Genomic DNA, 121,896 nt, shown 5'->3' on the forward strand with positions numbered 1-121,896 from the left:
CATTTTAAAAATCAGAAAGCAAAGTAAGATCAAGTGGTTTACCCCAGAAATCAAGTGGTTTACCCCAGAAGTTCACCATGAAGTGTTTTCCAAGCTCTGTATCATACAGTGTATTTCTGTGAGAAGCAGCCCTGTTACATTACTGCTTTGACCTTGGCATCAGTGCTGCAAGGTTCTTGTGCTTTTGCACAGGGAACAGCACAGGCAACAAGCACAATAAATGTGCGTGTTTCTCTGCTTTGTGAGTTGCCTGGCTATTGGTTAAGTTCTGCTGCACCAGAACCACTCTGGACTTAAAAACCTCTATGTGCCTTTCCACATATGCCTATGCGTGTATTTATAGATACATATAGAGGTACTTGCTCCTTTCTTCATGCCATACTTCCCTCCAAAATGTTTGGGCAGGGTCACGAGGATCTCTTCCCATACAGAACCATAAACTTGGAATGATTCAGGTTGTAAGCTAGTTTTTTTTCAGTGATGTCCAGTGACAGGACAAGGGGCAATGGGTGTAAACTGGAGCATAGGAGGTTCCATGTGAACATCAGGAAGAACTTCTTTACTGTGAGAGTGACAGAGCACTGGAACAGGTTGCCCAGGGGGGTTGTGGAGTCTCCTACATTGGAGATATTCAAGGCCCACCTGGACAAGTTCCTGTGTGATGTACTCTAGGTTACCCTGCTCTTGCAGGGGGGTTGGACTAGATGATCTTTTGAGGTCCCTTCCAACCCTTGGGATTCTACGTGATTCTGTGTGATTCTGTGTAAGGGAGATGTCATTTAGCAGCAGTTTGCCGTTTTAAGGTGGATTTTATAAAGCGAGTCAATAGAATTTATGACAATTGCTATAACAATCTATGCACACATATGCACACATGCATACATGAAGACATACATGTCTATATGAAGAGGAATACCTGTTAAAAATTCCACTCGAGTCGGGAAAGTATTCAAGTCCAATGTCTCTGCATTTCTTCACAGGTGGTAGTCAAATCTCTAGAAGTGGGGGACTTCAGCCCAGGTTCTGTCTTTTGGCAATAGTGCTCCAGTTACAGCAAACTCGGGAGTTTGCAAACTCTGAGGGGCATCCCACTCAGAGGGACATGATGGTCACAGCCTGCTGTGGTCTAGGAGAGCTCAGAGGGTCTCACTTAGGAGCACTGCTTGTAGGATTGCAAGATAATTGGCTTTAGTCATCAGTAATTTCCATCCTGGCCACAGCCTGAGTTGGAATTACTAGCAATTTCTCAAAACTGCAGTAACAATGGTACCATTCCACTTGAGCTACGATCAAGAGAAGGAGTGTTCTAACACTATCAGGGGATAAGTGATTATCCCCTCTCTTGCTCCCCGCTTAGTCATGGAACAGGAGTCTGAGGTATGATCACTGCCTCCCTCCTTAGCCATGCAAGAGTTCCTGGTGTGGTCAAGGGATGCTTCACCACCCAACTCATTACACAAAGGCCAAGATCTGATGGGAATTCCTGAGATCATGGAGCAGCCCAGAGGATGGGGGGAGGGAGGATGCACTACCACAGCCTAATGGGTGATATCAGCAGTGCACTTGTCACATTGGAGAGGAGGGCCACTATTCGGAGGGATAAATAGCTTAAGAGAATCTTCATTAATTTCAACTATGGTGAACGCAAGGCCTTGCACCTGGAATGGAATAGCCCCCTGCACCAGTTCTGCATGTGAAACAGACTAAGCCCACAGTGTTAGGAGCTGGGAGCAGCTTGGATGTAAAGAATCAGGGAGTCGTGTGGTCAGTGGACTGAGCACAAGTTCACCGCACACACTGGCAGCAATGAAGGCTAACAGTCAAGTGGACTGTATCTGCAGGAGCATAGCCCCTAGATTGAGGGAAGTGAATCTTCATCTTTACTCACTACATCACACTGGTAGTACAACCAGTACACTGCACTTCACTCATTACACCACATCTGGAACCCTGGTCCAGTTCCGGGCCTGACAATATAAGAACAATATAGATAAATTTGACTAAGACCAGCAGAAGGCCATCAAGATGCTTGGTGTCTGGAGCACCAGAGCAGTGAGACAAGGCTGAGGGAACTGGGCTTGTTCAGCCTGGAGAAGAGACGGTTTCAGCCGGATCTCATAGTCCATGGATACTTCATACACTGGAGAATGCAACCAGTGCTGGAAGTGACATCTCACAATGAATGATAATCAGGTATAAAAGGGAGAAACAATACAAGGACACTGTTCCCATATTAAGAGATTATAAACAAAGTTTTCTTCAATGTCTTTGGAAAAATGTTTGTATTTTCTAACTGGAGTAAAACAGAGGCAGGTGTTATGATTAGGAAAATTTAAACCAGGAGAGTGGGTGAGGGGCAGAAAATCAAAATAAGACAAAGACACACCTTAGGCTTTGCTTTTTAAACTTTACTATTCTTGTTTATTTGGGCTTTCATAAAATATGGTTAATAAAGAAAAACAGTTGCTTTACTGCATGCTTTGCAACTGATAAATTTTTAAGATTTTTGCATACATAAGGAAAATAATGTTTAATTTTTTGAGAAGAAACCTTTGAATTTCACAACATTTAGATGTCTTTCAGAAAGATGTCTATATATTTATATGCAGTTGTTAGTATTCAAAAAAGAATAATACATTAAGAATACAATAATGACAAAAAGAGTGATAATCTTATGCTCTTTTACATGTACATTCATCATTTAGAGGTGCAAACATACCATTTATCATCAAGACTTTAATATGGCTTTGTTGTGGTTTAGATCCAGTTGGTAACTCCACCATGCAGCCACTCACCCCTACTCCACTCCTCTGCAGGTGGCATGGGGAGAAGAGTTAGAAGAATGTAGACCCCCCAGGTTGAGATAAGAACAGTTTAATAACTAAAGTACAATATACTACTACTAATAATAATAGATAAGGGAAATAACATGGCAGAGAGAATATAAAACTAAAAGGGGAAAGGAAAAACAAACAATAAGCACAAGTGATGCATAATACCATTGCTCACCACCCACCCACTGATACCCAGTCCAACCCAAGCAGCTATCTGGGCATTCTGGGTAACTCCTCAGAGTTTCTATACTGGGCATGACATGCTGTGGTATGGAATACCCCTTTGGCTAGTTTGGGTCAAGTGTCCTGTCTCTGCTTCCTCCCAGCTTCCCATGCCCCTCCTCACTGTCAGAGCATGAGACAGAAGAGTCCTTGACCATGGTAAGCACTACTTACAACTAAAGCATTGGTTATCAGCATTATTGTCAGATTAAAGCCAAAATGCAGTGCTGCACCAGCTACTAGGAAGAAAATTAACTCTACCCCAACCACAACCAGAATAGGTTTAAAAAATGCCATGTGTGTTGAACATCCACATTTACCAAATTAAAATGTGTGTGTATTAACCTACCTATTTCCAGTTAAAATGAAGATACAAAATATTGACAGCAACAAGTCAAACAATTGACTGAAGTTAATACAGCTAACACAATGGCAGAGGAACATAGTTGTGGGGTTTTCTGTGTTGATGCAGAAGAGTACACCCAGCATCACCAGATGTTCTACTTGGTTTGCAATGACTCATTCTTGGGTACTATGAAGGGGCCAGATATCTTCAAAGTTATACAATTCCTGAATGAGAAGACTGTTACAGCCAGCTTCCATTTTCTGTACTTTCAACTACAGGGTGTTTTTTCTTAACTATTCCTCTTGCCTTGCTTGTTTCTTCTAAAACTACTACTAAATTTGACACAGTTGTGTGAGGATCAAGCAGTTTCAGAAGAGGTATGTTCACCTTTCTCTCTTGAAAGACACGGTTCTGAATTGCCATAGCTAACATAGAGTCTATGCCCAATGATGAAAGTGCTGTATTCATGGTTAGGTCATCTGGGCTCAAGTTGGCGAGTTCAGTCACCAGTGAGATGATATAGTCTTCAGATTTGATTGAGGCGGCATCCTGGACTTGAGTTTTCTCAGAGGTTTCAGGCTTGTTCTTGTGGTCTTCTGACAGAAATGATAGGAAGCGATTTTTGAAGGAAGTAATCTGAGAAAGAGCATGACGTAATAAAACCTGATAGTTTAATTTGGCTACAACTTGCTGTGGATTATTCATAAGTAAGCTCTTCCTGAGATACTCATGAATTTCATGCACTTGCAGAATGTCTATACCCTTGGATTCCAGAATGGACTGAAGATGGTTTTGATTGAGCAATATGCCAAGGTTCAAAGCACCCCAGTTAATGGATTGGCCAGAAAGCCCACAGTTCCTCCTGTAGAGGCAGAAGATATCCAAGAAAGAGTTTGCAGCTGCATAGTTTGTCTGAGTGGAATTTCCCAGGAAGGAAGTTACAGAGGAATAGCACACAAAGTAATCAAGCTCCTGGCCTCTGGTAGCCCAGTGAAGATTTAGCGTCCCTGCTACTTTTGGACTCAGCACTTTCTGAAAGTCAGCCAACTTCAGAACTTCAAGATGGCCATCATGTAAAACAACAGCACTTTGAAATACACCTTTGATTGGTCTCCCCACAAAGATGTTTGCAATGGACTGGAAAGCTTTCTCAACATCATTGGTCGAAGTAATATCACACTGCACAAACAGTACTTTGCTCTCTTTATACTGCTCCTGCAAAGCTTTAATCTCTTCTTGCTTCTCATTGCTTGGCATTTTCCTGGAGAATATTGCAATACACCCTCCTCCATTCTTGGCTATGAATTTCACTGTTTCAAAACCAAGTCCAGTGAGCCCCCCGACTACTACATAAACAGCATTCTGCTTAAACAGCTTCCGGGATTCATACAGTGGTATATCTGAAAGCATAGTGATGTCCTTCTGTTTTCTCAGTACAGCAAGTGGGACAGATTTGCAGGTAAAATATGACATCACAGAGTTTATCCTTTCAAAGTGCTCGGTCTGCTGAAAAACAGAACCTGTCAGATGTGTAAACTTTTTCATATCCATGGAACTGATCCATGCACGCAGAGCCTTTTGCAATTCCTTTAGAGATGCTTTCTGGAAAATACTGGCAAGTGTAAGGATATGAAAGCTGATATTTTCATGATCCATTTCACTGGCATTCTGGGTACACTCAGACTGTCGATTGCCACACACTACCACCACATCTTTAAGAAAGCACATGTGGGCCAGATCCTCCTGAGACAGTCTGTTTACTGGAGGAAGAACAATAAGGGCATTGCATAAGTTTATATACTGGAACTTATCAGGAGTGGGCTTCACAAGTACTGTTCTCCAACCCATCTCTTCTGCTGCAGCAGAAAGAACATGGCAAAAACCTGATGATGGCTCTGTAGATATAATGCCCAATGTTCTGCCATATTTCCCCTTGGGTAATCTCTTATTGAAGATTTCCCATGCAATGATGAAGTATGACATACAAGGAACATTCTGGAAGCATGGGAATTTATTTACTTTGAAACAAACTGTTCCTGGAATCTGAACTCTGGATGATGCAGCAGATGGATAACATGAAACCACATGATCTCCCACTTTAACTTTCTTTACATCAACACCCACTGCTGTGACTGTGCCACTGAAATCCAGAGCTAAAAGTCTGTGTTTGTCTACTACTTGTGAATTCCAGTACAGTGTATTACCAAAATTATGACTAGAAACACTAATGGGAAAATAATCTTCTGAGTGGAGACATATTTTATCCAGTTGAATTTCAACGCTGTGTTTGTCAAGTTGAGTAGCAGTGCCGGTGGATAATTCAGCAGACAAGTCTTTTGCTGTGTACGGATCAGAAGTGTACAAAGTAAATGTTTCTGAATTCTGGACAGATCTTACAGGTTGACAATAATCTGCATCTACAAAAGGTGTGCGTCTGATTTCAGCCGTGTAAGTTCTTCCTTGGCTGATGCAGAGTTCTGAATACTCTACAGTTTTGTGTTTGACAAGAACGTCTGCTAGCACTGAGATGTCCAGGGAACTGGCAGAGCTGAGGTCAATCATCTGAAATATGATTTCTGGAACTTCAATGATACAAGCTCTGGTCATGCCATACAATGCAAACCCACAGTTAACATGGTCTACATATCTTTCAGTTGTCCTGTAGGTGATCACTCTGACTAAACAGTGTGACATTTTCTCTCTTAATGCCACAACAACTTGGCGATAAGCTTCACAACACTTTGATAATTGGTCTACCACTTTGCTTGGGAAACATTCATTTAACTTTTGAATTCCCCACAGGAACAGAATTTCATCATAATTCTCAAGCTCTGCTCTCATTTTATTTTGCGTAGGGCCTTCCAGGAGGGCTTCCCAATCTTCATACATAACGTATCTTGAATCAGGATGCAAATATTTTTTGAGCTTCTCAGCTATCCCAAATTTGTCAGCAAACACCAGGACTCTGGGCATAGCCCCCTGATTTCCAACCATCTGTGAAAAAGATATTTCTGTCCACTTGTTTTCAAGCATGAACTCATTATCTCTGGAAGATGCTTGCTTCATGAATGTGATGGCAACACGCTTTAGTTCAGCCAAAATGGAGCCTTGTTTGTCCATAAAGCACCCACAGACCTCCAGGCAGTTCTCAGTGGATTTGCTTGTTCTCATATATATCATCATTTCTTCCTCCAGCGGTCGGAGCACCACTAGGCTGCCTATTTCTGAAGGAAAGCCTACTCTAGATGGTGGGAAAGTCCTTGAAGTCATAACAGTGGTCATCTGCAGAAAACAGTCAAGCAGTACTGGATGGATACAGTAGCTGTACATCTCTATGGCCGTCTCCTTGTTTACCTTTATGCTTGTTATAGCTTCCTTTAGTTCCTGGCAATAGTGCACATCACTGAGCTGCTTGAATATGGAGCCATACTGAAAGCCAGTTTGAGACAGTGCTTCATAAACCTCCTCTCTGCTTATCACCAACCTGCATCTTTGAAAGATGTCTTGGAAGGAGATGGTCCTTTCTTCCACCGCAGCTTCAGGCCCCTTTGTTACTTGGCCTGCAGCATAAATTACGTTAGAGGAAGACAGTATCTCAAAGGCTGTTACTGCTTTTTGTGGACTCAGCTTGATGCTCAAGACTTGGGAGCTCTGCGTGAGAACACATGGTGCAGAGAAATGGATATTCATCTGACAAGAACTCAGAGGCACTTTAGGCCTTGAGCTGCTCATCACAGAGGCCAGACCAAGCTCCACATAAAAAGCACCAGGGACTAAAGCCACACCATTGTTCTTGTGCTCATATATGTACGATGCTGTGCCCTGAGACAGCAGGCAGCTAAACTCCATTTTGTCACTGTTTATGCCTTTAATCAAAGGATGACTGTCACTGACGTATCTTCCTGCATCTTGATATAATTTCAGATACCTAATGAGTTTTTTGCGATCAAATTGATACCGTGGAATATCCACTGGAGCACTTTGATACCCATTATAAAAGTGCTGCCAGTTGGGATTATATCCCAGTTCAAACAGATTTCCTACCAGGGTGAGGAGTGTCTGATACTCTACATCATTTTGCAAAGAAGAGAACACCTTTGTGCTGTTTCCTAAAGTTTCCTTTATGTTCCGCTGCAATGCTCGGTGAGGACTTATTTCCACAAACACCACATTTTCCCTATCTCTGGCTGCAGTTTTGATGGCTTGAGTGAAAGCAACAGGCTCACGAATATGCCGGGCCCAGAATTTGCCCTGAGCAAAGTCATTTTCAGAAGCAGCCACCCCAGTCAGTGTTGAAATCACTTCAATTTCCCCCTTCTGTTTTTCTAAAGGCTGTATGTTCTCTTCCAAGTCCCCAAGTATCATATCCATGCTAGGGCTGTGGTACGCAGCTGAGACACTTAAAACATGAAGAAAGATGTTTCTCTGTCTGAAGGCTTGAGCTAAATCTCTCTGTACAGCATCCATAAAGTAGGAATTCCCAGACAAGGTGCAGGAAATCGGGCTGTTGAAAGCTGCAATGCACACCTTTCCTGAGTAGGGGTGCAGATATTCAACAATCTCTTCAACAGGTATGTTTCCAACCACCAGCATTCTGCCACTCTCAGTCTTTGACTGCAGCCTGCTCCGGTGATAAATCACTTTGACTGCATCTGCCAGGGAAAGGCACCCAGCAAAATGTGCAGCAGCAACTTCCCCTACTGAGTGGCCAACAACAGCGACTGGCTTAATACCCCAGTATTTCAGAAGGGCACCCAAAGCAACCTGCAGGGTAAAAAGCATGAGCTGGAAAAGCTCTGGATTCAACAAATCCTTCGGGCTTTCACCTTTTGCTGGCAGGAAGCTGATGGGAGCATGTTTCTGAAAAAGCGCTTCAGTTTCCTTACACTTGTCTCTGAACACGGGCTCGGAGCTCAGCATTACCTCACTGAACTCCTTCAGTGTTACACCATTGCCACAGAACACAAACACCAGCTGTGGTTCTGCTTTTGACATGGCAACTTCAGTGCTTGCTGCTGGCATAACCTGCTGCTGCAAGTGTTGGAGGGAATTTGTGACAAATGCTTTTCGGTACCTGTGGTTAGCATGGCTTCTCCTGCAGGCAGACGTATAGGCCAGGCTTGGGAGGGTTATGGAATTCCTTGTGCTCAGCTGGTCAGCTGTATCAGCCATTGTCATCTGAAGGGACTTACTTGATGCTGCTGACAGCAGAACTAATTCAAGAGGCCTCTTAAAGGCAGGAAGAGGCTCTAGCTTCTTTGCCTGCCTGACTACAACATGAGCATTCGTTCCTCCAAATCCAAAGCAGTTGATGGCAGCTACTCTTCCGTACTCACCGGATTCTTCCCAGGGCTCTACAGTTGTGGGAATTTCTAGGTTTAATTTCTCTGTGTCAATGCTGCTCATCTCCTTTGAGTAATGCAAGGATGGAACAAACTTTCCATGATGCATCATCAGAAGCACTTTAATTAATGCTGCTGCTCCAGCAGCTGATTCAGTGTGCCCAATATTTCCTTTCACTGAACCAATTTTCAGAATGGAAACTTGTGAAGACCTCTTTTTACTAATGACATTACCTAGGCTTTCAGCTTCAGTAGGATCTCCAGCAGCAGTTCCTGTACCGTGTGCTTCAATATACTGCACAACTGAGGGATCAACATGAGTTTCGTAAATTCTGCGCAGTAAATTCTCTTGCTGTATTTGAGATGGTCTTGTGATTGGTGTCACGAACCTACCATTCTGATTAATTGCACTGATGTTTATAACACCCCAGATTTTGCTGTAGTCTTCCTTTGCCTATTTCATTAAAAAGGGAAAATAACCTTTAATAATCTTGTGCTTTCTCTGTATAGGAGAAAACAGACAAACAAAACCAAGAACAGACAAAGCATGATACAAACTTTTAAATGTGTGATCCATTTCCCATAGTAGGAGAAGCACATAAATGCTTTAATGCTTAATAAATGTTTCATTAATCTTTAGCTTGAATTGGAAAATCTTTTCTGGAAAAGTAATTTTAAGAGCAGGTGAGCAACCACTCTTACATTACACTGCTTCACGAGCGGTCTTACCTTTTTCAGTGGTTTGAGGAAAAGAACACCACAGCCTTCTCCCCTTCCATAGCCATCTGCCTGTTTGGAGAAAGGTTTGCTTAGTCCCTCCGGAGAGATCATTTTTGCTTTACTCAGAGATACAAAGGTGCGGGGATCTATTATGCAGTTCACTGCACCACAGATTGCTGCCTCACAATCTCCTGAAGTAAAATAGAAACATACTCACATTGAGATGTCCAGAATAAAAGACAGATATAGTAGCAACCCTAATTTCACTGCCTAGCATCTCTTCAGTTCTGTTACCTGATTTAATTGTTTGCAAGGCGTAGTGCAGAGCAAAAAGAAAAGATGAACATGCAGTGTCAATAGTCAGGGATGGTCCAGTCAGATTAAATGTGAATGACACCCTGTTAGCAATAATACTCATTGCTGATCCAGTACCATCATAATGATTCATTTCAGTCACTATTCTGCTTGTTATGACTTCATAGTCCCGATTCATAATTCCTGTAAAAATATCAAATACATGGCATATTAACCCAAGCGAGGAAAAGGGATGTACACTTCTAAAACTAATAGTGTGGTTTGAGTTTTTTTGTTTTAATAGTAAACTACATGGCATCAGTAGTACTTCTATGGTGAAACTTTGCTTCAACACAAGTCACAGGCAAAACTCTCAGCAATTTTCCCTGGACCCAACTTACATAAACATACCCAACACTTAAAATTGCTACCTGCACAGTAAATGACAAGCCTTTCCTGATGGCTTAGCTCATTGTATGATGCTGCTAAGCTCTTTGTAGCTTGTATCTCAGTTTGACAGTGGTTGTTTTGATTTAGTTATGGGAATTAAGAAGCTACAATGAGGATAGCTGGGATAGAAATACACAAGACATTAGTTTCAGTTCCTCACATGTACCAAGTTAAAAGTCATAGCATAAGCTACATCTAACACTTTTATCTTTGGTTTGCTCGATGCGATCCAGTAAATAAGACAGAAATAAAAAAGAACAGGGCCTGTGAGAGAAGTTGTGTCCTCTTTCTGTGAATACATATGCTTGAAATATTGTGGATCCTCAAGACCATGGGCATGTGTAGAAAATGCAACATCTTTATTCAGAGAGCAAGGAATAGTCTCATCTGTGAAAGAAGAGCATATCTCAGACTAAAAGGTAAAGAGTTTACCATTACAGTTACATCAGCCTAACTTTCCCAGAAAACTCCTCTTAAAAGAGACACAGGTTACACTAGGAAAAATGTGTTGTTATTCTAGCTCCTTGACCAAATAGCATAGCATAGTACAGCACAGCATAGCGTAGTTCAGTTGAAAGTTACCTGCAATGATCGTGTAGTCCAACTGCCTGACCAATTTGCATCTCGCCAAAAGTTAAAGCATATTATTAAGGGCATTGTTCAAATGTCTTTTAAACACTAACAGGCTTGGGTCATCAATCTCTCTAGGGAGCTTTTTTCACTGTTTGACCACTCTGTAAATAAATGCTTCCTAATGTCAAATCCAAACCTCTCCTGAACAGCTTTGTATCATTCCCATGCTTCCTCTCACAGGGAGAAGGGAGCAGCATCTCCCTTTCCACTTCTTCCTCTCAGGAAGCTGTGGAGAGCAGAGTTCACCCCTCAACCTCCTGTTCTCCCAACTAGACAGACCCAAGGGCCTTAGCCACTCCTAACAGCACACGCCTTTCAGCCATTTCACCAGCTTTGTTGCTCTCCTGTCTGCACCTCCTTTTTAAATCGTGGTGCCCAGAACCGCACACAGTACTCAAGGTGAAGCTGCACCAGTGCTAAATACAGTGGGATAATCACCTCTTTTGACCAGCTGGTTATACTGTATTTAATTAATGCACCAGATCTCTTTCTGAAAAGCACTCCTTTCTCCAGCCTTTTTTCAGCCACTTCTCTCCCAATTTATACTTGTGTCCAGTGCTACCCTGTCCCAGGTGCAGAATCTGGCATTTTTTTCTTGTTAAATTTCATGCCTTTGAGGATTCCACAATGCTCTGATATATCTAGATACCTCTGCAAGGCCTCTTGTCCCTCAAGAGAGTCAACACTATCCCCCAATTTAGTATCACTGCAAACTTACTAATGGTGCATTCAACTCCTGCATCCAGACCACTGACAAACATAGCGAAAAGAGCTGGCCCTAGAACTCAGCAATGAGGAACACTGCTGGTGACTGGTTACCAGCCAGATGCAGCCACATTCACCATAACCCTTTCAGCCCTGCCCTTCACCCCATTCTTCACTGAGTACACAGTGTACCTGGTCATCTACCAGTTGGAATTGTCCAGAAGAGTGCTGTGAGGGACAGTATCAAAAGCCTTACTAAGATCCAGGAAAACTACATCTTCCACTTTCCCTTCAACCACCATGTAGGTGTCCTTACTTTAGAAGGATATCAGGTTAAACAAAACTTTTCCCGTTGACTGTCTGATGACTGCATTGTCCTTTACAAATCTTCCAGCAACATCCATTATATTCTCCATAACTTTTACAGGTACTGAGGTAAGCAGCTGGACATATGCACCTTAGTAGCACACTAATATATACATGAGGATTTCTGATGATTTAAAAGGCTCTTAACCCCCACAACACTTTAACAATGTTATACTGGAAAACAGTATACTGGAAAAACGTTTAGGCTTGTCTTGAGAGTATCATTCCTGGAAAGGGTTGGGAAGGCAGTTTAGCGGTTTGCTGCTTCAACCTCAGGGTATGAAGATGCTAAGAGAGGCATCTAAAATAGATACATGAATTATAATGAACTTCTCGAGTAGCCTAATAATTCCTGTGAAAAATAATCAGCAGTGCTAGATATGTATGTAAATTTTATGAAGGAGTGCTCTGATCTCTGTGAGGTTCAAACATAATTTATTCACTGTTAAATTTGCATCTTACCAACAAAAACACCTGTGTTGGTGCCACTGATAGCTTCTACAGGGACTCCTGCATCCTCCAGGGCTTTGAATGTGCATTCAATCAATAACTTCTGTTGCGGATCCATGCGTTCAGCTTCCATATTATTAATCCCAAACAGTTGGTTGTCAAATGAATTAAATCTAAAATACACAGCCCAGAAAATGATACACTATCTATGCAGTATGCAGCTACTTCTAGACACAAAGTATACATTTCTTGCAATTTCATCTAAAGCAAAGCAGTAACTGGTGTAATAGTACTACAGACAGTATGAATTATTTGAAAGGCTGGAGCCCAACTCAGATGGAGTATAAATACCCACTCATGCATAATACCTGTGTACTTTTGTAGACCAAAAAATGCAGACAGGCATCCACATGGCAGGTAACATCGCAACACATGGCGAGTATCTACATGCACGCTGGATTATGTGATTTTTTTTTATTATGTAATCAAAGGTCATATGTGTTCACTACCATGTACATATATGCTTAACTGAATTTGCTCATTGAAGTTCCACACCAAAAATTCACGCAGTTTGACAACTGAATGTTCATCATGTTAGATAAAAGAAAGACAGCTCCTAAGACCCATTTATAAGCTCTTCTTGTGCCTTGCACCCTCCGAAAGGCTGGGCATATCAGTCTAAGAACAAAAAAACTCAGTGGCACAGCAGAATAACAGACTCACTCATCGAGAAGAGCAGCTCGTGTTGTACATATTTTTCCTGGCTTGTTTTCATCCGGATCATACCATTCTTCGACATTGAATCTCTCAGGGGGAATTTCTTCTGTGCAGTTTCTGCCTTCCTCTAGGACTTTCCAGAAATTGTCAATTCCATCACCTGTTGCAGAAAGGCTTTTAAGCAGGTTTAAGTCTGCGCTCCCCCTCCCCATGCAGACTCAGAAACACACACTCAGTTACAAGGAACTCCCACATATAAATCTAGGTTGCTCAAGTATTATCACCAGAGAAACAAATGATCATTCTTCAATGAAAGGAAAATGGAAAGGCATGACTGATCCCTTCACTATTTGCCTAAAAGCAAAGGAACTTCACAAAATCCTTAACCTTCTGCTGTCACCATTTCCATACCATGCCACTGCATCTACTACATGCATGCATCATGTCCTTAATGACCACTTGGATATGAGATCTTTCTGTACCTGTACAGCACCACTCCTCAAGCAGCTCCACTGACAGCAAAAGGTCACCTCTGCCTCTTTGAAAATAGACTGAGCTTACAAATACCAGGAAAATGCAAGAGGCATTACCTTTTGTAACCTAACACTAGAAGGGCATCTAAATCAAACATAAAAGTATGTGTATCTTCAGTGCTGCCGGAGCCAAAATACCTGGCTACTGGATTGTGAGGGACCTTGTCCTTACTGTTTGAGATACAGAGCTCCAGGTCTAGGCACTCAGCCCTGAAACCAGCTAACAGGGCATCCACACAGTGAACCACATTTCTCCTCCTCCCAGATTCCACTTCCCCCAGCACACATAGTGGCCTCACACACACTCACTCTGCAAACAGCCCCTGCTTTTAGGCAAGCAGTGAAGAGATCAGTCCCCATGCTTGTGGCATGCCCAAGCACTGACTAAGACAGCACTAACTGATGTGGGCCAGCACTAGGCTAGGGACTCTGCTAGCAGTCAGTAACAGTGATTACAGGACAGAATTCCCACCTAAGCCCTCCCACAGTTAGTCCTTCATCATAGGCACAGCCTCAGACACAGGGTAGTTTAGCAGCTCCCATCACTCAATGGTTCTTTTGAGGCAAGCTCAGAAAAGCAGTTCTGAGAATGCACAGCACAGGATGAGGGCACATGTTCACTTACTGCATGGAGAGATAATTAAGAACAACGGTTGTGAAAAGAGTCCTTTTACTGGTATGGCTGGACCAAAAAGTGGCTTGCACTAAGTTGGTAGTTAATGTTCAGGCAAGACACTGCTTCTACATATTTACTAGCACTTTAGTAGACTCAGAGCATTCACATTTGCTCACAGCTAGCTGTAGGACACATAGTTATCATTGTACCACATATACCTACTGAATCTTGGACAAAGTGAAGTCAGGAACTGAAATGTGGTGAGGACAAGAAAGAAAACAAGGAAAGGTAGAGATTAGCATGGTCACCTTTAAGGCTGAATGCTGGTTTGAAAAGACAAAAGTGTATTCCACTCCCTGGATTATTTCTGGATTTTTTAAATCCATATTTATCTAATGTAAAGAGTACAGACAGTTTGACAGCAACAGACGGAACCTAGCAGCCTCTCACAGCTATCTAAATATTTCCACCCAACTAATCTCATAATTAGTTGACTAATCCCATTAGTCAAATAATCTCACTAAATCAACTGCCACTTTTACAGGGCCTAATATAAACTAAGATTGTAAACACGAAACTACTGTAACACAATCTTTTATTATGGTAGGCAATACCAGTTTTCTTTATTGAAGTCAGCTTTCTATCTCGTACAAAAGGCAGCATTTAGGTATGTATTTATAAGAGGCAGAATTTGAGCAGACACAGAGTTGATTTATCTAGCTCTTCTGGGACCTTTCAAAGTTTATACTGTAATAAAGGAGGAAGCTTTCATTTAGGAAGACACAAGCTATTTATATTACAGGCAGACCTGGTGATACTGACAGGTCCGCAATCTGACCTGTCCCTGTGGATGCATATTCCTGCAACAATGCACAATCATCTGGCCAGTGCACATGAAAAAGTTCAAATCATCCCAGGCCCATCCAGTTTGTTTGTATGAGTTACACATGTGCAGCTCAATGCCCTGCCCATCTACAGCACTACAGGTCTGTCTGTCAGTGGACAAATTTGAACCAATTATTTTCCACCACAGCAGGACTTTATAAAAAGATCAAGCAAGTAGCAAAGCAACAAATTCTACACAAGTAAATGAGGAGTGTGTTGCTTTTCTCCATTTCAACGTTAATAAATGACTGTGCTTTTCAGTATTCACTCAGCAGCCTGCTTTGCTTACACCAAAACTCACCCCCAGGAAAGTTGCATCCTATTCCCACAATTGCAATTTCATCTGCAGTCTCGATCTCCATCTTCTGGGCTGCACAACAGAGGTATAAATGTCAGACTTATAAGTGTCAGCTCAAACAGTTACGCATTTGTTGTTAGATAAATACTAGGTTAGAAGGTGAGCTTCCCACACATGCACATACTTGCTTAAATATTGATTAATGTGAAATGATATATTATTTGTTGTGATGAGAAATGACACTCCCCACAGATAACCAGAGCTATGCTTTATTTTTCTTGTCTCTACTTTCAGAGGGAAATCCCTTGCTAATTCCCAGGACTCCAGTTCACAGCCATTTCCTTTTACTGTTTAATCTCTATTATTCCTGCCACCTGCTGAGCTGCTCTTGAGTCTCTCCCTACATCAGTCCCACTTCTTCTTTATAGGATTGAATTGTGCACTGACCAAGACACATTTCCAGCTCTATCATCTCTATTTTATTCACAAAGCAGATATCCCAAACAGACTCTGCAAATTACCAGTTAAAGTCAGAACACCTAAACAGGCAACAGACAACCATATAGCTGAAGGAACAAAAGGTGGGTCTTCCACAGCCTGGAAAAGTGCCTGTAAAGAAAAACCTTATTCAGTGCTCTGCTTTACTGAATCCTAAGGCTGCCTAGCTTTTGCCTAAGTCAGCTTCCTCTGTAGTCAGAGGTTAATCCCTATAAACCAGACTTAAAGCCACCAACACCTACAGGATCTCTCTTCCTAACAATGTGCAGTCTCCATGTAGCCCCACTGTAGCCACATACAGCCTTTCAGTTCACTTGAAGCTTCACAGGGGAAGTTGCTTTTTTTTGTGTGTGAAGTAGCTCAAAATAAAATGTGATTTTTTTTTCAAAAAAATAGATTGTAAATTAAAACAAAAAAGATTTTTGGCATCAAATTAAATACTTCAGTATAGAACTTAAAGCTGATGGGGTTGTTTTTTTTTTTTTTTAAATTCTGGGAAGGGAGTTTGTCAGCTAAAAATCAGTTCAATTCAATTAAATAGAACATACTAGGATGCCCACCCCAGATCCCCTCAGTCTTCCTGGACTTGCTTCAAACTACAAAGAGGATTAGATTCATGTTGAAAGGGATTTTTGGATCATCTTGGCAGTGGTGATAGATTCTCAGCTCATTGATACCACAGTAGGTATTACAGTAGGCGCTTCTCAGTTATTGATTGACAGCAGTGAAGCAGAGATGAGGCTGTTATACAGCCCCATACATCATTCATAGTCACTGTTTTGTGGAGGTTTGCTTTGAAACATGAAATTAAAAATGACTGCTCAGATTCATACTTTGAAAAATTTACTTCTTGTTTCCATTAGAAAGAGAATGTTAAAAGGCCACCCAGCAAAAATTAGGAGACTGGAATCTGACTTTCTATGAGTCAATTCTTTGTTACCAGAATGTGAATTCTAAAATGCTAAAAAAATTGTTTTATTTTTAGTTCTTTCAAAATTGTCTATGATTTCTATATTTTTGTCTATTTCATATTTTAATTTCATTGCAAAGCTAAAGCTATGAAGCCCACCATACATATTCTTATCACAAAGGTACTTCTAAGCATTGTTCGTAAGTTAGCATTTAAACAGCATATAAAAGAAAAATAAGGACCTTCCAATTATAACATAAAATATATCTTTGGCATCTATTGAGTTGAGTTATCCAGTGAGCTATGTAACTCTTACCTTATATCATCCCAGTATGGGGTACTAATAAGCTGAGTCTGTGGAAGCTACTTATATAGGATTCTGTGAGGATTCTTTTTCAAATACGCATGCTAAAACATGGTAAAAATGTTAACGCCTTTCAAAGTAAAAGAGCTAACGAGTCATGTGGTTAGTCAGTGGCCCCGACTAAAGTTCGAAACCGCTTCCCTGGAGTAGTAAATTCTTGATGAAATCAGGATAAGAGTTCTGTCTTATCTAGCTTACAATTAGCAAAACAATAAATTGCCACTATCATGCCATGAAATAGCCCATACAAATCTTACGCTCTTAAGAATAGAATATGACTTAAAATAAAGTCTTTAAAATAATAACTCAGTTTGGTTTGCTTTTAATATTAACAAATCTGAACTAGTGTTTAAAGCCTATTTTTTTGCAGCACCATTTGTGAAAACTAAGCACAAACTCTCTACAAACTCAAAACCTGAATTTCATGTTTGATTCCACAGCTGCATGCTTTTACTTTTTAGCAGGAACACAGAAATATGCAAGCACATGAAAAGCCTTGTCAAAAGACAAATAGTCCCAAAATATTTCTGAGTCCACCAGGACACTGAAAACAATACTGAGCTTTCTTTCTAAAAACTGCTATCTTCTGAGAAGCAAAACAAACAGGAGAATATCCAGAAGTAACCTCTGAACATTACTCTGCTAGATGCCTTTTTAACTCTTTCAACCAGCCAAACTCATCTTTCCCTTAATTTTGTAATGGAAATGCAGTGTTGGATGAGCCAGGAGAGTTCATATATAGTCAATGTTTTCCCTGGTCATGGGACCCAACTCTTTCCAAGAGACAGCAAAAAAAACACTGTGCTGAGAAGGAGCAATTTAGACTATCACTGCTTTATAACCTGCTCTGAAAAGTTCACATTCTGCTCTCCATTTCAAAACTGTAAATCTCAGCCACTCACTTTTCTGAATTCTGAGGTTATTAGGAGTTACTTGATGATTTCTCTAAATTAACCAGCTTTTCCGATGTAGTTACTAGGCTGATGAACAAGATGGCTGGTCTGATGCTGACGTGAAAATCTCCATATTTTACAGATGTCTAAAAAGTACTCTTGTCAGCGCTGCATTAACACCCCCTAGCAGAGCAGAATGGGGATTCATTCATTAGGTGAGCTTAGAATATGCTGTGGAACTTCCATTGCATTTTCACAAGTGCCATCTAAAAATAATAAATACTAAGCCATATTTTGAGGTATTGGTTAGGTACTGGAAAGAATATTGAAATTAATCCTGCACAGCTGTGGATATTAATTTTAATGCAAGTTAAACTAATCTGAACATCAGTGACCCAAACACAATCTGAACAATATGAACACCAGTGCAGTACTAAGAAAGTGCCATTAATATCATTGGTTCAAAACAGAAGATTAGTTTATAGTTATAAGTTTATTGGCTGAGTGTTGATTACTTGCACTAGCCTCATCACAGCTGGAGTATATTCACTAACCCAAAGTAAAGCAATGATTGCTCAATCCTTCTGAGAAATGCCAGCAACAGAAATATGAACTAAGCATGGAAGCCATGTAACAGTAACGAGTTGAGTCTATGATTATTGACAGGAGCGGCCAATTTATAACTGAATTATAAGAAGTCGGTTTGTCATCAAGTTTCTTACACATTTCATCTCAATCTAGAAGTTAAAGGTTAAAAATGGAAACAAAACCTTGTGGCCAGGAGGGCCAATAGTAGCCTGAGGTGCATTGAGAGGAGTGTGGCCAGCAGGTTGAGGGAGGTGATCCTCCCCTGTACTGGACCCTGGTGAGTCCACACCTGGAGTGCTGCATCCAGTGCTGGGCTCCTCAGTACAAGAAAGTCAAGCAGCTACTGGAGAGGGTCCAGCAGAAGGCCACTGGGATGATCGAGGGTCTGGAGTATCTCTCTCGTGAAGAGAGATTGCCAGACCTGGGGCTGTTTAGTCTGGAGAAGAGACAACTGAGAGAGGATCTCGTTACTGCATATCAGTATCTCAAAGGCAGGTGCCAGGAGGATGGTGCCAGACTTTGCAGTGGTGCCCAGCAACAGGATGAGGAGCAATGGCCATAAAATAGAACACAAGAAGTTTCACCTCAACATGAGGAAGAACTTCTTGATGTTGAGAGTGGCAGAGCTGCCAAGGATGGGTTGCGGTGTCTCCTTCCCTGGAGACATTCAAAACCTACCTGGAAGCTCTGCTGTGTAACCTGCTTTAGGTGTCCCTGCCTTGGCATGGGGGTTGGACTGGATGATTTGCAGAGGTCCGTTCCAAACCTAATGATTCTGTGATTCTGTGATATGGCAGGCACTACATTTGCTTAGTCGTCCACGTCATTACAGTACCTGCCTCTGAAGCAAACTTTTGGGTTGTTCTATCTAAATCTATGTTTGATAATTCCAAATAAAGTATCTGTGTATTTCAGCAGGTTTTTAAACAATTACATCTTGCCAAGATGTATAGGGAAATAGCTACTCATTTGCCTAGTCTTCATTATTTCAATCAAGTTTTTCCTGTCTTCTGGTGGGGAAACATGCATAGAATCATAGAATCATAGAATAGTTAGGGTTGGAAAGGACCTTAAGATCCTCTAGTTCCAAACCCCCTCACATGCCTCACCTAAACCATATCGCCAAAGGCTCTGTCCAACCTGGCCTTGAACACTGCCAGGGATGGAGCATTCACAAGTTCCTTGGGCAGATTACTTATGAAGATATTAAACAGCATTGGGCTCATCATTGATCCCTGGAGGACCCCACCTGTGAAAGGTTGCCAGGAACTATTTGCCACATCCTCTGCTTGCGGCCAGTCAGCAAGTTCCCACCCACAACACAGACCACTTGTCTATACCATAATGCATCAGTTTCTCTAGGAGGAGGCTGTATCTTAGCCTTCTCCCAACCTTCTGGAATGTCCATCAATCTCCACAACTTCTCAAAGATTGTGGAGAGCAGCCTCACAGAGACATCAACCAGATCTTTTAACAACCTCAGGTGGAGAGTGTCAGGGCCCATCGATCTGTAGGGCTTAAGCACCTATAATAGTTCACAGACCAACTCTTCCTTCCCTGGTGCTGGGTCTGTGTTTGCATCAATCTGGATTTTTGTTCCCAAGGCCAACAGTGCTGGTAAAGACAGAGGTGAAGAAAATGTTGAGAATTTCTGTCTTTTCAGCATTGTTGGTTTTGAGGGCAGTAGCAGATGAATATTATAAGATCTTCCTTGGAGACAACTCCTCTGATCTTGACCCGGAGGCATTTGATAGGGTTTTCTTAATCATCATAGTTGACTTCTATACATTCAAAGTTCTCCTTAATATAGAGCGCAACTCCTACTCCTCTTCTTCTTTGCCTATCTTTAAGAAAAAGCCTACAGTCATCCATTGCAATCCTCCAGTCATGGGAGTTGTCCCACTGTATTTCAGTTATTCCTACAATATCATAACTTTCTCATTCGGCATAGAGCTCCAATTCCTCCTGGTTGCCCCACATGCTGCGTGCAATATATACATTTGAAGTGCCTGGTCTCCTGGTTCTCATTTTGGGACACAGATAAGGAACATTTGTAGCTGCTATGGTGGGCCTGGCTTATTCCCCAGTTGGTTGCAATGATCTGAGCATTGTCATTTTGGACCCTACCCCTCAGACTCCTCCAATTTAAATCCTGCCTCACCAAGTGGACCAGCCTGATGCCAAGGATTCCCTTGCCTATTCTAGACAGGTGGATCCTACCACTCCCTAACAGGCTATAGTCATTGAAGAGTATCCCATTGTCATAAAAGCCAAAACCCTCAAGACCCCAAAGACAGAAGTTGATTTGCATTATACATCTATTTCTGACTGTGCCTTTTCCTCTAACTGGTGAAATGGAACAAAAGATAACTTGGGCACCAATACTTTCCACTTGCACCTCCAGGGCCTTGTAGTCTTCCTTGATTCTGCCCAGGTTCCAGCTTGCAGTGTCCTTTGTACCTACACAATAGAGTAGCACCGGATAGTTGTATATGCTCTTGGCACCCTTTCAGCAACATCTTGGACCTTAGCTCCCAGAAGATAGCACACCTCTCATGATTCCCTTCTCAGCTGGCAGATGGGTACCTCAGTGCCCCTTAACAGAGTAACACACTACGAGCAGTCATCATTTCCTACTGTCATATCCAATGCCAGCCAATGATTGAATAATTACAGGATCCATACATAGAAGAGAAACAGTACAGATTTCAGTATCACAAGGTACAGCATATAGCAACAGCACCTAGCCATGCTTGGAAATACTTGACCCCATCCAGATTCTGGCTCAAGGGCATCTCCTACTTTCTAGTGGAAGACAGAGTCATATCCACTGCTGGTACAGTTTCTCCTTGCAGACGTTTCTCATGGGTGTCTACAGCTGTTAAAGATTCATATCTGGTTGTAACGCTGGAGGGTGGGGACTGAAACAAAGTACTGCTGTTGTGGATCACCTGTGACCAAGGTGCCTCATTCTCTGTGGTGTTCACCACAGAGACATGGTTCTGAAACCACTTACCAATCTCTGTCTCAAACCCTGTAATACCACACACCCTTTTAACTGTTTTCTGCAACTTGGCCACCTGATGTAACAGATTCTCAACCTGTAAACCCCTTGTGCAAGTACTTACCTTTTCTATGGGAAAAGGGTCTGGACACTCACTGCAACCTATCATCTGTACGCAAGCCTCCTTCCTTACCAGTTCTACCTAAGTGGAAACACTAGGCATCTCAGGGGCTTTCTCTGTAGAAACACTGCTCTTAACTTTGATGTGAGTGCCCACCGTTATGGAGCACTTCCTGGGGCTGTGGGCCTACAGGCAGGGTACACAGCACTTACCACATGCCCTTCTGCATGAATGGATGCATAAACTGTGGCACTCTCTCGATGCCTGTTTTCACACTCTGGTCACCACGCCCCCGGGAACTCACACTCTCTAGGACCATTTCAATTTCCCCCGATTTTTCCTGGCGACACCCAAGCCACATCAGCTTCTCTCTCAAGAGCTCCTAGTGCTCTTCCTCAGGTTCCCCTGGCTCCAGGAACCCCCCTATATGCCTGGATCCAGTGTCCATCCACAGGACTTACCACTGCTGCCTCTGTGTGCTTCACCAACTTCACTTAATATTCAAAAGCAGATAATGTATGCTTTTCCCCAGCATTAAGTTATAGAAAAATTACAGTTTTTAATGCAAAAATAAATCATGTAAATGTAAATCTAGCCTGTAACCAGAAGAGTAATGAACAAAACAGAAGCTCTCTATTTGACTGTTAACAGATGGTAGCCTGAGTCTTCAACTGACGGCTCAACCAACTCAAAACTGTTCTTTAAGAGAAGCTTTTTTTCTTCCTCGTTCCTATAGACATGGTAACAGACCTCAGCTCAAAAGCATCTATCAGTCTTTGCAGATTGGCACACTGTCACAAGATTACAGACAGCAAACAAGCTTTCACAGGAATTGCATCTTCTGGCAATTAGTAAGGGTGTTATGCAAATGGTGAGACAGCCAGGTAATTCTGTTTAAATATACATATGTGCTACTGAATGGAGTTTCCAACTGGCCAAATATACAGGATGCTTTGCCAGTCTTGTAGGCAGCAATGTTGTATTTCACTTTTCTAAGAAACTTCACATACATGGCTATGTAGATAAACACTGCCCTGTAGAGATATCTCTGTGATGCGACTAAGAAGTGGGCAGACTAAGAGACAGTTTCTTACTAATGGAAGAGTTCCGAAAATGTATTATGTCTTATTGCCTCGCAGCAAAGTAAACCAAGATCCATTCCAGACTTACGCAGTTCAGGTTACACTTCCAGGATTTATTTATAGTTCTTAACAGCTCTTTCTCCAAGACAAGAAACAAACAGGTGAACAACAGCCCAGAAGAAAGACTTGATGACTCTTCGGCTCACCTGTGGGCTTGCCTCCCTGATTTCATGCTTTCCTGCAAACAGGACTGAATGGCATATCAACAAAAGATGTGGGAAATACAAGTTTTCATAGAATAACAGAATGGTTCAGGTTAGAAGGGACTTCTGGAGACCATCTGGTTTAATGGCCCTGCTCAAGTGAAAAGTTGAAAGGAAAAGTTTTAGTGAGGCTCAAAAACATGTTAGTAAATGAGAGCAGAACAAAATTGACTTACCTAAAAAAGCCATTCAACGGTATAGATACCTACATGCAATGACCCTTATATTTTCTATAGTCCATGCTGGAACACCAACAAAGATTATTTTTGTTTTCTAAAGCATGTGTTCATCTATTATTGTCAATAGGAAAACAACACAGCCTGTATCCAAATAAAGATTTCAAGAGCTACCTCAAGATTTCAGGGAATGCTAAGCACTTAATAAACACATTTCATTTCAAATAAATAAATTTGCTCACATACCTGTCACTAATCCAGGAATTGACAGGATTCCTCTGTCTTCAGCTTATATGTTCCCTGAGACCTGAAAATGTAAGCAGCACTTTCTAGACAAGCCTATGGAGTTCTAGACAGACACAATAGCCAGTCCAATGAATTTAATCTGCTTTAGCTCGCCCAGAGCACACCTATCTCAACCAACATGGGTGGAGCATTTCAAAATATAGCACTGCTAACATTAATTTAGTGCTCTTCTGGTTAGCACTGGAGGTGGTGAAACATGCCAGCAAATACAATGTCCACCATAATGGGGTTCCAAGTAACCTGTCCTACAATGCTTCTTTAGGCACCAGGGAATAACTAGGAATGTTTTGTACTTTTTACCCTGAGTTATCTTGCTAGTTGGGTCAGCAACTATTTCATATAAAACCATTACTCTTGATTTGGACCTAGGATCCATCATTTCCATCTCCCACATAAACCTCCAGGTTGCAAAGCCAAGCTCCTTTTTGCTTCCCTGCTTGGTGTCCTCTTTGTTCTCCTTATGTAACCACCCAGCTAAAACGACTCACAGCCATGTTCTGCCCTTCTTGGGTAGGGGCTGTAGTCAATAAGAAGAAGAAGTGGTACATCTTTACGAGTTGATGTTCACCTCTTCTTAATTCCATGTACACTGAATTCTCCATCTACAGCCTGAAGTAAGGTATGCAAAACATGAATGGTTGGTGCCACACAGAGCCGTAATTTTCTCTTGTTCAGTGGTAAATAGGACTTATTCCTTATTCTTAATCTCTTCAGCTGTTGTTCAGCCTTCTGAAGCTCTTGTCTCCTCATCCAAATAGGGGACTTTAGCCACCTACCTTTAGCTTCTGGATTCACTGCTAAAGGCAGTGAACCTATCAGGTAGCTGAGTGTCCACCACCAAGGTCTTAAAGTGGACCTACCCACCAAATGACAGTTCTGCTGGGTTTGGCTAGGGTAGAGTTAATTTTCTTCATAGCAGCCAGTAAAGGGCTTTGTTTTATATTTATGCTGGAAACACTGTAAATAACATGGGGATGTTTTAATTATTGCTGAGCAGCTCTTACACAGGATCAAGGTCTTTTCTGCTCCTCACACAAACCACCATCAGGCAGGCTGGGGGTGCACATGTTGTTGGGAGAGGACACAGCTGAAACAGCTGACTCCAGCAGATTCAAGAGATACTCTATACTGTATGACATTGTGTTCAGCATATAAAGATGAGGAAGAATCGCAGAATCAGAGAATCATTACTGTTGGAAGGGACCTCTGCAGATCATCCAGTCCAACCCCCATGCCAAGGCAAGGACCACCAGAAGCAGGTTAACCAGGAATGCGTCTAGGCAGGTTTTGAATGTCTCCAGAGAGGGAGACTCCTCAAATTCCTCAGGCAGCCTGTTCCAGGGCTCTGCCACCGTGAATATCAAGAAGCTCTTCCTCATGTTGAGGAGAAACTTCTTGTGTTTCAGACAGGGAGGGGGAGTAGCCATTTATGTCAGTGATAGCCTGGAAAGTATGGAACTCTGTCTGAGGACAGTCAACAGAGAGTTTTTGGGTCAGTTTAAAGGGAGAACAGCTTTGGTGGACATTACTGTGGGGATCTGTTATAGACCGCCTGATGAAGAGGACTCTGTGGATGAAGCACTCTATAGACATATAGGAACAGCCTCACGCTCACAGGCCCTTGTCCTCATGGGGAACTTCAACCACCCTGATATCTGTTGGCCGGCCCAGCACAAGAAATACAGGAGGTTCCTCGATAGTGTGGAAGACAACTTCCTTTTGCAAATAATAGAGGAACTGACAAGGAGAGGTGTCATGCTTGACTTTGTGCTGGTTGATATTCAAGAATCACCAGCTACAAGCTCAGGAGTGTTGCATCCCGACTAGAAGGAAGTGCAGCAGGAGGGCCAGAAGACCTCCTTGGATGGGTAAGGAGCTGCTGGGGAAAATTAGAAGGAAAAAAGAGCTTATATAAAGTAGAAGAGAGGACAGGTGGCCTGGGAAGAATACAGGAATATTGTTCAGGAAGCTAGGGACCAGGTTAGGAAAGCTAAGGCCCAGTTAGAATTAAATTTGGCAAGGGATGTAAAAGATAAGAGGAAGGGCTTCTACAGGTACGTAGCGAATAAATGACAGACTAGGGACAATGTAGGCCCCCTCTGGAAGCTATCAGGAGAACTGGCTACCCTGGATTTGGAGAAGGCTGAGGTTCTCAATGACTTCTTTACCTCGGTCTTCACTGGCAAAGGCTCTGATAACACCACCCAAGTCTTGGAAGGCAGACGCAGGGACTGAGAATGAAGACCTTAGGCCCACTGTAGGAGAGGATCTGGTTTGAGACCATCTTAAGAACCTGAACACACACAAGTCCATGGGACCTGATGAAATCCATCCATGAGTCCCAAAGAAGCTGGCGAATGAAGTTGCTAAGACACCATCCATCATATTTGAAAAATCATGGCAGTCAGGTGAAGTTCCCAACAACTGTAACAAGGGAAATATAACCCCCATTCTCAAGAAGGGGAAAATGGATGACCCAAGGAACTACAGACCAGTCAGTCTCACCTCTGTGCTTAGCAAAATCTTGGAGCAGATTCTCCTGGAAGACATGCTAAGGCACATGAAAAAAAACCAAGGTGCTTGGTGACAGCCAGCATGGCTTCACTAAGGGGAAATCCTGCCTGACCAATTTGGTGGCCTTCTATGATAGTGATATGGAACGGATGGACAGGGGAAGAGCAGCTGATGTCATCTACCTGGACTTGTGCAAAGCATTTGGCACTGTCCCACATGACATCTTTCTCTCTAAATTAGACAGACATCAATTTCATAGGTGGACCACTCAGTGGATAGAGAACTGGATGGATGGCCGCAAGCAGAGTTGTGGTCAATGGCTTAATGTCCGGCTGGAGACCAGTAACAAGTGTTGCCCTTTAGGAATTGGTGTTGGGACCAGTCTTGTTCAACATTTTTGTCACTGACGTGGACAGCTGATGACACCAAGCTGTGTGGTTCGGTTGATACGCTGGAGGGAAGGAATGCCATCCAGAGGGACCTTGACACGCTTGTGAAGTGGGCTGATGCCAACCTCACAAAGTTTAACCATGCCAAGTGCAAGGTCCTACACCTGGGTCGGAGCAATCCCAGGCACAGCTACAGGCTGGGCAGAGAAGAGATTCAGAGCAGCCCTGCGGAGAAGGACTTGGGGGTGTTGGTTGATGAGAAAATGAACATGAGCTGGCTTCAGTGTGCACTCGCAGCCCAGAAAGCCAACCATATCCTGGGCTGCATCAAAAGGAGCGTGACCAGCAGGTCGAAGGAGCTGATCCTGCCCCTCTACTCTGCTCTCATGAGACCTCACTTGGAATATTGCATACAGTTCTGATGTCCTCAGCATAAAAAGGTCATGGAACTGTTGGAACAAGTCCAGAGAAGAGCCACGATGATAATCAGGGGACTGGGGCACCTCCCGTATGAAGACAGGCTGAGAAAGCTGGAGCTGTTCACCCTGGAGAAGGCTGCATGGAGACCTCATAGCAGGCTTCCAGTATCTGAAGGGGGCCTATAAGGATGCTGGGGAGGGACTCTGCGTCAGGGACTATTGTGGTAGGACAAGGGGTAACAGGGTAAAACTTCAACAGGGGAAGTTTAGATTGGATATAAGGAGGAAACTCTTTACTCTGAGGGTGATGAGGCATTGGAATGGGTTGTCCAAGGAAGCTGTTAATGCTCCATCCCTGGCGGTGTTCAAGGCCAGGCTGGACAGAGCCTTGGGTGACATGGTTTACTGTGACGTATCCCTGCCCATGACAGGGGGGATTGAAACTAGGTGATCTTAAGGTCCTTTCCAAACCTAACTGTTCTATGACTCTATGATTCGATGATGAGACACCTCTCCCGCTCTCCAGAATATTTCAAAGATGATGGAGAGAGGGAGAGCAACCTCTGCCGGCTCCCTCAGCACCCATGGGTGCACCCAACCCGTCAATTCCTATGGATTTATGGGCGTTAAGTCTGTCTGATCTATCCCTAACCCAACTTTCTACCTATTTTGCTTCCCCCAGGGAGGATCCTGAGTACCACCATCTCATGATCACTACAGTCAAGGCTGCCCCCAACCTTTACATCTTCAACCAGTCTTTCCTGCTTAGAAGTACAAGGTCCAGCAACACCCCCATCCTCGTTGGCTTCTCCACCACTTGTATCACAAAGTTGTCTTCAGCCATCTGCAGGAACTTCCTGGGCTCTCTGTGCTGGGCCGTGCTATCCCTCCAACAGACATCTGTGTGGTTCAAGTCCCCCAGGGTAACCAGGGCCTGTGACTGTGAGGCCATTTCCAGCTGCCCATGGAAGGCCTCATCAACCTGCTCCTCCTGGACAGCTGGCCCATAATGAACACCCACAGCAGTGTCCCCCCTATTAGCATGTCCCTTAATTCTCACCCATAGACTATCAAGTCGTTCATCTGTTCCTGGGTAGAGCTCAATGCATTCCAGTTGCTCTCCACCACAAGAGAGCAACTCCACCACTCATCTCCCTAAGCTGTCCTTTCTAAGCATACATGGCCAGCCAAGACAGCATTCCAGTCATGTGAGCTATCCCACCATGACTCAATAACTGAAGTGAGAACATGGCCCTGTGACCGCACATAGATTTCCAGTTCATCCTGTTTATTTCCCATTCTATGCACCTTTGTATACAAGCACTTAAGAGAGGTAATTTCACAGTCAGGTTCCCTAGAAAGTGTGTAAGAGGATTAACCAGAACCATAAACACTCTCAATGTGGTTAGCCCTTCATTCCTTGTATTGAGAGGTAGTCAAGGAACATCTCTCACTGCACTGGTTGGCAAGATCTACTCCCCAGTAGGAAGCACTGGCATGAGTATTGCCCCTCTGGACCCCAACACCTGAGTCCTTCATTTTAAAGCCTGTTCACCAAATTGGCCAGCCTGTGCCCAAAGATTCTCTTGCCCCTTCTAGACAGATGGATCCCATCCCTCCATGTCAGTCTACAATCATTGAAGCACAAACCACTGTCATAAAAGCCAAAACCTTCTTGACAGCTCCAGCCATGAAGCAAGTCACTGATCTGCCCTATGGGTCTGCTTCTGGCTGTCCCCACTTCACTAACAGGTAGGATAGACAAGAAGATGATTTGGGCACCAGTGTTTTTCACCTGCCTTGCTATAGGGCTCTATCGTCTTCATTGATCCTACCTATTTTTTGGCTTTCTGAGTCATTTGTACCCACATAAAAAAGTAACATCGGGTTGTAGTCCATGCTCTTTACAAGTCGGGGAACCCTCTGAGCAACATCACAGATCCTGAGCCTGGTCAGCAGCAGACCTCTTGCAACTCCCTATCAGGCCAGCGGATGGGCACATCAGTGCCCTTCAACAGTGATTTGTCCATTATGATCCCTCAGTGTTTCTTCTTACGGTAACCACCATGCACTGCTGGTGCAGGCTCTTCTTGAGGGCCTTGCTTGTGCATATCTAAAGCCTTCAAAGCATCATACCTGTTATAGGTCTGGATGTTGGAGGGCGGGCATTGAGTCAGAGCCCTGTTTTGGGGGGTCACTAGGGTCCAAGGTGCCTGAGACTCAGCAGTGTCCTCTGTAGGTACATGGTTGAGAAGCCATGTATCTCTCTCTATTTCAGCCCCCCTATACTGTGCAGCCTATCCACTGTCTCTTGTTGTTCTGCCAACTGCCACAACAGGTCCTCAACTTGTGCATATTTTGTGCAGGTACTATCTTTACCTCCAGAAGAGTTATCTGGGCATCCATCACAGGGTACCCCTGTACTGATATCTCTTTCCTTACCACTTGTGTCTGAGTGGAAACATCAGACTTCTCCAGACACGGTTTTGGCTCTGAGTCAAGTGCTCACCACTATGACAGAACTTAGAGCACTTAGTACTTCCCTGAGATACTGTGTAGCCTGCATAGACCTCCTGACACGAACCGCTGCACTATGCTCCTGGTCACCATGCTCCTTACAGCCTTTCAATCTCCTGTGAAAGCTCATGGCTGACTGGGTGCCAAGCACTGCCAGGACTGGCCAGGGCTGCAGGCTGCTCTTTGGTGTTCCTGGGCTCAGAAGCCCGCAAGCAGGGATGAGCTGAGCTCAAACCCCGGGTTCACTGCAGTCACTGCCACTGCTACCTCACTGAGAGCATCCAAACAGTAATTTGCCAGAATCTCACTTTTAAACTTCCAGAGAATGCAATGAGGAGGGATGTTGGACCTTCATCCAAACATACAGGAAAGCTTGACTTGATGGAAGTCCTGTAGTCCAGTTCCTGGCCCTGCTCCAAGGAGTATTTCAGATTTAATTCTATTAGAAGTCAATATAAAATGCAAGAATAGGCCAGGGAACAAGGACAAGAAACCAGATTCTTGGACAGAAGACTGGAACATACCTCATGCTTGAAGGTCACTCTGAATTGAGACTTGGTGGAGCCACCCCCACCTCTCAGAGTTAACGGCACTCACCAGTGCCAACAATACTGGGTACCCTGATCAGACAGCTCCTTCCACCGGGCTATTTTGAAAGCCTAAGAGAGCTGGGGTTGTTCAGCCTGGAGAACAGAAGACTCTGGGAAGATCTTATTGCGGCCTCTCAGTTCTTAGAAGAGCTTAGATGCTGGCTTCTTAGAAGTTGGCCAACTTAGAAGTTGGCTCTTCCAACCCAAACTATTCTATGATTCTATGATTCTGTGATTCTATTTCCTACCTCCCCATCAGCTTATCCTAGAAGTTGTCTTGCTGCCTGTCTAGGGGAATAGGTGTGTGTCTGTAGTTTATTCCCAGACACAGGTCTACTTTTCTCTGGAGTTATCTCCAGTAAGAGAGGTGACCTTTTCCAGCTGGGTAACTCTTTGACAAGAACTCAAGTGTCTACATAACACCAAAAAGCCTACCCCCTTTTTTACTGAGGACAGATCCCACCTATGTGAAGAGCTGTTACTTGTGCTGGTTTGTTAATTTTTCCATAGTTAGTATGGGGTGATGTTTTGAATTTGTACTGAAAACAGTGTTGATAACACAGGGATGTTTTCATTACTGGTGAGTCACACTTATACAGGGTCAAAGCCTTTTCCACTCCTCACACCACCAGCAAGGAGGCTGGGGGTGCACAAGAAGCTGGGAGGGGACACAGCAGGGACAGCTGACCCCAACTGACCAAAGGGATATCCCATACCATACAACACCATGCTCAACATATAAAGCTGTGAGAAGAAGGAATGTGGGGGATGTTTGGAGTGCTGGTGTTTGTCTTCCCAAGTAACAATTGCGAGCGACAGAGCCTTGCTTTCCTGGAGATGTCCTGCCCATGGAAGTGGTGAATGAATTCTTTGTTTCACCTGCATGTGCAGCTTTTACTTTGCTATTAAACTGTCTTTATCTTAACCCATGAGTTTTCCCACTTCAACTTTTCTCATTCTCTCCCCATCCCACTGAGGGTGGAGTGAGCGATCAGCTGTGCAGTACTTAGTTGTTGTCTGGGGTTAAACCACAACTTTGCCCTAACATGATATAAATCTATTCGAGGAAAATGAGAACAGTGTGTGGGAGACACTAACAGTCTGGGGTCAGATCCATTAAAAACTTAGATTTCAACAAGGTAGGAGGAGCACTGGGAAACAGCTTCTCAGTATCTCTCTCCAACAGAGAAATTCAGAACCGATGTACCTGTCTCAGAACACCTGCACATGGAAAAGAGAATCACCAGGATCCAGCCTGTGCTAAACGCTGGGACAATGGGAGATGTGTAACACTGCTCAGAGCCTGCCTCCGTAGAATAAGGGAGAAGTAACACCTACAACTTTTCTTTGGGAGTACTAGGAGGAGTTGCAAAGAGAGAAGGAGAGCAGGACAGAGTTGCTTCTTTCAAAGGAGAGCTAGAAGTGCCTGCCTGTGAGGCATGAGCTAATTGGCTGGGCACCTCTCCACAAGCATCACATCCGAGCTCAATGTTCTCCTTGGCCAGAGGGCACTCAGATCACTGTCACTTACCAGTGTTGAGATCACAGAGGCGCAGGGTATTTTCTGGCTTGTGGAAGATGCTATCCTTGTTACTGCACAAAGCTCTGGCGTACTGCAGAGATTTTTGTGGCTTGTCCATTGCAACCACTAAACCTCATTTCAAAGTCTTTCGTATCTTCAGCTCTCACTTTCCCGCTCCGTAAACTTGTTTACCAAGAGAGAAAACACAGCAAGACATACATCACTACTTTCTATGTTTTGATCCCAGGCAGAATAATCTTTAGTGACAACTCCCTTAAAATGTATTTATTGCCTTTCTCAGAAATTAAATGGTCCTTGGTAGCTACAGATGACATGCAAAACTGAACTCTCTGTTACCTCACAAGACAATTCTAATTAAAACTCACAGAAGGTGTCCAAGGTGTTGCCATTGAGAGTGTTCAAGGGCAGGCTGCATGGGGTTTGGGGCAGCCTGATGTAAAGTTATGTGGAAAGGGGCTGCTCCCCCATTGGAAGGGTTTGATTAGACAACATTTAAAGGTCACTTTCAACCCCCCAAATTATATGATTCTATGAAGTAGTGGCTGCAGCAGATTCGGGGAAAACAGTAAAGAAAGGGGCTTTGAGCAATCTGGTCTAACAGAAGGTGTCCCTGCCTGTAACAAGGGGTGGAACTACCTGATTTTTAAGGTTCCTTTCAACCCAAACCATCCCATGGTTCTCTGACTCAACTATATTAAGTTTGGAGGATGAAGTCACGGTGCAGGGCCGTGCACAGCAGCTCGGTACCTGCAGCCTGCCCCACAGGAGAGAGCCTGCGTGGCAGCGGAACCGGGCTCCGGCCAGCGCTCCGAACGATGGGCGCTGTACCGGTACCGAGCCCACCGCGGGGCATGCCCTTTGGAGACCCGAGCCCTGGCCTCGGCGCGGATGGGGGAGCATCGTATCCCCGCCTGCCCGCCCCGGGGAGGCGACGGCGTACCCTGTGAGTCAGAGAGGGGACGGCCCCGGCCGCGCCGCTGTAAAACGTTCATTGCCCCCGCGGCCCCGTCGGGCAGAAGGCGGCTCTGCAACGGCGCTGCAGGACACCTCGCCGCAGGAGACAGCAGCGGGGGGCCCCGGCCGGAGGCGAGCCGGCAACCCGAGCTCCCGCCTGGTCCATGGCGGGGCCGCAGCATCCCGGGGAGGGCTGCTCCTACCGCAACACCAACTGCTTGGAGCGGCCGCTGAGGCGGCTCTTCGATAGGCTGGGGAGCGGCGTGGCTGCCTGCCCCTGGCCCTTCGTGCTGGTGCCGCTGCTGCTGTCGGGCGGGCTGGGCTCCGGCTTCCTCTTCTTACAGCAGCGGCAGGCAAACGACATCGAGGGGCAGTTCACACCAACCGGGGGGCCCGCCAAGGCTGAGCGCGATTTCGTGCGGCAGCACTTCCCCACGAACGACTTGGAGCGCTTCTCCATCCAGCAGCTGCCCACCGAGGGTGCCTACGCCTCTCTCATCGCTGTGGCGGTGGACGACAGCTCGGTGCTGGCCGCGACGGAGCGGCACGATGTGCAGAAGCTGGACAAGGCGATGCGCGACCGCGGCTACGAGCAAGTCTGCGCCCGCAGCGACGGCGTCTGCCTCAGCCCCAGCCCGCTGCTGCCGATGCTGGGCGACGCGGAGGCGGCCGCCCTGGGGGAGCTCACCTTCCCCGGGAGCGACCCGTTCTTCCTGGGCACCGCGCTGGGCGGCGTGCGGACGGACCCCAGAGGGCGGGTGCTGTCGGCGCGGGCGCTGAAGCTGGTGTATTACCTGCGGGAGGACGGCCCCGAGGCGGCGAAGAGCAGGAGGTGGCTGGAAGACTTCTTGCAGGACGCCCCGTCGGACCTGGCGGCCATGAACTTCACCTCCATTCAGGTAGCAAAGGGGAGGGTGCAGGCGTGAGGGGACCGCCGAGATCAGAAGTGCCCCAGCAGCCCCACCGTCGGAAAGGAAAGGAGAGGGTGGAGGGAAGAGCGAGGATGGCGTGAAGGTTGCAAGAGCCTGAGCACCAGCACGATGTTTAGTGTTGCCTGTGCATGTGTGTATACACCAAGAAAAAGAGTAGAAGTGCTTCATCATTTCTTTCCTTCTTGTTTTAACAGGTGACTTACTTCACCTCGCTGTCCAGACAACTGGAGTTTGAGGGAAACACCAAGAGTGTGATCCCACTCATCTCCATAACTTATTTGTTGACAATAACTTTTTCAGTTGTCTCCTGCCTAAGGTAAAATACCTTTTAAGCTAAGGATATTCCAATGTCTCACCACGCCTCATAGTGAAGAATTTTTTTCCCAATGTCTAATGTAAATCTCTCTTCTTTCAGGTTAAACCCATTCCCCCCTTGTACTGTCACTACATGCCCTTGTAAAAAGCCCTTCTCCCATTTGTCTGTTCTCTGAAGCTATCAGTCATTTCTGTAGTCCCCACCTCATAAGAATCCTTTTCGTAGTAATGGTTTTGGAACTATTTAAACTGAACCCCCTATACTTTACCTTTTGAAGAGACCTGAGGTGCTGCAGCTTTGGCACTGAAAAACACTGTGCCAAAGTAAACAGTTAGAATTATGACCAGGTTCTACTTTACCCTGTGCGGGGGGGGGGGTACAACAGCATGATCTGGACATCTTGGCAGCTGCAGAATCTGCACAAGTACTTCTGTTGGATAAAACTTAACAACTCAACTTAGTATGTGGAGACATTCACCAAATAGATGCAGAAAAGTTGCAATCTGGGGGGAGGGAAGAAATAAGTCGTGCTGTTCCTAAGGTTGTTCTGCTACTTTCATAGCTTCTATCCTCATCCTGCTCACAAGGGTCAGTTAAAAAGGGGAAGGACACAGGGGAGGGGGAGGAGGAAGTATGCCATGTTAAGATCTGTTTGCACACTTTTTCTGCCACCTGCTCAGTTAGAGTACAGCTGAATGAGCACAAGCTTCATAGATCACTGCAAGTCTGGGTACAGCTTTAGGTATTCTGCTTGCTAGGAGAGTCTGAGCCTTTACCTGCTCCCCACAGAGAACTCAGCTTGCCCCTTCTTTGTGCTGGTGGAGGGTGAACCATTGCACATTTGACAACGCTACAGCTGTGCCTGAGAAAGAAAGTACTCAGAAGGTGGGCTTATTGGTTTAGTGCTTGCATCAAGCATCATGCCCTTAGGTTGTATGATTTCTGGATATCAACTGCCTCACACACGGCCATTTATGAGCATAGACAGAGTAAGGGTGGTTTCACCAACACACACTTCTTGCCTTGAATGTGAGTCTCTTACAGCTCAGAAATGGTACATTTCTGGAGAACATTACTGACCAGGCAAGAAGTAACCCTTTACCCCCTCAGTGTGGTGCGAAGTTTCCCACGGGGAGCATTTATTGAGGAATCCTTGAGCCAGTTCTTGGGAGCGTCTTAGCAAATGGCTGTCTGAAAAGAAAGATTCTCTACGCAGCACTTACTGCCTGGGAGATGTTTCTTTACTACAGTGATGCCACACCAAGAACCCATGCAAAAGGACACAGCTTCTAAAACTTCTCATTTTTTCGGGTCACCCTAAATCTGACCTCTTAACAGCAAGAGCTCACATATCTTCCTTTGCCAGCTCTCTTGTTATTGATGCAAAGACTGGTACACATCTTTACACTTACATACGTAACTGGCCAGCATTAATAATGTATTTAGCATCTCCTGCATGAGTTAATCTTATCCAATGCTCACACCTCCCAGAAGCTTTTATCAAGAGTTCTCTGCACATAAAGGTTATCACTGATACCTGTGCACTTGTAATGCAAACAACTTGGTGAAATATTTGACATGTAACTAATATATTCTTTAAACTATTTTCAGACTGAGCTGTATAAGAAATAATGTCTGGCTTGCATGCTTTGGAGTGATTTCTGCCGGTTTAGCTGTATTAAGCAGCTTTGGATTGCTGCTCTTCTGTGGAGTGCCGTTTGTGATCACAGTAGCAAACGCACCATTTCTTATTCTAGGTAAGCAGAAAAAGTGAGTCGCATTCAGATATCAAGACTAAAGCAGAGTTAAAACAACCTGGCGGTATGGTTCTTACTTCATGTGAGCATCAGGTCGTATGCAGCTCCATCCTGCAGTGAGGGGAGGAGACGCTCAGCTCCTGCAGGCAAGGGCGCTGCTTAGTTCAGCATACCCACTCTGGGACTGCAGCTGGGCTACGGCAGAAGGGCAGCTCTTCCCCAGAACCGATGCCTGCCCTAGTCCTACTGCTACGGCATGAAAGCTATAAACGAGGGGTTGGTAAGGTTAGCACTTCTGGAATTGCTCTAGTATCCCTGGTAATTTAGCCATGATGAGTAGTTACTTATTTAGTTAGTGCTAATACGTGAGGTGAGCTCAACCAGGTTCTGTCACTGCCGTTTTCTGTAGGTGTACTATAACCATTTCACAGAATCATAGAACAGTTAGGGTTGGAAAGGACCTTAAGATCACCAAGTTCCAACCCCCCTGACATGGGCAGGGACACCACGCACTCCCCAATACATATGCCATATTTACATATCTCATTAGCTCTGGATAAGTTTGTCTACTCCAAACCAGTTTGTTGTAATACCATTCTATGAGACTGCTCTATTTGTCAGAAATTTAAGCAGGTGCAGAGGTCTTCCCCAAACCATTCACCTCCTGGCCACCTCTTTTTGCAGTTCAGTGAGAACTCCCTAATTCTGTACTGTTACTCAGCTTCAGGATGGCTGAACAGCAGCACCATGAACATGTGGCCAACATGCAGCTCATGTTACACTAGAACTGACTTAACCCATACCTGTATTATGAAGTGAATACGGGGAATAAGTTACCATGAGTCTTTGTATCCCATTTTTAGAGTGTAGTCTTTGGTGGGATAAACTTGGGCCCTGAATATGGCTTAAGCAATGAGCAGGACTTTGTAATTTTATATAAGAAAACCATTTTGTTTTGTTAAGATGTGACATTTCCTCTGCGATATAATGACCATGTACTTAACAGTCTCATTTAGCTATACAGCTGAAGTGATGCACCATTCATGCCATCAGCTCCCCCCCAAAAAATGCAAGGAAGTACCATCACATCATGTTTGCAGACTGCTTCACAGCCAGTGCTGAACTTTCCAAATAACATTAGATAATGTTGCTGCAAATAAATTACTGCTTTTAAAATCCTTAACTGGTCTCCTATATGATAAAGGCATATGATATTTTCTTGGTCTTGGTCTCATGCAGAGGAAAGCACACGAAACTCCTGGGATGATAGAGGCTCTGCATCATACTAGATGTCTAATGCAAATGCTCCTTGGGACGACGCATTTATTTCCTGCATAAATCAAATGCATTTTGTATTTGCTTTTGTTTGCTTACCAATTACAGAAGATATACACTTCAGAAAGACCCTTTGTATACTTGGGAAAGGGCTTACGCGAGTCTCTTCGGATCTTTGTAACTAACATGCAGACTTTTCCTTGCATTAAAGCAAACAAATTATCAGTACTTTAGATGAATTGCTTTGAAGCCTGCCTGCTTTCTGGAAGCAGCCTGCTTGCTGCCATCCAGCTGTACCTTTAGATGTGCTGCCTAATTCATCTTTGCATATCTACTGGCAATTGCCTGTTCAGGCAGCAGATAGTGACTTCATTCTTTTATGCTTAGCTATATAATCTATGCTTGCTCCTCTGTTCACATGGTCTCGCTTTCCTTTTTTGTGTGATTAATTTTCAGGGAATACAAGAGCCCTTGATAGAGCAACATTGGCTAAATGTCGAGAGGTCTATGATTAAAATCTCAATTGTTAGCAGGGCTGAGAGAAGCACATTGGCTCTTCCTTTCTGAGCTGCAGCTGACTTACTCCTGTGTCTTAGCAAAAACTCTAGCCCAGGATCCATTCTTCCAGGCAGGATTTCCCAGGACTCTGTAGGTAATATATGTGAGCACAACAATATAAATGTGAAGATAAATGAATAACAAATAATGAATAAATGTTCAAAGATAAACTGGAGAGAAGGCAAGTGGAGAGCAGAATGCATGAATAAACGAACCACTGGAAAACTGGGATCACTGTTCTTCCATATGGTAGCAACTGTCCTCCCTGTCTGCTGAAGGCAGAGCAAAACATTATCTAATTTGCTATGGTGATAAAAAAGATTCCAGAGGTAATGGGGGACACTTCCAGTGATGAGGATAGTTGAGCATCGGAATAAAGGATTCATTTAAATCTACATCACTGGACACCTGGGCAGCAGGTACAACACACATACCAGAGCTGGACTAGGTGTGCTCAGTCCTTCAGCAGAGTAGGGTGAAGGATCGACACACAACAGGCCACCAGGAGTTTCTGAAATGTAATAAATTCAGCTACACACAAAGGATTTTGCCCCCTACTTCAGCACTACAGCAATGTCAATAGCCTAGCTTTCTTTTCCAACATTTTATGCCGACTCAAAAGTGAGTATTTTGTACTTGTGTTGGGTGTTAGTGGAGGTTGCCATTTGCAATGCAGCGTTAATGTTTTCTGCTCTTGCAGGAGTTGGTGTTGATGACATGTTCATCATGATCGCTTCCTGGGAACAAAGTTTAAGAAAGAAAGACAAATCCGATGCTAAATCTCTGCTGGCTGAGACCTACTCAGAAGCAGCACTTTCTGTGACCATCACCACCCTCACAGATGTTTTGGCCTTCTTCATTGGCACCTGGACTGCTTTCCCATCTGTAAGATCATTTTGCCTCTATACAGGCACTGCCTTTGTCTTCTGCTATATATATACCATGACCTTCTTTGGGGCAATTACTGTATTAAATCATAAAAGGGAGCAAGGAAACCGTCACTGGCTAACTTGTATGCCTGTGGGAGTAGGTAAAGACCAGGCTGAGAAGTCCTGCCTGTACAGTGCTTGCTGTATAGGCAACTGCTCTGGGCAGTCATCTCAGCCAGAAAGTGAACATCCAATGAGCGTGTTCTTCACAAAGTATTATGGCCCTTTTTTAACAAATAAATGGATCAAGCCACTTGTGGTGTTGCTGTACGGAGTGTATTTGAGTGGCAGTATTTATGGATGTACTCAGATCAGGGAAGGTATCGATCTTCGAAACCTGGCAAATGATGACTCTTACGTTATTCCATACTATGATGACAATGACAAATACTTCTCAGCATATGGGCCCAGGGTCATGGTTGTTGTTACTGAAAGCGTAGATTACTGGAATGAGACTGTTCGTCTTAGCATTGAGAACTGCACACAGGATTTAGAGGGCATTTCCTACGTAGATAAGAATTTTTCACAGTCATGGCTAAGGGCATACACAGAATATGCCAAACAACAGTCACTAAATATAAATGATAAGGATATCTTCATTAGTAACTTACCTGAACTGTTCCAGTATGTTCAGACTTTTGAGTGGGACATTAACAAGACTCACGATAAAATAGAAGCTTCACGTTTCTTCATCCAGACGGTGAATGTGACCTCAGCCATTGATGAGAAGAATCTTGTAACTCAGTTGAGAGAGACAGCCGAGAAGTGCAGTATTCCATTAATAGTGTACCACCCAGCGTTCATCTACTATGATCAGTACCTGGTAATAGTGCAGAACACCATCCAGAATGTCGTCGTTGCTGCTGGGGCAATGCTTGTTGTCTCCCTTCTGCTTATTCCCAACCCATTGTGTTGCCTGTGGGTGACTTTTGCTATAGCTTCTGTTATAGTTGGTGTTGCTGGCTTCATGACGTTTTGGAAAGTCAATCTAGATTCCATATCCATGATCAATCTGGTCATTTGCATAGGGTTTTCAGTGGATTTTTCTGCTCATGTTTCCTATGCCTTCGTTGTGAGTAGAGAGTCATCAGCCAACAACAGGGCAATTGACGCTCTGTCCCTCCTAGGTTACCCAGTATTACAAGGTGCAGTTTCTACAATATTAGGAGTAGTTGTCCTGGCTGCAGCAAAAACCTACATCTTTAGGACATTTTTCAAGATCATGTTCCTTGTTATTTTGTTTGGGGCTCTTCATGGTCTTGTTTTTATTCCGGTGTTTTTAACCTTTTTTGGTAACTTCGGCAGATCACCCCACAATACCAGATCTAAAACAGAAGTGCCTAGGTATAGAGATAATGAAGATTGTCCGTGATTAAGCTAAACGTGAAATATTTATATTAATTCTATGTAAACAGATCATTTGTAAATGGAAAATATGTATATTTATTATGTGTAGAATAAAATGCAGTGACTTTCAGAGAAGGGAAGAAATGGAGAAAATGAAGGACAGAAAAATAAAAACACCAGGGAAGCAACGGCTTCAGAAAAGCCAGGCAAGAGAAACAGAATGAAAACACAGAGAATGGATTTGCGTTTCTCATTGTTGTGTGTGCTTGCCTAACACCTTAATGTTGCTAAATATACCTTTGTGACTTGTTTACTGAATGTGTTAAAATTATTATAAACACTGATCACTGCATCAGCTTCATGGATTATGTTATAGGTTTGTCAGGAAACACACACAGGGGGGAAATAACAACTCCCACAGGTTTGCATTTCCTGCCTGGTTACCTTGGTGCTGTAACTCAGACCAGCACTGAGCCTGGAGACAATTTCCCCCCAAGAGGGGAGATTCAGACATGGAGGTTTTACAGCAAGATTACAAGAGGTCAGAACTGCCTTGGACTGCAATGACTTGTAAGCTTTCAGAAGATAAAGCCCCCTTCATAGGCTTCTAATGCAGCACGAGAAACCCTAAGGGATGAAAAACTGACACATTTTCTATTCAAATACTTCTTTTCTCAGCGTCCTGTTTTCTAACTAAAGACATGTAGCTTTAAGAAGCTCGTGTGTCACTGCTGTTGGCTGCATTTGCAGAGATAGGCTGTAGGTGATAGAACTTGTGTGAACCTCCTGGGTGACAATGACAGCAGAAGCTGTGCCATGGCATGACCAGGCAAGGATTCATTCACCAGAGAGAATCACACCCCGAGGTCAAAGTGGAAAAGCAATTCAGGTTTAAGCTTCATAAACTCTACTATGCTCACCAGTGACAGCCCATCCTGTAACATGTCAATAGAACAGAGGAGCTCTCACTGAGTAAGAGCTAAAACTGTAAGAGGTAGTCAGGATTACAGTCAGCAGCATTACATTTCCAGCTTTATTTCCAATTCTCTACCTCCTGCACCACCACCACCCCCATCAGTGCAGAGGGAATGGGGGTTGTGGTCAGTTCATGATGTCTCTGCTGCTCCTTCCTTCTCAGAGGACTCCTCACACTCTTCCCCTGCTCCAACACAGGGTCAGTCCCTCTTATGGGAAGACAGTTCTCTTCAGCTCCTGAATGCACCTGAGACCACCAGTGCCTAAAATAGGCAAGTTTCTTTGAAACCCCACAGACAACACATGCACAGAACTATGCAGCTGCATTACTGAGGTCTAACTTACTTTTCTCCTTCAAAAGCTTCTTGCTATATGCAAGTTAGACATCACTGACTTCCACCTCAAACCAGATCATCCAATACAGGTTTTGGTGACTTCAAAAGTGAGAAGTTTTTTTACTTTTGTTTCTAAATGCAGATTCACATTACTTAGCTGGAAAGATCCCATTCAAGTCCCACTATTGAAGCAGCAATTGCAAAAAGATTTGAATTTCTAGGGAGAACATTCCCTAGAAATCTAAGCAGAGAAAAGTGCAATTTGGCTGTCATTCTCAAATTTATTTACAAGTTCAAATGTTTCACACACCTCAATTTACACAGTAGCAAACTTGGTATTACATTTTATAGCCACTTACAGGGAATAAAAAAACCCCAATATGCATAATTAAAATTAACCTTTATTACTTCAAAAACAGATGCCAAATATGTGGTATATTTCTGTTGGCATAATCCTAAAATACATGTACAACTGTAAGTAGTCAGCCTAGACATTTGGTATACTGGTTTATAACATTCGGTTCTCCCACACTGCACTGGGATGTCACTAGTAAGCTGACAAAAATAGGCAAATATAAAGTCATCCTGGTTTTGAAGGGGAAAAAAAGAAAGCATGTGCTTTTACTAAAAAACTAGGTTATAGTCAAGCATTACACTCAGAAAACTGTAAAATACTATTACTTCTAGTTTTAAGTGTAGCTACCAATTTCCATTCACATTTATTGGCACCAGCCCAACTATTTTAATGTCCAATATGGTAACCTCCAACATCAGTACACTCATAAAGGCCCTTTCTGCAACAGAAGTCTACAATTAACTGTGCAGAAGGATTATGACCAAGATGTGTTACTCCTAAAAACCAATTCCATGATACCAGAATAATACTGGCATATGATTGCTCGCAATCACTTCCACTTGATTGGAAACTGCTTTGTTTTCAAAACCTTTTTGTTATCATCTTAGGAGTTCCAGAGTTTTCTGTAAGGGTTGAAAGACACAGTTTTTCCCCCTACCTCTATTGCAGAACAGAGCTGGGAATGTTATTTGAAACAACACATGTTCCAAACATTTTCCAAACTACTCTTCAGTGAGCAATATTACACCTTGAAAGAACTCATCTGTTGGATTATCAAACGCCCATACATAGTATTAGCAGAATTTAGTTCTGCAGAATCTCCAGCAGTGTAAAAGCACTGTCATCAAAGCACTGTTATCCATTTACTGCAGTAATAAAAACTCTAAGACTCTTGTCAGCAGCACATCAGAGGTCACAGCTACTTCTCTTATCCCTGCCATGGTTCTGCTCAAAACATGGTCCAGAGGCTTAGCCACATTTAGCCTGTTGATTTTGCATTACAGATTCTCTCCCTGCCATACATGTGTGTATTTTAACCCCAAGAGCACTGAAAACACAATCATAACGGTTGTCTAACATGAAGACAACTCCCTTTAACAGAGATGCACTGTGTAGCCGCCTCACTCTTAGTCGATGCTTTGTTGCCTAAGAAGTCTTTAAAAGCGACCTCTAGCTTCAGAGTATGAGCATTAGACAGACTAGTTAACGAATCAATCTGTCACACAAACACTACACAGCGAGTATTGTGGGGTATCACTTCAAACACACACGCAGCAGCATGACCCAAGCAGCTCTGCCAAAACACACCAGTGTATCTGCACGTTTTTATTCTCAGCTTCAACACATTTGACTGAACCAGAACACTGAATTCAACCCTGAGTTTTATCCTCCTGAATAACTTATTGTGGGAAGAGTAGCAGGACCAGAGGATGAGGAACTTGCTTTATTCTGTGTGTCTTATTTTGATGAGACACAACAAACAGATGAGTAACAGAAGCTCACAAGAGACAGAATATTAAAAAATTGCTAATGCCGTACACATCAGGAAGGGAAAAAAAGGCTCTATGCTGTGTAAGACTACTGCATTGCTAGATGTACATTCTTCAAATTATCAGTATCCCAGAAGTTATCATCTTACTTCTAGTTTTTTTCCCTCTAGAACAATTTGGATTTCTTTGGCATCCAAAGTCTCGTATTTCAATAAAGCTTCTGCTAAATTCTTGTGTTCTTTTGCATGGGTCTTCAGGATGTTCTTTGCTCGCTCATACGAGTCCTAATATTTGGGGGGCAAAATGGTGGAAGGAGATTATGAGAGTTTAGAACAAAAAGAACAGCAAGATTCCGCTTTAAACATCATTTCTAGCTTGAAACAAGCATCTGAAGTGCATATATTCATAGCTAGCACAGCTCTTCTCTCAAAGATTTAAAATCTAGCTGGCATAAAGCAAAAAAACCCAAACAACAAATAAAAAACACCACCACCACACTTGGTGACACCTTTGCATTTTGCAGAAGTAGGGACTAAAAATAAAATCCTGAGAATAACCTTAGTACATACAACTTAGAAAAGACTTACTAGATTTCAAAACTTGCCGATTGATGTATTTGATTTTACATTATAAGCAGTGTTAAAGTATTCAAGGAATGTTCCTCAAAGACTCTAATTTTTAAGTTTATGAAACTCTCAAAGTATTAATATGTGCTTTTAGAAAGATAAAAGATACCGAACGAGTTACCAGTTGCTGCAAGGGGATGCATGCTGCCAGCATTACCAGCTTCAACTTTAACTTCTAGTTCTACATAGATGGCTCTTAAGTGACCAAGTCAGTTCAGAAACAGCTACAGCAAAAAGGTGTTACTAATTTAAACGTTACGAAGAAACAGTTCTCCTGCCTGTACCAGCTCAGATTACTAGAACAGTCATCTGGAAGTTCTGTGGTTATTGATGCCAGAAACTTCCCCAGGCAGCTGGTACTGACCACTGCGAGGAACAGGCTATTGGAAAAGGCAACTCTCTGACCCAATATGGCCACTCCTGTGATTCTATACCAAACCATCTAGCTGCAAGTTATGAAACGTGGGAGTAACACAAAACATTCTCATCTGTTCTAAAATATTTTATAGCTGTTTTTTTCCTATGAATTGAATAGGAAAAATACAGATCCTGACCAAACATAAGAGGAAGTCTTCAAGAGCATATTAAAGAACGTAACACCATTAGCTTGTTTCTCACCACTTGTCCATGACAATAACCAAGAAGTTTTCATATGCAGGGATTTAAATTTGAACCTGCATTAAGTAGGTGTGAATGCTTTCATCCACCTGTTTATTTTCACCAGTACACATTTACCAAATGAATGTATCAGAGTGAAGGAAGAGAGAACCTTACCCGTAGAAGTGTTCTTACTTCCTGTTCAATTGCAGATTGAGTTTCAGGGCTAACTTTCCCCGCATCAGTATAGGTCATAACACCAAGCTAAACAACAACAATAAATACCTTTATCTTGCCACTATTGCAGTAACACACATAAGATACTGTTAGAGCTTCATCACCTATTGTTTCTATGCGCAAAGTCAGTTGTATGCTTGTTGAAGTTGTCGTGGTTTAACCCACAGCCAGACAGCTTGTTACCCACTCCCCCCCTTCTTGCCCTCCCCCTACTCCTGGGGACGGAGAGGAGAATCAAAAGAATGCAACTCCCACGGGTTGAGATAAGAACAGTTTAGTAACTAAGGTATAACACAAATCACTACTGCTACCACCAATAATAGTAATGATAAATGAAATAACAAGGGAAGAGAATACAACACCCCATCACCAGGCGACCGATAACTTGCTCCCCCCAGCCCGACCAAGCACCACCGATACCTCCTCCAACCCTGCAGTCCACCCTGTCCTTCCGGCTAACTCCCAGTTACATCCTGGGCATGACGTGCTGTGGTATGGAATACCTCTTTGGTCAGTTTGGGTCAGGTATCCTGTCTCTGCTTCCTCCCGGCTCCCCCCCCTCCCTGGAAGAGCATGAGGCCCACAAAGTCCTTGGCCAAACCAAAACATCATTGTTTTTCAGCTCTGTTCCCAGCTGAAAGTCAAAACACAGCCCTGCACCAGCTACCAAGAAAGAGAAAAATGACTGCCACTGCTAAACCCAGGACAAAGTGCTTGTAACAGAAGCAAAACAAGAAGCCTATTCATCAACTACATTGTCAGTACAGAGTTCTATTTCAACAGGTCACAATACAGAACCTGATTAAGTATTTTCTTATTAAAAAAAAACAAAACAAAACAAAATCCTATTAATGCTTGGGTGGGTAATAAAGATGACTAAGTAAGATTCTTTTAGAAGTCTAGAAAACTCATCATTGGTGTCCCAACCCTCAAGATAATCCTCTATTCCAAAAGGTTTCATTTTATTGTAAGTATTTTCTGCAGACATTAGTAACTTCCAAGGAAATTCTGAGGTGAAGATTTTGCAGGGTAATTTTTAAACTGTCAAAGGTTTTCTAGTTGAGTTCTCTATAGCAGGGACAGTCAGAACTACTTAGTGTCTCTGATCACCGACAAACAGGCTTTCAGTTACAGAACATTCATTCAAATATTTAAGGACTGCTGATACTACCTTCTCGCTCATTCCAAATCTAGTCACCATCAGTCTGGCAATTTTAGTAGCATTGTCAAAATCACTGGAAGCACCTAGATAGAGAACAGATGTAAGTTATGTTACTGAAAGCAAGTTAAACATGCCAGTCCACAGTTTTGATCACAAACACTTTTAACTACCAATCAGCTGACCTGTTGTGATGTGATCACTTCCAAATATGAGTTCTTCTGCTACTCTTCCTCCCATACAGACATCCATCTGTGCAAGCAGCTGGGATCTAGTTTCACTCCATCTGTCATTTTCTGGGAGCAAAGACACCTGTAAGATTTAGAACAGTGGTCAGGTAACAACAAATGGAAGAAATACTGAAATAACCTGAAAAACATTCTTGTTTATATCCAAAAACAGATACAAAGGCTTTCATGCAACAGTTTGAATGCTCTGGGCCTGCTACTAATCTGCACACTCATCAGATTTGCTTGGAGGTGCTTAGTCTACCAGCTGAAATAGCCTCCTACAGGCCACAAGCACCACTTAAAATTAAGCAACTTAAACCTACAACCAGAAGAAACAGAACAACCTATTCTGTTGATTTCTCCTTACTCCCTACACTTGTATTGAGCACAAATGCACTTGCCTGGAGGATTCAGGCCAATGGCTTTCTTTAACTGAACTTAATTAACATTACCTTCAATAAAGTTCAACAGAAACAGACATTAGAGGTATTTTTCTGTTCAAATGCTTGACACAATAGAGAAACTTAGGGATATCTATGCTAGAAACAAGGTAGGTAACCAGTTAGATTTAGAAAAAGCCACACTGGGCAAAGAGTAACTTGATACAGGATGTCTGTGTTAAAAGTACAGTTGAGCAATGCTTTCCAGTTCTTTAGAAGTTCTTCAAAGTTTCGCTGTTGGGAGCTATTTGAACTGCAGCAGAATCAGGCACACTTTTACTCCTTTCCTTGTATATATGAACTATCATACCACCACAGGCTACTTAGAAATGGAGGAAGAATGCTTTCTCCATCACACAAAAAACATCACTAGCAGGTTTTCCAAGAGACCGTTCATAGCCAAGTATTTCAATATACTACAGTCTGCAATAACATAATTACAAGAAATATCATTGCTGGCAAATTCTTCACCAACATCAAAACAACATAAAGTACTCACATGTCCAAGTGTTGTTCCTCGTGTCATGATTGTAGCCTTGTTGATAGGCATTGCATCTTTGGTGTAATATGCAATGATAGCATGCCCAGATTCATGGTAAGCAGTGATAGTTCTGTTTTTCTCATCAATTTCTACACTTCTACGTTCAGGTCCTTTAAAAGAGGAACATAAATAAACTTCTCTCTTACAGGTAACCACCGCAGTCCACACTTCACATACAATCACATTACATACACTCAAACAGAGTACGAAGAAGCTGAGGAACAGCATGCAAGCAAAATTAACACTCATTAACTGCAAATGTTTATGAGTAGGATTTTAATGTCTAAAATACACCCTAGAAACAAGCTGCTTTTAAAGGAAAAGGTTCAAAATGCAGTTTAAGTATCTGAGAAAAATCCATTTCTCCTCTCAAGTATGAACAGACCAGATTTTTAGTGTGTATGCCTCAGATGTTTTAGTTGTGTGTTATCATGTGACAAGCTAATAAAACAGACGTTCCAGGTTTCTGGTCTTCTATTCTCCCCTTTAGGAGTAAGTAGGGGAAGGTTAAGAAATGAAGCCTGTGTCTTCCACTATGAAGCACAACATGCAGCAAGTCTGATAAAAAAAAAAAAAAGAAAAGAAAAAGGCACAAAGTCTTAAAGAATGAATTCTGTATTACATTTTACATACTACTCTCTGGTCTCAAAAGGTCCTATTCAGAATTAGTTACCAGAAGACTTGTTTGTTTAACAAAAACAAAAACAAACCCCCAAACAGAACACCAAATTAAAAAGACAACAGCATAAAAACTCTTTGTCTGCAAAAGTCTTAATCATACAAGAAAAACCCTGTGTAGTGTAACATATATGTGTCTTTTGTATAAAATCCTACCCATTAGAATTTTGTCCTTGGAGAATTCTAGTTCTTTCATGGTTACCATATCTTTTCCATCAACAGCTGCCTTTAAGGCAGCTTGATTTACAAGATTTTCAAGCTCTGCTCCAGAAAATCCTACTGTGCCTCGTGCAATTATTTCCGGATCTACAGCTGTGGAGAAAAACAAAGTTGTCATAAGGTCCATGCTCCTCCTGAAAAACTTTGTATCGTGAAGATATATCAAGAAATTATCAAATTTTAAGCAAAAATCATGTTCTAATAAAAACAATGAGTTAAATAGAAAATGTTCAGCTTTAGAAGAGCTGAAGTCTAATTCTTAAAACACAGTGAACTGCTGGAGACTAGAAAGAAATACCGCCTCAACAAACTTGTAACACTACACACCAGGCAATTTTTGTATTCTGCATTGAGACACGCAGTAAAGCCACAACTGCTGGTGGAATAAGGACTAATACATGAATGGGCTGATCTACTATAACGATTGTTACATAAGGTATCACAGTAAAGTATTTACTTACATGGATCATACTTTATTTTATTAAGGTACCACTTCAAAATTTCTGTACGACCTCTTACATCAGGCTTGGGAACAGTAACTTGCATATCAAAGCGACCAGGACGTATTAAAGCACTAAGGGAAAAGACAATTTAACACACTTAAAAATGCTGCAGTAAGGTGTTACTAACACATTTAAGGAACAAAAATCCATCTGATATTTCTGAAGACATCTACACAGACTATGTCTGGTGCGTAAATGCAACAAATACATTTTTCTTAACTTTTTGTAAAAAGACAGATGAAAAATGTATACTACCAACCCATTCTAAAGGGTGTTTTGGGTTTGAAAAGTCTGCATTGTGGACAAGGAATGGCGCTGATCAACTTAAGCAGAAAAGCTTCCAGAAATTTTAGGTGTTTTCTTCATATTTAACTAAACAACCTTTTACATATCCCAAACTGGTCAATACACATCATTTTTAAGAGGGGAGAAAAAATCAGCTACAGGACATTGAAGCAGGTTGCCCAGAGCAGAGCCCAGACAGTGGCTGCTCCAACCTTGGCAGTATTCAAGGCCAGGCTGGATGGGGCTTTGAGCAACCCAGTCTAGTGGAAGGCGTCCCTGCCCATGGCAGGGGTTTGGAACTAGATGGTCTTTTAAGGTCCCTTCCAACCCAAATCCTAATTTGATTATCATACACAATTTTGGCAGTGTTTTGGGGGGGGTTGTTTGTTTGGTTGGTTGGTTTTTTGAATACATACTCTGTAAAAATTATCAATTCATTATACTCACTTATCTAACGCTTCAGGGAAGTTTGTTGCACCAATGATAACAACACCTTCATTAGGTTTAAAGCTGCATGGAAAAAAAAAAAAAGGTAAGAATTTTTTTGTTTTGGAGACAGAATTTACAACTTTTTTTGTCAATAACTTATTCTATTTCTTTTTCAGAGAAGAGATTCAGAGCAGCCCTGTGGAGAATGACCTGGGGTGTTGGTAGATGAGAAACTGAATATGAGCTGGCTTCAGTGTGCACTTGCAGCACAGAAAGCCAACTGTATCCTGGGCTGCATCAAAAGGAGCGTGACCAGCAGGTCAAAGGAGGTGATCCTACCCCTTTATTCTGCTCTTGCGAGACCTCACTTGGAGTATTGTGTGCAGTTCTGGTGTCCTCAACGTAAAAAGGACATGGAATTGTTGGAACAAGTCCAGAGGAGGGCTGCAAGGATGATCAAGGGACTGGAGCATCTCCCATCTGAAGACAGGCTGAGAAAGTTGGGGCTGTTCAGCTTGGAGAAGAGAAAGCTGACTGAAGACCTCATAGCAGCCTTCCAGTATCTGAAGGGGGCCTATAAGGATGCTGGAGAGGGACTCTTCATTAGGGACTGTAGTGATAGGACAAGGGGTAACGGGTTAAAACAGGGAAAGTTTAGATTGGATATAAGGAGGAAGTTCTTTACTGTAAGGTTGGTGAGGCACTGGAACTGGTTGCCCAGGGAAGTTGTGAATGCTCTATCCCTGGCAGTGTTCAAGGCCAGGCTGTAGAGAGCCTTGGGTGATATGGTTTAGTGTGAGGTGTTCCTGCCCATGGCAGGTGGGTTGGAACTAGATGATCTTAAGGTCCTTTCCAACCCTAACTATTCTATGATTCTATGATTATTTTGGATGACCTCAACTAGCCAGTCAAAAGCATGGTATCAAACAATATGCCATCCAAGCATAACCAAGTTCAGCCCAGCAACCAGTTAAAAGCATATCTGGATCCAAGCTGAACTTCTTCCTTTAGATATAGAGCTAACCTAAAAAAAATGAGCAATTATATAAAATAATTGCAGTTATTGTGCTACTACAACTCCAAAGCTTTCACACGCTTTACAGTAAGGCCATTAATGCTACTGTTGGCAGTACTAGAAAGTGGTCCTAAAAGCATCTTTAATTTCTATTCTTTAAAGCATTAAAAAAAAAAAATTACAAAAAGGAAAAAAAATTCACCCCAAAATTCAAAATAGTCAGTCAAGGACCTTCTGTGCCCTCAGAATCCCTATATTTACCCATCCATTTCAGCCAGAAGTTGATTAATGGTCTGTCTTGAATAGGGATGCATTGGAGATTCAATTCTCTTCCCACCAACAGAGTCCAACTCGTCGATAAATATAACACATGGTGCATTTGCTTTTGCTTCCCCTGACAGAAGAAAAACAGCAGAAGGACAATTCAACCACACAAAGAGTGTATCTTAGGACTTAAGATTCTACTATTTCTATTACACTGGGATTATAAAAAGTTCTATTTGATATCACCAGAACTGTCCTGATTTTAGCCTAAAAAAATATTCAATCTATTTCTTAAATGAAGTGATGCAAAGAGAGGCAAGGTTCTTTATCTCTACATCAGCTTATTGTTACTGTGCTACCAGACATTACTACTAAAATAGGTACAGAAATTTATTGTATTTTGCATCCGCTCCCGACAGCGGCGTATTTCATGGGCTTGGGTAGACAGCACCGAGGTATTAAATAACAAGAAATGTGATGGTATTAAAAATATAAAATAAAAAAATGCAATTATAAACTTTAAGACCAATGACAGATACATGCATACCAGGATGCAACTCATGCTATCCTGCCAGACATATCCGTAAAATATTAATGTACAAGTCAGTCATCTAAACCTCTGTAGTCAACAGAAAGTAATGCACACTTAAAAGGTGCAACACGCTACAGTCTGCATCCCCTTTCACGTGAAGCAAGTCACATTTCTTCTACAAATGGAAACTAGTTTCCTACATTGGATATGCCTGACACCATCAATCTTCCATTTAAGAGAAAATTGGATTCCCCCCCTCCCCAGTAATATTTATGTGCATGCTTCAAACATAAAGCCTCTTCTGTTAAGGTTAATTTGAGAAGTTTCATTATAATGACCTTCTTAGTCTGGGCCCATTGATGGGTGTGAGAAAGGACATCTCAGCCCAGTGCTACACTGTGATGCTGTAAAGTCCCCATACAGATTTAAAAAAAAAATAAAAAAATTAAAATAGGAGGGAAGTAACCAAGCAAGTTAATGTTTTTATTTTAAATTTACAATTAAATTCAAATTTACAATAATTTACATATGACAGTAAGTAAATTACAACATAAATTATTCCATTTATTTTATAGGACACTGCATTTCTAATTAAATTACTTCTCTCTGGGAGTGCTGTAACATCAGTTGTAATTTTTGCTGTAATTTTGCCTGACGGGCAAGATTCTGCAGTTAACTCATGCTCACAGAATTCTGAGATCTACCTCCACAATTAGTATTTTATTAGCCTCATACCCTACTGTTCAGTAACCAGAACTGTACCTTATCAACACTGAACACTTAATCTCGCATGTGAAAACACTTCAAAACCACAGAAAATTTAACTTACTGAATAGGCTTCGGATGCGACTGGCTCCTACACCAACAAACATCTCATCAAACTCTGATCCAGATGCATAATAAAAGGGAACATCAGCCTCACCAGCTACAGCCCGTGCAAGAAGAGTTTTACCCGTACCAGGCGGTCCAACTAACAGAATACCTGAAAAGACAAACAAAACCCCAAATAACAAAACCACCAAACCCACACAGTCTTATTACACAGGTACTGTTTCTTCGATGCATTAAGGGAAATAATTTACACTTGACTTCAGAAAGCTTTTAACATCCCTTTTCAGATACTGCTCATCACTTGCCATCTGAAGAATCTTCCTATAACAAATCTAGACACACGATGATCCATATTCAAGCAGACTTGTAAAGCTATCAAAGAGAATAATTCAGGCTTCTGTATCCATTAATAAAGAAGCTTTCACAACTCTTTGAGGATTCATTTGTTCCTCAAGTATTTTAAACAAACAAGGAAATCCACTACGCATGTCTAATATTATTTCAGCATTTTTCCAGATCCAAGATAAATAAAACAGTAGTATTTAGGCCCATTTTGGTTATATACTTTTCTGATTCTCTAACTAAAGGAAAAAACATCCAGAAGTTAGGCTGTAAATCAGTCCTTCAGTATAGAACAAAGCTACAAAGACAGCCACAGTGGCATATGAATTTTACTTCTGCTGAGAATGAATTCTTACCTTTTGGAAGTTTACCTCCCAGTACAGTAAATTTATGTGGGTTTTTCAGGAATTCCACAACTTCTTGCAATTCCTGTTTAGCTTCTTCAACCTACACATAAAAAACATGCCACAAAATATAACCAAGCATTTCTAAAATAAATGCGTTTTGTAGGCAAGTTTTGTATTAGAGACTAAGTCTCTAATTGAGTATTGATCAAAAATACACATCAGAAAGAGGAGAAAAAAGTGTACCACAGAATTTCTCTGGATACCAAATGTCCACGAATTTAATTCAATCTATTTCCTAGAACTGTTCATAGGAATCAAGAAATACTGAAGTTGTTAATACTGAAAGAATAACCAAACAGTTCAAGATCAGATCTGACCAACAAGATAAATACAGAATCAAAAATACTACATGAAGATTAGTCCAATTAGTTAAAAAGAGATTAAGTCTATTTGCCAAGGGAAAGGAGAGGGGGAAGTCCTCATTTGGCCACTGACAGCCAAAGAACAGCTGAATAAAAACGATAAAGCTATCCCATCAGCAGTGACGTGGCCACTTTTTTTCTGGGAATCTCTCTATCTCCTGTCCTAACATCAGAAATCCAAAAGAGATGGTACTAAGAAAGAAATGATCAAATGATCTTCTTGTACTGGTCAACCTGCAAAAAACAGATTAACATGGATACTTATGGCCTGACTTTTGCTATTCTAACCTTTAAAAATGCAATTCAGCAAGTCAAGAATGCACTTTATAAGGTATAAAATGCCACAAAGATACCAGATAGAATGGTTAAAACCCCCCTTCATCTTGGGTGGTCAATATATACCAGGCTTCTGCTCACACAAAGTTTCATGAACAGAGTAAACACTCTTCAGGCTGATAATGATTAGTTAAGCAGAAACTCAAGACTTCTGAACTTACCCCTTTTACGTGTTCGAAGGTGACATTTTTCAACTGGATTGGATCAACTGCAGCATCGAAGATACTTGATGTTCGGAAGCGTACTGATAGCAAACAGCAGATGATAAACAACAAATTTACACAAAGTCACTTTATTCCAAGATGAAATTTGCACTTGAATGCATATCACCATTAAGCCACTAATTTTACACCTGCCCTTTTAACAGGGCATGTTTTCATTTACAAGTGTCCAGCAAGAATTAAGATTTATTTAAACAAAAAAAAGGAAAAAATATTTGTAATTTATTCAGTTATGTCATTAGTCATCTGTAGCACAGAAAGCCAGAAGCTTTCCCTCAGTGTTTCTGCACATAACCTTTCTTTGAGACCCAAGCTGTAATTTAGCATGAAGTTGAAATTCTCTATGTTAGTTCAGCATTTGATCATTCCACTATTCCCAACAGGTTTCTAAGATGACAATTTGGCCTGCAATTACCTAGTTGCTATAAACTAAGCTGTGATTACAAATAAAAACCAAACTGCTGACCTAGGTAACACATCAGCTAAATTCAAGGACAAACACGTAACTGGTGAACAGTCTGACAACTTCTCCATCTGGTTCCATGTAATTGTTTTACCAAAGGAACTGAAAAAATTATACCAAAAGACAACTTTTTGTCTCCATAAACGTTTTGGTACACCACTGTCTGAAAGGCTGTAGACAAAAGCAGCAAACACCTCTTCCCTGTTATCCTAAAACTATCATAATCAAAACACGTTTAATTTGTGCTAAGCCTGCTAGAAGTAACAACACAACAGAAACAATGCAGGAAAAAAAGTTAACTAACCAGCATCAGAAAAGGAACCTTTCCCAGGTAAAAATGATGAATATATAGCAAGGTAAAAACAAAGAACAAAAAGAAAGAAAGAAAGCAAACGTGATCTTCTCAAGGAATCTGTAAAAGAAAACAAACAAAAAAAAGTTTTAATACAGGCTGAAATAAACTACTTTCGGAATGCAAAGACAAAATATATGAACTAAAACAACTTACCAAGTGTTTTTTGCAGGAATACCTGTGCTTTCAAAAAGCCTTCTGCAAAACCAGTTTTAAAAGCATCCTGGTGTGCCTCTGGGATGTTTTTTGTTTTCATTAGCGCATCCAAATTTTCAACATCAATCCTGCGCTTTCTCAGGATAAAGCCCTGAAACATTTTCCACATTAGTATGCACCAAGTTTTGATACATAGTTAATTTGCTACCTGGTTAGCATGGGTGAAAAAAAAAAAAAAAAGGCACATAATTCAGGTGCTATGGGGTTAGTTAGACGACACAGGGCTGTAGTTTGAGTGTGGAATCACAAAGGCTCCCGCAGGGGCACCCCGAACAGGTCTGAGCCCTCCTGGTCAGAGCCCGGTTTCAAACAGAAAACACAGCCAAAGGCAGATATGTACACAGCTAGCTTTGTATACGGGATACACTGGGAGTTATCAGCTTAAGCTTTTTGCTTCATTAAATCAACTTTAAAAGTGTCTTTACAAGTATAGCTTTGACAGATCCTAATACATCTCATATGCCCTAATAAATTTAAGACTACTACTGAATGGAGCTAGCTCTGGTTTATCTTCACCCACAGTATACCTAGACCACAGATGAAATAAAATACATACGCCTAGAAGAAGGAAGAGTTCAAAGCTAATTTACACACAAAAGTAAGATAAAATGTTTTAACTAGCCTGACTTCTGTACAACCAATTAGGAGCAAAGATTATTTCAGTTAACTTGGTTTATTAAGTCCTCTGCTACTCCAAGCCTGAAGTCATCTGCCAAACTAAAAGTATATAAGTGAGTTTGTAACTTATAAACCCACCAAGTTTCAGATTTTTGTATCTTAAAAATATACTAGCCGCAAGTAATGATATTTTCTATTCTGAAAACATCAATCACATGCTGAACTGCTTAAAAAACACGTGTTCTTGTACGTTAAACTAACTGTATTTCTGTTTAAACAAACAGTTTCACTCCAAGCTACTTTTAAAAGCTACAAAAACAGAACACAAAGAATTTTATTTCTAGAATTTAAAACTGAACCTACGGAAAGTACTCTCCTAAAAAAAATTCAAATAATCTTTAGAGTGGTGATATATGAAGCAAACCTGTGTATTGGTAAGAAAAAACAGTACACTGACACTAGCTCAAGTTTCAGAATTAGGAATTTTTTTCACACAAGTAAAAAAAAAAACACCCCTGGTAAACTGTGAAGGTTTGTTCAAGAGAAACAGATGGCCTGAGTAACCCCAAACCAACTTCATAACATTATTTGTATTTACCTTCAGAATTGAAGAAAGTGAACTTTTTGTTTCTGTGAATTGTTCGGATGTTGACTGCAAGCGTCTTGCTCTTGATCTCAAAGTCTTAAAGTTCCGTGTTTGTATGTAAACTTAAAGTAGTAATAATAAAAAAAGTTAAAAATTATCCACTACTACCGCTAAAAAAAGGCCTAAGAAATTTCAGACACTATTACATGAAAAATACTATCATGACTGAACTGAATATAATCTTCCCAATATATCCATATTAAAAAGTGAAAAGAACTGCAAACAGAAATCTGTTTAAGACGCCTGACCAAAAAAGCAAGAACAGGAAACTGTATGAAAGACACCTCTGTATTTAATAGTTATAACTGGATAAATAAACCAATAAATGTCAGTACTGTAAATGTACAGTTAAGTAACTGTGAACCATGCCTGTAAGCTGAAATCACAAGCAAAATGCTGACTGCTTCACTATATTTTTCTCATATATTTCTTTGTTAAAATAATCGTGAGTTCATGCAGTGAATTACAGGTAACTGGCTAATCCCATCACCATCTTGGGGAAAAGAAAAGGCATATAGGCAAATTAAACCCAGGCTGGCTGACAACCATGAAACATTCAGAAGTTAATCCAGAAGGATGGGAATGAAGTGTCCTATTCTAAGATAAGCTTTATCTAAAAGCTTAGCTGTGATGGAGATTTTATCACATAAACAGCAAAAGCTAAGAATATTTACCTTTTTTCACAACTACATTTTAAAATAATCACTAGTACCAGTGAACTACACAATTTTCACTACACCTTCTGTTACAGAACAGCACCAGACAAAAGGAACTTCCGGAAGTGATCTAGTCAAAGCCCTGTTCAAAAAAGCCCTAACTTCAACAGTCAGTCAGGTACTTCTGGACCTTGCCCAGCTCAGTTTTGAAAATCTCCAAGGATTAGTATAGTCCCAACACTCCAGGCCACCTGTTTCAGAATTCAGCCATTCTCATTGTGACAATTTTCCAAACAAGAATTTCCTTTGCTTTTACTTGTAATTGTTGCCTCTTCATCAAGATGTACAAGAGAAGGGCAGCTAATATGGCTCAAATATCATTTACATCATTCCTTGCCTTCTCTTCAGCTAACTTTAAAACTTTAAAGCTTCCCCTGTACTTTTGTCCCATCTCTGAGAGATAGGATTCATTTTGTCAGCATTTCTCTCAACCATAGGACACAAAACCAGACACAGTACCCAGATGTAGTATCAAAAGAACTGAATAGAGGACAACAGCTGAACTCCCTGAGCTCCTGATTATGTTCTTGTTAATGAAGCCCTGTTGCAACCCATCCCATCACACATCCAGAAATAGTTTAAACTAGTCATGAAGCATCTTAGAAAGTTCGTCTGGATGAATAACAGATTCAACATACTTACTGATTCAAAAGAAGTCAGCTCATTATCATCTTTTAAGAATATGAGCCAGAGATACTGTTATCTTTGAACAAGACTCTATAGTTACACAATGTTTACTAACTTAATTCTGGAAACATACTACTCAAATGCAAAAATACCTTCATCATTTAAAGTGTTAACATCAATATAAAGATCCCCTGGAAGTTTACAGTATTTCCTGAGTGATGCCTCTAAGACAAAAGTAAAAATACTTTCCCAGAATAAGCAGATACTATAGAGATTAACACCAGTGTAGTTGTTACATACCTGGCCAACTCCGAACATCTGAACAGAAGTTTTGGAGGGGATTAGGATGCTGTCTGTACAAACAAGATGAGCGCAAGACACTGAAAACATCCACAAAGCCTGTAAAAAGATGCAGCAAAATATAAATACACCCAATATTAAACAACAGCTAAACATTTCTTCTTCCAGAGGATATTAATTCTATTTTACTGTGGCCCTTCAGGCATCTGTAATTAAACTGTCATGAAGCTGAAGGACCAGCATTCAAACATTTAGTTCCAAAGGCTTTAAAGAACAGATCGCTCAGTGGCACTTTACAACAGGCTATGTATAAAGTATGAAAAAATTTTAAACTACACCAACTCTATACTTAATTGCACAGTCCTCATTCAATACAGAAGCAAGAAGAAACGAAAGAGGGCTGTCATTTATCTGTTGTACAGTTACCAACAGTTAAAAGAACTCATCCTCATTTAGCAGGTAAGAATTATTTAAGAAACACCAGAGACCTGGGGAGGGGAAAAAAATTGAGGCCAAGCCTACATATGCTGTCATCATAGTAATTCAGAAGCTAATGTAATCGTAAAAAGGGTGAGGGTTATTTTTTGTTTTATGTATTCTGAGAAAGTTATTACATCAATTAGCTATACCTAGGGTAGCAAAAAGAACCCTGAAAGTTCCCAGTATTTTTTTTTTAATTATATGATTGTAGTAACAGCTTACTAGCTACCAACTGAAATACTGAAGAACTATGGGAAGAAGAAAAAAGTATTAGCTGTTAATCCTACAATACTTTATATTCCATTATCTTCTATACCACTGCACACTGGCTAATTTAATTTAATGTGATTATGAACACATTAGTTTAATAAAACAGAAGCACTCTCCTGATTTCATGCACATGTATACGCACATCATGCATATATCAATAGTAACAGTCATTCATAGCCTGAAGTGTCACCTACACAAAAGTACCTTCTTGAAGATTTAGCATCTCCCTCGCCTGTGGCAGTTTTCCACCTATAACCTTGCTTTGACAACCAGTCCGATAAGCTTCCAGGTCAATCCAGCAAAGCTCTGAAGCATCTGCAAGTCTTCACATTTGGGAAACTGCCTCTGGGCTGTATTTTTTATGTCTCACATCACAATGCATTTTAATACTTCTTCTCTAATAGTAGCCCTGGGATATTATACTTCTTTTTCTCCCAACTGCAATACTATATAGGCAGTATCTCAAATATTAGCTATAATGCTTCTGTTTCCAACACATTCTTGAGCACCTACAATGGCCTTGCTTCTTGTATTTTAGATTAATCCCAACAGAGCATCTTTAACTGTTAAGGAACCATGCTTTCTTTATTTCACTAGTTAAATACTCTACATGGACTGTTAACAGTTTGCCACCCATAATTCCTTTCTAATTAAAGTCCTTGTGTAATGTTCCTTCAAGCAAAAAACCTTCTGTAAACCAGAGATGTTCATGACTGCGTTATGTTCTTCATCAGGCACTGTAGTGATAGGACAAGGGGTAATGAGTTTAAACTTAAACAGGGGAAGTTCAGATTACATGTAAGTAAAAAGTTCTTTGCTGTGAGGGAGGTGAGGCACTGGAACAGGTTACCCAAAGAAGTGGTAAATGCTCGCAGTAGTCAAAGCAAGGCTGGACAGAGCCTTGGGTGACATGTCTAGTGTGAGCGCCCCTGCCCATGGCAGGGGGGTGGAACCAGATGATCTTAATGTCCTTTATAACCCTAACTATTCTATGATTCTATGACTCTATGTTAGTGTATTAGTAAAATCTCATTTCTTCTACTTAGTGAAAAAATTCACAGGTTATCCTTGGGAGACAGTGCACTTGTACTACTGCTGAGTTCAGATAATGTTAACAGCAGCCAAATTCAAATCTGAATTTGGAGAAACAATTCCAAAATCCAGGCTGAATTTTCTCAAATTCCCAAGATTCAAAAGCACTAGAGACAACCTGTACACAATGCAAAACCACATTAATGCTATTTTTATTAAAGCTTTTTAAAACTCTCAAGTTATCTACAGCACGAGATTAAAGAATAACTGTGTTCACCTTTACAATTTATGTCCCGTTTTCATAAGCACTTTATTCTGAAACATACCATGCTTATTTTCAAAGAAGGATTCAGCAGAGATGTACGATGTATGCCACTGTGAAGAGACTTTGTTTTCTAGACAGCAGCCAGGAAGCAACCTGCTCACCAATTCTTTGAAATGGTTTGCTTTCAGGTCAGACAATCCCAGATCTCTTAAATTAAATACAGACTGAAAACAGAAATAAATGTTCAGAATTTACTCAAGATTACCTTAGGGGGAAAAGTTTAAGAATAACTGAGTTAACTTTTTGGCTCGATACAGCATCTTTATTTCACAGTTCAGACTGAAACAAAAATTTCTAAATGAAGATAAACAAATTAAAGGACACAATCAAAGAAAGAATATTTGCTACTGTCAGTACAGAATAACTTTTCCATTTGCACACACTGATATTTTAATTGTCACCATACATTTATGACAATGTGTTTTCTTTCAGATTTAGTCTTTTTAACACCATTCTGTCCCCTGATTGAAGCACAGAAAAAACACAACACTTCTAACTCTCTATACCCTTAATGATAGCGCAAATACAGTGTGAGGGGCAATGATGTACAGCAATAGCCACCCATTGTGTTTTTATTAAGTGAGCAAATAGCAAAATAACCCCCCAATCTCCTTTTTTTTATTCGTTTTTTTGCTATTCTTTTTGCAGCTAGTGCAGATGTAGTAGCAGCACAAAGACTGGATACTCTACCCAGAGTTAAAACCTTAAAAAGCCACAAGGTATGTAGACATACCATAAAAAGCAAAAGTTTCTACGGGGTAAAGGTAAGTACTAGGATATGGGATTTCCTACAAAGCAAATCAACTAACAAAAAAAAAAAGGATAGAAGGCACACACACTTGGGTTACTAAAGAAATAACCTCAATCAAAGTAATTTTACTTTTGTATTTTACAGATAGGAGAAAAACTCTTCAGGAAGAGCATGTTTTAAGAAACACATATTAGTTTGGACCCTTTAAAAAAACCTATCAGCATTTGATTCTTACACGTGGTTTAAAGGAATAGCTCAAACCTTCCTACTCCAGCTTAATAGCTGTCTGGAAAAGTACTGAAATGCTGGGGGGGTGGGGGGTGTTAAAAAAAAATTAGAGAAAATGTGCATTTGCTGTGACCCTTCAGAACAGGTTACTACTTCCAAACACATACTTAACTACGCAGCACAGAAGTCGCACTTTCTCAAATGACGGTTTTTGCCACAGTAATAGTTCAGCTTTATTTGCTCCAGAACCGCATTTACTATGTCAGTACTTGCTGATTTAATATTTGAACTTAACCTCTATTTAAACTTACTACAGTTTAACCAACTTGCTTTAAGAACTTCCATTTAAAATCCTTTGAGAGACTTTTTTAATTCTTATTTTTACACTTTTATCATGCTTGGAGGAAGCAAACAGGTGCACGATGAATCAGGAAAAAAAAAATGTGGAGATCCCTTTGTATTTAAAGGAGACTCTTGATGAGTAGAAAGACGAATATAGAACTGGATAAATGAAGCACATTTTTTGTTCTATTCAATAATCCAGATCTCCCACTGAAATAAATTTTTATCACCAGAAGCAAATAAGGGACCATGAAAAATTAAAAAAAAAAATTAAAAAAGCCCCAATGGAATCACAGCTTTGCACTTTCTGTATTTTGATTTTCAACATGAAGAACAAAAAATGCCTAATGAAAATTTAACATATTTTCATAGAAAATTAAGAATTCATGCATATACTCTATTTAACATCTTAAAAACCCTCAACATATTTTAAGTTACAGCCCTTTTTCTTACAAGCAATAATGAAACAAACTTTGCTGGAACTCAGTGAGTGAAAAGATAATAAGAGGTTTATTAACAGGAGTGTTATTGTTACTTCAGAGAAAGAAAACTTAAGTTGAAAGTGAAAACAAATCCCCTCCTCATTTGCAAATTAGTACCAAGACAAGTACTAGCTTTTTTTCTTGCTAATGAAGTACTGTATTTTTGTGGAATCCTTAATGAGAAAGCACGGACTAAAGTTCTGCCAAAAAGTTACCTCTGTGTGTTAATGTTCTGTTTCATTCAGTTACATTGCACTGTTTTATGAAGCAAGTCAAATACTAAATTTCCTTAAGCTAATATTATTCAGATTTAGTTCAGTTAAAAGCAAATCACCACTTTTCCCAAGGGTTTTTAGTACCTCACTCTTCTGAGGATCATGCTCTGGGGAAGTGTCCCTCTGAACAGGATGTACAGATGCTGTGCTGGTAGTAGTAGTGGAGCTTTTTGGTGAATGAAAGGCATTAATAAGGTGACTCAGAGGAACAGTAGCCTGGAAAGAGGAAAAAAAAATATCTTTTTAAAACTATTTAAACACCCACCCCCCCCATTCCAAACCCTGACTTATAATTGTACAATTTGTACACTGCCTTCCAACTGAGGACTTCATAATAAACCACATGAAGTTACCTTCAACACCACAGTGTCAGATGACACCTCTAAATGAAAAAAGCAACCAAACAAGAAAGTTAAGAAAGTTTACATATGCATGACAGATTAGCAGACCACAAAGCTCAGAAGAGGGAAAGAAAAGAAAAAAAAAAAGAAAAAAAAAAAAAAAAAAAGGCCACAATTCCTGATTTTCAAACATAAGCATGGTTTAAAGAAAGTAATTGCTAGATTTCAAAACAGCACAGTAGGTATAGATCAACACTTAAGAGATGCAAAGACTCCCCTTGATTTACACTTAAGCCAATGTTCAGTTACAAAAAAAGATAACTTCTTACTGCTATACATACATACATATACACTTCCTTCAGGATATTTTTCTATTTTTCCTTTTTTTTTAATGTATTACTTGTTTGCTGTGTTAGATACATACTGTTGCAACCAAGCAACAGAACAAAGACTGTTGATGTCTTTGATAAATATTACAAACTTAATTATTTCACAAAACAAAACCTTGTGAAAGGATGTTTTTTCCTTGTAGTCACCACGCTCCCATTAAGTCAATTAGCTAACATTCCAAATAGTTGTGTTTTCCTCACACAGCAATAAAAGAACACAAAAAAAGGAAACATAATCAATATGGGGAGAAAGAGAGAGGGAAAACAATAGCAAATTACTTCTACTGAAATGCCTGCAAGTTGGCCCCAACTCTTGAAATTAAAACCTGTTTACAGTTATTGTCACTTAGGCACTTCTCTCTGGAAGAAGTGTTCACTTAAAATATTCCTGATTAGTGATGTCTGCAAGACAAAGCTAAGATCGTCAGCCTGATAAGACTTCACATTCACAACACAGCACAGCCACAGAAGTAATGGTCTTTAAAATTAACAGAAAGAAACGGGAAAAAGGAAAAAATAGTAAATGAGGTACTCCACCTGTTTAGTAGAAGGCCTTAATTTCTGTTTTTAATATGAAATATTGTAGTATAATGAATTTTACATTATCCCTGGACAGATATCCAAGCAACAGATCTCATCAAGCTGGTTCCCTTGAACAGAAAGCTCAGTGCCTGCTTTTGAATAGCACAGAATCATGAGGATTTATCAACATCTCACTAATTCCGAGATCACCATTATTAAGTTATTACTGATTCCTGCATTATTTTCGAAACACGACATTTTAATTTATGAAGCAGTACTTTCATAACTGGAAATATCTATCTTTTTCCCTAAATTATACAAGGTATTCCCCAAAGTTTCCTGTTTTCCTTCCTTGGGATCTGACTTTAGCAAAATACCTAAGCATCAAACTATCCTATAGAAAGCATATGCGCACATCACAGTCAATTCTGCAGTTCACCAGCACTCAGTGACACCACCTGATGAATCAGAGTATAAAAGCCTAGATACACCATGTATCGGAGCTCCTACTCTAGCACATGACTATAGTGAATATATGGTTGTCTCCTTAGTTGCTGGTGCACTGCTGTGTTTTTTACTTTCAGCCTCGGAACAGCACTGATAACACCCATGTTTTTAGTTGCTGCTCAGTAATGTTTAGTCTGACCAAGGAATTTTTGAGTCTCATGCTCTGCCAGGGAGGAGGGGAAGCTGGGAGGAAGCAGAGACAGGACACCTCACCCAAACTAGCCTAAGAGGTATTCCATACCACAGCATGTCATGCTCAGGATGCAGAACTGGGGGCAGTCACCCGGAAGGGCTAGTTCACTGCTAGGTCGGGCTGGGTATCAGCTGGTGGGTGGTGAGCAGTTATATTTTCTTCTCTTGTTATTTCCCTTATCATTATTATCATTGGTGATAGCGGTAGTGGTTTGTGTTTTACCTCTATTACTGGGCTGCTCTTATCTCAACCCGTGGGAGTTACATTCTTTCAATTCTCCTCCCCATCCCTCTGGGAATGGGAAGAGAAAAGGAGGGGAGAGCAAGTGAGGACTGCGTGGCTGATTTACAACAGCTTAAACGGCAACAGTGGTACAAATAATTCCAACACTTCCAAAATGCCTCAATCTCATTACATGTCACAGAGTTGGGGTGCAACTGGGTGCTGGAATGACACCCAACCACAATATCTGACTGAGCCTCTGCCTATGGCAGAGGAACATCCACAAGAAATTCCATCTCTGTGTTGACTAGAGAGAAGATCAAGAGGTACAGTGCTGTGAGAAATGAAAACCACCTCAGAATTAATTGCCCAAAGTTATAATGAAACTCTTGGAGTTTGTACGGTAAAACCATAAAGCTTGCAGAGGTCGAAGCCAGCATGCCAACCACTAACCACACTGACATTTCACTATGCTAACAAAAGCAATTAACACATTCTCCACATCTGGCAAGAACAACGGAATTCCACTGTGAAGTAAGACTATCACATACAATCCCCCTAGCTCAAAACATAAACCACACTGGCTCAACTCAAAGTCCATAAACTCCACTAGTCCCATCAGACTCACTAATAAAAGATGACTTCCTGACTGCATCCAGACTGTTCTGTATAACAAATAACTGAGGGATTTTTCCTTTCACGAGCTGTTCCAATGCCTAAGCTTCCTTTTGGTTTTCACAACCACCCGTGACAATCAACAGCACAATTTAACTTCAGCTTTAATAACACGGCCAAAGGGCTACCTCCAGGCCACGTCTTCATTTCATATTTGACAAGCTTTTACGTTCGCTCTCCTCCATTTACGTACTTTTTTTCCACAAGATAAGAACCCTCGGCCACCGCAGCCCCTACGAAGCCCGCAGCCCCTACGAAGCCGGCAGCCCCTCGCTACGCGGCCCCCACACCCGTTCAACGCTCTCCAAATCTCCCAAAACGTGGCAGCAGGCTCTCGGCTCTTGAAGCCGAGGCCGCAGACCCGGGTCTCCCGAGCGCCTCCGGCCGCGAAATGAGCTCCCAATGGGAAGGGAGCCCCACGCCCGGCGAACTGCGCAAGGCCACGGGCCGAGACCACCGCCTCTACCCTCTGCCAGCCCCCTCACCTGAGGCTGCACGGTTGAGAACGAAAACATCCTCCTAGATGGGACGGCGGCGGCGGCGACCACAGGCGCCTCTTCCGCTTCCCAGCACAGACGTAAAGACTGTGCCCGCCCGTGAGTCTCCGCCGCTCAGCCGCTGTGGCAGCCGCCGCCGCCGCCGCCGCCGCCGCCAGCAAGCAGGCCCCGCACCTCCACTGCTCGGTAAAATGGCCGCCCCCTACGGCGGGCGGTGACAGGCCTGGAGCTGGCCCGGAAGGGGCTGGAGATGGTAGACCTTCCGGGCCGCCTCTCCCTGCCCCTTCCTTCCTTCCTCCTTCCCTCTCGTTCTTTGTCTCCCCGAGCAGCCGTCGCTTAGTAACCCGTGCTGTCCTGGCTACGCCGTGTAGAAGGTCTAACCATCAGTTACCGGAGGAGGCGGGAGGGGCAAATCATCCTCCCGGGCAGACCTGCCTGCAGGGGAAGCCGGCCGGCCGGGCCGGGTCAGCCCCGCGGGGTGCCGCTGTCGCCCGCGAGCGGTGGGGCGGCCAGAGCTGGCTCCTCACCATTCTTAACAAAGTGTGACAGGCGAGGAAGGGTGGCAGGCTGGGGACAGACAGCGGGACTGGGCACGGGGCGTGCTCAGGACTACCTTCCGCCAGACACCTCTGCAGAGAAGGTGGTGCTTTGGGCCCTAGGGACTCCTCTGGACCCCGCACACCAGGCAGCTGCTCAGGCCAAGGTTGGAAAGGGCGCAGCTGCACTGTGCCCACGCCAAGGCGTGCCTGGGGAGCTGCCACTGCAAGCACAGTGCTATGTGTCTACCAGCTTAGCCGGGCATCAGCAGGAGCAGCACCATCAGTGTAGCTGCTGCATGTGGATGTAAGAATATGTGTTATTTAGGTCACATCCCGTACAATCACTACTCAAGATGCCATCCTTAAGTACTGGAAATATTTTCAGGGAGTTAAGAGTATACCACGTGTAGGAAAAAAAAATAAAATAAATTGGAATCAATAACCTAAATACTATTATTCACATTCAGTTAAAATGTCATTTAAACAGACAGGCACATGCATCTATACAGGGCAGAATTTCGTCTGGTAATCATGCTTTTTCTATGCGTTGGACTATTTTTTTCCATGTGCTCTCCAATTATTTTGGAGGTTTGTTAGCATTTTCTTTCTTTCATCTGACTGCTCTCTTCCTTTTCTCACTGAAAGTGCTATCCCACACTGATTTACCACAATCTGGATCAGCACAGCCACAATGCTGCCTCCCCCTGCCTGCATGCACATCTCTTCTGTTCTAGCATTCTCGTGATCACAGTGATCATGAGCTAATTTGGCAGAAACCTCATCCAACAACAAAACCCTAAAAGGTGATGAACATTTATCTGGATCCACCCCATGAAGCAGTTTCCATGCAACTGCTGCCTCAAGGGAAGGGAGTGAACGCTTAGGTCTTAGGTCATCTCTTAGATGAGCTCAGTTGTAGCAGAACGCATGCTGCCCCGGGGGTAGAGTTTCACAACTGGAGTAACGTGATGTCGGCATGTGATGCCAACAAAAGGAGCAATAAATCAGTCCTGCTCCAAGCTGGGCTTCTCTGCTTAAAATTGCTGCCAAGGAGATACAGCTAAATTAATATACAGAGTTAAAGGACAAATACAGCCAGTGGTAACTTGTACTTAATACCAGTATAGAAAGCTACTTTAAAACGTATTTTTTACATTTGCTCATTAAATTGTACCTATTACTGGGATCTGTGGGGTTGATGCACTTTTTTACAAGCACAGCTATGGCCTCCCTGTGCAGTGTGAGATTTTAAGCAGTGATGGGACAAGGGGTAATGGCTTTAAAGTATCAGAGAGTACATTTAGATATTAGGAAGAAATTACTCATTGTGAGGGTGGTGAGGCACTGGCACAGGTTGCGCAGAGAAGCGGTGACTGCCTCAACTCTGGCAGTGTTCAAAGCCAGGCTGGATGGGTCTTTAAGCAACCTGGTCTAGTGGAAGGGGTTCCTGCTCATGGCTGGGAGGGTGGAACCAGATGATCTCTAAAGCCCCTTTGAACCCAAACCATTATCTAAATCTATGATTCTGTGTATTTTAAAGCAAAACAAGGGCTTGATGAGACTAACTAACTGTGTTAATAGAGATGCATGGCTCTGCACTGACTCTGTAGAGAGAGCTCTTTGCTGATGCAGAGACTGCAAGAGAACAATTCAGATTCACGTGAGTGAATCATGAACAACGTAAGTGCAGTAAAGCAAGGGTTAAAAGAATGACCATGAGCATAAATGAGAGCAGTAAATCTGGTAAACTGAGAAAAGCTGTGTAAACTGAGAGCAGAAGGCCTGCCTTCTGATAAGGCTATACTATCACAGGTGATTTGTCAAAAGGCCTCTCTCAGAACAGAAAGATGGCAGCAAGGTCACTTCAGGCTGTAAATGCCATTCCTGCCCCGGCTGTTACAACAGGAAGTCAGGGTGTAGACATGGAGATACCCAAACCAAGGAAACAAAGAAAACAGGGAGCAGCTGTGCCTAAGATTAAAGGAGGCTGAAGTAATAAAAAACTGGAGTAATGACCCACTGCCAAATTGGAAACATAAATGGCAAATTGAGTAGCTATTACTCAGACCAAAGCTTTGACAGATTGTCCTAATGAATGGTCTAAAAAACCCCAACCCACCACAACAGAATGTAATGCCATGGATGGGTTTTAACTGCTATATGCAATAATGAGGAAAGGTTTGAGGAGCCCTTATAATCAAGCTGGGAAGGCTGTCATGAGGAAATGTGCTTTAGCCTGATACCTTGACAAGAACCTTGTCGGAAACACACTACAGCAACACCCGCAGCCCTCGAAAGTAACATCGCAACCAATTTTATTCATCTTGACTGTGCCAGTAATAAACACTTAACTCCTGGCTGTGAGCAAAACTAAAGGCGCTGCTAACCGGACACCACCCGCAGCAGCGCCGTACATAGAACACGAAAAGCGGGCACCTCAACAATTACAAAGGCGGGTGCAACCCGACTTTAAGGCGCTGCTCCCGGCCCTGCCTCCCCAGCCGCCATTACACCCTCCTCCCTCTCTCCCTCAACAGCCACTGCGCGAGGGTTCTCGCGAGAACATAGTCACTTCTTCCCCCGCGCCCGTCCGTTGGCCGGCTACGCCGAGGGGCGGGGCTCTCGCCGCTTTGAATCGGTGCCGGGCGCCAGGGCAGAGGCTCGACATGGGGACTGTGGAGCCGGTGATCGAAGCTCGGCCGGAGGAAGGGGATGGCATTGTTGCGGCTGGTCCGAGGCGCCTGGAGGTTCCCCGGCCACCCTCCATCGAGGAGTTCACCATCGTGAAGCCCATTAGCCGTGGCGCTTTCGGGAAGGTGTACCTGGGCCGTAAGGCAGGGAGGCTTTATGCCGTGAAGGTAAGGGGCCACGCGGGCTAGGGGCGCCTCCCCGTCCTCTGCCGCCCTCGGGGCTCGATACTGCTTCCTCGCTGCCCAGTGTCGCGGTGCTTCCGTACTTCGCTTTCGTTTAACTAAGTGTAAGGAAAGGGGTGCCTAACGAAAGCCTACCGCGACCCGAGTCCTCTGCCTTCTGACCCCTGGGTTTCTAGGGAGCTGCCGCTGTTTTGGCAGGAGCCCAGTGTCTGGGAGATGGGCTGTCGGCATGACTGAGTTTAGCTTTCTCCTCGCAGTCCTATTTGCCTGGAGGCTACAAACTGCCACCGCGTTACGCCCTTCTTGCTTGTAAATACTTCCTAGAATCGAATGCATTGCAGCTGTCTTGCTACAGGGACGGTGTTCTCTTATCTAAGTGAGAAGTCTGCCTCTGATATGTATAGAGAAAGCAAATTACTTAAAATTTTTTGCTGAGTACACATTTTAAAACCCTTACATTTTCTATATTGATATGCAGAGGATTGAAAGCCAGGCTTGTCAGTGGTAAAACTTTACTGATGGTTTGTGTGAACTTGACCTTGCAATAAAAAGGTTTATAGCTAGCTGCATAGTGCACAAAGAACAGGAAAAGTAAAACCAGTCATGCAAAGTAGACATTGCTCTTCAGAGCTGTGTATGTCTATTTACATGATTTTACTATAAACGTTTTGAAGTGAAAGCTTATTTGTAAACTATTGTGAAGTTTATGGGCTATTCACAGCTACAACGTTTAACACATGCTTAAATATTTGTACAGTTAACACTTATTAACAGTGCAGTTCTATGTATTCTGTGTATGTCTTGGATTTTTTTTATATTTTTTTTTCTTTGCTATCAACTGTGATAATAGTAATGTAGTAGTGGAAACTAGTTCCTGCAGTTTAGGTGCTTCATATAGAGTGGTTCGATTGCATTACTGCAGTATCTTACACAAGTTTATTGGAAGTTTTGTGACCTAAAGGGTTTTGTGTAAATCCTTTATTGTTGTTGCAGTGAGATTTATGGATTTTTCAAGCTACAGAACTTTATGTGCTAGACGATTTTTACTGTTAACATCAACACTTATGTTGAGGGTATCAAATTACATTTCTTAATGTCTTGCTGTTTTTAAATGTTACCAAATTCTGTTATTAAATTCCAGTTGTAGCTGTAGATTCGACTTTTTAGTTATGTTGCGTAGATAATGGATAAAATAAATTTGCTTTAATATCACCCTACAGCTCTGTAGCAAAGATGTTTAAAGTGGGCAGATTTTCAGGGTGTATGCAATGCTTGCCTAAATACCCATCAGCTGTGCTTTTATGCAACTTCTGTTCGAGGTTAATGTTAAGTGGCCATCAGCATAGACGAATACAGGAATTAGATTCTAAATCACAGTTAAGCTTCCTATTTCTTCATTGTGAGTTGCATGTGTTTGAGGCCTCTACCCAAGGAAACAAATATTTGTTGGGCGTCTTGATTGTAAATTAAAATTAAGCTAAAATTTACTGCTTTCTCTGTAAAATTAAGAATTGGAGACTGGAATAGTTGCAGTCTTGCACTTCAGGATGCCAAGATAGGATGGCTTACTGCTGCACTCTTCAATCCTCAGAAAATACATCTCAGCCTCTGAAGAGCTGGAAAGATTTTGTCAGCAAGTGCATATCTAAGCATTGAACAAGCCTTTCTGGTTCTGAGTTGTATACTGTGGATAAGAGGATTAACTCCAGGCAGCTTAATTTCACATACAACCTAAACACTCATTTTCAGGTGTGTGCAATTGCAGTTAATATTGGTAGTGTGATTTCCATTCAGGAGTGAATTAGGACAGCAATGAAAAAGGTTCTTTAATAACCTGTGTTTTCAAATTTTTTCTGTATGTGAGGTTATAACTGTTTTATTTGTATGTCTGTTTGCAAGATAAGAGATATGTGAATTGACTGATGAACTATGGGTTCAGCAAATAAAAGATTGTTTATTTGATTCTGTTCTGTTTTTCAGGTGATGAAAAAAGCAGATATGATCAACAAAAACATGGTTCACCAGGTCCAGGCAGAGAGGGATGCATTGGCTCTCAGTAAAAGTCCTTTCATTGTGCACTTATACTATTCACTTCAGTCAGCTAATAACGTCTATTTAGTGAGTAAATAAATTATTCTGATGGTTTATGATAGGATTGAAAATGGAGTGCAGAGCTTTATTCATGTCAGAAAGATATTTTCATGATGGTAAAAGTGACCAGGGAATGGACTTGCTTTCTTTCTTGGAATGGTTGAACAAGTGAAATATTTCTCTTCCCCTGGTACCTTTTGAAATCTTTCCACCTTTTTCCCCTTTTTTTACATGAAAGTCTTTTTTAATAGGTAATCTGAGGAATATGTAGAAATCCTAGGGAAAGCAAAACAATAAACTATTCTGTTCAAGCAGAACCCAAGTAACTGAAAAATACCCTGTGGCTCACCTAAAGGAAATCTGTTTCACTTGCTGCCTGTGGTCAGAATTCATGATGGTGGTTAGCCTAGATGACAAAAGGATAACTGAGTGGGAAAACTAAATGCTAGTCTCCATGGAGCACTGTGGAGTACAGAGGGCTTGAACATAATTTTATATGCTGCCTCCCCATGAAAATGGTATGGATTAAGACTCTATATAAGGATCTGCTGTATTGTCTTGTTTGCTGTAAGGACAGACAGTAAACAGCTTGATTAAATTGAGGCGAGGTTGCTGTGCAGTCCTACAATGCATGTGTAAATGAAGGCTTCTTTTCCTGGAATCTCTGTTTAATTGCTGTGTAGAGTAGAGGAGTTCAGGGTGAAGGATTTTAAAGGAGATGCTATTCATAATATGTGGAATAGTATTGTATGTTGGAATCTAAGTACTGATGAGATTGGTTGACAGAAAAGCCCATAAAATCATTCTTGTTATTGAAAAGTGAGCTTCTAAAAGCCTGCTGACTTTTCTTTTGTATTGACTATGACATGGGCCATAATAATGTGTGAGTTTGATTAAATTTTTTTGTCTATTTTTGTTAAGCATGCTTTTTTTTGTGTGTGTCTTAAATACAGTAGCCCTCACTGTATACATTCCTGGAAATTTGCATTTATTTCACAAGGCTCAGATCTGAATTTGCTATTGTGTATAAATACTTGCAAAATAAAATCATTGAGATACTTCTTCTATACAAACCAAATACCAGTGGTATTTGGCTTCAGGCCTTGAGCTTCCTGAAAGTGCTTTGTAATTTATTTTCTGTAATACAGAAATCTTTCAGAAACTAAAAAGTTGAGCTGACTGCAGGAGTTATTTGAGAGCTGACAATTGAAAGTAGGCTAGGCAAATAAAATCAGCAAATGGTTTATTAAAAGAAAAATGGTTTATATCCTCTATAATTAGGAGTTTTAATTTTATCCAAGCGAAAAGTATCGTGTGAGAAATGAAGTTTGCACAGGGAAGCCACCTTTGTATTCTGCTCTTTGAAATTATGTCTTCCTGGGGTGAAAGGTATTTTATGTTTGCAAATTTTAAATGCATTTTAAAAATGTTAAATTTAAAACATTTGAATGGCAGGTGATGGAGTACCTTATTGGTGGAGATGTCAAATCTCTTCTCCATATTTATGGATATTTTGATGAAGAAATGGCTGTTAAGTATATTTCTGAAGCGGCATTGGCTCTTGATTATCTTCACAGGCATGGGATAATCCACAGGTAAAACCTACTTTTTGTTCTCTTACAAATAAGCATCTGATAGTTTGAGTTTTTAATTTTTCCCTCAAACACATAACCAATCACCATTTCATAGTAGCAGCTGACTCACTTGCTACAGCTTCTGAAAGGTCTTTTTGCATGTATATGTTGCAGCAATGTCATGAAACAACAATTAAAATCTTTCCATATATGTTAATCAGACAAACACTACACTGCTTTCCCCTGCCTGTGCGTTCTTCCCCCACTACTGAGATGTATTAGTAGCTATGCTGCCTCCTAGGTCCCTCCCCCTTTTAAATGATTGCTAGTTCTGGAACCCTCCGAGTACTGCAAGCATGTAACTATAGGACAAATGGACATTGACTACTCTAGTGCTTCCCCTGCAGTGAGAATTCTTTGCTGTGTTCAGTAATGCCACACAGAGAACACACATGAAAATTTTTACTGGAGGCTTCCTTGTCATGTGGGAACTACACATTAGTAAATGTTGTGATGTTAGTACTCACAAAAAACTTTTTAAACCTGATGAAACAAACTCATAACATGCATGGTCCTTTTACAAACTGAGAAGTTTGTACAATATTCAGTGCTAGAAATGTTTAATTGTTTTGGTGCATTCCTCCAGATAGAATCTTCTGCTGGCTAAGAGTTGTTACTGAAAACCAACTATAATCAATGTTTTGCATTGAGTGTTTCTGGATAGGTAACTTTCTTAATATTGCTCAGTTGTCTTTGCTGACTTGAATTGTGTTCATGTCTTCAGGGATCTGAAGCCAGACAATATGCTCATTTCTAATCAGGGCCATATAAAGTTGACAGACTTTGGGCTTTCCAGAGTTACTCTGAATAGAGGTAAGGGTTGTCTGTATCCTTTTGCTTGTATTGAATTGTGTGTTTGTGTCATGTTCCCATATTCCTGAATGCTTTACATCCCCACAGAGGGCAGCTTTCAATTAATTAAGCACAAATGTGCCCTGTTATCTGTTTTTAGTGGGTAACTAGTAATAAGGCCCATGCTATAAAGGGTCTGCTCTTCACCTTGCACTTCAGAAGCTAAAATATTTGTTCTTTGGGATGAGGGTTTATGAAATATGATCTAGAGCCATTTCCCTTGAGGTGTATGGATTTAAAAGTCCTATATGATGCTCACTAAGAGAATTCAAATAGTGAATGAATAATTCTGGCTTTTTCTTTGTGTTTCTCTGGCTATTTCTGTACTCGTGTATATTTTTTCTAACTTGAATGTTCCTTAATGTGAGTGACAGGAGGAGGTGGTGAGTCTCTAACAGAAGATTATAGATCAGTGCTTTAGTATATGAACATACTGTTTTCAAGTATCAGAAAATATAGTTGAATAGCCAAATGACTGTCTGGCACAGGCAATAGGCTGCACTCTTAAGGTGAATAGTCAGTTCCTGAGCTAGTTTGCATCTCCAGAACTTTAGGTGCGTAAGTCAACCTAATGCCAGACAGCACCAGGGTTTTTTTTCTGTTGTTGTGTTTGGTGTAGGTGGATTTTGTTTTGTGGGGCTTTTTCGTTGTTGTTTTTGTTTGTTGTTGTTTTTTTATTTTTGTGTTGATGGTTGTGGGGGTTTTTGTTTGTTTTTTTTTTGTTTTTTAGGCAGTTGCTGGTGGGTACATCCTTTTTATTGAGTTAATGTAGAAATTCAGAGTTGTCTATAGAGTTTGCCTTTAAGAGTATAGAGGAAAATCCTAAGTTTAGTGTGTTTTCAGTAATATACTGCTTTAATTAATAAATTCTAACAGGACATATTGTGTCTAGTTGAACATATGTAAGCTATAAACTTACTTGCCTTTAGTGAGCAAAAAATGACATTTTAAGGTTAAACTTTCACCTATAAAAAAATCGCCTGTAGCTTTGTTGCTCTATCTTTGGGAGAGAAGGCATGCTTGGAATTAAATTTACTATCTTAGCCCCCAGGCAATAGGCCAATTGCTACCAAAAACCCAAAGCTGTTATCAAGTTAGAATACGTAACACTTCCAACATGGTATGTTGGAAAGGAAATTGGACTTTAGCAGTTTCTGTATTTATAAACTGTAGTTTTATGATATACAGGATATCCTCTTGAATAAGTACATATGGATATGTCTTCACTTGGGTTTGGTGGCTTCTTTTGTATATTTGTCCAATATGTGGCTAAATTTTTTTTCCCCATCTCTTAATAAAATTTAAGTAAATGCCTGCAAATTTACTTATTTAATAGCAAAAGCAAAAACTGACCTGCTTTGTATCTTCTTCTGTTTGTAGAGATAAATATGATAGATATCCTTACTACGCCATCAATGGCAAAGCCAAAGCAAGACTACTCACGTACTCCAGGACAATTGTTGTCTCTCATCAGTTCTCTGGGTTTTGTAAGTAATTTTCACCGTCTTTAAGTACTTCATTCTTTTGGCTTGCTTACTACTTTTAATGTAATGATAGAAGTGTTAAGGTTATACTTGCATCTTTTCTGCCAGCTGGTAGCAGGGCTTTTTTCCAATACCTTAAAGTTCTGAAGTGATTACCTTGGACTGTGTTTCAAACTGATGACTGTCAGTTGTGCTTCAAAAAAATTGGTAAATGAGCATGGCTGAACTCCAATGCAGGCATAATAAAGTATATGTGTGGTTACACTCCCAATCCTGGATGTTTTGTTCAGACTTCATTAACTTGTAACTATGCTTCTTACTGTTTGATAGTATACGCCTGTTGGAATGAAAATGCCAGAGTACAAGTCAAGTGAATCATCTGAGAGTCTGCATGGAATGGTTTCTCCCTTACCTATGGTCCAAAAGGAAGAAACCCCTCTTTCAACTAAATTATTCAAAACATGTGAGTATACCACACCTTGTACTGAGTAATACTCTGGCTGTAAGATTGTAGTCTTTCAATTTTATGGGAGTAGCTTGAATCCACTGGATGAAAGGTGTGCTTTTGTTAGTGCCTTGCTGTCTGCTGTTCCTGTAGTATGTGAGGTCTGATGTGGTTTCACCTACACTACTTACATCATCTTCTGATTTTTTTTTTCAAATGCAGAACTACTGAATGCAAAATGACCCTTTAAGATTTTACATAAATAGTGCGAGTTCTTGGCATTTAACATAATAATGTGCGCTTTTGTTTAAATTGTCTTATCTTACTGCTTCCTCATTTCTGACCTGAAATGAGGAAGAAGGCTACCATGGTGCTAATGTTCATATTGCTTTTAAATTCTTGGTAAGTCCTTGCTTCAAAAAATGAGTGAATTGACTACACAGGAAAGATGATGAGAGAAATGAATGTCATGCATGGCTTTCCATAACTTCCTTCAGTATGAAAGCTTGACGTCCTGTGAAGCTGGTTAATATTTGTTGCCTATTTGTAACAATACTTAATTGATTCTAAATTTTTTTCTTTCCCCTCTCAAGATCTTGATACTTCTCCATTAACTCCCGTGATGCCAGTGAGAAGTTTAACTCCTACTCTGCTTCAGTCAAGAAAAAGGTTTGGTACCTCCAGTGCCAGTAGTCAATCCCAAAAATACCTGTCTGGTATGGAATCAGAATGCTGCAGCAGCCCCAGGTGGGAGAAAGATGTAGAGGTCAGGACTGTTTTATCTTCCCACTATACATTAAAACTAGCTTGTAGTTTTATATATACTGCTGCAGGTATCCTCTACTTACTTCCCCCAGTTATTTCAGATGTAGAGAAGCCTTCCTACAGCCGGAGCAGGGGTTGTAATCCTTGCTGAGGAGTTTTGGATCAAACTAGTAGTATTTCTTTCTTCAAACCAATAGTAGTCCTGTGCAACATAACACAAAAAGCAAATGCCACTTAATCTGCAGCCAAGGCTTCTGCTGGACAGCAGTGGCTTAACCCTGTTCTTCACAAGATGGGCAATGCTGGGAGCATTGGCTCTCTGGAAGCTGACTTTATCTGTATAAGTTGTATTAGCTCAGCATGCAGGCAAAAGAATTTCTTTTAAAAGGCAGAACTTGGGAAAAATAATAAAATACACTTCAAACTTCTACTAGCTATTAAAAATGGGAGAAGCTTAAGGTCTATACTACTGGAAGGTTTTGTATCAATTATTCAAATACCAGTAGTTATAGCTGGTGTTGTATACAAAATACTTTCTCCTAGTTTAAATTGTTAATGAAATTCTGTACAAATACAGACCTAAAAGGAAATGCTGCTATAATATTTGGTCCTTTGCACAATTTCTGTTTAGATAACACGCAAAACCTCATGTTTAAAACGATTTATAACTTTGTTATATCTGTCCATTTCTCAAGATTATGTTTTCAATATTGTGTTGCCAAAGTGGTAGTAATGTAAGATTTTCCTTTTGTCATCTCTGAAGTATAAACAACAGGGTAGTATGATGGGGTTCTTTGATTTGGGGTTTGTTAGAACCTGAGAACTTCTGCAGCTTAACTTTTTAATATAAAATCAGAAATACAACTTTAACTGCTATATTTCTTTCTTAAGCATTTAAAAATACTTTATTTTCTATTGTATTCTACCAAGCTTATGTACTTAAAGTCAAATTATCCCTAATCTAGTTTTGATTATTTTTTTCATGTATTATGTCATGTTTCTCACTGCTATTGTTTATAAAGAATAAGTGATGCTTGGCAATTTGCAGTTTTTTATGGAAGTGGAACTGAGGTATTTTAAGACATTTCTGTAATGCTGTAGCCCTATTTTTCTTGATACTCAATCTTCTTGTTTGTAGCAAAGTGAAGATGAACCGTGTTCTACAACAGGCAAACCAAGTTACAGTGAGTCAGCTGTCCTTTCAAATGTAGAATTACAGAATAGCAAAGGTCTGAATATTTTAAAGACAAAAGAACTGGAGTCTGCCATTTCTCCCGTCAGCAGCAATGACTCTGGCAATCAGCAGAAGTTGGGAAGCAAATATTCTGATATAACAAATACTCCTGTGACCACACTGGATATGAAAGCCATAGTCAGAAAATGTCTTTCTGAAAACAAGATTTGGGAGGAAAAACTCTTCATACGTGAAAGAGATGGGACTAAAGAAACACCAGAAACTTCCAATGAACGACAGTCATGGTCAAGGCAGAATGAGCCTGTCAAGCCAATTAAAAAGGAGGAAATTTTTGAAAAACCAGGTGTAAAAAGAAGTTTTGAATTAGTTGACACTAGTCCTTCTGAGGAGCTTAACTATGTTAAGAAAAGCAACGCAGAATATAAACGTGGCTGTCAGATCATAGAATTTCCAGCACATAAAAGGACAGGTTTGACAACAGAAATTCAGTCCTTAATGCTTTGTGATGATGGATGCCTACAGGACACCTGCAAAAGCAAGGAACCAGTTCGGAGTCTTATTGGTAACCAGAAAACATCAGAAAGTTCGCTTATTTCAGTTACAGCCAAAAACCTTGCGTGTGATCTGGATGCTGACTATGAAAAGGATAATAAAAAGGAGTATATGAACTCAAGTTTTTTAGGCAGTGATGATGAAAAGCCTTTAGGAATCCTCAGTGCTGATTCTGACTTGTCATTTCCTGAAATGTCTGTTACAGAAAACCATTTAGAAAAGCAGCTTTTAGATTTGGACAGAAGTGTTAAAGACCTTTCCTTTGAGGAGCTAAAACCAGAAGGCGTGCTTGTAACATCACTGGAGTCCCAAGATGCCACACAAAATAAAGAGGAAGCGCATGCTGTCCAGGAATACAAGCCATTACCTGAGGAAAAGGATAATGACCAAAAACACATGAAAGAAACTCACTGTGACATAGTATCTTCTCCTTCAGAAAAGATGATGGAAGCAGTGAATATGTTAAAAAAAAATGCTGTTGTTTTCCGAAGTTATAATAGCCCAATTAATATATCTAATATATCTGAGCCATGTAGCATGGCTTCCTTAGATATAATGGATGTTTCACCTGCTTGTAGTGGCTCTTACCCAACAGCTATTACTCCATTACAGAAAGGAAGGCCATACCGAGCCTATCAGGTATGTAAGGAGACATTTGGAGGCTTTGTGTGTGCATTAAGCATTAGTGATCCAAAATTTTCAGTTGCTAATTTAGAGGGAAAATTCTAGTAGCTTAAGGTAGTCTGTCATAGTGACCTTTGTGGACAGGCTTTCAGTGGACAAAATTACAGTTATTGGTAAGCTCTTAAAGAAATTGTGTCCACTGGTTTGCTTCTGTCTCAGCAAGTGTTGTCTGTCCACCTCTTGGAGAAATCCTTTACTCTTACAGTGTACCAGTAAAGAAAGCCTGGGCTATTTTGTCTTATCTGACATTTAGTGCAGTGTGGTATTTTCTGTGGGCAATTGTATGCTTCCTGATGTGATGGGAAGGCTTTGCTTTATTTATTTATTTATTTTCAATCCTGCATTCCTCCCAAGACAGTCTGCAAATGCTGTTCAGGCACAATGAGAGCTATTGTGCCTGCTGTTTTCTTATCCTGGTAAAAGTGATGATGTAATGTGTACTGCCAAGTACCAATTGCAAGCTTATTATGAAGCTTAATGTAAAAGTTGCTGTGGACTTGACATTGGAGGATGAACTTAGGCAAAAGTTTCCTTAAGAGTAGGCATCTAAACTTTTTATGGTTTTAGACAGTTGAGATGAAGAAATGGAAACACATTTCACAATTTCTCAGGGAATGTACATTGTGATATGTGTTTGACTTTGCTATTGATGTTGAGTATCAGCTATTGCACCCATTACTAATCCTGGAGATGGGAGTTTCTCAGCTGTTTTTGATTGACATCTGAAGTCTTTGTTGCCCCTCTTAAGACATCTCATCAGGGAGATGCTGGCACACCATATAGGACTCCAAAGAGCGTAAGAAGAGGAGCTGCTCCAGTAGAAGGTGAACGCATCCTGGGGACCCCAGACTACCTGGCACCTGAGCTGCTTTTGACAAAGCCTCATGGTAAGACAAAATATGGAGTTTCTAAATACTAGTTAAGGTGACATGTTTACATTTCTAAAGGTCTCTACAACTCTAAACCCTTTAAATAATAAGACTATAAGTTATTTAAAAATACCTAGTGCTTAGCTTTGGCCAATGTGCATGGCTGTGTTTGTTCAGCTGCCCCTCCACTTTTTTCACAGCTCCAAAGGTTTTGACTGTCTAGTGTAGTAGTCTTGTCTGCTGTTACTCTAATGCACTGGAAGTGGGTTTAGGCAGCCTGGGACTTGTATGTGGTTTAGGTGTCAGAACTTGCTCATCCTGAGTGTTCTTAAGGATTCTTTTGGGGGGGGGGCAGGAGGAACTTAGTGAAATTTAGTACGAAAGGAAGAGTTACGTGTATCCAGACAAGTTTATGAAGTTGCATCCAAATAAGTTACTGAGTTGAATGACTTCATGAAACACTTAAGATGTTGTCAGGATCTTTCAGACAAGTGGGCAGTAGTAGCCATCAATTTTATGTTGTTTTTAAAAAATACAGTAATAAAAGGACAGAACTTTGAAGTCCATAAATATCTTTGGCTTAAATACTGAGATCAGAAAAAAAGTCTTGAAGTATTTTCCTGCTAACTTGCAAGAACCATTAACAAAATAACTGCGATGTATCCCTGATATATTTGTTGTATTAATAATTACATTTTATTTCCATATCAAAAGTATACTTCTATTTTGTAGAGCTAATAGTCTTAGGAAAATTGTATGAGATAAGCGATCTTCATTGAGAAATAAAACTAATCTGTGGAACACTAAAATTCTGCAGCTAATATATGTTAACGAAAACTGCATGAAGTGATTTAACAACTATAATGACTAAAGTTACTGAACATATGTAGTTGCTGTTTAGCACTTCTGCTTAAAAATTCTGGTCATTTGGCAGGCATTAAACAGTATAATAGCTTGGAATACAATTAATGCTACTTAGACAATGTGAAACTTTGTTGCAAGGTGACATCTGTGCAGTTATTGATCGTCTTCAGGACTTCAGTGATAACTTGCAAAGAGTCCGGGGTTGATGTCAAGAAATGGCAAATCTCCCATTTACCTTCAGTGAAGGCAGGGCTTTCTGGCTTCAGAACTTGAAACTTTTACTCACTAGGTATTTCTGGTGTTGCTGACTTGCTTGTAAATGTGGTTGTAATCCTGAACTATAGCCATGTTACAGAACTATTTTATTTCTGTTTCTAACTTAAATTTAGCATTGACATCTATCTTTATTGTTGAGTTACTACCTTAAGGAAAAACGTATTCCTATGCCTTCAGAGAATCATACCTGGTATTTGATGTTCCTGTAGGGTTTTCATGCAATAATTGTAATTTTCTTGCTTCCTTGTCTTTTCATATGCAGGGACTCTAATCTCTGGTGAGTTTGCTATACGCTGTGCAAAAATGGAGTGTTCAGCATAACTGTAAACAGTCAAAGTAAAACCAGATCACAATTTCAAAGAAACTTGTCTGAGTGAACAACACTTCTATATAGAAAGAAATGCCCATTATGCACTGCACATAAAAATCTGTGGTGTTCCCGTAAGGCATTCAGGAAACATCAGTGTCAATATGACTAGGCCATCGGGAATGGCACACATAAGCCTATATACTTCAGGAGTAAAGTCAGCATTCTTAAAGGCATTGTGTAAAAGGAAATAGACCAGAGACACCTTTTCTTCATGTTTTCCTTCACTTTATGCAATCAGTCTGATTTACTTTGTGTGCGGGTAAAAAAGGCTCAGATGCTTGAGACCTGGTATTTGTTTCTTGCTTCAAGTACTGATAAATGTAGTTTAGTAGGGTTATGTAGTAGGGAGTTAATTTAATCTCTGGTTAAACTTTGGGTGGGAAAAATTGCTGGTGATACCAGTGTTACTACACTGTTCAGAGTTGTGATCTTGGTAGACTTTGACTGAAGTTAGGAGTATTTTTACCTGAACGTCCAAGTGCTTCTGACAGTGGATGTGATCTCACAGCTTTGATACGCTTATAGCTTGGAGGCACTTATGCAGTTAAAACTTGCTGAAAGTGTGCTAGATTACTAGTCACACGTTTCAGTTTTCAGCATTTCTAAACTTAGTTGATAGCCCTTTTGAAATGGCTCAAAACATTTGCTTTCTTAACTGTCTTAATTTTTTATGTGCCAAAAACAAAGCTGAGAAAAATTACACTTAACTTGAAAAGACTTTTGTTTTGCAGCAAGTGTGGCACCTGTTCTTTATACAGCGGAGTGAGCATGGCTTGAAGATGCAGAAAGCTTAGAATGCACGCAGTAGTGTCTGGGATTGCTTTGCCTGCTTGTTTTAAGTAGGCTAATAAGATGGGTTTGGAAAGAAAAAAAAACTGGAATGAGAACCAAAACTACTTAGTAAGAGGAGAGAGAGCCTAGTGATTGTGTTGCCCTCATCAACTTTAATTCCAGCTTCTCACATGTGGCTCATCTCTGCACACTGTCTTCAATAATTTGACATGAAGTTAGACAAATAAAAATGAAGTTCAATAGCTTGGGCTCTTGGAGTCCTCTCAAAGAACTGAGAGAAGGATACGGTTTATGACATGGAGCAGCTAAAGGCAACTGTTTTTTACTGTAAAACAATTTCTTGGAGAAGCCAGCTCCTGGACTCCCTGTGATGGGAGTTGATTACTAGATTGCTTGTAAAAGCCCCCTTGCTTTTATCAGTAAACCCTGGTATTATCTGTAATGAACTGAGGAGCAGACTAGCTTCTAAAAAGTCCTTTAATATACTTTTAATTTTTCTGCATGACTATTAAGTACAACTTATTTTGTCTCTTCATTTCCAAAAACTTTGTGGGATTTAAACACTTCAGTTTCTGTCATGACTAAGCTTCAAGTCTTTGCAAATATGATTCGTGTTAGTGTAATGACCTGGATTTCTCTTCCCAGGTTCTGCTGTAGACTGGTGGGCCCTTGGAGTTTGTCTGTTTGAGTTTCTAACTGGAATTCCACCTTTTAATGATGAAACACCAACACAAGTCTTCCAAAATATTTTGAAGAGAGGTAATCTGTCTCTGTAACGGGGGGAAAGTATGTATGTCCAGCATTTGTTTTATGGCTTGAGTTACTGATTCTTCTGCATCTTTGTAGATATTCCCTGGCCTGAGGGTGAAGAAAAGCTGTCTGATAATGCCCAAAATGCAATAGATATTCTTCTAACAATTGACAGTACTAAGAGAGCTGGACTGAAGGGTTAGTATTAAAACTCTCTTGTGTTCCTTGCAACTAGTTAAATATGTCAAAGTGGTGATGTGCTCCACCTGAAACTTAGACTAAATCTTTAATGCCAGTTTGGGTACCATATATAGTGCTAGAACACTTCAAGTTGTGGTATTTTCTGTATTTTTGTAGAGATTTGCCCTCTTGAAGGAAATTTTGAGGGTGGAATGTTTTCTGGTTTGTTTTTATTGAACTTTTGATTTGCTCTAAATGCTGTTCTGCTGTGGAAGTTCAGTGTTTGATATCTGACGTACCAAAGTTCACTCTTGCCTAACTCAGTAACAGGTATTTGTGGGTTTTGACCTGATTGATTTGGAGGGGGTTTGATTAAAAGCCTATAATTTGGGAGAAAAGTCTCCTGCAAAAGTTAATTCAAAGGAGCTTTTTCTTAGGAATCAGCCTGTCTTTACTGAATGTACAGGAACAGTTAGATGCTACGTGCTATACAAAGTCTACATAATATTTTTCCCTTGTAGAAGGTCTTAAATGTTCGCAGTTCTAATGGTGAATATATTTTATTTAAAAAAATAACATGAAGGAAAGTTACAGTAAGAAGCTTTCAAAAAGGTAGAAGGAATCTTGAGAAAGCTACCCTAGAAATCACTGGAGAAGGAAATGGTTACGGAAATGCTTACTCAAAAAGAGACTAAAGACTAGAAACTGAAACCAGGACAGATCAAATCAGAGAAGGCACACAGCTATAAATGAAGATCATGATGTCAAAGGGGAATTCTGTGGCTCTTTCATGTCTCACAAAAAGCATCTTATGTCTTGAAGTTATTGTCTATCCTTGCACATTAGGGTGAAATCTAATTGCCTGCCACACATAGAAATTTTAACTAGATATCATAATGGTTTCTTCCAGTCTGAAGTTCTTGGAAATCCATTCTTTGTCAGGACCTTTATAACTGTATCTGATCTCCCTAGCCAATTTATAGGCTGCTGAAGTGAAGTTCTGTGAGTAGCTTTCAGGACAACCTTTAAGCTTTCCTCATTGTGGCTGAGTTTCCATCACTGCCTGTTGTTTTCCCCAAAACACATGCTCTCCCTCTCTCTTTCTCCAGTGTAGAAAGCTAACTTACTAAGAGAAATCCTGGTTATATCATGTTCTAGCACAGTGCTTCTGCAAGTTTAGTCTTACCAGATAGGAGAAGCTTTAAAGAAGCATTTGGCAGAGAATGCTGGTTCCAGTGTCTGGGTTTGGCTTTTACCACCCCCTTAAGAGACAGACAGGAGCTGACTGCCAGCTTTTCTTGGGGAAAGACACTGAAGTCTGCTCACCTTTTCAGCTGAAGACAGCTTTCAGTGTATGGGAACTCTCTTAGGAGCAGAACTATGGACAGTTCTGAGATAGTGATCTGTGTAGTCCCCTGCTGCATATATGGGAACAGAAGTGATTAGGAGTTAGAAGACTCTTGATTTATTGCCTTTTGACTATAATAAGCAAATAGTGTTACATTATTTGATCAGGAAATGTAGAAATAATAAACATTAATCTCTTGTTGTCTATCAGGTAAAAGCATGAGCTATGTCCTTAAATTAAAATTTGCAGTGAGTGTTTGTCTTGGTCAAGCTTCCATCTTCGAAATGCTATTTTTACCTGTCCTATTTGCTTTTGATTTGTGTGGGGCAGGTGATAAAAAACATGGGTTTGTCACCTGCTGTGTTGAAAAGGTGCTTTCTCGGGTTGAATCCAAGTAGCAAAGTCACTTTCATCGGGGGGTGGTGTTTTCAGGCTATGCAGAGGAAACACCAGACCTTGTGTGGCAGGAAGTCATGTTCTGGCCAGAATGGATAGGACAAGGGAGTTCTCCTTGAGTCAGCAAGTCTTGCAGCTTGGTTAGTTAACCTTTGGGCTGGGAAAGATGAATCTGGTGGTCTGTGGTATCTTTTACCGTAACAGTGTTTAGACTCCTGTGTCCAGTAGGAGGCCAGAGAGGACTGTGCAGAGGAGTGAAGCCATGAGCTAGGAAAAGGCAGGTGGCCTGGAAGAGTGGAAAAAGGTGGGAGGGACTCTCACATGTTCACTCAGCACAGACCTTTGGCAAAATGAGAAACGGGCATTGAAGTGATGCTTAAAATTTCTGTGGTGTCCTAGCATATGAGACATGCCCCATGGGCACCTCTGATCTGCTGTGTAGAACAGGTTCTCCAGCTGGGGGAAGATAGTTGGTTGGCATGACAGTCGTTTGATCCCACTGAGGTTACAGTTATCCATCAAGGGAACAAAGTGACTATGGGGCTTGGACAAGAGGATGTTTATAATTCTTGTGTGACTTCTGTTTCAGAACTAAAAAATCACCCTTTCTTTCATGGTGTGGACTGGGATAATCTACAAAATCAAACTATGCCATTTATACCTCAGCCGGATGATGAAACTGATACTTCTTACTTCGAAGCTAGGAATAATGCTCAGCACCTGACTGTGTCTGGATTTAGCTTATAGCATCAAGACAAGTGAGCCTTCTCCATGTTTTTGCACATTTACAGGTTGTCCTACTACACTAGCTTGGTCTTAAGCAAGTTTCCTTGCCAAATTTAGAGTGTGTTTTAACAGTCTGGTTTTATTATTGTATCCTTTATTCTGAAGTGAAACTACTGTATGAAACTTAGCTGGTATCAAGTGCCTTCATGCTACATTTTCTCACTTGCTGCACCTTACTAAGAGACCAGAGCGTTGTATTTCTTGGAGCTAATAACACTTGGCAATGATGGGGCTTTTTTTTAATAGCGATGAGTAACTCCAGCAAGGTGGTGTGAAGTTATTTCCCCCTTAAACATAGTAGGGAAAGGACATGAGTACATGTAAATTGTAGCTAATTATAACTTACCTATTGATGGGTTGGTGTGATGGCAGCCTTGTCTGTGGGAGTAAACCATTCTGGCCAGTTTGCATATACAGCCACTGTACAAAACTGTTTCTATTTGAGGTGGGAAATTGAAATGTTAATGCAGTGTTGAAATGTTTGTCTTCTGTTTATCTTATCCCAAGAAGGGGTGGGAAGAGGCAGTGTTGCTGAAAGCTAACTCAGTGAGATGTGGTGGTGACATTGACAGCAGCTGTCCTGGGGAAGGATACTTGGGGAAGTCCAAATGCTTGCACTGTAACCACTTACACCATACCTAGATGGATTGGACAGTACATGTTTTAGCAATTACTTGCCTTAAATAGAAAATTCTGAGTGTGTGTGTGCTCACTCATGTTGGATGATAGAAAACAAAATCACCTGAGCGTTTGCCAGTAAGTGAAGTAGTATTCATGCTGAAGCTGCTGTATATTAAAGACAGTAACATACTGTAAACAGGCTGTTCTGTGAACTCAACAACCAGATCTTAGATTTTACTAGAACTTGCGTTACAAGTGTATATTATTATAAATCCTAATTACGGGGGATATATTTAAATCTATTTTTAAATGCAACATAGAACTTGCATCTGCTGGGTTTTAAAGGTTTATTTGTACATCATTCTGTTTTAATCACTTTTAATATTTCTCTTGCATAGGTATCTTTGTCAGCTGGCTTACTGAAAAGGTTTGTGTTTGAGGCTTGTACTTGTTAGATGAAGATCACTTGTGCTGATGGTGCCAGCCAGTGGCTGCCTGTCAGAAGCCAAGTATTCTGCTAGTGAGTTTGGCCAAGGGGCTTTTGAGTTTCACGAAGTGATCTGTCTTGCAAAAGGAGAAGAGTTGTTCCTCCATTGCTTTGCTTCTTGGGAAACAAGACCTACTAATGGAATTCTGAGCAAGCAGTGTCTGCTAGGTTCCTACTGTTGCTCAGGGAGCTGCAAAGTAATAGGGATGGGAGCAAACAAGATGTTTCCTACAAGGGCAAAAAAAAGCTAATTCTTAACAGCTCAGAATGAGAAATCCCACTCTAGGTGTGATAATGTCAACATAGTGAAGCAGAATCTTTGCAAGTTCCAAAGCACACAGTGACTCTCACTCCCTTTGCTAAGGACTTCAACAGCAACAACTTAGAAGCTTTCTGAAATCAGTGTTACATGAAAAAGGTGCAAACAATCAAATGTCATGAAGTAGTGTAGCAGTGGCCACAGGCAATGTTCTCTGAACATGGGGAGTTCTTCACCATTTTCCCTGTGTAAAGTCAGAATATATAAACTTAGGGAACACCTGAAGTAATTGCTGGTATTTCATGTAACTTATTCTTCCATTTCTAGTAATCTGGTTTAAGAAAGCTTAGGCTGTACAAAGATGTACCTGTTTCATGCTGAGGAAAATACTCCAAAAATGTGTAAGGAAATAATGGAAACAACACCACAGCAGCTGTGGGTCTTCAGTACTTTACTAAATGTTTACAGCCTGTTCCCATTTTGTGTATCATACATTTCTCTTGCAGCACAAAACCCTCATTGCAGGGGTATGACATGTTAAAGACAACCCCTTGAAATAATTGTCAATCAGCTGCAAGGGTCAAAGCAAGCTTCTATCAAAAGCTTTTCTTTATCAATTACAGTGAGTTACAGAACTGATTAAAGTCTTTTAGGGAATCCAGTGCTAGTGCACACAGCCAGAGCTGCTGCTCCACCAAAACACTGGGCATAGAAAAAACCTTGTTAACTTTCTGTTTTATGAAAGCCTCAAGTCTTTGTATAAAAACCTTTATTTTAAAAGAAAATTATGGTTGTTCTACCCTAGTTGTATAATACAATACAAACCCATGAGTTCTGTACGACAATAAATAGGCTGCCTGACAAACCAGAATGTTTAATGTGACCAGTTACCACCACACTGCTGCCAGGAGCTGTTAAATTCTGCACAAGCAGCACTTAAGACTTGCAGTACCCTGTTGTCCTTGATGTCTTGCATTTATCCTCATCATAGCAATGTGGAATTGAATTTCACATGTTGATTGTTGGGGGTTGTGGTGTGGTTTTGCCTGTTGGGGTGTTTCTTTCGGGGGTTCTTCAACATGGAATTCAATGTTAACTTTCAATTGTGCTGGTTTTGCTCCACTTATTGACTTAAAATGTCAATTGACTGACTTCCAGGCAAAAGTACAAGCTGTAATATAGCTGAAAGATGTAAAGTTTCTTCTGATCAGTAATTAACTACAGCTATTTGTGTAAGCTGGTGGAAGCTTAACACTTTGAAGCTATGGATACCACCTGGCATGTATTCCAGCTGTTGCACTGCATTTCTTGAAGGCCTAAACTTCATGTGCATAATGTACACCTCAATTTTGTTGTTTCCAGGTTATGTTGGGGTACAGTTTATTAGCTATTATTTGGACAGAAGTGTGTGAACAACTGTAGAGATCAGTAACAGTCATACGTTCTTACCTGGAGATAGCAGTCTTGGACAGCTGCAGCCACCAGTAGCTTGCTGTTACACACAGCGTGGTGGCTGGAGGCTGAGGTATGGAAATGCTGTCATGTCTTCTTCAGCTAGTAGGTTCCAGGTTCAGCATGATCAGGTTTACTTATGGTTACTCTTACAGTAAAATGCATTCTTTTCGTCTCTACTCAAAATCTTTCCTCTTTTCCTCTACTACATACTCTCAAAACAAACCCTTACTTTGCACAATTGTATAAATATATAAAATAAAACACTGTAGCCCTGCTGTGGCTGGCTTCTGCATTATGGTGGTGGGGTTTTTTTTCTTCCTTAGCACTGATACTTTTGACCTTGCTGAGGGCAGAAGCTGGACTTCTGCACAATGCAACCCTGTCTGCTTTGCCCCCCACCCCAGCAAAGACAGGGATTTGAAGTACAGAAATACCTGATAGTATCTCCATCAACACTTGCTGTGGTGCTGCAGAACCAGAGCCCGAGACAGAGCTGCCCCTGCACATGTTGCTCCTCAGCTCTGCTCAGGTTCCCTCACCTGAATGCCTATTTGTAGGTGGAATATCTTCATCTGCTTTCATCCAGAGCAAGCCTATGATGCTTAGATGAAGTCTGAGTTGCTGCAGTTAACTGGAGCCAGCTCAAACCTGCACTTCCGAAACTGTTTGTGGTGCTGCTGTACAGAGCTGTTCTGACTGCCACCCCTCCTAAGGAGAGCCTCAGCTCAAACAACATGTTCCAGTTCTGAGTGCTGATGACCTGATTATGCCATTTTCTCTAAGTTAAAGCTGTGTCTTTGTAAAAAATACATTACTTTTCCTTACCTTTCAGATTAAATACCAGCGAAGTAGTATGTGTTCAAGTTACAGTGTGCTATAGGTACCCCTAGTACCTGAGGCCCAGTTATGACTTACAAGTAAACGATTACAAGTTTGTATTACAGCTTTTAAGAGTGAGATCATGTCTTTATAATAATGGATACCAGGCTCTTCTGTGCAGCCAAAGCATCCATGGTCCAGCATGCACTGAACATGAAGAAAGTTCCAGATAAAATACAAAATACCAAGTGATTTATTGAGCCAATAAATAACAAGGATGGCACATGCCTACATGTCAGGGGGAAGTTAACAGTTAAGTACCTTGGAGATGCTCTGTACCATCTCTAAAAGCTGGACACCTACATGTAACCTTGTGAATGAGGTGCGGCAGGAGACTGTTTTCTTGAAGTGACCTTCAACCTAGAGCACCCTTCTTGTGTAATCATGATAAGAAATGACGCACTCTCAGAACTTTATGCTACAGACACAATGGCTTTAGGTCCCAGCAGAACTTCCCTCCCAGCAAAAGTTTTGTTCAAACCTGAGTTTTTGGTACAGGTGATGCCACAACTTATGTCTGGCCCACAAAACCATTGGATCAGTATACAGCAGCCTTCAGAGAGGTTCTGACCGTTTTATTCTTTAATTTAGCTTTACAGTAAGAAAATCAGACAAGGGAAAAAGTAACTAAAAAAGAAAACTGCACTTAACTAAGAACAAGATTAAAATTGTTCTGGTAAAACAAACAGTAAATTCTATGATTACATTTTTATACAGCATAGTTTGTATGAAAAATGTTTTCCAAACTAGAAAAGATTTTCAGGAAGGACAAAAAATAACTTTCCTAAAAATTACTTGTAATATCTAGTTCAAGTGGAGAATTAAAGCATATCAGTAATACGGAGACATTTCTGAAGGCTCAGATTTTAAACATGGCTTATGTTATGATGTAATTCTTCATAGCAAATCAATGTCTTTGTTTTCTGTCAAATCTAATTTTAGTGCATTTCCCTTCTCCGGAGATTTAGACAACTTGCTCATATATTAATTTATTTTAAAATTAAGTGTAAAGCATGCTTTGATCAAGTAAACTTCACAAGGCTGTAACACGGTATATTGGGTAATAAATACTCTGTGGAAAAAAAAATCAGCACCAAAGTGAGCTGAAAAGTTTTGTTTTGAAAGAAAGTAGAAGGATATAAGCGAAGGAAATACCAGAACTGATATTTTTCGTAACGTGGCTTGGGAAAAGTCCACAATAGATTTGGGCAATTAATTAATAGACTCATTAATCTAGTAAATCTTACTTTAGTTTGACATAAACTGACAACAGAAAACTTAAGAGTGCACTGAGCTTTTTAAAACCTTAGAGCTATACTTACAGCATTAGCTTTCACCTCATTTTAAAGCACCTTGTGCCTAAACTATATTTCACTTAAGCTGTCATCAACAAGAACACATTCTCAAAGTTACAAACGTAAGGCGCAGCCCCTTTACATGGGTCCCTTTACATGGGGTAGCACACTTGGTTTCCAAACTTGTATTTGACAGTCCCTTGTTATTAATGGCTGTAACTTGTGAGACACGTACCAATTCCCAAATCTCCTTTGCAATCTTTAAGGAGAAACAAAGGGTCCAACTTCCATTCTGACCACTGTGCATGGAAGTTTGCCCCCACGCTGGTTTAGCAGCAAAAATAACCAGTTGAATTCGTCAGAGCTATGTTGTGTTTTCCCAACAGCTTACAATATATTGAATTCATACTTTGTTAGTGCTTTCATCTGGTAAAAAGTAATCCGGTGGAAAAGCAGGCAGGGATGTTGTTGTTGTAAAATTATATTAAAGTGACAGTGTACATATTCTTCACTTACTCTTTTACAAAGATGATGTCCTTTTCATCATCTGACATCAGCAAGACCAGTAGTTTCTGAAGGACCATCCACAAGCATATTCCAAAATAATTACTGTTCATATGGTTTTGAGGATGAAATTATTATTAAATTTACTTGTAACCTAGGAGCTGTGAATCATTCAAGTTTGAATAATGTTAGTCCTTAAATGTTTAGCTCAAAGGCAGTACAAAATATTACTGTATCAGAAGGAACTTCATCCAGATTCTGAGATTCTATGAGAATTCAGATTTCCTGCACTTTCCAGGGCCATCTTCTAAGTGTCTTTAAGCAAAGTCATGAGTTCTCAGTTCAGTTTTCTAGAAGAGGAATCAAATACACTAGTTTAATGTACCTTCACAAAGAAGATGATTTTTCATTCATCTAAAAAACCCAACCCTATTATGCCCACCTGTGAAGACTTCCCATCTATTAAACCACAAAAACACTGTTTAAAGATACCTGAAAAATCTGCCCTCTGAGGTTACAAAACTATCTGCAAGGTTACTGAGCTGGCACAGCTTACACCGAGGAGCACGAAGTACCACTAGGAATTCTGAACTGCAGACGAAATTCCTCAGGTCAGTCCCTGACTACACCCGTCAGTGGTTTGCTAGCTCACAGCAGAGCAATGCTTATGAGTTTCCAGTGACTCCAGGCAACGTGCAATCAGACTGTTCTAAAACTGTGAGCCAAATCTAAACAAGTCTCTATTATTATTAAGAATACATTTCTATCTGTGGTCAGGTTTGGAGCCCTTAGGTTTTCAAGCTTTTCTCAGTGAAGGCTCCAGTACGAGTACCCAGATTTTCAGCATTAAGTTCCCTGTACAGGAATGAGACAGGTTAAGAGGCTCAGAAAACCTAAACCGTGCAGAAGGGTGCTAAGAGTGAGCTGAGCTGCCCATTCCCAGGGACATGAGCTAAACACAAAGCTGCTGGCTACAGAACGTTTAACTCCACCAGTTCCATGGAATTTGCTCCATTATGCAGGAGAGTTCAGGAGTCATGGCTCCCAGCTTCACAATGAGAAAAACCTCACCTGGTAGCAGAGACTAGCTGAGGACAGTTAATGTATTTAAAACCAATAGTACATGGATATGCTGAACATATGCACTGTGTACACGTGTTGCCTAAAAGCTGACACATCTCTACAGAGCATAAGCTGAAACTGGCATTGGGGCAACACATAAGGGCTCTTGTTTTGCAATTCCATTTTCTCTCTAAGTGTACTTGAGAAACTTCCTACCCACTGCCAAGAGATGGAAAGGCGGTGCAGGAGCAGATGATAGTCCCTAAATTCTGGCTATGGGTAGATTTATTCAGAAACCAAGAGGAAAACTGAAGAATACAAACTTCCTTAGTTGCTTCTGTTCCTGAAGCTCATCTCATGTTAATACAATCCATGAATGAGTAAACAAAACAAGGACTGTCTGGGGCTACACTATCTCTGTGTCTCATGGAGATATTGGTATTACTGTTAGTGGACTGTGGTACAAATCCTGTTGTCCAGAACTCACAAAGAATGTCGATCAACTGTGGAGGATTCAGGAGAGAGCCACCAGAATCATCCCAAGACTGGAAAACAGCTTTAAAATGAGATTCCAGTTGTTCCAACTGTTTTGTTTGAGCAAGAGATTGAGAGATGACCTGGTGATAGCAATAAAGTACCCACAGAAAACACATAATGGGCTCTTTGGCAAGTAGATAAAGTTCTAGGAAAACCCAATGGATGAAAGGTGAAGATAGAGAAAGCCAAATAAGAAGAACACCGTTTGTTTAATCATTTAAGCTCTGAACCATTAGAACAATATTAGAAAAATTGCTGGAAAAAATGTGCTTTTCCAAAAACTGATTTCTGACTGAATCTGTGAAATGACTGCAAGAGCTACAGAGGTCAGAATGGATGATCAAAACAGTTGTACAAGAACAGGATACTACTGACAGAGATTGAACACAGCCATTTGAAAGCTATTAGCTAAACAACACGAAAGTTCATAGGAGTTTCAGGTAAGATACTAAAACCACAATTATATTGATTCTAAAAACCTTTGTCCTTGCTGATGAAATTGAAATGTTTACTTACCGGTGCAGATAATAAGGAAGATGAGTGTAAGTGTCTGAAAGCCCAAGTGAAATCTCTGGTTTCATCAGACAGTGCAAGTTACACCAATGCTGCTGATGACAGCTCTGAGACAGGGTAACTCCCCAGCAGCCCTTGTGGACATTCTTTGTCTACATCATCATGGGCTGGGCCCAGAGGGTGGTGACTGGTGAGTGACAAAAGTCTAGTTGGAGGTCAGTAATTAGTGGTGTGTGCCAGGGGCTGATGCTGGGTCCAGTCCTGTTTAACATCTTTGTTTATAGTCTGGATGGTGGAGCAGAGTGCACCCTCAGCGACTTTGATGATGACACAAAACTGGGAGGAGTGACTGATATGCCAGGGGGCTGTGCTGCCATCCAGAGGGACTGCAATAGGATGGAGAAACGTGCTGACAGGAACCTCATGAAGTGCAAGTGGAAGTGCCAAGTCCAGCACCTGGGAAGAGCTTGGCAGAAAAGGACCTCGTGGTCCTGGTGAACGCGAAACTGAATATGAGCCAGCAACATGCCCTAGTGGCAAAGCAGGTCAATGGTGCTGGTAAATGTTAAATAAGAAAAAGGTGACAGATGTAACTCTGCAAAGGATTTGATAGGAATAGATTTTCTAATGGCATAAGGGGACTAAGGAGTCTAGGAACAGTGAAAATGGCTCAAGAGGATATTGGGAGTGGCAGGGTCAAAGAATGTCATGGAGACACTTGAAGCTATCAAGCCTCACCCACTTGTGTGTGCTCCTGCATTATGTTTCATGGATTTAACCTAAATTGCCACATATATAGTATACCATATATAAAGACCAATTAACCAGTACTTTCTTAAGCTGAGAATATTTCAAGGCAAAGAAAATGATACATGTCTCTTCCTAGAATTCCCAGCTAGTAGAAGGTACTCCTACTAGCTTCCAGGATTTCTTTTTGCACATTTGGCTTGAGTTCTTGGGACTGAAACATACACCTTCCTATCATAACCATACCAAGGACTCTACAATCTGCTTTAGCCTGGTATCTTCAGAGCTATGAGTCCCCAGTACATACAGTGGAACACTAGGCGAGGTGTGTCCTGAAACTCAAGGAAATAGGATTTATCAAAGCAATTAGCTCCTCTTCAATACTGACCTGATGTTTCAGATACACTGCCAAAGCCTTATTGAAAGCATTCCCTTGCATTCTTCTTCCCATTAAGGCGGTATTTTATGTCCTGTCTCAATAACACAATATGCTACATATTGGTTTCAGCAGCTGAAATACCGGATATATGCCCTACTGAATGTGCGCCTTTACCTTCGCTTTCTTTGAAGATACACGTGTACCAACCACTGGGCAATAAACGGCCATACAATAGCAAAAGCTAAAACACCAGGGGAGATTTCAAAGGGCCACCATGATGGTTTCTGCAGGAAACAGAAAAAAATCCAGTCAGCAATCTGTGTGCACATACCCAATATGCATGTGTACTTCTCAGTTACTGCAAATGCTGCAGGATCAAAGTAGAAAATACTAGTAAGACCAGAAAAGAAAGATTAATCTATTGAATAGCTTCTTCAGACACACATTATTATCTCATAGTCAAAGTACGAAAAGCATGTATCAAAAGTTACATATAAAATATTAATCTCATCTTTTTCACCATTCACACTGCTTTTTACAAATAGAAAAAGCAATATTTTATTACCTTGACAGAGGAGGCGGGCTCACAATTTGACTGTAGTGTTGCAGATTTTGCCTTTAAATACAAACAAAGGCTGATAAGTATGAGAAAAAGAAACTGCAACCAAATTTTTTTCTGCTTCAGAAAAAAAATGAGAATATGAAGTTTTTCATCTCATGAAGGCTTTGCAATCTGTATGTATCAGAGAACCACCTCCATACAACCCCCTTTCACCACTTAAGTTTCCAGTACTCTTTCTGGCATTTTTATCACATCTCTCTGTGTTAAAAAAATGCGTTAAGTGTCACTCACTGGGCCTCTATCCAGTTTTTCAAGCCCCCCCTGCCCAACTTGTCATTGAAACCTTCTCAACTCTTGTCCAGTCCCAGCACCTGCAACCCAGAGTAGAAATCCCAGTAGCTTAATTTGCACAATTACATGTTTCAACACCGGTCGGTACAAAGGCGAAAGCACTGGTTTAGTCTGCCCTGAGCTATAGCTACAGGCATGTCTAAAGGAAAGAGAATCTTCCAGGCAATCAAGAAAGTGAGAAGTACCAGAAACTTTTCAAGACTATTCCCATACACTCTTGAGGTGTTTCCAGAAAAACAAAGCAGTCAGTTTTCTAGGTCTTTCTTATTTATGTAAGTGTGAAGCAGAAGCTTCTGTTTCTCTTTAGGTAAGAGTAGCAAGCAGAGCATGAACTGCTGAAGGGTCTTTTACTATTTCATCATATATTGCTTAGGCAGAAAGATAAAACAGTCTGTTCTTCCCCAAAAGGGTAGTCAAGGCATTACAACAGGCTGCCCAAACCCACGTAGATGAGGCCCTTAGTGCCATGGTTTAGTGTTGGACTTGGCAGTCCTGGGAAAATGATCAAACTTGATGATCTTAAAGGTCTATTCCAATCTAGTTGATTGTATGATTCTATATCCAAACATCAGATGCTTAAATAGTTGTGACAGAGCAAAAACATGGTTTTACTAAATCCTTTTCCCTAGTGGCCTAAGATTTGGAGTACATGCATCCCATAGGATACTTTATACTCAGGTAGATCAAAATATCAGGAAGTCAAACAGACCCAAACATTTTTATATTCCTGGTTCAACCATATTCACAGCATATTCCGTTCTTCTGAATATACAGTGCTTCTATTGAAACAGAAGGAAAAACAAACACTACATCAATAAATATCTACACTTGCTTAAGACTTCTTTTGCCTATTTTGTATACATGATGTGAAATTCCAAGAAAGCTGGATTACTGCATGGGGAAAGAATGCTATGATGAAGCAGTCTTTTGCTAACTGAAAATGGAATCAGAAGTTCTACCTGCAAACATTTACCAGTCTGGAAGATTAACGTAATTTCTGACTTCCTTTGAAAATGCTTTGCGATCTACTGATGAAGAAATTACCATGTATTACATGAACTATGGAATCTCTATATAATGACTGTGCAATATGTGTAAACAACTATGGCTAAGATTACTCTGATCAGAAATCAGTAAAATAATGTGTGGTTAATTTCTAGCTCAAAATACATGGGTTTGCTCACATCTATGAGCGTCCTGAATTGTGTTCCTGAGAATAGATACCAATAAGGAATTTTAAGTTGGAATCAACTACAGAATACAACTGAAATGTCTTCACAGTTTATGAAAATATTGTTTGAAAATTTAATCTGAAAAAGCATAAAAATATCAAAGGAAATTTAATAGAGAGTAATCAAGTAGCTTCAATGAATAATACCTGTGATGCTGTAACCGTCTCCAACATATGCAACCTCTGGAGGACATTCTGCATGTCTTCTTGCAACCGCATCAGCACTACTGCAATCTGTTCATTGAGGCTTCCCCTGGGTGCCCTCTCTGATCCCCAGCGCTCTCCATCCCCTCCACTACCCATCTGTCCACCTTGCAAACCATCTCCTAGAGGCTGAAGTCTATGCCCTGTTTTGAGGGATAAAAAAACAGATACATAAACTACAGAATGGGCTACCAATTCCACTGAAAATGTTTGATGTTAACAGTTCGGTTTTCTCCCTCCCGAGCTGAGTGTAGTGCTCTTAATTACAGGCTGTGTTCAGACAGTTCAAAAGCACCAGGAGGTCACTGCACCATCATCTGAGGGGTTTCCCTACAGCCTCAGTGTGACAGTATCATTCTGGTCCTGGAACTGCATAAACATTTAGCAAAAAAGTACTAATTCACATCCAGTCAAGTTCAGCAATAAATTCTGCCCTAGTGAAAAGGAAGTAAAATCTGTCTCATTATCAAGGGGAGGCGTGTTTTAAGCTTGGCACAGTCTCCAGCTGGAAAACAAACACCAGAATTGAGTGATGAGAAAAGATGATTGTTTGAATCCTACAATACTCCTTTAAATTACATAGGTCTAGTATGCACACATCAAACGTAAGTAAAACAACAACAAAAGAGAAAGGGAGATGGCTAATCTATAACATGTTCTTCATAGTTTTCAACATAAGTGTTATATTTGGATTTTCTTTTTCACTTTTTGCATCTGATTACATATAGATGCCATACAAAAAGGCATGCTATATATAATAAAATACTTTCTGGCCTTTTGTTTTTACTACAACTTTATCTTTGGCTTTACAGATCATACTACTGGAATATGGTGCTGCTCCTAGGTAACAGTATTAGAAGTATTATGGCATTAAAAAGAGCAGAGGCCCAACATAAATTGAACATCTGGACTATTATGTCACTAAGAATCATTAAGTTTTAAGTATCATAATAGATGGTATCAGAATCACACAAAGGTGTGGCTAACACCCCAATTAACACAGAAAACACTGTGTCACTGATACCTATCCAAGATGTTCCATGGTTTCAAATAAGAAACAAATACCTGTCTATATTTTCAAATCAAGACGTATAAATGCATATGAATTTAAAAATAAATATGCAACTTATAAAGAAACTCTTCTCATGCACAGACAGGTTTTGAAGATTATGTTTCTACAAAGACAGGTGCCATTAACAGCAGCTGGAATTTAAGGGAAGCCAAAACAGAAGAACCCAATATGCTTATACACAAGACCTCCACAGCACAAGAAAATCCTTTTGTAATACTTACTATGAATGAAATAAATACTCTGAAGATAAAACTGATTGCTACCCATTGTAATTAGTATTTTGTTATCTATTTTTACTGTGAAGGACAGAAGCACTACATAGCAATGGACAATGTTGACAAGTGCTTCTCAGACACCAGTAACTTATGGCAGTCAGGAAAGTGGGAACACAAAAGCAGTGTGCACAGTACCTCTCCCTCTTCTGACACTGTAGAAATCTGCTTTATCTTCACCCTTCTTCTCCTTCTGAGGGCCCCCATTACTGGCTTTGCCATCTTCTCCTCCACACTTGACTTCACCTTGCTCTTGAGCTGCTCCTTCTACAGTACTTCCAGGCTGATGATTCTCATAAGTTATGCAAGTGCGCTTTGGAAAATCCGTATTTTCTAATAGAACACTGTGATCTACATCCAAGGAATGGGATGAATGCTTTAAAGATCCTTTAGCTGATGTGATGATCTCCAAGGGCTACAAATTAACATTAGCAAGTCATTAAATTCTGTAAAATGTGACAGGTAACCAATAAAAAGGAAGAAGCATCATCTCTAAAAAAACAGTCCACCCAACATTCACACTTTTTTTTTTTTAACAAAGGCAGTAGAATGTGCTTACTGTTGTCTAAACGTCCTGTTCAGATTGAGAAGGTATTTGAGGCAAGTATGCTCAAAACTTTGATACCACTTGGAGTTAGTTTAGACATTTCCAACATGCAGTAATACTGATTAATCAGTGAAATTGAACATGAAGATCTAAAAATGCTCAGTTTCCCCTTTTAAAATTGGCTTTGCTTCCTAGACAGGGAAGTGGTATCCCAACTTGGATTCCTGAGCCACGTGGTTAAATGTCACGTGCTACTAAGAACCCTGAGTAGGCAGTGCTTACACTCACGGCACACAGATCACGTTGCTTATGACCAACATGTTCAAAACAGCTTGGCTGCACCCTGTGCCTCTCACCAAACAAAAGGAAGGCACAGAATTCATCAACGTCTCACTTAAAATCAGTGCTTCTGTAGGAAGATATTAAAAATGGATGAAATATGTGTTGATCAGGTCATGATTACATGTTCTGCAACAGGACTGCCTTAAGGTCGCTCAAGCAACCCTTTGTTCAGCACAAGCACAAGCACTTGCACAAGCATATGCTTAAGCAGAATGGGAACCTCAGATAGCTGAAGAATAACTCCATGAAAGAGCCAGAATAACCAAAAGAAGGGGCAAATAAATGGAAACTACTGCAAAATCCTGTTTGTCAGACAGCAGTTCATAAAAACTGGATCATCAGAACTGAAGGTCAGAGTGCTTACTACAGCTTTTCCACTAAAAAGCTCTAGTTAATTCTTTAAATGAACCTCTTCTAGTTTGAATTAATCCATCTGTATTCTACTTGTATATTTATTTACATACACCTGAACATTTGTTATTTTGTTCAAAACCAGAAATTTTCTCACACAGGTTGGGAAATTCTGACAGACTATCTGCCCGCTCCAATTAAAGAATCTCAAGCAAGCTTGAACGATGCACAGGATGATTGGGAAATCACCCAGATCAGAGAGCTTGCAGGACAGACTTCTACCAAATCAGCTTTCCCAACATGATTCACTACTGGGTAAAATTCTGATTTGCTAAAAGGAATTCTCTAGATCCTCAGGGAACAGCCAGGCAACAGAATGATGCAGTATCAGTGTGCTTACTGGTCTTTCCAAACCCATGCATCACTCATATATTCATCCCCAGAATCAGGAAACTAGGGGTTTAACTACAGAGTCCACACTTAAACTGGACCTGTGAAGAAGGTCCAGGCAAGTAAAGTCAACGACGACTGCAGTTAATACAATGAGCAGGAGCACAGATTCAGTCAAAAGTAAGCCAGCATAGTTGGTACCCACTTCTCGTATGAAAGTTGGAGATGTACATTATGGCTGAAGAGAGCACAAGAGAACCCAGAATTCGCTGTCATCTTCTCCAGACCTAGGCCACTTTCAGGCACTGGCCTACAGGCCACTTGCTAAATCTTGCTATTTACTTATTCTTAGAAACAAATACAGGATTCATCAGGCCAGAAAAAGAGCATGTAAAAAGCTCATTGTTACAAAGACACTACTTCTCAGAGATAGCTGGATTCTGGTCCCTGCATATATTATGAGACCCTAAATTCATTTGTGCACACAGCCTTTAGTTTCTTTGTACTGTTGGTTTGTTGTATTTTCTCCTCACATAAATTCTCTGAGGGAAAAGATAGCACAGCTTTTAGATCAGCAGTAACCAACTTGTAAAAGACTGATGACAAAAAAAAATGAAAAACAATACTCCAAGCAGGAGAAAGGTATATATGAGTTACCTCATTCACCACTGCACGTTCAGGTTCACCTGATAGATAGGAGCCTATTTAAACATAATCACACCACTCTCAAAACTACACCTAGAAATACCAAGCCCCTACCTCTTCTAGTCCAAGTTGCTCCATAGAGTCACAATAAACTTCACTGTCTGAATCACTGGTTAAGTGCTGAGTTGCTGAGATCTCTTCATTACTCTCTTCATTTGCACCTGTACAGAAAGGACATACTAACACATGCTTTGTAAATGTGAGCTGAGCCTGGCAAAGAGGAAAGCAGCAAGTTAAAATGTCTAGGTGAGCTTCAACTCATGCCCCATTTACCTACAACTGCCATGTTAGATTCTGAATAAAGTGGTTATATTAACACAGGAATTATATAAAAGTTTTACTAATTGGAAAACTATGCCTCACACTGGCACTTGTGCCTTACAGGCTGATAATTTTAATTTTACCTTGCTGATTTACTCTCCTTCCTAAGGTCAGTATAAAAGTTTTGTCTGAAATTATCAGTTAGCTTTAAAATGTTACATTTAAGACATCAGTTTCAACAAACTGACATGTATGATGTGTTCAGCCTTTGAGAATGACATGAAAAATATGTGCAAATGAAAACATGGTCTTCCGGGGACAATACCTTGCTGGGTGCTGTTTACTATTTCTAGGCTTGGCTCAGTTTTCTTTATTTCTTCTTCTGGGTTCAAGCCATTCAGGGCAGATTTGCTCTGGATGCCATTCTGCATGTCTGCGATAAGGCTGTCCTTGTAACTACCATTAGTAACAACACCTTCGAAATCTTTAGCATTTGTTGATTCTGGTTTCACATTCTTATAGTCTGTAAAAGAACAAGAAAACCTTGCAAATAGAACGCTATGCCCGCAATACTCAAAACATTTCTTCAAGTAGCTAACTCTGACGGACTAAGTACAACGTATCTGCAGAACAAAACAGATTTGCATTTGCAGGGATTGTTCTGTTCTTGTAAAAAGTGTAAATATCAAGTTTAACTTGCACAAAAAGCAGATGATATTTAAAACAAATTAAAGGAAATCCCAAGTAGGTCTCTCTGATAAATTAAATCATAGAATAGTTAGGGTTGGAAAGGACCTTAAGATCATCAAGTTCCAGCCCCCCTGCCATGGGCAGGGACACCTCGCTCAAAACCGTATCACCCAAGGCCTCGTCCAACCTGGCCTTGAACACTGCAAGGGATGGAGCATTCACAACCTCCCTGGACAACCTATTCCAGCGCCTCACCACCCTAACAGGAAAGAATTTCCTCCTTATATCCAATCTAAACTTCCCCTGTTTAAGTTAAAACCCGTTACCCCTTGTCCTATCACTACAGTCCCTAATGAAGAGTCCATCCCCAGCATCCATATATGCCCCCTTCAGATACTGGAAGGCTGCTATGAGGTCTCCATGCAGCCTTCTCCAGGGTGAACAGCCCCAGTTTTCTCAGCCTATCTTCATACAGGAGGTGCTCCAGTCCCCTGATCATCCTCGTGGCCCTCCTCTGGACTTGTTCCAACAATTCCATGTCCTTCTTATGTTGAGGACACCAGAACTCCACACAATACTCCCAAGTGAAGTCTCAGGAGAGCAGAATAAAGGGGCAGGATCACCTCCTTCGACCTGTTGGTCACGCTCCTTTTGATGCAGCCCAGGATACGGTTGGCTTTCTGGGCTGCAAGCACACACCAAAGCCGGCTCATGTCAAGCTTCCCATCGACCAACACCCCCAAGTCCTTCTCTGCAGGGCTGCTCTAAATCTCTTCTCTGCCCAGCCTGTAGCTGTGCCTGGGATTGCTCCCACCCAGGTGTAGGACCTTGCACTTGGCATGGTTAAACTTCATAAGGCTGACATCAGCCACCTCACAAGCATGTCAAGGTCCCCCTGGATGGCATTCCTTCCCTCCAGCGTATCAACCGAACCACACAGCTTGGCGTCATCGGCAAACTTGATGAGGGTGCACTCAATCCCACTGTCCATGTCAGCGACGAAGATGTTAAACAAGACCGGTCCCAACACTGACCCCTGAGGGACACCACTTGTTACTGGTCTCCAGCTGGACATTGAGCCATTGACCACAGCACTTTGCGCGCAGCCGTCCAGCCAGTTCTTTATCCACTGAGTGGTCCATCTATCAAATTGATGTCTCTCCAATTTAGAGACAAGGATGTCATGTGGGACAGTGCTGAACGCTTTACACAAGTCCAGGTAGATGACATCAGCTGCTCTTCCCCTGTCCATCAGTTCCGTAGCCCCATCATAGAAGGCCACCAAATTGGTCAGGCAGGATTTCCCCTTAGTGAAGCCATGCTGGCTGTCACCAAGCACCTTGATGTTTTTCATGTGCCTTAGCATGCCTTCCAGGAGAATCTGCTCCAAGATTTTGCCAGGCACAGAGGTGAGACTGACTGCCCTGTAGTTCCCTGGGTCATACATTTCCCCTTCTTGAAAATGGGGGTTATATTTCCCTTTTTCCAGTCATAGGGAACTTCACCTGACTGCCATGATTTTTCAAATATGATAGACGGTGGCTTAGCAACTTCACTCGCCAGCTCCTTCAGGACCCACAGATGGATTTCATCAGGTCCCATGGACTTGTGTGTGTTCAGGTTCTTAAGATGGTCTCGAACCAGTTCCTCTCCTACAGTGGGCCTAGGGTCTTTATTCTCATGGTCCCTGCGTCTGCCTTCCAAGACTTGGGTGGTGCGGTCAGAGCCTTTGCCAGAGAAGACCGAGGCAAAGAAGTCATTCAGAACCTCAGCCTTCTCCAAATCCTGTGTAGCTAGTTCACCCGAGAGCTTCCTGAGGGGGCCTACGTTCTCCCTAGTCTGTTTTTTATTTGCTATGTACCTGTAGAATCCCTTCCTGTTATCCTTAATATCCCTAGCCAAGTTTAATTCTAACTGGGCCTTAGCTTTCCTAACCTGGTCCCTAGCTTCCCGGACAACATCCCTGTACTCTTCCCAGGCCGCCTGTCCTTGCTTCCACTTTCTATAAGACTCTTTTTTCATTTGAATTTTCCTCAGCAGCTCCTTATCCATCCAAGGAGGTCTCCTGGCCCTCCTGCTGCACTTCCTTCTAGTTGGGATGCAACACTCCTGAGCTTGTAGCAGGTGATCCTTGAAGACCAACCAAGAGTCTTGGGCCCCCCTGCCCTCTAGGGCTATATCCCATGGAACCTTACTAAGCAGGTTCCTGAAGAGGCCAAAGTCTGCTCTCTTGAAGTCCAGGGCAGTGAGCTTGCTGCACGCTCTTCTCACTGTCCTGAGGATCTCAAATTCAACCATCTCGTGGTCGCTGCATCCAAGGCTGCCCTGGAGTGCCACATTTCCAACGAGCCCTTCCCTGTTGGTGAGCACGAGGTCAAGCATGGCACCTCTCCTTGTCGGTTCCTCTATTACTTGCAGAAGGAAGTTGTCTTCCACACAATCGAGGAACCTCCTGGATTGCTTGTGCCGGGCCGTACCGTCATTCCAACAGATGTCAGGGTGGTTGAAGTCACCCATGAGAACGAGGGCCTGTGAGCGTGAGGCTTTTCCTATCTGCCTATAGAGTGCTTCATCCGCAGATTCCTCTTGATCAGGTGGTCTATAACAGATCCCCACAGTAATGTCTCCCATCACTGTTTTCCCTTTAACCCTGACCCACAAGCTCTCTGTTAACTGCTCACCAGTCCCCAGACAGAGTTCCATACTCTCCAGCCTATCCCTAACATAAAGGGCAACTCCCCCTCTGCGCCTGCCAGGCCTGTCTTTTCTAAAGAGTCTGTAACCTTCCATTCCAACACTCCAGTCATAGGAGCCATCCCACCATGTTTCTGCGATGCCTATTATATCATACCCCCGTAGATGTGCACACATCTCTAATTCCTCTTGTTTGTTCCCCATGCTACGGGCATTTGTATAGAGGCATCTGAGCCGAGCTCCAAATGAAGCCGGCTCATTGGCTGGAGCAGCCGGAATATCTCTGCATTGGTCCAAGCATTTATTATAGGTGCTGGCAACTGACAGGGTGTGTTGGGATGGAATGATGCCCCCCTCCCCCAACACATCTAGCTTAAAGCCTCCTTGACCAGTCTGGCAAGCCTCCTACCAAAACTGCTCTTTCCCTAGACCAGCTCCACCAGCTCCCGCTAGACCTGGCCTACAAACTTGGGTCCCATCTTCAAGACACCCAAACCCCTGACTGTGACACCACCCTTTTAACCGTTTATCAACCTGGCCAATCCTCCTAGCTTTTTTTAGGTCCTCCCCTGTATCCTGGAGAATAGACAAAAAGACTATCTGAGCTCCAGAGCCTTTAACCACCTCTCCCAGGGCTCTGTAGTCCTTCTTTATGTTCCCCAGGCTACTACTATCTATATCCCTAGCACCCACATGTATCACCAGAAGTGGGTAATAGTCCGTGGGTCTTACTAGAGCAGGCAGCCTCTCTGCCACATCCGTGATCTGTGCCCCTGCTCGGCAACACACCTGCCTTGAGACTGGGTCAGGCAGACAGACGATAATAATAATCCTCATGTCCTTAGAGGTAAAAACCTGTATAGAATGCTAAATATGTAATTTCATTTGGTTTTCACTTGATGTTGGTTTTCCTCAAAACTCTTTAGGGACCCCCTAAATGAATCTCTGAAAGTTCTGTTTTATTTCTTCTGAAGAAAAAAAAAAGCGATTTTCAATTCTACCGTTACAGTCCATGTATCGATTCACAGCTCTCACAAACAGCACTGGCATCAAAAAGTACAGGGTATAGACTTTTAGCTAACTTATTGACAAGACTTTTTAGCCGAGTCAAAAATTGTATGGCACAGCTCACAGATCTGTACTAATTCTGAATCTTATAATCCAGGTTGAGACACTGCCATTTTTTCACACATGCATCTCCATGTGTTTGCCTCTAATTCTCCTGAACAAGTAAGCATTCATGATTTTCTGCCACTTAGGTGGCAAAGCATAACTTCAGAAGAAACAATGGTCTAAGTGCAGAGAACATACCCTTTCCATTTAGCTGCATTTCCTTTTCTTCCTCTTCACGAAGCCCTTCTTCTTCTGATTCTGCTCCACTATCACTACTTTCAGCTTTTCCATTCACAGCCTTTATATTTGGAGTGGAATTCATGACATTACTAAGGTCTAAGAAAAAAATCAAACAGGGAAAAAAAGATGTATTTTAAAAGAAGCAGACATACAACCCTCCCCACCCTCAGACTATTAGTCAGTTCTACACAAGTATTTCCATATTAGAAGATGTACCAAATAATGCCTGCTTCATTTCTGTAAGCTCTTCCTTCATTGATTTCATGTTTTGCTTTTGTGGTCCAACACAGAGTGCCTGACCACTGGTGAACACATTCTCAGTGATACTGAGGAAGCCTGCTGACAGGAGACAGACACTCTAACTAGTGAGTCTCAGACCAAGATTATTACTCAAACTTATAGCATGGCTGCAGCAATATTTTATCTAGGACCCATGTGACCATGTTCTTTTAAACCCAGAAGTCAGTGGTTTTATAGAAGTTCCCTTTTGGGCTGAAATGCTTCAAAAATGTTCTCCATTCAAAGGAAAATTCTGAAACGTTATATTCAATGATGTGAGCACACAGGACTCTGGAGAGGTAAATACAATATCCCATGCATCTTCTCCTGCAGCAATACAAGCAGACACAAAAGGTGGGAAGAAGTCTCATGTTTATACAGATCTTTATCTAGCAAAGGCATACGGAAATAAATTCTGATTTCAGTGAAAAGGATGATGAAATAAATACACTGAGCATTTGTTTCCATGTCAAATTACATGCAAATTTAAAACAAACCCCAAATCTTGAAATGGACAATTTGCTAAATCCTTGGGTTTCACTTCTTTGATTGCCGAGGATCACAAACAATTCACTCTGACTGCACAAAGAACTGCAAGATAAAGATTCTTAAAAAACATGAACAATTTAAGGGACAATCCTACCACCTCCTGTAAAAAAGATATACTTAGCTACATCCTGATGATCATTTAAGCCTCCCAGGTTAGGACAGAGTGATTAAAGTGCAAGGAGGGGACAGTTTCTGCAAGACACACAATTTACATGTTGACTCCAAGCCTGAATTCTGACTGTTTCAACTGTCACCACAGCATTCCATTTGCATAATTTCTACATTCCTTGTCTGAACCTTGCAAGATTAATTCTTATATTTAGGCTTAACATTAAACAGCAAAATAATAATTATACTGCAGTTGCCAAACCAGCTCTGCCACTTTCTTTGCTGCATGATAATTTAGAGGTAAGGGGTTTCTGCTTTAATCTTGCAAGGAAGATTCCCATATTCCTCTAGTTTCAAATCTTACCCATAGTGTGTTTTTAAGAAAAACCCATAAGCAAAAAAACCCCCTTGATTTCTTGTACAGGAATAATATATTGAATATCCGGTCCACCTTAGTTTTATTGCAAGGTAGGGGTTCTGTGGGCATCCTGCATTCCTGTTTTATATTGATTGAATCCAACTTTTATCTAAAGATTTAAAATATGATTCTTTATTGTTAAAAGAGAACTGCAAAAGCTATGGTCTGTCTCACAGGCATGAATATAAGTAGCCACACATTTACTCCTTCACTGAAGAACTCCTCAAAATTTTGCAAGGAAATTTGTTTCACAAAACACCAACATATTCCCAGTTTATTTCTCATGAGAATGCCTCATTTATTGTGAAACCCAGCTCTCAAGATGTTCTTCTGAGAAGCAGCAATGTAAGGAGGACAAGGTAGCAGTTAAGTCCTCACAGGGTGAGCTTTTAAGTGCAGACATAGCTCTCTTGGCACATTAAGGCAGCCATCACCCTTTGTGTCCTACCCAGTCGTGGGAGTAAACAGGAAAGACAAGACTAGGAGGAACATTTAGCTGTGACAGAAGATGAATTAAAACTGCAAACCTCCTCACCCTACCAACGATATGGTAAAAAGTCCTAGCTATACCATAAGGTTTTTTCTTAAGATTCACATTTTTTCTTTTTGTAGAAAAGGTCTTTGAATATTTTAGCATGTTCTCTCCCCACTTAATTTCAGTAAGGAGGTTTATTCAGTTGGGGAAACTTCCAAGTGATACATCACATATATTTAAACAAAGAGGGAGAACTGAGAGAAAGTACCAAGAGTGACAGATATACACTATCATGCCATGGGACACCCAAAGAACTGAAATCCATCAGGACTGTATTTCTTCCACAAAGTTATTCTCAGCAACAGTGCTCCTAGACCATAAAGAGGCATCACTTTGATGCAGAGACTGAAGAACACAGCATTGTAGACTCCTGGCCGCTTGAAATACCATACTTAATGGCGCACTTTTCCTCAGAACCTGTACACTGCTGTCCTCATCAGGGCTTTTACTACATGGTAAACACACAGCTTGCTTCCATCCTCTAACAAACATCAGCATCTGCTAACAAAACAGCAGTGATAGCCAATACTGGGTGTGACAGGGTTGAAGACTAAACAGAGCCAGCTAGTAGTGAAATCTACAGTCCCTGTTGTAGGTTAATGCTACTCCCTGTGGAATGTCTCTTGTAACATACATGATGTAAATCAAGCAAGCTTTTATAACTTATTTACTTGTGCTAATCCTCCCCCCCTTTACTCTTTTTGTTTACCCACATCCAATGCAGGCAAAATGTTAGCTTTTTTTGTTGCCCTGGTTTAGATACTACAGAAATCATCTTAGTTTATTTTCACGTCGCTGCCTACAACACTCAACTGGGAGGTGTGTGACATGTTTCTACATCAAAGCTGTACTGCGCTATAGTCATCCCAGGAGTTAAATTCTATAAAAGCCTGAATTGTTGGGGGGCTTTTTAATGCTATACAGTAAGAGCTGTGTAATAGTAACAATGCGCAAACAGAAGGAAGGACTTAACAAAAGAATACGGTGAGATGGAAAGGGTGTGAAGAAGAGACACACAGCCCCTTCACAAGCTTTTACTAGGTGTTTCTTTTCTTGTGTCAGCTCTATTAGGAGATTTCCTTAGAGTAATTCTAAATATACTTAATTCTAATTCTAAATATACTTAAAGGCAGCACTACCATTCTTCTCAGTGACCTTTATAATGGGCCAAGTTTCTCAAAAACATGTTTTTTTTTAACTCCTCACATATTTCAAGGCAAGTTTTGCTACCCAGATGGGAGCTGGGAGCTTAAATACCTCTGTGGATCTGCCCCAGCTTGAGGGACATTTTACAAACTAAACCTAGCCTAGCAGGCTTTTCTCAAATGCCTTGTAGTTTTCGTTTTCTGAGGTACATAATTCTAATACAAAATTAACATGCTCTGCTAGAGCTGTACTGATGGTTGGCTCAGCACAACACAGTACCCTCACACAAGTCCTACAGTGCCTTACACTCTTTTTTGAGTACCAGTGATGCCAAGACAGTCTACAAAAGCAGGCAAAACAGATCATAAAACATTTAATTAGCTTCATCACTTAACTATGTCTTCATCACTTAAAAATTATATGCTTTTGTAAAATACCATAACTAGAATCAAGCTTTGTCAAAATTTTTATGCTGAGTCTCAGAGGCCTATATGCTGTGCAGAACTGGTTTGATAATCAGGTGACTGGGATTCTTTTCCTGCCATCACAACACAATGTTTCATGTTTGTTATTGATCCAAGTAGGCTCCCTCCTTCAATTCCAAGTTTATGCAACCATGTTCTAGCATTTCCAATACACTTGGTTACAAATCTCCACCTCCCTTTTGAAACTGATGTACCAAAATACTGCAAGAAGTCCACTGCATGGAGTGACTGCAATGAGAAAGGAGGGGTACATGCAAGCATCTGGGAGCAATGAGCTCTTCAGCTAGAAGAACAAGAGTTTCTATACTCTCATTTCCTTCCATTCTTTTTAATATAGCACACTACAAAGAAAATTTCCAGGGGCCCAGCCTGCTCTGTAACATCTGTTCTACACTACCAAAACAAGCTTCCATCACAAATAAAAAGAGCTTTTAGAAGGCTCTGTTAAAAATAAAAGACAGAAAAATACAAAATTCCTTAATTTAACTACCATTGTTTTATCACTTTTAAGCTTATAAAACATTAAGTTGAAAATAAGCTGAAAAATGTATTCCCTAAGCATATAGATTATAGCAGCCAGATCTTCCTCTATACAGTTTTCCTTTCTTGTTGTTTAGTCTTCCAAAACTTTACTACAACAGAAAAAGAAGTCTCTTCTCCTTTTTGTTTTTCTTTTATTATACTCCAAAAGACTGCAGCCTTGTTTTGCCATCATTTCTCTCTTTGGTTATGTGCTTCTCAAGCTGTTACAGTCTAAGACATGCCACTGCTTCATAAAACAGTTTAATCGACAATATTCATGTCTTTATTTAAACATCAAAACAATAGTTTGTGGATAAGAACACACAGACAACAGCAGCTCCTCAGACATTTATATTAAATTGCAAGTATGGTATTTAGGTTTACTGGTCATCCTGGACCTTTACACTTACGGAGTTTCACATCTCCATCCATACCAACAGTACCCATTCCCTTGAATTTTCAGAATATGTTCCATTCAAATAAGGGTACCAAGTTTTTGGGTTGACTTAGATGCATTTTCCTCCTCCCTGACACTCCTGAGACTTCTGCCTGTGATTTCCTGACAAAGCAGCCCAGGAGAACAGCAGCTGCCCTGCAGGCATTCCCAAAAGTGGCAGGTAGCTCCACAATGGCCACTGGACATCCAGAGTGCGGGGCCACCAAGCACAGGCAGCTCAGTTATGTGGTACATGCGCAGCAAGACCAATGGATCCAGGCTATGCCAACTTCCTGTCAGCACCTTCGCCAACAATCCCAAGTGAGAACAAACAGTAAGAGTAGCTGCTGCTTTGATATTTATAGCAACTTGCAAGAATAGCAAGATTATTCCAGGATTCAGGATGTCCCTGTGTCTGGTTCTACTTCTCTCTGAGAGAATGAACAGGACTTGCTAAGCTCTCTTGTGTGTGGAAGAGATAGTCAGCAGCTGGAACTTACACTTTGCATGACAAGTAAAGGAGCATTACGCTTTTGAGTTTTGTCCCAGAAAATACCAAACATGAATACAGTGAACTCAGAACCCTATGAAGAAAACTGAATTATGCTTGCAAGCAACAAAACCCCATATTGCTGAGTCACTCATCATCCAGAAACTCTGGTCTATAATATTGCAGCCTGAATCAAAACTTGTTTTGCCCTGCACAAGAAAAAAAAATCAAAACCAAACAGAAAATAACAGAGATCATACTCTCTTGCCACCTACTCCAAGCCTACCAGCTAAACAGCCATTTACAATGCCCAGTCTCATCGATAACATAGATGACTGAACAGTGTGTGTGCTTAACACAGATGGTTTTTCCATGCATCTTAGAGGCTATGATTAAAGTAATTAGTTTTGCTGTAACAAAGTTATGCATGAAACACCAGCACATGCCCACTGGGCACTTTTCTGAGAGCAATCGAGATATGACAGCCTACATCTGTTCTTCCCCAGCCTCCCATACCTCTGTCTCCTACTTCTTTGCAGCTTGCCTTTGTAGAACAGAGGTGCAAGAAATCTGGATTTCAGTTCTCTCATCTTAAGATCTGACACAAGTGAGACCTCTAAAAGACATCAACATTTTATAGCAAGTGGGTACACTGCTAGATTCTCAAAACCTGAAGAGCTTTTGACAATTTATTCTCCCTTTTGCAGGGAACTGTTGTCTGGCTGGAGGAAGAAAAGAAAACCTGGGTCCAAAGACCAATTACGCACAAAAGCTGTTACTGTTGACTCAATCCAGCTTGAAAAAGAATAAAGAATAAAGACAGGCTTTGCTTTGCTTTTCATGGAAGAAAGCTTCTCTTAGCTCCCACCACTTTAAAAAAAAAAAAAAAACCAAAAAACCACAATTTTTAATCTTATATTTTCACATTGGGATACTCCGCTGCTTACCCTGTGGCGATATATATTCTCTACTACTCTGTATGACAGAAGAGCTGTTGATACCCTCAGGCTTGAGCTATGCTGATGCTCTGCCCTAATTTTCCAACATTGTTAGAGCCCTGACATAAAACCATCAGTTTGAAGTCAAGTCACAAAATAAACTCAGATTTGAGCTGGAAAGCCTGAAGCAGGTACATACTGCAACAGGACAAGCCACAGCTTGTTGAGACACTGATCCATATCTCCTTGAGACTTTCCACTTACTTGGGCACTGGCTGGCCCAGCCCTTAATCCTATAATAATCCCATCCTGCAGCCAATGCTGCAGATAGTGTTCTAGACCCTTCTGAAGGTAAGATATTAAACAACTGAGATAGTAACAAAAAAGATTTTGTATAGTAAGTTTCACAGTACCCTCCCTGAACACAAGCAAACAGCTATATTCAAGATTACAGATAATCATTGGAAACTAGAAGAGAAGTAGTTTAAAGGACAGGCTTTTAAAAACCTCTTCCACCCATTGGCTCCTCCTGCCCCATGCTTGCCCTGCCTTGATGCACCTCCTCGCTGTGGTGCTGCCACCCATTTAACATACCCTACTGAAGCACAGCAATTTCAGACTAGCAAGGATTTTACGTCTTTTCCCCCTTATTACAAAGCACTAAGAAGATTCACAGCCATTGAGTTCCTTAAAAATCCTAGTGAGGAAAGGAGGAAAATCAAGGAAAACAGCTTAGCCAGTATCTCTGAAGTCAGACAGAAGTGTAAAAGCGAGTTTACAAAACGGAAGATGTTTCACAGAAGAGGCCCACAAATAAGCAGGAAAAGCGTGCCACCAACTGCTCCTTTACAAAGCAAAGATGTTGAAAGTAACTGGAAAAGTCCTTTGAGAAAATAAAACTATTTGAAAAGACAAACTAATCATATGTAATCTACAGAAGTACAGTTAGAAAATATATTGTATTTTAAGAGTAAGGAAAGTGTTTCTGCCTGGAAAGTAATAAAGAACAGAGTCCCTTTTTTCAAGTGCAATTCTATCCTCCAAGCTGACCTATGTACTGTACTAACTACTGCCTTTGAAATACAAGTGTTTACATGTATTTGTTTGTTTTAAAAGCACACAAGCCTCAGTGAGTATCCTCTTTTAAACCTAGCTCCCATATCCAATGCAGGAAGGTACTGAGCAAGTTGCTAAATAACTGTATCTGCCTGTGAGTCAGGCTAACTTCTGCCATTTGCACAAGCTGCTACTTAAGCAGTGTCCTCTACGGGCTCCTAGCAGCAACATGCTACACCACCATCAGTGCTGCCCAAAGTCTGCCTATGCAGCAATGAGTCACCTTGCTCCAACAGGGCTTCATCTTGTGCAACTGCAAGACAGCTGGGAGCAAAGTTTTTAGGAGAAAAAGCACTCATTAAGATGACAAAGTTTAAGACTATTATAATGCCAAAACTTTCCGCAGCCTCTGCAGTGCGTAACTTATCATTACTGAAAGCAACATAATCCTCACAAAGGCTTACAAAGAATACTACTACTCAACATAAAGGCAAAGGGTCATCTTTATTTAGCAGGATTTTAAAACAGATTAAATGCCTTGTCACAAAACAGAAGGAGTACACACAAAAATTCTACTGAAGAACTTGTGAACAGTTTCCAGATACTTTGCTTAGCTGCTGAGGTAATTCAGGGTGGGCAGTCATGGAGGAATTTTCTTGTTCTGCTTTGGATTTGCTCACATTCAGTAAGAAGAAAACATCCACAAAACATTCAGAAAGACAAGCTGGCTCTGAAACTCTTGATGTTTTTCACCCAGTATCAGATCAGTAAGGTGCCAATTCTAGCCCACCTTTGGCTCCTTCAAGTATAACATAACAAAAAAGCTTGAATGCGCATTCTGAACATTTCCAGTTCCCTGAGCAATGGCATTTTGAAGCTTCTTTGTCTTTTCAGCATTGGCTTCGACAAGAATTTTTATGAATTTATTAGCAAATGTGAAAAGTTAAAAGGTTGCACTTTAAAGCATCCCTCCAACTTACTCTTTCAGCAGCTGCAAACAAAAGGGTCCTTCTGCAAAACTGCAAGTATCGCCTGTTCTCTTCTGCAGCACTATGACAGTTAAAAGCCCAATTTCTTCTTTGATGTCTAGGATTTCATGTACCTGAAAATAATTTCTCAGTAATTTTCTCTGTAAAGCAGTACCTCATACCTGTCAGCAAGAGACTACTGATTGAATTTTCCAGAGAACCTAAGCTTCTCACACAGCTGCAGGGTGAGCCCTCAAAACACTACCAAGGATATACAGTTTTGAAATACCCCTCAGATCTGCTGAGCCTATTGGAGAGAATTCTCTAGTTTCCTTTCTTTACCAACACACCCAAGTCTGGATGTTTGTAACCCATGGATCTGGCAAGTTTGTCCTAGTTATCTCGTAGATGTTACAAGTCATTTTAATGCTGGCATGTTAGGCTTAAGTGTTTTTTATTAAGGAAAGCCACAAGCTCTATTGATCCAGGAAGACAGTAGTTCAATGGTTTGTATTAGACATTTTCAATGAAACCACAAGGAGTATAAATTCAGTTTTGAAAGGCTACACTTTTCTGTTGAGGCCAGTCTGCTAGAGACAACATACTAGTCACAGCTGATGCACACTAAGCTTCCATACAATCGTTTCAACTAATTCAAGAATACCGTTGATTTTGAGGAAATAGGATGCAATTCTTAATTAACGATCTTCATACAGACTAAAATCTGACAGAAGAAGAAGGGAAGGTGAACTCAAACTAGAATGGGCCAGAAGGTGGGGCAGTACAGTATGAAGTGGGAGACACAAGAGAAGTCCCAGTTTTCAGCACATATCAATTGCCTGCCCATGAAAAAAAACAAACACCTTCCACAACAGAAGCTACAGAGAGTAGGGGCTTAGAGACAATGGAACAAACAAGACGGGAGAAACTAATGCAACCCCAACATAACAATGTCTCAAATTTTTAACAGGGTTGTTGCCAGTGCCTACACCATCTCAACACAAACTTGGGCACACTGGTTCTATTCTTTAGCATGAATTTGGAAGATTGAAGGTACTCATGCTTCCTTATTTCTGTGAACTAGTTTGAGACTTGTACTGTAAACAACAATAATTATTTCCAGCTTGACTTTTACTTGGAGAAGTGGCCAGAGCCCTGAAGAAAGGGTTTTAAATTCTTAACTGCAATAGTAAAGTTATAACATACAACAGACTTTGTGAAAATTCTGTCTTAATTCGTTGCAGCCTAATTAGATGTTGCAGCTTTAAACTGTATGAATGATGACATATAACCAGATTTATTGCAACACTGACAGGACAAGAAATAGCTGCAATTTGCTATTCTGTTTACTTACACTGCCTTATGGCTAAGCTGCCTCTTTAAAAACCAGTATGTTATTGACACAGGTATTGTTTAACTTCTGTGATTCACTGTTTGCCTAAATAAGTCACTTTAAAAAGTAGCTTTTGGCATGGTGCCATAGACACCAAGTCCAAGTAGATGTGCATTACACAGATCACCGACCTGAATCTACTGATACTCTTACAATCTTGCCCGTCAATCCAGCTGTCAGGCAAGCTCATTAAATCCCAGATATGAAGCACACAGAATTTTAGTTGAGGAAAGAAGTCACAGAGCTTTAAAAATGGCCATTTAAAAACTTCCACCATTAACTTTCCTCAAAAACAATGAAAAACTATTTCTGTTTCTCTGAGACTTGATACAAAAATCCAAATCAAAACTTTGCTCCTTTAAGGTAGGCTGCATGCCACATCCAAAAGGCAATTTAACCAGTTGACTCCTACTACTTAAGCACCTCAAACCAATTAATTTGTGCAATGATTCATTTCTTAAAGACCGTTTCAAGTTTTACCTTGTTGCATTTCAACTTTTAACTGTAATTTTAAGCCAGATTTAAACAACTGTAAGCCTTATATTACAACCTTATGAACATATTACCTGTCACATAAAAACTACTATCAAAAAGTTGTCACAATGGTATTGCTACATAAAAATCACCACACTGATTTTTATGCAACTATGACACCACTGGGTTTGCCACTTGTCAAGAGATTTAAAATGTTTAAATAGATATGCACTTCATGAACTTGAGCCTCAGAATACTTAACTTCACAAACCCATCTCGTGTTCTTTAATAATGGTTTCTCAAATACATACCAAACCATGGATTTCAATTGTGGATTTCTTTAGATTTTAGATCAGATGGCAGACCTGGATTACCAACTCTGCATGTGATCTGATACTCCACAGCTACATCAGGATGTAGCAGTACACATTAATTGTTCCTTTACTAATGGAAAAGCAGAAACTAGATTTGACTGCGGGAGCTGTTTTAAATACTCTCCTTTTTTAGGGGGAAGAGGCTTCCCATCAGCATCTTAAAGAGTCTGTAGACAGGGACTAAAAATGCAGCTTCTCCTGGGTCTACCTGGATTTTGTACCACAAAAGTGAAATAAAACAAAATCCAGTGAGGTGGCAAGCCCAGAAGTTACGGGTGTTAGCAGGAAGTTACTACAGCACCAAAATGATGGAAGAGATGGACTTACACATAATTTATTATTCCTACCTTCCAAATACTTAGAGACTTTCTCCATTCGAACTGCCATATGGTAAAGAGAATGAACAGAAAGATGCAACGTTTAGCTTTAAAATCATTTCCAGAAAACAAGCCCCCAAAAATCTGGAGTTGTGCTTATTAGTAATATAAAGGAAGTTATTTGTCCGAACCTGAGGTTAGGTCAGATCCTCTGTTCTTTTTATCTTCTACTATTTCATAGAACGGGCCTATTACTTGTAGTAATTCTTCAACCGTGTCCGTCATTGGCATACTCTCAAGAATCTGCACAAGTCCAAAATATGAAGCATCTTATGAAACATATGAACAGCATTTCATGATTCATTCATTTCAACTGATGTTAGAAACTGCTGGTCATTGTACAACATTTCACTGAATCACCACATTATTCTGATTTTCTTTTTTTTATTAAAGGAAAACAACATAAAATTAATCTGCCACACATGAATCCAAACTAGCTATATTAGCTTTTCTTAGGTGAAGAGAAGATGGCAGAGCTAATGCGTTTGCCAACAGAATACAGCAAAACTGGGATGATACAAAGACAGAAAAGCAAACCAGAACCAAGAGCAGCAAACTAGAACCAAGTTCTGCTCTTGAAGTCACTTGGACCTCTTACTTTAATAAAAATTCCTTTAAGTTAAAAAACCCGATACCTTCAATCATCTGACAGGAATACAAAATCTTACATCTAAAGTAGATTAAATAGAAGAGATTTAATAAGGATTATTTTAAAAGCATATCTTCCAACACAAAACATTCTATGATCCTATGATATTATTGTCCAATTCTATTTTAAAGTACTTTTAACCAAACTTTTTGCCAATAGCTTTGTTCCTCCTTTATTCTCTTTTTATTATTATTTTTAAAGAGGTAATAGCTATAGGAAGAGACTCTGTAGAAGCAAATACAGTACACCCCCTCCTCCAGAAGAGCACCAAGAAAGCAACAGATGGAGATACAAGTTGCCACAGAACATGCTGCTCAAACACACCAAGCATATCACTAAGCAGAAGAAGCAAAAGCTACAGCATTACTTCACAAAGCAGGAGTGCCAGGCACGCTAAGTCAACAGGTAACAAGTCAACACTTGCAAACCAATCCAGGATACCAAGAGACAATAACATTATCAATCTGCAGTTTCATTGCCACTTCTCTGATCTATTCAGTGTATATAATTCGTTCTCTATTTTTCAGAGAGAAATGCTCTGTGCTGAGACACTGAGCTGGATACAAACAGGAGCCAGGGCAGTTCTGTGATTTTAACTAGTTATTTTTTCTTACTTGAATAACATTGAGAGAAACAAGAAGCTTATTCTAGAATAACACTTGTATTTGCTATGTATTTACTTCTATAGTCTGCACTGTAAATTGTTTCATACATGTTATTTCCATGATGCCCACAAATAACTGCTCTTCGTCTAACCACACTTCAATATAATCTTGGAGCAATTCTTTGAGCCTTACCACACAGTTTCTGCTAGAGTTTTGTAATTGCTAGCTTCTAGGTGAGCAAGAAAAAGAGCAAATACTTCCACAAACAAAACCAGTTGCTTACTTATATAGCCACTAGGCATAATATGCAATCTTAAAATTTGAAAGTCCTTATTACTGTTCTCTTTGGATGTCAGACAATATATATATGAAGACGTTTTAAATTAAAAACACCATATAGTCTTAACTCTTCTTTATGCCAAGGTATCACTCATTTTTAATATAAAATGAACCAAGATATCTGAAATGTAAATCAATTAAACAGCATTTCAATATCAAATTTCAGAAATGCTACTTGGAAGTTAAATTAACCTTAAACAAAATCCACCTGAGCTCTTAGCTAAGACCAAGACACATTTGGTCATCTCCCACCAGCACCTCAAAACCTCACCTAGACGCATTCCTCAACAGCTGCCATTTTCAAGGCTATCACATGAAGGGAAAAAACTAGCCAAAAAAAATAAATCCCACAAACAAGTTTATAATAAAAAGTATTTTGTGACAGGATCATTTTAAGCATGTGTAGCCCAACCATGATGTGCAAATGGTAGGGACATGCCCAAGGGGCAGGGGGGAAATATGACAATCGTATACACCCTTAAACACAGTCCTGTATTATCAGTATACAAGTGGGGTTTTGCCCCCTTAGACACTGATACCTATGCAGCAACAGCAGAACGCCCACAGTAACACCGCAAGGATTAGTGCAGTATGTGCTGATAAAACAACCCAGTGGATCCATTTGAAATGCACTTCCATGGACATTTCAAGTAGAATCAATTGGGTTGGAAAAGCTGAAGCTAGTATTACCCGCGTGAGAGCTGAAACAGCACCACAGCAGGGTAAACAGATTCCCCAGTTTCAAAGCGGAGTGAGCCAAGAAGCCATTTACTCTCCAGTCCCTACATATAACCTGTTCAGAGGCGGAATATTTGTGCTTTATTAGGGTCAACTGAGTACACTTCCTCACAGGAGGCTTCCAAGAAGGCTTTTTTACAACAAACATTGCAGTTTCACTTAAGTTTTAATGTCCTGACAAAATCAATGCAATGCAATGAGCTGCACCAAAAAAATAAGGTTCTCTACTTATTAATGCATTTTGAGCCGAAGATTTAAAGTAAAGTACTAAATCTTGTAGTACACATTCAAACAGAACTACTAAAATTTAGTGGGATTTTTGACCAGATGAATATTTGTCTTTCTGTGTTTTTTGGCGTTATTTCTCATTTTAAAGCAACTACATTAACACCACTGGGAACTAAATTATCAAAATTGCAAACAGGAAGAAGAACAGTAGTCAGGCTCCATTTCCATGCCTAGTAGAAGTTTTTGTTGTATAATCATTAGACATGTTAAGAGATCAATGTCAAGATAGTGGCCCAGGAGAAAAGCAAGTGTCTTTGGAGTAGAACTTACATTTCCCCCCTGATGCTAACCTCATTACAATAATACATTACAATGATACTTTTATCTGGATTGACAGTAAACAATCTTTAAACTGGAAAGGCCACCTAGAAGAGCTTCAGTGAAAATACTGCAGTGAAGAGTTAGTTAATAAAAGACAGTTACTTTAATTCTGAATGTTTATTTCAGCTAATGCTGCAGTTCCTGCTTAATAACTATGACTGTTTGCATTACACATCTGTTCCAAAAAGGACAGGCCAAACTACTCAGTTGCAATCACATATATGCATGTATATAATAATTAGAACTATTATATACAAGGAACAGTTTCATGACAAGTACAGAAAATTCAGGTTGCTGAGTTCTTCTTGGAAAAAGTAATTAAAAAAATAAATCAAAGATTACCCATTTGGTTATACTCATGCCTCCAGTCATGACAGTGAGACTCTTGATCCTGAAGTCCTTCTGGAAGGCTGTTTTTTCCTTTCTAAGCTAAGGATCAATTACCTCTCTCTCAACTCTAAGAGCTGAGGCAGTTTGCAGGAAATCAACTTTTCTTTTGTTGTACTTTAAGTCCCACTGTTTACCCCACTGCTCCCTTTACCATGATTTACCTTTCTTTAGCTCTTTCATTTAAGCTTCCTATCAGCTAGAGCTCTCCTGTTTCTCTGAAAACAACTAAAATTCTACAGCTTTGGAAGGAGCTACCCAATTTTCTTCTCCCTGTGGGCCAGACAGCATAGTACTGAAACATAATGGTTCACATAAGGAATAACTCATTTGGAGCTTTGACAGTAGCAGTCAGCAAGAACCCCCTCATGTTCCCTAATTTATTGCTGGAATATTTGTTCTAGAAGATCCCTCCCACTCATTAATAAACTTACCTTTTTCATTTCTTCAACATAGGCTATCATGGCTTCTTCTTTGGACATGTCTCCCAAGGCACTCCAAGCATCCCTAGGAAAGAAAGCCGCATACATCTTCACTATCTCCAGGGCCTACTGGATTTTTTTTAGGCCTGGCCTTAAGTAGGTCAGTTACGTAATGCCCAAAGTTCCTCTGATACAAGTAAAATGCAACAACAATTCACATTTTTAAGTCCAAGTATATAATTTGTGAGGATAATCACATAGTGGTACATCAACAGAGATGCAACAAACTGAACAGCCTAGGGATTGAAGAGCTCCTCTCTAACCAACTATCATCTTGTACACGGTAAGCTGTTAACAAGCCCAGATACAGGACACACACATTTCCCTTTTGATCAACTGGATTTTTTTAAGACTCTCTGCTGCAGAAAAAGAGCAGGCACAGACACTTCAGCCACCACTTGCAAACGGCTGTCAGCAAGTTAGAACAGTTTAGCCCTCGTTCCCAGTTACCACAGTAGCTACTTATGACCTAAAAAATCTCCTGCTCTCCAAGTCTGCAACACAGAAAGCTCAAATCCGATTTATCTGTATTGCACAAGGAATATGTCAGAACAGAGACTGGAATAAAACATTTCCATACTCAGTCTTGCACTTGATTTGTCACTCTCCCTCCCTCTTGCCAAAGTATTTGTCCCACTTAGAGCAAAACTCCAAGGTTGGTGGCTCATGTTTCAGCTACAACCAGCCAGGTTCCAGGAAGCTTACTGCCCTAGTCCTCTACAAAGACAGACCCTTTAACTTGACCTGGGGAAGAAAGGAAGGCAAGAAAAAGGGGTGGGGAGGACAGCTGGGTGAGGAGGACAGCTGGGTGAGGGAAGTCAAACAAATCATTTCACAGACCCCAAGACAAGATAACCATGACCATAAAGACAGCAGTGATACTTCCAGGATAAGTCTTTACTAAAATATAATAAGTGAAGCATTCAGGTGGCTTTTCAAACAGATCTCAGCAATCTGGTGCATCAAAAGCTTCTCAGCACAAGGAAAACACAGTGTGAAGCCCTACCACTGAGCTACCACAGAAAGACAAACAAACCAGACAAACCAGACCTCTTCCCAGGAGCTTGAAGCTATATTATTTGCTGTCAATGAGCTCACACTTATTTCAGGCTCACATGACACATGAAAACTAGAGAAGGAAGAATTCCAGACTCATCTACATCACTCATTCTGCAGAGCACCTACAATTTCATTCTACAACATGGGATAAACATGCAGAAATACTGTGATGGTGCTTGCCCAAGCAAAACCTGCCCACCTGCAGAACCCAAGGGACTGTTCTCACCTGCAGCTCTGAGAAATTATAAGTTATCTGGGCAAGAAAGTTGTAACACAAGACAGAATATTAATTCAAGCATCAAAGGTTGTGGTCATTCTTTAAGAGAGAAATAAACTCACTACACACTTTCTCCAAGTGCCACTCTGCTAAATATCTCCACTTGAAGCATTAACAGAAAACCAAAACACCCCCCCCAAACACAAACAGAAAAGAAAACCAAAACCCCTCCCACACCAAAAACCCCACAAACAAACAACACCACAAAACAATAACTCAAGAAAAGTTACCATTTATATCTACCAATCGGATCCCAAAATCCAGGTCGTGGAATGTTACAGGGTCCTTGGGTTGCTTGCTTATAAAAGCTATAGAACTTGAGCATCATTTCATTCGTTGGCTGGAATGAACCTAGTGAAGGCATTTTGAAATACAATTAAATTGTAATCAAGAATATTCACAAGTATTTTACAAGCTTAGCTTTTCTGTGAGAAAATAGCCTGCAGTTTGTTACAGCCTGAGTCACAGCAGTGCAATTTAAGTCAAAGATGAAGCTTTCACTTCATCTACCATGAATCAGCACCACTATTTACTTCACAAACAGCAAGTTGCAGATTGAGTTTAGGGGACTATAACCTTTACTGCTCCTAAGGTCAGAATCCACAATTAAAATAAAAAGAGAGTAGTAAGTACCACGAAGCAAGTGTCCTTTCACTCAGTTTAAAGGGATGTGTAAAAAAAAGTATCTTGTAAGTCATTTTACTGTTACAAACAGAAACTTATGGAAAGACTCCAGAACTTTAAACAAACTAACAACAAAACAAACCCAAACCACAGCCTTCTACCGTGCTTTTATTATTTGGGGTTTGATAGCACTTTCAGTAACAGTTCCACTTCCCACTTTTTTCTCTTCTTCCTTTGTGGAACACACTTGTGTAGAGGTAGAAGACGTAGATACAAAACTCTAACAGCTAGCAGGGAAGATACATAATCAGTCCATTAAATCAAATACTTTCAGGTTCAGTTCTACTAATTGGGAGAAATTTACAGTGACCTTTACCCTTCATACCTCAACAAACCCAGTTTTACTTCCACCAGAATAATGACGTACCCAACAACCAACTTTTATTATTATTATTATCTTCATTACTCTTATCAAAAAGACATTGATTGTTTTGCTTTTCAGTTAACTCTTTCAGCAGAGGACACTCCTGGTAACAGCTCTGAACCGGTCAAACCAACTTGAGGCTTTCACGAAGGCTGAGACCCTTCCCCTGCGCTCCCCGCACCGCACCCGGGCAGCTGACAGCCCCCTCTTCCGGGCACCCACGAGGGCCCTGAAGCCCCCGAGCCGGGGTTTCTTCAAGGAGAGACGGGCGCAGCTCTCAGACCGAGGTTTCCAAGCCGCCACCTCCTGACAGGCACCCGGCGGCCCTGCTGCCCTAGCCTGAGCCGCCTGGCGGGGAGGGCCGCGCCGCCGCCCCTATCCCGGAGGAAGCAGGAGACGGGGCTCACCGCTCCCGGGCTCCGCCCGCCGCGCAAGTGCCAGCCGGGCGGCCAGGCCCGCGCCGGTGCCCCGGCCGCCCCCCGCCGCACGTACCATTTTTGGGCAGGCTCTGTATCACCTTCACGGCCGCCTCGAACCTGGTGGCGTGCACGGAGCCGGTCTCCGCCATGTCCCCGTCCTGTCCGCTCACCGCCCGCCGCCTCCTGCTGCTGCTCGGCCGCCGGGCCCCTTGCGGTGGGCCGGGCTCAGCTCTGCCTTCCTCGCCGCGGCACCTGCAGCCGACTGCACGGGAGAGTGGCTGAGCCGCGCCGGGCCATACGCAACCAGCCCCCGGCGACAGCTGGGAGGAACACCCGGCCCCAGCCGCAACCGGCCCCCGCCCCGATCCCCCAGCCCTCCTCCTCCGGCATGCCCGGCCCTGCCCGGCCCGCCCCTCGGCCCGGCCTCGCCCCACGGAGCGCGTCCCGCAACACCCCCAGCCCAAAGGAAAACCCTCCCTACCTCAGCCCGGCTTCAGGCGCCCATGTTATGCCTCCGGTCGCTGCGCCTTTCCCCTCCGCTCGCACCACCCTAAGGCCGCCATGGGCACGCCGGGAAACGTAGTCCGCCCGCCACGCCCTTCGGCAGCCCGGCAGGCCCACACTGGTGTCCCCGCGACCCGCGCCTTCTGTTCCTCCCGCCACCATCTCAGGCCTCTGCCCTAGGGCAGCTGCT

General features: G+C 41.2%; 5 protein-coding genes across 7 annotated transcripts; 2 read left to right on the plus strand and 3 right to left on the minus strand.

The window, feature by feature from the left end:
* Positions 1-3,256: 3,256 nt before the first annotated feature.
* LOC133210975 (uncharacterized) lies at positions 3,257-15,484 on the minus strand. Its single transcript, XM_061350908.1, has 6 exons — positions 15,415-15,484; positions 13,086-13,239; positions 12,375-12,535; positions 9,759-9,962; positions 9,474-9,655; positions 3,257-9,198 (listed from the first exon to the last, which is right to left on the minus strand). Exons 1-6 carry the CDS (start codon positions 15,473-15,475, stop codon positions 3,643-3,645), a joined length of 6,318 nt encoding a protein of 2,105 aa, XP_061206892.1. The 5' UTR covers positions 15,476-15,484; the 3' UTR covers positions 3,257-3,642.
* A 17,092-nt stretch (positions 15,485-32,576) lies between these two features.
* LOC133210985 (patched domain-containing protein 3) lies at positions 32,577-40,000 on the plus strand. Its single transcript, XM_061350951.1, has 4 exons — positions 32,577-33,441; positions 33,669-33,790; positions 35,402-35,547; positions 38,081-40,000. The coding sequence occupies exons 1-4, from the start codon at positions 32,707-32,709 to the stop codon at positions 39,679-39,681; spliced, it is 2,604 nt and encodes an 867-aa protein (XP_061206935.1). The 5' UTR covers positions 32,577-32,706; the 3' UTR covers positions 39,682-40,000.
* Positions 40,001-41,229: 1,229 nt separating this feature from the next.
* On the minus strand, positions 41,230-64,823 carry YME1L1 (YME1 like 1 ATPase). Its single transcript, XM_061350963.1, has 19 exons — positions 64,523-64,823; positions 61,273-61,404; positions 59,112-59,274; positions 57,004-57,102; positions 55,313-55,422; positions 54,037-54,187; positions 53,833-53,940; positions 53,006-53,088; positions 52,096-52,186; positions 51,396-51,548; positions 50,032-50,164; positions 48,774-48,836; positions 48,000-48,112; positions 47,476-47,631; positions 46,600-46,751; positions 45,616-45,742; positions 45,443-45,516; positions 44,212-44,298; positions 41,230-43,095 (listed from the first exon to the last, which is right to left on the minus strand). The coding sequence occupies exons 1-19, from the start codon at positions 64,550-64,552 to the stop codon at positions 42,952-42,954; spliced, it is 2,169 nt and encodes a 722-aa protein (XP_061206947.1). The 5' UTR covers positions 64,553-64,823; the 3' UTR covers positions 41,230-42,951.
* Positions 64,824-67,653: 2,830 nt separating this feature from the next.
* On the plus strand, positions 67,654-86,502 carry MASTL (microtubule associated serine/threonine kinase like). Its single transcript, XM_061350937.1, has 13 exons — positions 67,654-67,931; positions 69,927-70,064; positions 71,493-71,632; positions 72,396-72,484; positions 73,904-74,010; positions 74,338-74,470; positions 75,046-75,218; positions 76,356-77,603; positions 78,397-78,535; positions 81,465-81,578; positions 81,666-81,767; positions 84,083-84,251; positions 85,299-86,502. The coding sequence occupies exons 1-12, from the start codon at positions 67,740-67,742 to the stop codon at positions 84,238-84,240; spliced, it is 2,733 nt and encodes a 910-aa protein (XP_061206921.1). The 5' UTR covers positions 67,654-67,739; the 3' UTR covers positions 84,241-84,251; positions 85,299-86,502.
* A 2,032-nt stretch (positions 86,503-88,534) lies between these two features.
* Positions 88,535-121,568, minus strand: ACBD5 (acyl-CoA binding domain containing 5). 3 transcript variants are annotated; one of them, XM_061351123.1, is made up of 13 exons: positions 121,276-121,568; positions 119,966-120,086; positions 118,352-118,424; positions 114,722-114,833; positions 114,561-114,593; positions 104,001-104,138; positions 99,631-99,828; positions 99,099-99,205; positions 96,848-97,124; positions 95,309-95,508; positions 93,583-93,633; positions 93,192-93,301; positions 88,535-90,129 (listed from the first exon to the last, which is right to left on the minus strand). In XM_061351123.1, exons 1-13 carry the CDS (start codon positions 121,349-121,351, stop codon positions 90,117-90,119), a joined length of 1,509 nt encoding a protein of 502 aa, XP_061207107.1. In that variant the 5' UTR covers positions 121,352-121,568; the 3' UTR covers positions 88,535-90,116. The 3 variants fall into 3 exon arrangements, with proteins under 3 accessions (XP_061207107.1, XP_061207117.1, XP_061207125.1); XM_061351133.1 differs by lacking the exon at positions 114,561-114,593 and having other exon boundaries at positions 121,276-121,567; XM_061351141.1 differs by lacking the exons at positions 88,535-90,129; positions 114,561-114,593 and having other exon boundaries at positions 93,188-93,301.
* Positions 121,569-121,896: the final 328 nt, after the last annotated feature.

The sequence above is a fragment of the Neopsephotus bourkii genome, unplaced genomic scaffold (assembly GCF_033783945.1).
Source record: "Neopsephotus bourkii isolate Nb327-2 ecotype Australia unplaced genomic scaffold, CSIRO-AGI_Nbou_v1 NB_53, whole genome shotgun sequence".
Lineage (NCBI taxonomy): Eukaryota > Metazoa > Chordata > Aves > Psittaciformes > Psittacidae > Neopsephotus > Neopsephotus bourkii.

Coding starts and splice junctions, on each gene's coding strand:
- LOC133210975 (XM_061350908.1), bottom strand. CDS start 15,475: ATGGAGATCGAGACTGCAGATGAAATTGCAATTGTGGGAATAGGATGC. Junction 9,656..9,758: donor CTTGCAAACAATTAAATCAG/GTAACAGAACTG, acceptor ATTTTACTTCAG/GAGATTGTGAGGCAGCAATC. Junction 9,199..9,473: donor TCCTCAAACCACTGAAAAAG/GTAAGACCGCTC, acceptor TTAATGAAATAG/GCAAAGGAAGACTACAGCAA.
- LOC133210985 (XM_061350951.1), top strand. CDS start 32,707: ATGGCGGGGCCGCAGCATCCCGGGGAGGGCTGCTCCTACCGCAACACC. Junction 33,442..33,668: donor TGAACTTCACCTCCATTCAG/GTAGCAAAGGGG, acceptor TTGTTTTAACAG/GTGACTTACTTCACCTCGCT. Junction 35,548..38,080: donor CGCACCATTTCTTATTCTAG/GTAAGCAGAAAA, acceptor CTGCTCTTGCAG/GAGTTGGTGTTGATGACATG.
- YME1L1 (XM_061350963.1), bottom strand. CDS start 64,552: ATGTTTTCGTTCTCAACCGTGCAGCCTCAG. Junction 50,165..51,395: donor TCGCATCCGAAGCCTATTCA/GTAAGTTAAATT, acceptor TTCTTCTGTCAG/GGGAAGCAAAAGCAAATGCA. Junction 44,299..45,442: donor GATTTGGAATGAGCGAGAAG/GTAGTATCAGCA, acceptor GTTGTTGTTTAG/CTTGGTGTTATGACCTATAC.
- MASTL (XM_061350937.1), top strand. CDS start 67,740: ATGGGGACTGTGGAGCCGGTGATCGAAGCTCGGCCGGAGGAAGGGGAT. Junction 74,471..75,045: donor AACTAAATTATTCAAAACAT/GTGAGTATACCA, acceptor TCCCCTCTCAAG/ATCTTGATACTTCTCCATTA. Junction 77,604..78,396: donor GGCCATACCGAGCCTATCAG/GTATGTAAGGAG, acceptor GCCCCTCTTAAG/ACATCTCATCAGGGAGATGC.
- ACBD5 (XM_061351123.1), bottom strand. CDS start 121,351: ATGGCGGAGACCGGCTCCGTGCACGCCACCAGGTTCGAGGCGGCCGTG. Junction 114,594..114,721: donor AGGATCTGACCTAACCTCAG/GTTCGGACAAAT, acceptor ACCATATGGCAG/TTCGAATGGAGAAAGTCTCT. Junction 93,634..95,308: donor AGACGGTTACAGCATCACAG/GTATTATTCATT, acceptor TTGTATTTAAAG/GCAAAATCTGCAACACTACA.